Source organism: Ornithorhynchus anatinus, chromosome 1 (genome assembly GCF_004115215.2).
Source record: "Ornithorhynchus anatinus isolate Pmale09 chromosome 1, mOrnAna1.pri.v4, whole genome shotgun sequence".
NCBI classification, from domain to species: Eukaryota; Metazoa; Chordata; class Mammalia; order Monotremata; family Ornithorhynchidae; genus Ornithorhynchus; species Ornithorhynchus anatinus.
Genome location: NC_041728.1, coordinates 65,688,358 through 65,814,870, shown reverse-complemented (window position 1 = coordinate 65,814,870; position 126,513 = coordinate 65,688,358). Strand labels below are relative to the sequence as shown.

Genomic DNA, 126,513 nt, shown 5'->3' with positions numbered 1-126,513 from the left:
AAAGCTGGAGTTGTGGCCGGAAGGTTCTAGGGAAAATACGATTGGGTACCTTCCCCTCTCGTCTCACCCCTCCGGGTCTCCTTCTAAGACAGCCTGGGATACGCCCAGGGTGGCTCCAAGACTCAGCCCACTGCAGAGCTTTCCCAAGACCAGGTGGGTGGGAGACAGAACCTTCCTGCGAGCGTTGATTTACGGGCTCTAGGAAGAAGACGGTCACCACGCTGTCCGGTCAGCGCGGTTGAGATTCCACCATTCCCCAGACCGGGGCCACAGCGCTGTCAACACAGGTTAAGGAGTGGAGGCGCCATCTTGACTCCCCGCTCGGCCCCTTTCCGGCTCAAAGGGGAGGGGTGGGCGAGCTACTCCCTGCGCAGAATGTTGTGAGGGAGGAAGTACTGGCATCACCCTCACAGTGCCCAGTCCACCCAGAGTCGGAGCATTTGCTTGAGAGCCACGTCTGGCTTCATGAACAGTCACGTCGGGCTGGCGAGCCACAGGGAACGCAAGCCAGGAATGGTTGCAGCCAAAGGGAAAGCCCCTCTGGGCACCTGCTGGCGTATCCACGGTCCAACAGCGCGGTGTTCGGATCGCCCGCTTCCATAGGAACCGACCCGCACCTTTCCGCCGGCTCGTCCCACCCTGACCGCGTCTACACACCCAGACGCCGTGTCAGAGATGACACTGCCGCGGGCAGCGGCTATGGTGGCGTGAGGGAGTGGGGGTGCCCAGCCGGCAACCTTGTCCTAATAATGTTGGTATTTGTTAAGCGCTTACTAGGTGCCGAGCACTGTTCTAAGCGCTGGGGTAGACACAGGGGAATCGGGTTGTCCCACGTGGGGCTCACCGTCTTCATCCCCATTTGACAGATGAGGTAACTGAGGCACCGAGAAGTTAAGTGACTCGCCCAAAGTCACACAGCTGGCAAGTGGCAGAGCCGGGGTTCGAACCCATGACCTCTGACTCCAAAGCCCGTGCTCTTTCCAGTGAGCCACGCTGCTTCTCTAAGCTTGTCCAGCTATGGGGCGTTCGCTGTGGACAGGGAATGTTTTGTCTATTGTTCTACTGTACTCTCCCAAGCGCTCAGTACAGTGCTCTGCACACAGTAAGTGCTCAAAAAATATGATTGACTGACTTAACGACCCTGAAGGGAACTGGATCACAGAAAAGCTCCCAGGAGCACCTTGTCCTGCATCTCCAGAAGGACATTATAAAACAGAGGCAGAGACAGAGAACGATGAACAAAGGGATGGACGTGGGGAGAGCCTGAAAAGATGAGACCTTTTTATTTTTCTTAATGCTATTGGTTAAACACTTACTGTGTGCCAGGCACTGTGCTAGGCACTGGGGTAGATGCCAGCTAATCAGGTTGGACGCCGTCCCTGTCCCACATGGGGCTCACACTCTTAATCCCCATTTAACAGATGAGGGAACTGAGGCCTAGAGAAGTGACTTGACCAAGGTCACACAGCAGGCAAGAGACAGAGCCGGTATTAGAACCCAAGTCTCTCTGACTCCCAGGGCCGGGCTCTATCCGCTAGACTACGCTGCTTCTCCAAATCTCTTCCATCTGCCAAAGATCCAAGCTGAAAGGGGACGCGGTTGAAGTTTACAAAATGATTTGGAAGCACCTAGGGGGGCTAGCCGGGGGCAGGTCGAAAATAAAGGCAGGAAACATTTTCCCCAAACAGGGGGTGAAGACATGGAATCCGTTCGCCCGGCAAGCTGTGCAGTTGGAAACACTAGCAGGTCCCAGAGGGGTTCAGGTAGATCTGTGGATGAGCGAGTGGTCCGTGCTGGGACATTGAACGGGGAGGCAGCGATGGGGAGGGGAGAGTTAGGGTGTTGGAGGATCCGTTCTGGGTCGATGAAGGCAGAGTAAGGGATGGAGAGGGGTGAGTTAGGGGTGTTGGAGGGTCCGTTCTGGGTCACTGGAGGGAGAGTAAGGGATGGAGAGGGGTATGTAAGGGTGTTGGACGTTCCATCCCTGACCATGAGGGTGGGTGACTAGGAGAGCAAGAGTACACGGTTCCCCCAGCTTCCTGGAAGCATCCTGGCCTCTCCTGGGCTGAATGGACCGTGGGGCTAACCCAGGGGGCCACTACATATGTAAAGCACTCAGTCACCTTGCCCCCTCCTTGGTCACCTCGCTACTCTCCTACTGCAACCCAGCCCGCGCACTTGGCTCCTCTAATGCCAAACTACTCGCTGTACCTCCGTCTCGTCTATCTCGCCTCCGACCTCTGGCTCGCGTCCTGCCTCTGTTCTGGAATACCCTCCCTCTTCATATCCAACAGACAATTACTCAAAGCCTTACTGAAGACACATCTCCTCCGAGAGGCCTTCCCTGACTAAGCCCTCCTTTCCTCTTCTCCCACTCCCATCTGCGTCATCCTGACTTGCTCCCTTTATTCAACCCCCCCTGCCAGCCCCACAGCACTTGTGGACATATCTTTTTTTATATATATATTAACATCTGCCTCCCCACCCTTGACTGTAAGCTCATTTTGGGCAGAGGACGTGTCTGTTAAGTTATAGTGTACTCTACCAACCGCTTAGTACAGTGCTCCGCACACAGTAAGCACTCGATAAATACAGCTGACGGACAAGAGCAGGCAAGGGAAGAAAGACAAGCCATTTCTGCAAAGCTACACAATGTAGCTGGGAGGCGATGGCAGTGAGAGGATAAATCAGACATTTGGCATTTGGGTGGAGGGGCTGGAGAGAGCGAAAGGGTTGTCGGTAGTCTGGGTGTCCAAGAGACAGTTGCCCAGTTCCAGTTGACAGTTACCAAAAAAGAATCACGGTCCTCCAAACCCAGAGAAGACAGATTCCATAATCATGAACTCTAGACTGTCTGCTAACCTCTAGACTGTAAGCTCACTGAGGGCAAGGAATGTGTCTATCAACTCTGTTGTACTGTGCTCTCCCTACGCGCTTAGTACAGTGCTCTACACACAGTAAGCACCCAATAAATACCGTTGATTAACAAAAGGGCAGCAGCATGGAGTAGTGGATAACGCACGGGCCTGGGAGTCAGACGGTCATGGGTTCTAATCCCGACTCTGTGACCTCGGGCGAGTCGCTTCACTTCTCCGTGCCTCGGTTACCTCATCTGGAAAACGGGGATTTGAGACCCTGAGCCCCACGCGGGACAAGGACTGTGTCCAACTCGATTTGCTCGTAGCCACCCCAGCACTTGGTACAGTGCCTGGTACATAGTAAGTGCTTAACGAATCCCATCATCATCATTAGAAACACCGCCACCCTCGTAATAAGGTAACCTCAATAAATTTATGGGAGAAAATCGCCGCGGAGATCCCCAAACAGCTAGCCATTAAGCGCTGACACTGCAAACACATTTAAGGTTTTCACGTCCACAGTGGATTCATGCGACAACTATTCTTCCAGAACCCCTGGTACGTAATAAATTCCTCAGTCATTATCCCCTCAGGCTAAGGCAAACATGTCACCTGTTACACTGAATATTTCCTCACAAAGCATCTCCCTCCTGACAGGTTGAACGAGATGAACAGAGAGTCGCCTCACTCCGAGAAACTGGTCTGTGGTGGTCTTTTCCGGTCTGCTCTGGGAGATTCAGGTCCAGTTGCTCAGGAGTGGTACGGAGTTGGGCCGGACTTTTTTATGGCATTTTCTTAAATGCTTACTCTGTGCCGGACACTCTGCTAAGCGCTGGGATAGATACGAGCAAATCAGGTCGAACACGGGCCATGTCCGACTCGGGGCTCACAGTCGTAATCTCCGTTTGACAAATGAGGCATGGAGGAAAGGCAGTGACTTGCCCAAGGTCACGCAGCAGGCAAGTGGAGGAACCGGGATGAGAACGTAGGTCCTTCTGACTCTCAGACTCATGCTCTGTCCACTGGACCCTAAGTGCTTGAAGCATGACAGACCACACTTGGACAGCCCCACTTGTCTCTCCCCACTCCAGTCCACGCTTCACTCTGCTGCCGGGATCATTTTTCTACAGAAAGGTTCGGGACATGTCACCCCGCTCCTCAAAAAACTCCACTCCTTGCCCATCCACCTCTGCATCAAACTGAGAAGCAGCGTGGCTCAGTGGAAAGAGCCCGGGCTTGGGAGTCAGAGGTCGTGGGTTCTAAGCCCGGCTCTGCCACTTGTCAGCTGTGTGACTGTGGGCAAGTCACTTCACTTCTCTGGGCCTCAGTTACCTCATCTGTAAAATGGGCATGAAGACTGTGAGCCCCACGTGGGACAACCTGATTCCCCTGTGTCTACCCCAGCGCTTAGGACAGTGCTCTGCACATAGTAAGCGCTTAACAAATACCAACATTATTATTATCAAACAAAAACTCCTCACTATTGGCTGGAAAGCAGTCCATCACCTTGCCCCCTCCTATCTCACCTCACTTCTCTCCTTCCACAACCCGGCCTGCCCGCTTCGCTGCTCTAGTGCTAACCTTCTCCCCGGGCCTCCATCTCACCTGCCTCTCCGCCGACCCCCAGCCCACATCCTGCCTCTGGCCTGGAACGCCCTCTCTCCTCAAATCCACCAGACAATTCCTCTCCCCAACCTTCAAAGCCTTACTGAAGGCCCGCCTCCTCCAAGAGGCCTTCCCTGAGTCCCACTTTTCCTCATCCCCCCTCCCTTCCACGTCACCCTTTGCTCTTCCCCGCTCCCAGCCCCACGGCACTTACGTATAACTGTAATTTTATTTATATTAATGTCTGTCTCCCCCACTCCGGGCTGTAAGCTCGTTGTGGGCAGGGAGTGTGCCTGTTTAGCGTTGTATTGAACTCTCCAGTACAGTAAGCGCTCAATAAATACGACTGAGTGAATGAATGAACTTGGGAACACGGGGGCTTGGTGCTAGTTCAACTATCCCAAAAGCCACTAGGGCATCTGCACATAGTAGGCGCTCAATAAATACTACTGAATCAATGAATGATCCCGCCTGGTGGCCCATAGGAGAGGCCACGGAGGGAAGCGGACAGCGCGGGATGATGGCAGGGAAGCGATCGGCCACCTCTGCCCATCCCTTCATGTAAGTCATCCCTCCCTGGCTTCATGTAGGAGGACACCGACCACCAGGGAAACAGCACCCTCTCCTCACCCTTTGCTCCCACCCATAAAAGCAGGTTTGCTAATCAGCGTGGCTCGGTGGAAAGAGCCTGGGTTTGGGAGCCAGAGGTCATGGGTTCAAAACCCGGCTCTGCCACTTGCCAGCTGTGTGACTGTGGGTAAGTCACTTCACTCGCCTCAGTTACCTCATCTGTAAAATGGGGGTTAAAACTGTGAGCCCCATGTGGGACAACCCGATCACCCTGTATCTACCCCAGCGCTTAGAACAGTGCTCTGCACATAGTAAGCGCTTAACAAATACCAACATTATTATTATTATTAATTCCCAAGTGAAGCCAAAGCATCCTCTTGTGGGCAGTTGGGTTTTTGGGGGGGGGCATGTTTCCTTATCCTACGAGAGAACCAAACCTTAGCTCAGCAAGTCAGTAGCTCTGCTGTAATTTGGCACTTGTCGATAATTTGGCTAATTTGCTCAGAGTAATTGTGTAATTAGTGCTCTCCTCTGCCGGATAGGCTCACTGTCCCCTAGTCCTCTCCTCCCTCTCTGCTTCAGGAAAATCTTTTCCCTGGCACCCTAAGTTTTCTGCCAATATGGATCGGGAAGCAGCGTGGCTCAGTGGAAAGAGCACGGGCTTGGGAGTCAGAGGTCCTGGCTCTGTCACTTGGCAGCTGTGTGACTTTGAGCAAGTCACTTAACTTCTCTGTGCCTCAGTTCCCTCATCTGTAAAATGGGGATTAAGACTGTGAGCCTCACGTGGGACAACCTGATGACCCTGTATCTACCCCAGCCCTTAGAACGGTGCTCGGCACATAGTAAGCACTTAACAAATACCAACATTATTATCATCAATCAATCAGTAGTATTTGTTGAGTGCTTACTATGTTCAGTCAATCCTATTTATTGTGTGCTTACTCTGTGCAGAGCACTACACTAAGCACTTGGGAAAGGACAACATAAAAATAACAGCTACATTCCCTGCCCACAGTGAGCTTACAGTCTAGAGAAGGAGTCGGACGTTAACGTGAATGAATAAAATTAAGGATGTGTACGTAAGTGCTGTTGGGTTGGGAGGGGGAGATGAATAAAGGAAGCAAGTAAGGAGGGAGTGGAAGAGGAGGAAAAGAGGACTTAATCAAGGAAGGCCTCGTGGAGGAGACATGCCTTCGATAAGACTTTGAAGAGGGTGGGGAGAGTAATTGTCGGATATGAGGAGGGAGGGCATTGCAGGCCAAAGGCAGGATGTGCGTGAGAGGTCAGCTTTGAGATAGACAGGACTGAGGTACGGTGAGTAGGTTAGCATTCGAGAAGTGGGCGGGCTGCGTTGGAGTATGAGAGTAGCAAGGTGAGGAAGGAAGGGGCAGTGCACCGTACTGAGCACTTGGGAGAGTACGACAGACCGGCAGCGGTAGACACGTTTCCCTGTGGTGACCTGGCAGACGAGCGCTGGGCTCGGACAGCCGGGCGGGGCCCGGAGCAACCAGGTGACATTCCCGCTCTCCATCGGAGGGGACAGGGACCAAGCCAAGGGACCGCGCGGGGCCCGGAGCAAGCAGGTGACATTCCTGCTCTCCGGCGGAGGGCACGGGGGCTAAGCCAAGGGACCGACTCCTCCCCACCACGCACCCTGCCTAACCGGGCTCCCAAGCCAGGCGGGGCCGGAGGACGGCGGTGTCTCGTACCCCAAGTGGAACTCTTCCCCTTTCCGAGTCCAGGGAGCGGCCCAGCTCCGACCCACCCTCCCGAGGAGGGTTTCGCGTCTTCGGGGACACCCCTGAGTCAGCCACAAAAACAAGAAAACCAGGCTGGTGAGTCTCCCAGCCTGGAGACAGCCTGGCCTCTAGGCGCGGGGAGGGGCCCTTTCTGTGGTCCGGAAAGGCGGCCCTCCTGGCGGACTCGTTCTTCCTGCTGCTGGGGCCTCATTCCCCGCCTGTACCCCGAGTCCGCCCAGCACGGAGGGGCAGGTGCTGTCCTGGAGCCTCTACTAATAACAGTGAGAATGCTATCGTGAACCATTCTGCTGTGGACGGAGCCTTTTCCAGGTCGGTTCTGCACCCTTGGTAATCTTGTGGGAGGTAAATAATAATAATAATAATAATAATTGTGGCATATGTTAAGCGCTTGCTATGTGTCAAGCACCGTTCTAAGCCCTGGGGTAGATACAAGATAATCAGGTTGGACGTTGTCCCAGTCCCGCATAGGGCTCGCAATCTTAAGCGGCATGGCCCAGTGGATAGAGTATGGGCCTGGGAATCAGAAGGTCCTGGGTTCAAATCCCTGCTCCGGCACTTGTCCGCTGTGACCTCGGGCAAGTCGCTTCGTTCACTCAATAGAATTTATTGAGCGCTTACTATGTGCAGAGCACTGTACTAAGCCCTTGGAATGGACAATTCAGCAACGGATAGAGACAATCCCTGCCCGATAACGAGCTCACAGTTTAAATACTCACTTCTCTGAATCTCGGTTACCTCATCGGTTAAATGGGGATTGAGACCGTGAGCCCCGTGAGGGACGGAGACTGGGCCCAACCTGATTTGCTTTTATCCACCCCAGTGCTCAGTACACTGCTTGGTATATAGAAAGCGCTTAATAAATACCACGATTATTAATCCCCATTTTACGGATGAAGGAGCTGAAGCACAGAGAAGTGAAGTGATTTGCCCCAGGTCACACAGCAGACAAGTGGCGCAGCCGGGATTGGAACGCAGCTCCTTCCGCCTCCCAGTTCTGTACTCTATCCACTATGCCATGCTGCTTTCCCTCTAGGACAGGGACCCGCTTTCAGAGATCAGCAGGAACTGCCCGGGGGAGACCAATTAGCCCAAGAAGAGCCATTTTCAGGTTCAGACAGGGTGGAGAGAAGAAAATCATCAGGGGCCAGAACTTAAAGAAATCCTGTCCCAAGGACGTGAAGATAATAATAATAATTGTGTTATCTGTTAAGGGCTCAATATATGCCAGGCACCGTACTAAGCACTGGGGTAAATACAAGCAAATCCGGTTGGACACAGTCCCTGTCCCACATGGGGCTCGCAGTCCTAATTCTCATTGTACAGATGAGGTAACCGATGCCCAGAGAAGTGAATTGACTTGCCCAAGGTCACGTAAGCAGATAAGTGGTGGAAACAGGATGAGAACCCAGGTCCTCTGACTCCCATGGGCCCTTCACTAGGCAATGTTGCTTCTCTAAGACGCAGATAACCAGTTGGGCAAACTGTCCCAAGCTGATAACGTGGAATGTGGACTGATTCATCGATCACTTGGACCCCACTGTGGCTTTGAACCTGTTGAGGAAAAAAAGAAGCAGAACTTTCTAATTTACACTTTGAAGCTATTATTTTTTTCAAGCAGGGGGAAAGTGTACGTTTAAAGTATATAAGGCTTAAGGGCAGGAGTTGTTGTCTACTTTATTGTACTTTCCCAAACTCTTAGCCCAGTGGTGCGCACTCAGGGAGCGCTCACTAACTCAGTGAGCGCTCACTAAATACCACCGATTGACTTCTAAGAAGCGTTTTGGGGTAGGAATCAAGTTAAATCGGAAAAACCCCTACAGATGGCAATCCTTGTGAGAATCCCAAAACGTCCACCGGCTCCACCAGGTCCCGGAGAAGGCAAACTAGAGAAATCCACCAAGAATACCCCAGTTTTCCCAGGCGAATGAAACCGATATAGTTACACCCAGAAACTAACTCATGAACGACACCAGAAACGGAAAGGTTGGTAATCCGCTTCCTGGAGAGAAGGACTGGGCTGCCAGCTCACTTCACTCCTCCAGGCCACTAGAGCTGACAGAAGGAAATGGAGGAAAGACGGCCACTCCCGGAGGGGGGGGGGGGGGTGGGAAGGAAATCTCCACAGACAACGGCTCCTTGACAAAACCCGTCAGATCTGGTCAAACCCGGTTCCCGGGGGGACGGAACACTTGGAGACGAACTTCTCGCCCCCACTGTGCTGCCGCTTCTTCACCTGTGTCCTCGTGGGCCGAAGTCCCTGCTCTACGGCTTCCTCCGCACTGGCCGTCAAAGCCACTCGGGTTGCGTGGGGACGACCAGAGGATGGATGAGGCGCTGGAAGATACAGTGGAAGGAGAAGAGCCCTGGGTGAAGAGATGATGATGATAATTGTGGTATTTCCTAAGCACTTACTATGTGCCAGGCACTGTTCTAAGCACCGGGGAAGATACATTTGTGAAATGGGGATAAAGACCGTGAGCCCCAGGTGGGAGAGGGACTGTGTCCGATCCAATTATCTTGTATCTACTCCAGTGCTTAGAATGGTTCCTGGCACATAGCGCTGAATACTATTATTAGAGAAGTGGCGTGGCTCAGTGGATAGAGCCCGGGCTTGGGAGTCAGAGGTCATGGGTTCTAATCCCAGCTCCACCACTTGTCAGCTGTGTGACTGTGGGCAAGTCACTTATCTTCTCTGAGCCTCAGTTCCCTCATCTGTAAAATGGGGATGAAGCCTGTGAGCCCCACGTGGGACAACCTGATTACCTCGTATCTCCCCTAGCGCTTAGAACAGTGCTCGGCACATAGTAAGTGCTTAACAAATACCGACATTAACCCTATTATTATTATTATTATTATTATTACAAGATCATCAGTTTGGACTTAGTTCCTGTCTCTCAATTAGGGTTCACAGTTTTAGTCCCCATTTTACAGAGGAGGGAATTGAGGCACAGAGAAGTGAAGTGCCTCGCCCAAGGTCACACAGCAGGCAAGCGATGGAGCCGGTATTAGAACCCGGGTCCTTCCGACTCCCGGGCCCGTGCTCTAACCACTAGGCCACGCTGCTTCTCTATCAGCCCCCGGCACCTCCTGTGGGGTGCAAATTCTCTCTCCTCTGGGACCCGGCCAACGTGGAGCAAGAGACGGCCTCTCCGGTTGCCTTTTGGAGAGAGAAACGAGCTGGGAGCAATTAGACACTGTGAACGAGCAATTAGGCGGCCCAGCAGAGACTCTTCCATCCTCCCGGGATCCGAACGACGGCTCAGGGAGATTGCCGGACCTTGGGGGATATCCCTCTTCTTTTCAATCAAGCCACAAAGAGCACGAGGTCCGGGGGACCGAGGGCCAAGCGGGAGGTGGGTAGAGCAGCCGCGGCTTTCATCGGCTCGTTCCGGAATGAGGCTGGAACAGGTCCGAGGAATTGAAACCGGGTGGAGAAAGAAAAACGGGCACTGCCAGAGGTCTCGCCGTCTCACGGGGAACTCGCTCTCTCCGTGGAATCCGTCGGAGGTCCGTCCTCGGAAAGCAGTCTTGCAGATAGATCGGGGCAGGCCGCCAGACCAGAAAACAAGGAAAGGGAGCAGAAACGCCTCGATACCTATCACTTGGTCGGTGGTGATGAAGGACCTTAAAAAGGGATATAATAATAATGATGATGATGGTATTTAAGTGCTTGCTAGGTGCCAGTCACTGTACTAAGCGCTGGGGCGGATACGAGGTGGATGTGAGTTTGTTATTTCATCCTTACGCTCTTCCGTGGGACTTGGCCTCACTCTCTGAGCGCATAAGCTCCTGATAGCATTTGCTGTTTAAGCATAACAGACGACGCCTCACCCTGCTGTGGGATTTTAAATAATTAGCTAAGAAATCCACCAAAAATTCGATGACAGCAGCATGATGATACATCTCTTTACTGTCAAACAGGTGACTAAAAATCATCCCCATGGTATTCAAATATTCACAGAATAGTCCAAATCAAAATAGCGATAATAATAGTGGTATTTATTAAGTACTTTACTATGCTCCTAGCAGTGGGGGAGATTCAAGACATTCAGATTAGAAACAGTCCCTGTCCCACATTCCTCACACTTCAAGTAGGAGAGAGAACAGAATTTTGAACTTTCATCTAATAGGCAATCTCTCCGATAGAATAGATTAATAGAAATTCCTTGGCAAAACAGGGGTTCTCGTGTCTATGGACAGAAGGGGAATTTCTGCTCAGAATTTTGCTTCCAACTTCTGATGCTTCGCTTGGGGAACCTGCCTACCTGTCCACATTTCACCAGTCCCTGAGAGCACATCAGAGCTTTGACACGTGTGTTAACGGTTAGTAAAGCTGAACTCTTCTGGGGTGTGAGTAATAATAAGCAAGAATTGTGGTACGATCACTCACCCTATCGCGACCGGATGACGTTCTGGGCTTGTCACCCCCCTCCTCAAAAATCTCCAGTAGTGGCCTATCAACCTCCGTATCAAGCAAAAACTCCTCACTCTCGGCTTCAGAGCTTTCCATCCCCTTGCCCCCTCCTACCTCACCTCCCTTCTCTCCTCCTCCGGCCCAGCCCGCACACTCCGCTCCTCTGCCGCTGCTCACCTCCTCCCCGGGCCGCATTCTCGCCTGTCCCGCCGTCCACCCCGGCCCACGTCCTGCCTCTGGCCTGGAACGCCCTCTCTCCTCACCTCCTCCAAACTAACCCTCTTCCCCCCTTCACAGCCCTACTGCGAGCTCCCCTCCTCCAGGAGGCCTTCCCAGACTGAGCCCCCCTTTTCCTCTGCCTCCCCTCCCCATCGCCCCGACTCCCTCCCTCTGCTCTCTCCCCTTCCCCGCCCCACAGCACTTGTGTATATTTGTACATATTCATTACTCTATTTTATTAATGATGTGTATATATCTACAATTCTATTTTTCTCTTTTGATGGTATCGATGCCTGTTTTGTTTTGTTGTCTGTCTCCCCCTTCTAGACCGCGAGTCCGTTGTTGGGTGGGAATTGTCTCTATCCGTGGCCGAACTGCACCTTCCGAGCGCTTAGTACCGTGCTCTGCACACAGTAAGCGCTCAATAAATACGACTGAATGAATAAAGCCCGAGATTTCCCACACCATCGGGACTCCTTCATCGTCTTTCTCCCTCCTCCCTCCTCAGCTGGCACCAGGGCAGGAGTGAGGGGGAGGGTGGTGCGGGAGCTGTATAGCAGCAGTGAGGCCAGGGGCCAGGCTGGCGACGTTTCGAAGCAACGTGGCTTCGCGGGAAGAGCCCAGGCTTGGGAGTCGGAGGCCGTGGGTTCTAATCCCAGTTCCGCCACTTCTCCGCTGTGTGACCTTGAGCGAGCCGCTTAACTTCTCTGTGCCTCAGTCACCTCGTCTGTCAAATGGGGATTAAGACTGGGAGCCCCACGTGGGACAATCTGATTACCTCGTATCTATCCAAGTGTTTAGAATAGTGCTTGGCACATAATAAGCACTTAACAAATACCATTATTATTATTATTAGACTGGAAAGGCCCTTTGATACTCACCCCACCCCAGTCCCACAGCACTTACCGGCATCTCCTTTATTACTCCGCTGTTTCCGATCAATCTGTAATTGATTTTAATATCTGCTTCCCTCCCAATATTGGGAGTTCCTTGAGGGTTGGGATTATGTCTACTAACCGTACTCGACCAGACATTTAGGACAGTGCCCTGGCTTACATCGTTTGGCCGCAAACGCAGCATTTTGAGGCCCGTGCTTACTTACTGTGAGGGTCCCACAGGGTGAACTTACGCTGTTGTTGTCTTACGCTGTCGAGTCGCGTCCGACCCATGGCGACGCCATGGACACAGCTCTCCCAGAACGCTCCACTTCCACCCGCAAACACTCTGGGAGCGGATCCACGGAACCTTTCTTCGTCAAAACGTGGAAGCGGTTTACCATCGCCTCCTTCCGCGCGGTAAGCCCGAGTCTCCGCCCTCGACTCTCTCCCCTGCCGCTGCTGCCCGGCATCAGCACGGGTTTTGGAGTCAGGGCTCATGAGTTCGAATCCCAGCTCTGCCACTTGTCAGCTGTGTGACTGTGGGCAAGTCACTTCACTTCTCGGTGCCTCGGTTACCTCATCTGTAAAATGGGGATTAAGACTGTGAGCCCCACGTGGGACAACCCGATTCCCCTGTGTTTACCCCAGCGCTTAGAACAGTGAGTGCTCTGCACATAGTAAGCGCTTAACAAATAGCAACATTATTATCCACACCTTATAGTGCAGAGAAGCAGCGTGGCTCAGTGGAAAGAGCACGGGCTCGGGAGTCAGAGGTCAGGGGTTCGAATCCTGCCTCTGCCACTTGTCAGCTGTGTGACTGTGGGCAAGTCACTCAACTTCTCGGTGCCTCAGTTCCCTCATCTGTAAAATGGGGATTAGCTGTGAGCCTCACGTGGGACAACCTGATGACCCTGTATCTACCCCAGCGCCGAGAGCAGTGCTCTGCACATAGTAAGCGCTTAACAGATCCCAACATTATCATTATTATTACTGGTGTTCTAACACACGAGCAGAGAAGCAGCGTGGCCTAGCGGATAGAGCCCGGGCCTGGAAGTCAGAAGGACCTGGATTCTAATCCCCGCTCCGTCGCTCATCTGCTACGTGACCTTGGGCTAGTCATTTCACTTCTCTGTGCCTCAGTTCCCTCATCTGTAAAAAAGGAGACTGAGACTGAGCCGCACGTGGGACACGGACTGTGTCCAACCTGATTAGCCTGTATCTACCCTAGAGCTTAGAACAGTGCCCGGCACGTAGTAAGCGCTTAACAAATAACAGAAACTCCACATCACTCCAGACAAACGGCAGGAGCTTTGCTGATAGATAGATGGCGTTTCCCGGTCCTCCTCACCCCGTCCTTTATGCTCCTTATGAGGTCCCGCGAGCTCATAGTTTAGAGTTTCCCTCCTCCCGACCAAAGTGCCCATGGGCAGGACGCCTTCTGCCCAAATGTGCAGATGTTTCCCGTAATTTGGGCTCAGAAATAATCCCAGAAATGGCCTGTTAAATGGAGCACTGGGGACATCTAGTGACCACGTAGATCCTGTTCAGAGTTCATTTTCCAAAATCGAGGGGTTTTTTAATAATAATAATAATAATAATGATGATGATGTTGGTATTTGTTAAGCGCTTACTATGTGCCGAACACCGTTCTAAGCGCCGGGGTAGATACAGGGTAATCAGGTTGTCCCAGGTGAGCCTCACAGTCTTAATCCCCATTTTACCGACGCGGCAACCGAGGCACCGAGTTGTGACTTGCCCAAAGTCTGACAGGCGGTGGAGTCGGGATTAGAACCCATGGCCAATGATGATAGTATTTGTTAAGCCCTTACTATGTGCCAAGCACTGTTCTAAGGGCTGGAATAATGACAACCTTTGTTAAGCGCTCACTATGTGCCAGGCACTGTTCTAAACGCTGGGGTTAAAGGTCATCAGGTTGTCCCATGTGGGGCTCACGGTCTTAATTCCCATTTTACAGATGAGGGGTTTGAGGCACTTAAAACAGTGCTCGACACATAGTAAGCGCTTAACAATTACCGGCATCGTTATTATTATTATTAAGACACGGCTGCAGGGCATGGGAAGGGGTGAAGAGGAGGGTGTGGATCCTGGGGGGGGGGGGTGAGGAGGACACTGCCTGTGAGGGGAAGGCTGTGATGGAGGGGGGACAGGGCGGTTGAACCGGAGCGGTGTCTTGGCAGGGGAATGACCAGAAGCTGTGATGGGAAGGGTGTCCTAGGAGGGGGGACAGGAGGAGTGTAACCGCAGCGGTGACTGGAGGGTAGAGGGTCCGTGGTTGGGCCTACAGGTGCCTCGAGACAGTGAGCTTGTTGTGGGCAGGAATGTGTCTGTCTGTTCTTGTAATAATAATAATGTTGGTATTTCTTAAGCGCTTACTATGCGCAGAGCGCTGTTCTAAGCGCTGGGGTAGATACAGGGTCATCGGGTTGTCCCACGTGAGGCTCACAGTTAATCCGCATTTGACAGATGAGGGAACTGAGGCTCAGAGAAGTGACTTGCCCACAGTCACACAGCTTTGGGACATGGACATCACGATCAGTTTGAATCTACTCCAGTAGATACAAGTACAGTGCCTGGCAAATAGACAGTGTTTAACAAATACCATAAGAAAAAGTTAATCCCATTGGACACAGTCCCTAACCCACATGGGGCTCACGGTTTAAGTAAATCAGGCATTGAATCCTCATTTTACAGATGAGCAAACTGAGTTACAGAAAAGTGATTTTCCCCAAGTCACACAGCAGGTAATTGGCAAGGACAGGATTAGAACCCAGATCCTCTGGCTCTCCAGCCCAAACTCTTTCCATGCTGCTTCTCAACCGAATCGTCCATTCCAAGCGCGCTGCACACAGTAAGCGCTCGATAAATACGACTGAACGAACTGAGCAGGTTGACTTCCTCCAGTGAGGGAGGCCTGGAGGCAGCAAGAGGGAGGTGAAAGCAGCACGGCCCAGTGGAGAGAGCACGGGCCTGGAGTCAGAAGGACCTGGGTTCTAATCCCAGTTATGTCAAGCAGCGTGGCTCGGTGGAAAGAGCCCGGGCTTGGGAGGCAGAGGTCATGGGTTCGTATCCCGGCTCTCCCACTTGGCAGCTGCGTGACTTTGGGCAAGTCACTTCACTTCTCCGGGCCTCAGTTCCCTCATCTGTAAAATGGGGATGAAGACTGGGAGCCTCACGTGGGACCACCTCATTCCCCTGTATCTACCCCGGCGCTTAGAACAGTGCTCTGCACGTAGTAAGCGCTTAACAAATACCAACATTATCATTATTTGACTGCTGTGTGACTTGGGCAAGTCACTTCACCTCTCCGAGCCTCAGTTCCCTCATCTGTCAAATGGGGATTGAGACTGTGAACCCCATGTGGGACAGGGACATGCCCAAGGTCACTTGCCCAAGGGACTGTGTCCAACCTCATTTGCTTGTACCTGCCCCAGCCCTTAGAACAGCCATCCCTATGTGGGACAGGGACTGTGTCCGAACCAGATTTCCTTATATCCACCCCAGCGCTCAGTACAGTGTCTGGCACAGTACTTAACAGATACCACAATTATCATCATTTTTATTGGCACTTGAAACATAGCAAGTGCTTAATGAATACCACCATCATCACGGGTGGCATCTCCGTGGCCCACTGACCCCCTTTACATATCTGTCAATCAGTCGTATTTATGGAGCGCTATTCGCTCAGTCGTATTTATTGAGCGCTTACTGTGTGTACTAAGCACTTTGGAGACCACGATATGATAGAATTTTAACAGACATAATAATAATAATGTTGGTATTTGTTAAGCGCTTACTACGTGCAGAGCACCGTTCTAAGCGCTGGGGGAGATACAGGGGAATGAGGTTGTCCCACGTGAGGCTCACAGTCTTAATCCCCATTTTACAGATGAGGGAACTGAGGCACAGAAAGGTTAAGTGACTTGCCCACTGCACATAATGTGCTTAATTATTTATTACACACTATTTATTTATAGTCATGTCTGCAAGGCAAGCACACTGTGAGCGCTGTGTGCAGAGAACTGTACTAAGCGCTTGGAAGAGCAAATACACAGAATTAGCATAGTGACCTTAATTCTATATTACAAACTACTTATTTATAGTAGTTTCTCAGTCAGTTCATCGATGGTATTTATTGAACACTTACCGTGTACAGAGCACTGTACTGAGCGCTTGGGAGAGTACAACAGAATTAGCAGACACCTTCCCTGCCCATAAGGAGCTTAATTAGCTTTACAAATTAATAATAATGATGTTGGTATTTAAGTGCTTACTATGTGCAGAGCACTGTTCTAAGCGCTGGGGGAGATACAGGGTCATCAGGTTGTCCCACGTGGGGCTCGCGGTCTTAATCCCCATTTTACAGATGAGGTAATTGAGGCCCAGAGAAGTGAAGTGACTTGCCCACAGTCACACAGCTGACAGGTGGCAGAGGCGGGATTAGAACCCACGGCCTCTGACTCCCAAACCTGGGCTCTTTCCACCGAGTCACGCTGCTTCAAATTACTTATCATAATGGCTATCGGTCAATTGTATTTGAGCGCTTAGTGTGTGCACAGCACCGTACTAAGCGTTTGGGAGAGCACGATATAACAGTGTAACAGACGCATTCCCTGCCATGACGTGGGCAGGTCACTTAAATCACTTCACTTCTCTGTGCCTCAGTTCCCTCATCTGTAAAATGGGGATTAAGACTGTGAGCCCCACGTGGGACAACCTGATTCCCCTGTGTCTACCCCAACGCTTAGAACAGTGCTCGGCACATAGTAAGCGCCTAACAAATACCAACATTATCAAGAGGACCTGGATTTTAAAACCGGCTCCACCACTTGCCTGCTGTGTGTGACCTTGGCCAAGTCACTTTATTCATTCAAAAGTATTTACTGAGTGCTATGTGCAGAGCACTGTACTAAGCGCTTGGGATGTACAATTTGGCAACAGAGAGAGACCACCCCTGCCCAATGACTTCACTTCTCTGTGCATCAGTTTTCTCAACTTTACCCTCCTACTTAGACCGGAAGCCCCAGGGTGGACTGGGGCTGTGCCCAAACCTGATTACCTTGTGGCCCAGTGGAAAGAGCCCGGGCTTGGGAGTCGGAGGTCATGGGTTCGAATCCCGGCTCTGCCGCTTGTCGGCCGTGCGACTGTGGGCAAGTCACTCCACTTCTCTGGGCCTCAGTTACCTCATCTGTAAAATGGAGATTAACTGGGAGCCTCACGTTGGACAACCTGATGACCCTGTATCTCTCCCCCAGCGCTTAGTACAGTGCTCCGTACATAGTAAGCGCTTAACAAATACCAACACTATTAATATCTACCTCTGCGCTTTGAACAGTACTTGACACAGAATAAGCACTAATTACCATTAAAAGAAAAAGGTTTGCTGCATCTCACACCACCGTTCTACCGCCACAAGGCTGATCCTGTCCCAGGATAAACTGGACTTCCGTACGCTAACTGGGGCTGAACTGGCTACACTGGGCTGACCGTTAGTTGCTCTTACTTCCACGTATTTGAATTTCCAAGTCTGGAATGAAGGAGTGAATGTAGGTCCCAATGCGATCCTGGGATTGCACTGGATTCCCAGAATGCAGACACCATAAAGTCACCTGACTTCTCTGTGCCTCAGTTCCCTCATCTGGAAAATGGGGATGAAGACTGTGAGCCTCGCGTGGGACCACCTCGTTCCCCTCTATCTGCCGCAGCGCTTAGAACGGTGCTCTGCCATGTAGTGAGCGCTTAACAAATACCAACATTATTATTATGACCAGAAAATCCTTCCTTCTCCTCCCATTTTTCCAGATTCTCCCAGCTGCCCCCGGAATCCTGGGATTCAACACAGAATGTAAAGCCGGCCAATCTGAAGGGAAAAATCAGTATGCTTCCGGTGGGGTCGGGGAGAGGGGTTTTTTGGTTCTTTTACGGTACTTCTTAAGCACTTAATATGTGCCAGGCACCGTACTGAGCACTAGGGTAGATACAGCTAATCAGATTGGACCCAATCCCTGTCCCACCTGGGGTTCACAGTCTTATATCCCCATTTTACAAATGAGGTAACTGAGGCAGAGAGAGGCGAAGCGACTTGGAGGCAAGTGGCAGAGTGAGGATTAGAACCCAGGTCCTTCTGACCCACACCTGTGCTCCACCCATTAGGCCACGCAGCTTCTCTGTGGGTTTGTGAAGAGTGGCTATTCGTTCTTCCCATAGTTATCTATTGAGTGCTTAGTATTTATTGAGAAGCAGCGTGGCTCAGTGGAAAGAGCCCGGGCTTGGGAGTCAGAGGTCATGGGTTCGTATCCCGCCTCCGCCACTTTGCCGTGTGACTTTGAGCAAGTCACTTCGCTTCTCTGTGCCTCAGTTCCCTCGTTTGGAAAATGGGAATTGAGACTGTGAGCCCTACATGGGACAACCTGATTTATCTTGTATGTACCCTAGCGCTCAGAACAGTGCTTGGCACGTAGGAAGCGCTTAACAAATACCATCATCATCATTATTATTATTATTACTGTGTGCAGAGCACTGATCTAAGCGCTTTAGATACCAAGAATCAGGATGTGCGCGCGCAGCAAGCCCCCGGCCGCCGGGAGACTCACGGGTCCGCCACTCTATTACGGGGAGCAGCCCCCCTTACCTCTGGGGCACTTTGGAGAAAAGTGAGTCGCAAGGTCGCGCGCCGGGTTCAAGCCGATCTGAGCGCCACCTCCGAGACCCACCTGTGCAGAGACGAGCAGAGCGGTGGTCCCGCACTTTAAGGCTTCCTTAAGGAAATGGAAACGGTGCGTACCTGGATGGAAATTTGGCGAGCCGCATCTCTCTCCGTCCTTTAGCCCCCAACGGAGCCTACTTCTCCATCAAGCCGTGACGTTTCGGTTTCAGCAGCCGGTACTGCGCCTTGATACTAAAGCTCCAGACACGCGGCTTAGCTTTTCACACTCAAACTTCACGCAGCTCGTTCGGAAATATTCAGCAAAGCCCGAGATCCTTTTCTCGGAGGATGAATACCCCTCCCAGCTTTAAAACCTTTAGCTTTCGTTCTGCTTTGAGAGTGGAATATTCCTCTCAAGATGATCAGCGGAATTTATTACCAAGAAACATTACCCTAACTTCTTTTCTAGACTCACCGGTTAGACGCGCTTCAAAATTTCCATAAAACGGCCTGGCCATTTATTTGCACACCACCAGATATCGCCAAGAGCGCCGCCACGTTTGGATTCTTTTTTTAAAAAAAGAGAACATTTCGCGTCCACACACCTTTAAGATCTATAAAGGCAAGAAAATCTTCATCTCAAGGGAGGACACCCATCACCGTAGACTGCCCCCCCGGCCCCCGACAGGGTTTTCGAACGATCCTTTCTGGTTCTTAAAAACACTTAAATCAAACCGTGATACTCCGTCACGAGATCGGTTCAGGTTTCCCTTCGCCTTTCCAGTATCGTAAGCAAAAATACCGTCCCTACTCATTTAGAACATTATCGCTAATAGATCTTCACTGTAGCTTTTTTTTAATTTTGTTAAAAATGTCCAACACGATGGATACATGAACTGCCGATACATCGATACAAAAAAGCAATACAAATTAAGCCGCTGAATACAAAAATACATTGAAATACATGAACACCACAATGAAACTACAGCACTATCCAGAATTGTTTTATGTGGAAAAAAAAAAAAAATTAAATAAAAAGTTTTCGGATTAGAGAACGGAGGGATTATCCACTGGGACAGTTATGTACTTCACAATTTCTATATACAGTAGAGCATAAAATACTTTTAAAAGATATGACATTTCAACTCAGCGATATGTGATATAGGTTTCTTTTACACTAAGGATATGGACAATATGGATAAAAGCGATGGCCTCCCATCGACCGTTTGGAAAACTCGGACCGAGACTTTAGTTCATCGGCGAAAAAATCTCAGTTCAGCGGGTTTGGCGTGGTAAATTCAGGAGATCCCGATCTGAAATACTCTTTCTCCAAGTAATGTACATCGTATTGCTTGAACCTATACAGTCATACAAAAGTGGCAATCGTTTCTCTAAACATTGATTATGAAAGACAGCTTGCACATATACAAGTCTTGAGGGTCTGAACTCTTCATGATGTCTTATTTACAATGAAAGTGCTTCTCATCGGATCGGACATGATTGCGCCGGTTTCTCTCGTCAATTATCACGGTCTCCCTGAAATTGGAAAAATATCGTCTAGAAAATACCACAGCTTTGCAAACACTAGAGCGTAGAACTGCGTGTGGTTCTGAGATTAGCAGCTGAAAAGTTGATAATTATAATTTAAAAATAAATAAAAGCATAGAGGTAAACCGGTTACAAAACGGCAGAGAACTGCAATCGTCACGACGGTAAAAACTTCTGTGTGTGTGTGTGTGTGTGTGTGTGTGTTTTGGTGTGTTTTTTTTTTTTTTTTTTTTTTTTTTTTTTAATAAAGCGACTGCTAACAAAATGGCGAAGCGGTTGGGTCGAAAGTCTTAAAGACGTCTTTCAGGGATTTGTCATCGGATTCTCCGTCCGGATCGGTGTCCGGCACCTGACTCGCTTGTCCAGGCGGCCTGGTCTGCCTCGGATCGCTGTACTGGGGCCTGATCAGGCCGGCGAGGGCTTGGATGGGCAGGTTGTGCACCGCCGGGGCGGGACTGGAGTGGACCGGGCCGGGCTTGGCCGGGGCCTTGGCGGCGCCGCTCTGCCTGTCGGCCGGAGGGCCGTCGGCCGACCCTTCCGCCGTCTTTTCCGGGTTCGGGGCGGCCTTCTGAGGCACCGCGGCTTCGGGCGGAGCGTGCTCGCCTTTGCCGCCGCTCTTCAGGACGCCCGTCTTCTTCGGGTTCTCCCCGTTCTCCCCCGCGGTGGCCGGCGCCGGCTCGGCGGCCGAGGCCGAGCTCTGATCCCTGGGGTCGTACAGGCTGATCCCGCTGAGCAGCGAGCTGGGAGGCCCCGGGCGAACCCCGGCCGCAGCCGACAGCTTGGGCGCGTACGGGGGGAGGGCCTCGGGGTCCGGTCTGCTCGCCGCGGCCCCGGCGGGCTGGGCCGGGCCGGCCCTGGCCAGGCGGGGGTCGAACTTGGAGGGGTGCGCCTCCTTGGCGATCCCGTGGTGGGTCTCGGTACTGGGCGGTCTGTGGAGCCTCGGGTCGACGTTCTTTTGCAACCGGGGATCGCCTAGTTTGCTCCCCGGGCTGTGGCTCTCCGGGCACTGGTCCAAGAATCCGCCCCGGCTCGCGGGGTTTTTGGCTTTGGGGGCCAGTCTCGGATCGGCCGGCATCGCGCCGGGGTGAAGGTCGCCCTTCGGGTTCCGTAGCTTGTTGAGCCGCTGGTCGGCTATGAGGGGAGGGAGGGGTAAATTGATGGAGGAGACCGGGTCGGGCTTGGGCAGCGGCACGGGCAGTAAGTCTTCGGGGGCCCACACCACGTGCTTGGCGAAGTTGGGTTTGGTCAGGGTTATGTCCATTTTGATGTGGCTGAACTGCCTCAGCTGGGACCGCGGGTCCTGGAGCGTCACCCCGGGGGAAGGCTCCAGAGGGATCAGGAAGGCCTTCTCTCGCAGTTCCCGCTCGGCCTCTTCGTCGTCGTCGTCCAGTCCTTTCTGCTTGACCTTGGCGCTGCCGTGGGGCACGTCGAACTTGGCCGCTCCGCCCGAGGACCCGGCGGGGCCGCCCTCGTTGGCTTTGAACTTCCTGGGATCCCGCGGCAGCCGCGGGTCGAAGGGGGCGGACTCGGACGGCTTCCTGCCGCTCTGCCTCGAGCCGGGCCGCAGGCGGGGGTCCGCGGCCTGGCCTCCGGGGCTCTTCTCCTTGGCCAGGCGCGGGTCGGTGGGGGCCCCGAGGTCCGCGGAATGTTTCTGCTGGTTCCTCAAGGACTCCGTTTGCTTCTTTAACGTCTTCAGTATCGACTTGACGCTGCTTCCCTCTTCCTCTTCGCTACTGGAATACCAGTTCACGTTGTCATCTGAAAACAAACAGAGAGCGTTTTTCAGTTTCAGAAAGCGGGACCGCTGGCTTTTCATCCAGATTCGTCACTTACCGTAGGGCGTGATGTCTGCTGAATAAACGCGGTTTCGCCTGAGGCTTATCCAAAGAGGGGAATGCTTTGAGTGCAACTTGGAAAGAGGTACTCCTCGAGAGTCTCTCTCTCTTTTTTTTTAAATGGTATTTCTTAAGCCCTTACTATGTGTTAGGCACTGTACTAAGTGCTGGGGTAGATACAAGATAACCAGGTTGGACACAGTCCCTGTCCCATAGGGGGTTCACAGTCTCAATCCCCATTTTACCGATGAGTTAAGTGAAGTAAAGAGATGTGAAGTGATTTGCCCAAGGTCTCACGGAAGACAACAGGCGGAGTCGGGATTAGAACCCAGGTCCTCTGACTCACAGGCCTGACAGAGGGCCCCAGTCAGTTCTTGGGTCGGTCATTCATTCGGTCGCATTTATTGGGCGCTTACTGTATGCGGAGCACTGTACTAAGCGCTTGGAAAGTACAATTCGGCAACAGATTGTCTCTATCCTTACCCAACAAAGGGCTCACAGTCTAGAAGGGGGAGACAGACGACAGAACAAAACAAGTAGACAGACATCAATAGCATCAGAATAGGTAAACAGAATTATAGATATAAACACATCGTTAATAAAATGAATACAATAATAAATATGTATAAATATACACAAGTGCTGTGGGGCGGGGAAGGGGGGAGAGCAGAGGGAGGGAGTCGAGGCGGTGGGGAGGGGAGTCAGAGGAAAAGGGAGGGGGGGGGGGCTCAGTCTGGGAAGGCCTCCTGGACGAGGTGAGCTCTCCGTAGGGTTTTGAAGGGGGGAAGAGAGTTAGTTTGGCGGACGCGAAGAGGGAGGGCGTTCCAGGACAGCGGTAGAAAATGGGCCAGGGTGGACGACAGAACAGGCGAGAACGAGGCCCAGCGAAGAGGTTAGCGATGGCAGAGGAGCGGAGTGTGCGGGCTGGGCCGGAGGAGGAGAGAAGGGAGGTGAGGTAGGATGAGCAAGGGGATGGACAGCTTTGAAGCCAAGGTCGGAAACCTTTCCCCACAGAGGCACGGCCCCCGCAGCCGTTTCCCTTCTTACACATCCAGGACTAGAACCTTCGAGTCCGTAAGATCCTTGGGGGCTTGGATCATCCCCTCCTGCTCCTTTTTTATTGTACTCTCCCAAGCGCAGGCAAGCAGACGAGTGGCGGAGCCGGGATTAGAACCCAGGTCCTCGGACTCACAGGCCCGTGCTCTTTCATTCATTGATTCAATAGTATTTATTGAGCGCTTACTATGTGCAGAGCGCTGTACTAAGCGCTTGGTGTGTACAAATCGGTAACAGATAGGGACAGTCCCTGCCCTCTGACGGACTTACAGTCTAATCGGGGGAGACGGACAGACGAGAGCAAAAGCAATAAATAGAATCCGTCCCCTTCTGAAAATGACTTAGATGAAATGCACGCTATTATCTGGCCAGATAGCCCTTCTCCGCCCAGGGAAGTTACTACCTTTTGGGGTTTCCGACGGCTGAACGCATCATCCTTTGGAGTCCAGAGGAAGTTTAAAAACCCTGGACTAAGCACTTCGTTTTCTGACGGGTTTTAGGGAGATGATACGGACTGGGATGCATCCGATTCGTGACTGGCCGTTCTCTGCCATTAGAATGCAAACCCCTTGAGAGCCAGGCCTGCCTCTTATCACACTCTCCCAAACACCTGGTGCGGTGCTCTGAGCACAAGTGCTCAATAAATGCTGCTGAGTGAATAAAAGAATGACGGGTCGGCCAGCCCGCTACGGCCAAGTCTTATTATTCACTCCTCACCAAACTTCCCGAGATTTGTACTTGCCTCGTAAGAGAACCCAAAGAGGGACGGGTTTGAACTGTTCCTCCTGTCTCCAGCATCGTGCTTGAGAATTTCCCCATAGGATGGCCATATTCTCTCCAAACAACTTTCGGGTCTGGGCCATTAATTCCGGGGTCTCATGAATGCACTGTAGGCTCTGCTGAGTCACTCTTTCTGGGTGAAAATGCAAAGGCGGACCTACGCCGGCTCTTTTTTAGAACTACGTGCTTGATTTTTTATTTTACGGTATTTGTTAAGCACTTACTTACGTGCCAGGCACTGTACTCGGCCCACGGGTAGATACAAACTAGCCAGATAAGATACAGTCCCTGTCCTACGTGGGGCTCGCAGTCTTAATCCCCATTTTACACACGAGGTAACTGAGGCCCAGAGAGGTGAAGCCACTTGCCCAAGGCCGCGCGGCAGACAAGTTACGTTAGAATCCAGTTTCTCCGACTCTCAGGGCCCGTGCTCTATCCGCTAGGCCGTGGGGCTTCCCTGCTCTCCGGATTTTAACTTTTACCTTCTTCCTTGCTCAGCGTCCTCTGGGGCTGGTTGCTGATGGGTTCCCCGTCCTCTTGGTGTTTCTGGCTGAGTCTTACGAAGAGTGCTTTCTGCATGGCAGGAAGGAAGTCGGGAACATTGAGAGCGGGTGCACGGCCTGCGCTGTTCATACAGTCGGATTCGTTGCCGCTGCCGTGTGGCTCCTGGGCCATGATGTGGGGTTGATGTTCGGCGTAGTCACCGTGCCACATCCCTTCTGCGTGGGCGACGACAACGACAAAATTAAAAGGAGTGGGAAATTTAGTAGGCCGACGTCTCGCTCGACGGTACTACTAGGACCGGCCCCTCACACTCTATTTGGACTCTGAGCCATTTTGCATGTCTTCACTTGATCTTCTTGTATTTACCCACCAAAAAGATTCACTTTAGATTCAGTATGAACTGTTTTTAAGGTTTTTTTTATTTAAAAAAAAAAAAAGAAACCTAAAGGAACTCTTTTGTGAATTGGCTTTGGAAAAAAAAAAAAAAAAACACCCTTGCTTTTAAACATTTTGTGGGAAAGGGTTCTCTAAATATCATTCATATTGTGGACTGGTGAAGCTGAATAGTGCTTAACGCCGTAACACTTGCTGCTTTGGATAAGTACTTTTTTCCTTCTTTTATAATAAATATAATTGTGGTATTTGCAAAGCGCTTACTATGTGCCAGGCACTGTACTAAGCGCCGGGGTAGATACAAGATAGTCGGGTTAGATACAGTCCCTGTCCCACATGGGGCTCACGGTCTTCATCCCCATTTTACAGATGAGGGAACTGAGGCCCAGACAAGTGAAGTGACTCGTCCAAGGTCACAGAGCAGACAAGCGGCAGGGCCGGGATTAGAACCCACGACCTTCTGACTCCCAGGTCCGTGCTCTTATCACTGAGCCTTGCTGCTCCCAAGCACTTAGTATAGTGCCCTGCACCTAATAAGTGCCCATGAGATATGACTGATTGATTCCGTGCTTGAACCAGCTAATACCTGACTTGACCCGAAAAATTATTTTTCCCTTTCAGATGGTTCCCGGGACTTACACCTCTTGTACATGGTTCAGAGAGGGTTGGCCCGGCACCGAGGGAGACGATTTCTCAATTACCCAGTTAATTTCATCAATGCGGACTGGCGATTCTAGGTAGGCTTTGATGCTTCCATCTGTGGCTTTATGACAGACTTTTCTTCCCCTCCCAAGGATTAACTGAACAGAATGAGTTTACCATGCTGACCTGAAAATTCTGAATGATATTTTTCCAACTATCAATCAATGCACCGATTGAGTGTCTACTGCGTGCTGAACCCTGAACTAAGCACTTGGGAGAGCACGACAGAATCAGTCGACCCGATGCCAACCCTCATTTAAAAGGGGCACAAGGGCTTAGTCCTTTTCTCTGTCTCCACAGTAGCCCCCGATACATTACCAAATACCGTAATAATACTAATAACTGTGTACGCTGAGGAGAGAAGGAGCAAGGCCTAGTTGATTAAGCACGGGCCTGGGAGTCAGAAGGACCCGGGTTCTAATCTCAGCTCCATCACTTGTCTTATGTGACCTTGGGGAAGTCACTTCGCTTCTCTGTGCTCAGTCACTTCATCTGTAAAATGGGGATGAAGGCTGTGAGCCCCATGTGGGATAAGGATCACGTCCGACCCGATTAGCTTGTCTCTATCCCAGTGCTCAGTACAGTGCCCGGAACATAGTCTGCTCCTTAACAGATAACTATCAAAAAGCGATTTTTATAAACCACCACACACTGAACGCACTGCATCGAAGAGCTGTAGCATCTGACCCGAGATGGCTTGCCCAGAGAGAGACGTTTTTCACCGTCTAGGATCTGTTCCCCGGCCGCAAACCGGGCACCGACGGGGCATTGCGTCACGAAAACTTACCCCCCGAGTTATTGGCTGGCTGGAAGTTATGGACGGCTTGATGTGAATAGTAGTTGTCGTAAAAATCAGCTGGGTTCTGTAAGGATTCGTAGCTGGTGTTGAGCGGCATTTCCCCGGGGCCCTGCTGATAGGGGGGGCCTGGAGGACCGTGATTCTCTCGGGGCATGTTCATCATGTGGCCTTGCACCCCGGGGGCGTTGTAAGGTGAACCCATCCCGGGCGGGGTCAGAGGCTGACCCGGCTGCATGGGAGCCCCAGGTTGATTATGAGGCCCCAGATAGCCGGAAGGACCGGACTGCAGCGGCGGGCTGTGTGGCATCGGAGGGCCGGGGGGACCCGAACACTGGTGATGTCCCGGGGAACCGGGGTGCATTGTCGGTCCGTTGGGGCCTTGGGACATGTTGGGCCCGGGCCCCGGGCTTGATCCTGCACTGTACATGTGCTGAGGATGGGGGCTGCTTCCCTGAAACTGGGGCCCAGGCGGGGAGGCGCTGTTATAAAAAGCTGGTGGCCTGTGGTTAAGAGAAAAAGGAAAAAAAAAAAAGGAATTAAAATGGGTGATTTTGGGTTTTGAAATTCCAGCCTCAAAATCAGTGCTCAATTTCAAAACACAAAATTCACTATCAGTCGATCAATGGGATTTATGGAGCATTTACTATGCGCTACTACTGCCTTTACCCGGAGAAAGGGATCAAGACCACCTCTCCAACATACAACTGCCATATACCATTTATGTTGCTCTGCCTCATTCCCGTCCCCTCCAGCCTCAGTTTCTCTTGGTCACCTGTTCCTTCCAGCTTCGTCTGCACGATCCTGCCGGTTAGAATACCGTCGCGATCCCGCACACCGGATAGCCATGAACGGAGCGTACAGAGTAGCGGAGAGAGAACTTTCGACTATTTTTAAAAGCAACCTGACTGGGTCGCGATTGAAACTGTGGTTCTTCGTATGTTTGTTTTTTACGTTTTCCACAGTGCCCTTCTTCCACCTCTCTTACCCAAACTGGGTGTCCCATACGGCTCTATTCTGTCCCTTTATGTTTCTTGACTCCCAAGTGACTCCCAAATCTACCTCTCCAGTCCCAAACATCTCCAGTGATAATAACGCTTATTAAGCGCTCGCTACGTGCCATGCACTGTACTGAAGGTGCCGGAGTAGACACGAGGCGATCGGGTCCCTCTCCCACATGGGGCTCATCGGATAAGTAGGATTTAATCATTTTAAAGGTAAGGAAAGCGAGGCCCAGAGAAGCGAAGGTCAGCCGGCAGACGAGTGGAAGTGCTGGGATTAAAAACCCAGGTCCTCTCTCAAGCCCTGCTCTTCACGCTGCCTCCCTCCAACCTCACATCTCCACTTGGAAGTCCTACTGGCACATTGGACTTAACATCTCTGAAACTGGACTCATCGTCTCCCCTCCTAAACTCACTCCTCAAAACTTCCGTTGCCCTCACCACCATCACCCCCCTCCCGCCTCTCCCCAGTCCGGAAGTTCAAAACCTTGGTGTCATTTTTAATTCCTCTTATAGCCCTCGGTCCTTCACTAAATCCTCCTGGTTCTTTCTCCACAATATCTCTTGTATCGGCGGCCCCTTCCTTCCCACGCAAAAGGCTACCTCCCAGTTCAGGCCTTTGTTCTCTCCAAATTAGATTACCGTCTAATTCGCCTATGCTCCTGCGCCATTCTGCCATAACGGGGACTGCTTTGGAAGGTGGTCCCCAAACCGCCGAGGCAGATAAACACTGAACTCCTGGAAAACCAAGCCAACTTCAAAGAGCTCTGTAGTAAGAGTTCTGAGGAGCACTGAGAAGCACCGTGGCCTAATGGAAAGAGCACGGGTCTGGGAGCCAGAGGACCTGGGATCTAATCCTAGCTCCGCTACTTGTGTGCTGCGTAACCTTGGACAAGTCACTTCCCTTCTCTGGGCCTCAGTTTCTTCTTCTGCAAAATGGGGCTCAATCCGTGAGCCCCACGTATCTACCCCAGTGCTCAGTACAGTGCTTGGCACACTGTGAGCGCTTCACAGATACCAGAATTACTAAGAATCTGACAGGAAATCTCCGACTAAACAAAGAAGGGATATTGCTTTAGCGGGCAGCCGGGAAGACAGCAGGCTTCACAGATACCAGAATTATTAAGAATCCGACAGGAAATCTCCGACTAAACAAAGAATGGATATTGCTCTAGCGGGCAGCCGGGAAGACAGCAGGCATGGCCGAGCGGGGTCACCAAGATTGTTCGATGCACAGACCTCAGCGATTGAGTCTCCTGGCAAGAAAACCATTTTGCACAACCTATATACCCAAGGATGCAGACCAAAAAACAAAAAAAAGACTTTGGGGTACCTTCGTCATGACATGCAAATGACACCCACTCTCTGAAGATTACACGACCGATACGTTGCTTTGAAAATCTATACATGAGGAGGGCAGTTGAGATGGAAACTTGGACCGCTCTTCAATCTCCGATGAGCCACAGTCACCGCTACTGGACAAAGAGCAACCTGGTTTTAACAATTCACAGACTTACTTCTTTCCGATCTTGTGTGCTAAATCCACAGTCGGCTTCACCACTATTTCAAAAAGAGATGGGATTTTCTTGAATTCGTCGGAAAGATCGCCTTGAAAATTGTCTTCTGGTTCAGAAAATGAGAAATGCTCCGGTGGGGTCGGCAGAAGGCCAACGCCTGGCGGCGGTTTAGGTAAAGGGGCAATGCCACGTTTCCTCAGTTCCTCCAGCTCACGTTCATCTTCATTTTGGGGCTCCTCTTCGGTATTCAAAACCTAAAATCGGAACCGCTGTTATTTTCTGCACCGCGATCCAAATCCCAACTTTAAAAAATATAAACGTTTCCCGTCCTTGAACCTAGGGATTCCCAGGACTGTGTCATTCCATCAAGGTGATTATCTTTCCCAACCCGTTCAGAGTCACATCTCAAGGGATTAACATCGGGTCGGAAGAAATTTATCGCGTCTGTTTCTTAACGGGGATAATGGAAAACTTGCTTCTGAAGCATTTGCTGCAAAGCACCCTGGTTTACAATTCAGTGAGGTCGACTCTAAGCTCGCTGTGGGCAGGGAACGCGACTGCTAATTCTGGGGTATTGACCTCTCTCAAGTGTTTAGTACTGTGCTCTGCAAGGAGTAAGCGCTCAATAAATGCCATCGACTAAATGAAACAGGAATGAAAAGAGTAGACCGGGGTTGGACAGGGTCAGGCTGGTTTTTCCCTGTAAAAAGCAAGTCCTGGTATGACCTTCCTGCCCGGCTGGGAAAGTACCCAACCGATGAGAGCCGAGTCCCTAGTGGTGCTGGCAGATTCACGCTCTCTCCTCGCTCTGTTGCAGTCTGGACCTGCTAAAATACAGTCAGCAGGTCGGGTTCAAAACCAAACTAAAGGGGAAAAAAAAAAACCCAAAACGCCTCTTGGCTTGCTGAGAGGCCAGTGCAGAATGATTTTGCTTGGAAAACCCTTTTTAGGCTCAGTTGACGTGGTTTTCCCCAATCCACGGTCCAATTTGTTAGACAGCCTCTTCTCCTTAATACGTGCATTCTACTTCTCCCCGTTCAGAAGTGGAGAAACAGAAGGATACCTAAGTCATCAGCTGTGTCCTAAAACTCAGATGAGAAAGTGGGAACTGGAAGTGGCCTTTACTCTTCTCCTTACCAGCGGGTAGCCATTGCTCTGAGAATAGAATGGTTTAGGACTCCCCCAAAAGAACCTGGTGGTTTTCAAAACTAAAAACTTTTTCAAGCAAGTCTTTAATCTCCCTTTTCCCAAAGAGCTTATTATTTAATCAGGCAATCGATAGTATTTCCGGAGCACTTACTGTGTGCAGGTACTAAGCGCTTGGGAGAGTACGATACGAAACAGACACCTGAGCCTCTATACCTTGGCTGTCTCATCACTTCTCGTTTCCCCAAGAAGATTTAAGCAGTTCGATTTCGACACCGGTAAAAAACACTTTAGCATCTGCCAAAATGTTAAGCTGAGACACTCCCTCGCAATCTGCAAGCTATTTTTATGCCATCTAAACGCCGACCTCATAACATTTTTGAGGGGTCAAGAGCAAATGGCTCCCTGCAAGTGGACGCTACTTCTCTCACAAACACTAGACTCACCTTGTCCAAGAGTTCTTTTGTTTCCTTTGTCAGGGGAGCGTGAGAAAACTTGCACTTGTCGCCTTGGTAGCATTTTGCTCCTGTATGATAGAACTTGCAAGGAAATTCATGTAATCACAGCTATTAAGGAAAAAAAAACATTTAATTCACAGATGCCCAACTTCCTCTGATCACAGCCGAACTATTCGGTTACGATTAAAGAGCAACCTAATGGCGATTCTTATTTTCATGTGGACGGTCTTATTTTAATTATGCTCTCCATCAACCGAGAGGAGATCATCCAAGGAACTGCCATATCACCCCTTCCTTCTGCCAGGCTCAGGTACACTGCCCTCAAGGTTGAAGCAGTGCAAGGCTTGAGCCAAAAAGCCACTAATCTTCGCTGCAAAAGGCATTTTCCATGATCCAGGCTTTTTCCCGTTTGCCTGATCTAGAAGTAGGTATAGACAATCGAGAATGTACTGTACTTTTAATTTCCAGAAGATGATCCAGTTCTAAAGTACCCACAGCGTGTCCAGGGAATACGGATCTTGAAGATTTACAAAAAAGTGATCCTTCCCTAGCCAGTTATGCTGCTCGGTCGAATTTAGGGAAAATTCCTCAGGGCCCTGGTACCCTCCCCCAACTCTGCCAAATCAGTCGATAGTAATTACTGAGCACTTACTGTGTGCAGAGCACTGGACTGTTTGGGAGAGTACAAAGCACCCTTCCAGGCCACCGCAGCACCAAGTCCGGCTCCTCTTCTGGAGTCGAGAGTTGGTGTGATATGGGGCAGTTACTAAGAAAATTTAGAGTGTGGTTTCTGGACTGGAAACTAGAAGTTTCAGTGTCTGACAGCGTGATGTGCCGGTTGACTGGTTTCTTGGAGTTGTGGTAGAGGTTCTCCTGGGCTGCCATGAAGAGCCCCTGGAAGAGCCTACAGAAAATCACGATGCCTGAGGAGCGGGTGGGACTGGGTTAAATGCTGGGGTTTTAGGGGCTCCCATGCTAAGGGGAGAAGCCGTCTCCGGGAGCCGCTGGGAGCCACCCGCAAACGTGGCCAGAAGCAGTGTGGCCTTGTGGGAGTCAGAAGGACAGAGTTTAAACCCATATGCTAGAATTTTCAACGACGACTCCTGGGGATGTTTACTGTCTTCTAAAAGCCTATGAAAACTTTTAATCTGACCACGCTGACAGGAAAGATTTCTGTATACGGAGATTAAGCTCTCCAAGCGCTTACTTCCTCCCACAGAATACACTAAGGTCAACTCAATTTGACGTTTCAAGAGGGAAGGTTAGATTTAGGCAACAGAGCAATCCCAAACCTGATATTACAGCCAGACTTTTGGTCCTGTATACAACCTCTTTTTTATATAAAAAAGAAAATAAACCCAAAGACTACCACGAAAGCTCCAAAGTACAATTCTACTCAATGTGCACTTTTCAGGAAAGGATATTGTGCATATAAATGCAATTCTCTCCTTTGGTACAATATCCCTGTATATAAAACTTGCAGATTTCCTTTTTCTTCTCTAACTCTGCATCGTGATCAAATTTACACTGGTCTCCCTGTGTGCAAAAAGAGAGAAATAAAAGTCACTTCTTAAAGTTGTATCACCCCATTTTGCCAACACAGTTAACTTCAAAGAAGTACTGTAATTCATTCTGTCATTCAATATGTCATTCAATATGTAAAGATCTTTTGCCCACAAAATACATCTGGAAAGGATATACCGAAATCCCTAAAATAGTATTTTATGCGATATATGTATATTTTAATTGGATCCGTGTTCTTACAATTGCAAGGTAATGACTACTAAAGCCTTCTTAAAAAACACTCTTAGGACTGAATAGAAAGATTACACGGAGGTACGAAGGAGGAAAAAAACAAAGGTCACCATGTAACTTAGGAATATAAAACTGGAATTTCTTAGAAGGATTCTCCTGTACATGCTTATTTACCTTAATACATCTCCCCTCAAGAAAATATTTACAAATCTGCTTCCCTTTGTGCTCCACTGTATGCTGATTGATGAATTCCTGACTCATATTCACCCATTTCTTCATTGGTTTACTATCCTAAAAGAAAAGAAATTCCATTAAAACTAATATTCATAGCAATCTTTGATTTACAATGAAACCTATCCTCAAAATGCTTAGGAAAACAAAAGGAAAATTCCAACAGTTGGAAGAATCCTTCCTTAGGAATAAACTGCGAACTTTGTGCTTTGAACTTCGCAGTTAAAAACACGCTCTAGGGCAACATTCTTAGACTAAGATTCTTCCAGATTTTACAGGCTCTAGGTAGTCAGATGTCCATGAGGCAGTGAAGGGGTCAGTCACCCTAGAAAGGTGTGATGACTTGAGTTTACTTTACGGCACCTCCACTCTGTGTATTCCCCAGGGCAGACCAGAATTGCCTTTAATTACCCTTCGAGCACGGAGAACTGACCTCCTTTAATGGGCAAAATGGACCAACAGAGACACTTTTCATTCCACTTTGAGCGAAACAGTAATCTAAACAAAGTGTTCCTGGAAGAATAATCGAATGGAATAGGTTTACGGTGAAGGCTCTTTTCAAATTTAGCCAATTCGCCGTGGGCCTTTCTATCCATCCGCACGATGATGGCTGCTCAAGGGGGAGAGGGTATAAAAAACTGATTTCTCAGCAGTAGTGGAAATTTATTCCCATTTGTACAAGGACAAAAGCAAAAGAATCCTCTGATGTAAACGGGGGGGCAAGAAGGTCAGAACGTAAAAAACTCAATCCACAGGTGCAGTAAAATCACAGAACGAATATTTGCAAAAGGAGCGGCAGCTACTGAGAGAAGTAGGATTAGGTCGTTTGGATAAAATAGCTGGGTGAATTCCCGGGCAAAGAGACACCTCAAAGAAACGGGTCCGGATGACACCCTGGTTTGGCCATGGAAATAGGCACCCTCTTAAAAACTGCCTGAAAAACGGACAGGGACGGAGGAAGAAAAGACCTGACAAGACCACGGCGCCCGTGCTCAGAAAGCAAGACCTGGGCTGGTTTCAACTCCTCTTCCTTCTGTACCTCGGGCACACTCGGAGTTATCCCACTTCCGCCGGTTTGTCGGTATCACCACTTAAAATGGGTCAAAATTCGGGTCTGCCCCAGTGGCTGAACCCAACTCGCCTGGCAGCTCGGGACACTAGGGCTGGGCTACTTGAAATTGCAACGCTGGAAAAGAGGTGGTGAACCTCCTAACTTATGGACAGGAAGTGCTGTTTTCTCCGAATTCTTGTGCTGCCGAGGCGGGCCCGGGACCTTCTTAGTGGTCAGCGTTGGTGGCGTCCCGTTTCTACGCCCCAACACGACGGGGACATGTATATTCTCCTTGCCCACGGGGCCTTCAGGCTTCCGGGAAAGAGGGAGAGCGGCTGGCTGAGAAGGTGGAACGAACTTTCGTTCTTATTTTTTTGTACATTAGTACGTTTTAGTACACAAGCAGCAGCGTTGACCAAGTGGAAAGAGCCCGGGCCTGGGAGTCAGAGAACCTGGGTTCTAATCCCAGCTCTGTCACCTGTGTGCTGGGTGACCTCGGGCAGGTCACTTCACTTCTCTGGGCCCCATCTGTATAATGAGGATTACGACTCTAAGCCCGACGTGGGACAGGGACTGCGTCCGGCCCGATTACCTTGAATCTACCCCAGCGCTTAGTACGGTGCCTGGCACCTAGTAAGCGCTTAACCAATACCTCAATCTATTACCATCATTAGTCGTTCCAAACATACATACCTCATCTCTCACTTTTAACGTTAGTCTCTGGACAGGAAAGCACGGCTGACCTTCCTCTGCCCTTAAGAGGGCAAGAGTTCACGGGGCTACAATGAATAGAGAAATCCCACACTGCCTTGCCAGTTATTAATCGTCAGGCTTCCTCCTGCTGACCTGAAAACCCTCTCATCCTTGGGTGTGAAAGACAACACTACCTTTGCAACCAGTTGGCCTAGCAATATGGAACAGGCTCAAACTCCTGCTCTGTTTCTGCACGCAGCTGCTCAGCTCTTGCTCAGCTCCTCCAACGCCCAGGTACCGTACCTCTTGATAGCCATCTGTTCCTGAAAATGCATTAGGCCCTTTATTGCCCCCTCTTCCTCTTCCTCGGTCTTTGCGCTTCATTTTCTTCTGCAAACCACGTCCACGACCAACATTAAAGCCTTTACCCCTCTGTTCAACACCTAAAAAAGGTAAAATCCCCTTCAGACCCGTTACAGGAAAAGAGAGAATGCATTTATTCTTCCACAAGAGAAAGTGCCGTCTAGGGGGTGGAGTTCTTCCTCCAACTTTCTGCCCTGCCCTGAACCCACGAGCCAACCATGGGGAAGAGTGGGTTTGATCTTCATATTTCGCTTCCAGGATGCTAAAAAGTGGAGCCGTGCCAGGACAGACCAAAGAGAGCGGGCTGACATTACAGATGGCAGAGCTGCGGAAGCCCGGTTGTTTCTCGGAACGCTCCGTCATTCCCTTTCAAGGCAAAAAGCAAACTCCCAATTATGGGGAAATGGGAAGGGAGGGCCGCCCCAATCTCTTCTTTGATAGCTGCAAATTAGATGCCTTTTCATCATTTCTAATATCTATTTAGGGGAGCACAGGGCACGTAACTGGTGGGCAAAGAGTTGATGATTTAACACAGAAGGGGGCTCATGATTTAATAAGAGCAGATGACAGAGGGGATTCCTTCTAGAGTACTCTTGTAACAGCTCCTGAACTTTCCCTCCTGCCAAGGACGTGACAGAAAATTATCTTGGGATCGACACGGCACTGCAGCCAAGGAGTGGTACAGAAGTACTGCCTCATTTTCTCTCGCTAAACGTGCCAATGAAAATTATAGGGAATATGAATTCAAAATGCAAACACGAAATGATCACCTCATACTTCCTCAATGGAACTGGCACCCTAACAGGCAGCTGATTGTCCTTACGATCCTCTACCGGCATTCTCGGGATCCTCCGTGCACAGATCTCGGACCACCGGGGCGCCTGCAGGAGGCCTTCGAAGGCTGGTTTCCGATTCTCGCTGCCTCACGCAGCCCACGGGATGTGGTGGGATAATCCTGTTGAGCACATAGCTCTCTTTTTCTGATCCTGTGGCTGCTGGAGGCTGACCCCTTCAAGGCTTCCTAGCCAACTGGATTCTCCCTTTGGAAATGGTTGCCCCCCCCCCCCAGCCCCACCCCCCACTCATCAGGGCTCACATTCACAGTGCAGCAGATGCAGCAGTGTGGCTTAGTGGACAGAGGACAGGCCTGGGAGTCAGAAGGTCATGGGTTCTAATCCCAACTCCGCCACACGTCTGCTGTGTGACCTTGGGCGAGTCACTTCACTTCTCTGGACCTCAGTTACCTCATCTGTAAGATGGGGATTAAGAGGGAGAGCCCTGTGGGGGACAGGGACTGTGTCCACTCTGCTTAACCTCTATCTACCCCAGCACTTAGCAAAGTGCTCGGCACATAGTAAACGCTGAACAAGTACCAAAATTACTATTATTATTATTTTGTGCCCTTTTAAACACCTTTGAAGAGCCACATTAGGAATTTCCACCACAGAAATTCCAAGATCGTACATACAACTGGTGAGGTTTCCATTGGTAATGTGTGGTGTGGCCTGTGATTGACCATAGCACTTCTTAATTTAAAATGTGCAAGCGATGTACAAACTTTTCATCATGGTTTCTGTTAACTTGCCTTTGACAGCTCGGCATGAAGTCAAAAATAAGGGGCGTTACTTTCACACCACCCTGAGGGCTTTAATGAAAGATGCCGGAAGTCTTTGGTTTCAAGGCTCGCCACCAACTCTCGTCATCTTACAGACTGGTTTTCTTTTCTCTCGGTAGCGGTGGTACCAGTATTTATGAAGGGCTTACTCTGCGCGGAACACCGTACTAAGCACTGGGAAAGAATATACAGGTGGGAATCAGATGTCCCTCCACACAGAAGGTACGCTCCTCGAGGGAAAATTAGGTTCTACCGATTCTTCTTAACTCTTCTCGATGCCTAGCGCGGTGTTCGGCTCAAAGAGGATACTCAATGAACACTGCAGAATGAAAAGATGAATCTGGCACTGAGATCGGGGGCATTTATTCAAATATTTATGAATATCAAGAGAAAAATACTTTTAACCACAAATATTTAGGGGCATCTCATAATCGCCTGGGGCTCAAGAGGCAAAAGATGAGGCGAGGACTGTGCTATATCGATATGGTAATAATTACTCTCCCTTCCCATGTGGGATGGGGACTGTAACCGGCCTGATTAACTTGTATCTACCCCTGAACTTAGAACAGTGCTGGACATGTAGAAAGCGCCTCACAGACGCCACACAAAATTAAGAACACTCTGTTACGCTCTGAGCTACATTCAGCATAACTGGATCGGACCCTAGGGAGAGCAGCTGCAATGCCAGCCCTTCAGGGGTGTACTGGCCACCTCCTCAAGTCATCCCCCAGAAAGCCCGGAGGGCAGTCAATTGTCCCGGAGGGCGATCGTTTTCTAGAGCTTTAAGTTGAAGCTGCCACGGGGCACAGAGGGCATTCGTGCTTTCACCTCACTCACGGGACTTTCTCTAGCCAATCCCCCACGAACAGAGAAGCGGAGTGGCCTGGTGGAAAGAGCACGGGCCTGGGGGTCAGAAGGACCTGGGTTCTAATTCTGTCCCCATCGTGTCGGCTGGGTGGCCTTGGGCAAGTCACTTCTCTGTGCCTCGGCCACCTCCTCTGTAAAATGGGGATTAAGACTGTGAGCCCCATGTGGGACACGGATCGCGTCCAACCTGACTAGCTTGTATCTTCCCCAGCACTTAATACAGCGCATTGCACATTGAAAGCGCTTAACGAGTAACATTTTTTTAAAAAAAGTACTTTAAGACTGCCATCACGGGAAACACACAAAGGAGGGGGGGGATAAATTCTTGCTCAAAAGAGGTGCTAACAAATCTGTTCCCAAAATGAAAATCATATGCAGACCTGCAGTACTTATTCTATACTTCAAGTATTGACGGCATTTATAAAATTTCAAGAGTACTTATTGAGCACCTTCTGTGGGCAGAGCACTGAACAAACTACGTGGGAGAGTGCAGTGGAAGTAAAAGGCGTGGATCCTGCCCCCCCCCCCCGGGGAGATGATCATTTAACTGGGAGTGCCAGGAAGATGTACACGGTTCCCGTACAGTGCGGGCAAAGGGGAAAACAGAGACGACTGGTAATACCCAAAATAAGGAACAATGAATGAGTGTGAAAATAAAGTGAGTACACAGATTGAGAACACACATCTAGGTGTATAGACATATAAATGTTAAGGATGTTAACTTGACATGGAGGGATGGTGGAAATTAGTTGGGGAATGCCTCCTGGAAAAAATGGGGGTCCGGGACGGAGAGGATTGTGACTTAGAGGATTTAAAGGGGGAAGGAGTTCCAGGCAGAGGGAAGAGTTAAAGCAGAGGGTCAGAGATGGAGAGTCAAGGGCAAGGTGAAAAAAAATGGTGAACTCGGGAGGAGAGAAGAGCACAGACTGGGAAATAGTGAAGGGAGAGAGCTGGTCGAAAGGTTTGAAGCCAATGATCCAGATTCGGTGGGATGTGGAGGATGGCGGGGGCATCCATCCTTGGCTCTTCCCAAAAGGAAAGGAATGAGATGACGGGAGAGACGAGAACCTCGTACAGCTACGCACTGACTGACATTTCACTCAGTCAGTGATATTCACTGAGCGCTTATTGTGGGCAGAGCACGGGACATGTATTTGAAAGGAGGGGGGTAATCAATCAAGCAGTCAATTACTCAATTGCGTTTGCTGAGCGCTTATTATCTGCAGAGCGCTGTACTGAGCACTTGGGAGAATACAATAAAACGGAATCAGAAGACATATTCCCAGCCCATAATGAGCTTACAGGGGGAGACAGATGTTAATAAGAATAGTGTCATTTATAATACATAACTTAAAGATCTATATGTACATGCTTTGGGGTTGAAGGTGGGGACAATATCAAGTGTCCAAAGGTCGGAGATTGAGATGCACAGGCGACGCATTAGGGAGAAGAGCCGGGGAAAAGAAGGCTTAATCGGGGAAGGCCTCTTGGAGGGCATGTTACCTCAGTAATGATTTGAAAGTGGAGAGAGTGATGGTCTGCCACATACGGAGGGGGAGGGAGTTCCACCCTAGCGGGGAGGACATGGGAACGGGGTTGGAGGTGAGAGACACGAGATCGGGGCAGAGTGAGCAAGCTGGCGCTAGAGGACCGGAGTGTGTGGGTTGGGCTGTGGTGACAGATTAGTGAGGTGAGATACGGTGGGGCGAGGTGACTGAATGCTCTAAAGCTGATGGTAAGGAGTTCCTGCTTGATGTGGAGGTGGGTGGGCAACCGCTGGAGGTTCTTGAGGAGCGGGGAGACACGGACTGAACGTTTTTGTTGATAAATGCAGCACTGTGCAGTACAGATTGGAGTGGAGAGAGGCAGGAGGCCGGGAGGCCAGCGAGGAGGCAGACGCAGTAGGCAAGGTGGGAGAGGATAAGCTCAGCATGGTAGCAGTTCGGATGGAGAGGAACGGGCAGATTTCGGCAATTTTGTGAAGGTAGAACTGACAGAATTTGGTGACAGATCGAATATGTGGGTGGAATGAGAGAGACGAGTCTAGGACAAGGCCAATGTCACGGGATTGTGAGGTAGAAAGGACAGCAGGGTTGTTCACAGTGAAGGGAAAGACAGAGGGAGGACAAGGTTGGGGTGGGAAGATAAGGAGTTGTTCTTGGACACGCCTAACTTGACGTGTTGGCGGGACATCCGAGTAGATATACCTGGAAGAGGTATACCAGAGAAGCAGCGTGGCTCAGTGGAAGGAGCCCGGGCTTGGGAGTCAGAGGTCACGGGTTCGAATCCCGACTCTGCCACTTGTCAGCTGTGTGATTGGGAGTCATCTGCATAGAGGTGGTAATTGCGGCCATTAGCGAATGAGTTCTCCAAGGGAGAATATAAGGGGACCCAGAATTGAGCCTTCAGGGACTCCTACTGTCAGAGGGTGGGAGGCAGAGAAGGACCCCGCGAAAGAGATCGAGAAGGGGCCATCAAAGAGATAGGAGAACCGACAGAGGACAGAGTTAAGGGAATTCATCGTTGGATAAAGTGTCAAGGCCAAAGAGGTGGCCTACGTCGTCAAAGGTGGCCGAGAGGCCTAGGAGGATTAGGACGGAGTAGAGGCCGGGAGTAATTCCCGAACCAAAAAGCTATTTGGCTATCAGATCTCTGGAACCCCTTCATAACTTCCAGGGTAAATCTAAGACAGTCGCAGCCCTCAGGTGTGGAGACTCGGGAATACACTATTTCATTTAAATGCTCTGGAATAAAACAGGCTGTAATGTTCCACGTTAGGAGGTCTCCCTTCCAGAAAACAAAATCAAAGGCAGCCATTCCATTGGGGGGTGGGGAGGGGTCTATGCCCCTCCCCCTCTAGTCTTGGCATCATGGGGGTGATTAGACTGTGAGCCCATCAATGGGCAGGGATTGTCTCTATCTGTTGCCGAACTGTACGTTCCAAGGGCTTAGTACAGTGCTCTGCACATAGTAAGTGCTCAATAAATACTACTGAATGAATGAAGGCTGCCATTTGTTTCGCCCCAGTGGCTTTTTAGGGGAGGCTCTCACCCCCTTTGGGGCCATCGGGGACGGCTCTGCTCCTTGCCCTCTGCTGGGATCACGCAGCCCTGGCCTGGGGAGCTGGGGAGGTAGCCACCAACTGCCACGCCTATGGGGGCAAGCTGCCCTCCGTGAGCCCACTGTCGGTGGCAGGAATGTGTCCGTTATTCTGTCGTGCTCTCCCAAGTGCTCAGTATAGTGCTCTGCAAAAAAATGAGCGCTCAATAAATACCACCGAGTGCCTGACATGCGCTAGCAGCGGCCCAAGCAGGCCAGCCAAGCCGAGGGGGGACGGGGTGGGGAAAAGGGTTCTTTTTTAGCCGGTTGTCCCCCGACCTCCTCCCATAAGTTGCCCTGGCTCAGTCCTGGGCTGGCAAAGACCCAAAAGCAGCAGCTGGGAAAGAGGAGAAACAGCGGCCGGTAATTTTTTCTTCCTCTTCCTCCCCCTTTTTTTCTTGCCCTGCCCCTGCCGGACCCCACCCCCAGTGCCTCACTCCCTCAATGCTCCGCCCCCCACTCTCAAAATGAATAGTGGTCACCCCTGGACGTTAGTTGCATACTAACCTTGCTGGATCCCTTTCATCCCCTGTTTTTTCAACGGGTCTTTAGGAAAGGATGCTCCTAAACCGGTACTTGACGTCTCTTTAGACTGTCTGTATTGTTTAAGCTGGTCGGCAAAGTCCTCCTCTGTTTCCTGACTGTAGCTCCCGAAGTTGTCATCACTGTAGTTACTGTATTCCTCATACTCCTTACTTTTGGATTTTTTATTATGCTGACTCTTCTGGGATGACATGTAGTTCCCCGACAAATGTCCATGCTAAATTAAAAAAAAACACACACGGGCAGGACGGTGATCATTTCCAGTATTAAATCCTAAATTAGAGGCACCTCACGGTAACGCTTCTTGACTTGGTGGGGGAAGATCATTAGTTCGACTGACTAACAGTCTCCAAACACTTAAAAAACACTCCTTTATAGTACTCATTTATTTATTTCCATTCATAACAGATAGTATATTTTGTCTTTTATTATTAGTAGTAATAATGATGATTCATTCAATCGTATTTATTGAGCGTTTACTGCGTGCAGAGCACTGTACTAAGCACTTGGAAAGAACAATTCGGCAACAGATAGAGACAATCCCTACCCAACAACAGGTTCACTGTCTAAGTGCTTACTGTCTGCAAAGCACTGTACTAAGCGCTTGGGAGACTACAATCTAACATCAGACACATTCTCTGCCCACAATGAGCTTTCAGTCCAGAGGGGGAGTCCAGACATTAATATAAATATCTATTTATTTTGTATGTACAAAGAAGCCTTAAATAACTCTAAAACCCATGACACTGCCAAGCCTCAGGTCTATTTTTTTATGGTATCTGTTAAGCACTTACTAAGTGCCGAGCACTGTAGTAGACACAAGCTAGTCAGCTGGGACTCAGTCCATGCCTGACATCCCCATTATATAGATGAGGTAACTGAGGTACAGAGAAGCTAAAAGATTTGCCCAGAGTCCCACGGCAGACAAGTGGCGTAGCCGGGATTAGAACCCAGGTCTTTTGACCCCCAGGCCCATGCTCTGTCCACTAGACCACGCTGCTTCTCGTTTATATATCTGAATATAAAAATCGGCCAGAGGTGATACAAAAGGTGTTAGCAAAATCACAGAATCACACCAAAACAAAGACTGGTAGAATGACTGCTTGCATTGATTTACATAAACCACTATTCTTCCACAGCCCAAACTCAGTCACCATGAAATGTGCTCTCTCTCTAAAAAAAAAAATTTTCTCAAAACAGAAAAAAAATGCCAAGGTTAGGTTGGGTAGAGAAAGTGGGCCGAGTTTACGGAAATGTTCACTTGGAAATCAATGGTATTTATTGAGCGCTTACTGTGTGCAGAGCATGCATTCATTCGATCGTATTTACTGAGCGCAGCGTACTAGGCACTTGGTAGAGTACAACAATATAACAGACACATTCCCTGCCCGCAAGGAGCTTCCAGGAAATGCATGAGCTCTCTTTCCGGCTATTAGGGCCCACGTGAATTGCTCTTCTGCAATAAAGATACCTTTACCGCCTGCCAAAATGAACACGATTTAATCCCAGCAGCCAGTGTATTTACCGCTAAGATCAGCAGCCTGGGCTCACCAGCGGTTTCCTGACAGCCAACCGCCCTGTCGGCTGTGGAGGTGAGATGCTGCCTCCCCTTCCCCGCACTGGGGCTCCCGCGGACCCCCGCTCCAATCGGTCCTATCGATCGATCGATCGGGGGTATGTACCGAGCGCTTACTGTGAGCAGAGTGCTGTACTGAGCCGTTGGGGGAGTACGACGCAACAGAGGCGGTAGATTTGTTCCCTGCTCACTACGAGCTTAGAGGCTACACAGGAGCTGACAGTGTAATCGAGCCCGGGGAGGGACTCGGGTACGAGCGGCAGGAGGCCGTCTCGGTTTCGAGAACACGGGCGAGGCCGTGACCGCGGCTCTGACCGCTGGGGCTGTTGGGATTCGACCGCGAGGGGCCTAAATCCCGTTCCCCTAACCACGACACCCTACGAGACCGTCACCCTTGTCTCTCATATTCTTGCGTTCCATCTTTCTTTACGTGCTTATCACCAAGCCCTCCTACCTCATCTGCCTCTTCGATGGGGAGCCAGGGACCGAGTCTAATTCTCATCGTGTGTGTTTTTTTTTTCTTTTCCCCCGTGCTTTGTTCCCAGCACGCACTTAATACTATTACCATTACTGGGATATTCCCTTGTGTATTTTAATTCCATTTCACCTCCATTTATTTTTGATCGAGTACCCTTATTACATAATTACCATCTGAAGGTGTGTGCGCTCACCTTGACTGTCTCTTTCTGAGAGTTAAGCAGCGTGGTCTAGCTGAAGGAGACCTAGCCAGACGACCTGGGTTCTAACCCCGGCTCGGCCGCTTTTCTGCTGTGTGACCTTGGGCAAGTCACTTCACTTCTCTGTGCCCCGTTTTCCTCATCCGTAAAATGAAGATTCAATACCTGTCCTCCTTTATTCTTAGACTGTGAATGCTGGTTCCGACCCGTGTCTGACCTGAGCGTGTTTTATCTATGCCGGTCCTCAGGTCAGTGCTTGACATATAGGAAGCACAATCATCGCCAACATCATTACTCTTATTTTTAAAAATACAGTTTAGCTGCAGTGTTTGAAAGAAGTGTTTTTGAAGCGGAGGTGTGATCCTACCCGTTCATTATAAAACCCTGAAAATGGATTCTGTGACTGGAACAAATGAGAGAGATGTCTTTGTTGGAGACGCTGATCTAGACTATTCTGTCTACTGTCCAAATACTGGGCTCTAAATCCAGCCTCTACTCCTCGCAGCGGTACCGTACCTCACCCCTAACTTCAAAAGTGCAGCGGAAAACCTGCGATCCTGAAATGGATCATAAGGCTTGTGTCACGTGCCCCCCCGCCATGAAATGGCCAAAACTCAGTTTCTTGCTCTAAAAAAAAAAAAATAGTGATTTGTCACCCCCAAGCTTTCTTTGGAAAAACAATCGCTTAACCCTTGATTTCTCTTTCGGTGCGTTTCGGTGCCTAATAACGAGCTGAAAGATCTACTTACGGAATGGGCAGCTGGGCACCTGGGATAAAAGTGGGTCGCCAATATCTCTGGGCTGCTATAACGTTCTCGCCTCTTTACAGCTCTGACCTTATTTCCTCTCCCCTGCCATCATCTGTACTTTATCCCCAAGCCACCCGACACTTCTTTTTCTTGGACCTCAAATCCTCACGGCCCAGGGGGCCGCTCATTCGGAGATCCCCGGGTTGGTTCTTTGGAGGCTGGCATTTTGACGGCAGGGCAGCCAGCTCCAGGAAGCGGGCAGTGGCCTCTGGGCTCGGGGGAACAGCTCTGAAGGGACGAGCTGGGCACAGGGTTATAATAATAATAATGTTGGTATTTGTTAAGCGCTTACTATGTGCAGAGCACTGTTCTAAGCGCTGGGGTAGACACAGGGGAATCAGGTTGTCCCACGTGGGGCTCACAGTCTTAATCCCCATTTTACAGATGAGGGAACTGAGGCACAGAGAAGTGAAGTGACTCGCCCACAGTCACACAGCCGACAAGTGGCAGAGCTGGGATTCGAACTCATGAGCCCTGACTCCAAAGCCCGTGCTCTTTCCGCTGCGCCACGCTGCTTCCTGAAATCCCTGAGATGGGCCCATTACCAGGCTCCCCCACGGCCATGTCGGAAGGGCAGTTTTTGAAGTGGGCTGAGAGGAAATGAGAGGGATGCTGGTATTTTGCCCTTATGTACATCTGTCTCTCGCTCTAGACTGTCAGCTTGCTGCGGGCAGGGAATGTGTCTGTTATATTGCTATATTTATTCTCTCAGATGCTTAGTAATAATAATAATAATAATGTTGGCATTTGTTAAGCGCTTACTATGTGCAGTACACTGTCCAGCGCTGAGAACAGTACTCGGCACATAGTCATTATTACTATGCATATATATACATATATACATCTTCTGTCAGTCAGCCAATCGTATTTGTTGAGCATTTACTATGTGCAGAACACTGTCCATCGCTTAGACCAGTGCTCGGCACATAGTAAGCACTCAATAAATATGATTATTTATTGATGAAATATATACATCTTCTGTGTATATTTAAATATTCTGTGTATATTTTTATATACACATTTTCGGTGTATATAATATCTTCTGTGTATATTTCTGTGCACATTAACAAAGTGCTTAAATACCACAGTCATTATTATGCATACATATGCATAATATATATTATATATATAATATATGCATAATAATAATGAGTGCGGTATTTAATCACTTTGTTAATCGGTGGTATTTAGTGATTACTCAACTGTGTGCAGAGCACTGTACTAAGCGCTTGGGAGAATACGATACAACACAGTTGGCAGACATTCTCTACACACAACGAAATACATTTGGAACTTGTTTATACAGAGAAGATCAACACATTTATACGTCTATCAAAAGGAGTGATTCAGAAAAGGCTACCTAACTTCAAGAGGAGATAACTGGCCCCAAAACGTGGTCTTCCACAGATCATTCATTTCCTTCCTCCTGAAGGTGTGAAGCTGAATGCAAGTTTCCAAGGGAAGCTTTTCAGCCATTTACTAGCCACTCTTAGCAAGGGACACATCTCCTACCCCAAGCAACTTGGAAAGCACCTTGGGTAGCCGTGAGGCAGGGCGGGACACTTAAAAAGAACACCCTAATTCAAGGTGAAAATGAGAGGAAATCCTAATTCAATAGTATTTATTGAGCGCTCACTATGTGCAGAGCACTGTACTAAGCGCTTGGAATGTACAAATCGGCAACAGATAGAGACAGTCCCTGCCCTTTGACGGGCTTACTAATGTGATGAGAGGTTCTGGGATGGGATGCAGAATAATAATAATAATAATAATACTGATGTCTGTTAAGCGCTTACTTTGTGCCAGGAACTGTACTAAGCGCTGCAGTAGATAGCAAGATAATAGGGTCGGTCCCAACACTGCTCACAGTCTTAATCCCCATTTTGCAGATGAGGAAACTGAGGCACAGAGAAGCGAAGTGACTTGCCTAGGGTCACAAAGCAGACAGGTGGAAGATCTGGGATTAGAACCCAGGTCTTCTGGCTCCCAAACCCGTGCTCTTTCCACTAGGCCATGCTGTTTCTACATAATGATAACAATAACGACAATACTGACGAAGCACTTCTCATGTGCCAAGCAATGTGAGAAGCGCTGGGAGAGACCAGAAAATAATCGGATCAGATTGAGTCCTAGTCCTATATTGGGGTTCAGAATCTAGAGGGAGGGGAAAAAAAGTATTTTACCACCATTTTACAGAAGAGGAAACTGAGGGACAGAGAGTGTATGTGACCTACTCAAGATGACCCACTGGGCAAGTGGCAGAGCCGGGACTAGAACCCGGGTTCTGGTCCCGGGCCTCTTGACTCCCACGCCCGGGCTCTTTCCACTGGCCCCTAACTTTTGGATCTGGCAATGAACTTAACTTACACTTTTCTGACCAGTGGCTTAAGAAGTTATCCCAGATCTGGGAATTACGGAGGCTAAATCCGATCGTTCACAAGGATGCAGCTGTGAAGAAAACGGCGCCAGGCCATCCTAGGGAAAAAGACGAGCTGAAAGCGGGTTGGAAGCCAAAAGGAGATGCAAATAAGAAGGTTTGATGATCAAAGTGACGGGATATGCTTTTGAGAGCGAGCCCAAGGGAGGAGTTATTCTTTGTCATAATGTTATTGTCCCCTCTGAGCTCCAGCAGCTGCACAGCCGCTGGTGGGGGAGGGACGGGCCCAACAGAGCAAGAGACCCAGAGGACTGGCCCCGATTTTCTGAACCCTAAAAATGGCCCCGGCTCAAATTCACTGAGAACTTCCCGGGACGCTGAGGATCTGTTGTTCTGAACCCTTTGATCCTGGGAGTCAGAAGACCCGGGGGTCTAATCCTGGCTCCGCCAGATATCTACTGTGTAGCTTTGGACAAGTCACATCACTTCTCTGGGCTTCAGTTCCCTCATCTGCAATTTGGAAATTCATTACCTGTTCTCCCTCCTACTTAAATTGTGAGCCCCATGCGGGACCTAATTATCTTGTATCTATCCCCGTGATTAGTGGCACAGTGCCTGGCACATAGTAAGCACTTAAATACCACACTCATTCGGTTCCATTCTCTCTCGGGGTCCCGTGTCTTAGTTTTCTCAAGCGCTTAGTACAGTCCTCTGCGCACAGTAAGCGCTCAATAAATACGACTGAATGAATTCAAAGATGCACAAGCGGTTAATGGAGAAAAAGCACATTTGGAACCCCTGTAATGACGACAATACCTAAAACTCCCTCCTGTGAGGAAAGAGGGAGTTCAATGATTGTTGTGGTTTTAGATTTGCTCGTTTCAGCCTGCTCCTTTTCTCAGGGCCTGTCCTCCCCATCTTGGACAGTGAGCCCCTTCTGGGCCAGAGGCCGTGTCTGGATTTATCCATGGATTATCCTGAGCACCCAGTGCGGGGCTTCACCCTTTGTAAGCACTTAAATATCCTTCCTGATCACTGAGGGTTGCCGTATTAACCGATTAGTACATTTAGTTTGTTCGGGATTAGAAATCCACCGCCTTGAGGGTCCAGTTTCCCAAGTCCCTCTGAGAAGTGAATAAGGGGAAATGTTCACTAGTGTTGGGTTTTCGGAAGGATGGCGAAAAGGTCGAGTTTGCTGCCAGTTGGACCTTAATCAAAGTGAACTACACACCTAACTGACGTAGGTGGAGCAGAACGGATATTGCTCTCTTTGCACCGGGTGTTAAAATGTGCAAATGTGCCCACTTTACGGTGTCGGCTTTCCCAGTTGAAAGAATTTTCGATGTGTCACTTGAGCTCCGGAAACATGCCTCCTGAGGAGACAAGAGTGTGCCGGGGCTTGCCCACAATGAGCTTACCGTCTGGTGGAAAAACAACCGGCAACAGCATAAATGGCTACCTAAATGGAATAATACACCGACGTACACATAAGTGCTACAGATGAGATGACCCGTGGAGGCGAATGCCTCCTACAAGAGGTGGGTTTTCTGGAGGGCTTTGAAGATGGGGAGAGAGGGACACGTTCTGGCACATGTGAAGTGGATGGAAGCTCCCTGAGACCTGAGTAGCCTGGTGGAAAGAGCACGGACCTGAGTTCTAATCCCGGCTCCACCATTTGCCTGCTGTGAGACCTTGGGCAAGTCACAACTTCTCTGTGCCTCAATTCCCTCATCTGTAAAATGGGGATTAAGACTGTGAGCCCCATGAGGGTCCACCCCAATTTCCTGGTCTCTATCCCAGTGCTTAGTACAGTGCCTGGCTAATAAATAACTAACAAATACTACAGCTATTATTATTATTGTAAGTAGTAACTAGTAGTAGCATTGGTCAAATGGCGTTTAAGACTGTGAGCCCCACGTGGTAGACAGACTGTGTCAACAGGATTTGCCTGTATCTACCCCCACTGCTTAGTACAGTGCCTGATATGTAGTAAGCACCTAACAAATACCGTAAAAAAAAATCTCACCCTCCAGGGCAGACCATAAAGCATCCAAATTTATGGTCTGATATGGCAACTAGTATTTGAGGAAAGAATTACCTCTAAAGAGGCACTATCCCATCGGAATCAATGACGCAAGAGAACTGTAGAAATTCAGATAACTATGAAAGCTGATAACTATGAAAGCTGATAACTACGAAAGCTGATAACTATGAAAGCTGTGTACTGGGACATGCCGTTTTGAGAAAGCTTCGAACCACTTCGCAAGATTTGTTAAGAGAACTCTTAGAACAGCTGTCTGGAAGAAAATGGTTCCTATATCATGAGTAGGGATGAATTCCAGCTGAAAATGGTCAGCTGCCCCATGAAACTTGGACAGAGAGATGAGTACAGTCATTCAAGTTAATTAAAAAGGAAAACTTCACAGAGTAGTGAAATCCTGTATGTGTCATGGTGAAGAAAGGCTCCACTTTGAAAGAAGAGCAACCTACAGTCAATTTGGGAGGGAAAGAATAAACCACAATTAACTAAGGGCGGGAGCAGAGGAAGCCCAAAAGTAAACAATGTTTTCCTGCAGAAAAGTCCAAAGAGAGACAAAAAGAAAAACAGCTCAACATGTGCAGAGCGATGAGGCTGGGAGATGGACCTGGATGAGAGAAGAAGCTGTGAAGATCTAAAAATAAAAGATGGGAGGCTTGTTCACAGAACACTTAGGAGGAGAAAGTGTTGAACTTGAGTTCGGTGTTAATATATCACCACTTGAATGTGAGTAATAGCGATGAAGATTCTCATTCTGTGAATCATGTAAAGAAACTGCTTTCCCAGATCACCGTCTGAAGATTAACGTGACGGAAAATTTAAGTTCATAAGAAGACGACAGACATGAAGAGCGTGTTAAAAAACAACGGGAAAAACACACACTTTAGACGACAAAAGGCTTGGCATTTGGAATACCCTCTAGACTGTAAGCTTCCTTTAGATGGTAAATTCCTTGAGGGCAGGGAAAGTGTCGACCAACTCTGCTATATTGCACTCTCCAAGCACTTCGAATGGAGCTCTACACACAGTAAGCACTCAATAAAAGCTGTGTAGTGCAAAACACCGCATCTTCTGGTGCTGCAGGTGAGTGAAAACTCTCCCTTCAGCCCCTTCTAATATTCTCCTTCTGAAGAAAGTCTGAAACGGTTTCCCGTGGAGAATTACGGTTTCTAAGCTTGTGGTTTCTAGGGCAGCCGTCTCTCCAGCTTCTTTGCACATTGTGCCGTTATCCAGGCCCCTAAAATGCACGGCACTGCTCCCTGCTGCCATTTCCACACGCTTACGGTTCCTAAACTCGGCGCTGGGGCGGGGGGAGAGAGTGAAAAGAGGGAGCAAATTCTCTGTGGGTTTGCTACAGCCTGTTTCCTTTCTCGTAGCTCAATGTTACAAGTGGCAATACTGATTTCATCCCAATTAATTTGCAGGAAGCATAAGGGAGTCTAGTCGATCCACATATCTTGCGTGGCTGCGTGTGTTTATACGGCATTTTAATCAAAATACTGGGGTAAACAAGTGAGATGAGAAGTTGCTTTTTCATGTATTACCTGCATAAACGAGGAGTCATAATCCCTGTAGGTGCTAGATCCCTTCTTGTGGGACCTCTCTGTGTGTTCGATGTCTGAGTCAATGCTGTAGTCTGAACTGTCATCACTAGATGGGGAATTATGCTGAAAAGGAATAAAAACATTCTATAAAGATCATATCCAAAAAAGAAAGAAAAAGGGAAAAGAAAAACCTATATTCACCAAGTAGATTTACCCTGACTTGGGTACACATAGCCTTAATTCTACCTCGACTTTCCGAGTGGGATTAGTCCAGATTTGGGTTATCTCTAGTGGAATATCTTTAAATAACAACATTAATAATTGTGGTATTTTCAAGTTCTTACTATATGCCAAGTGCTTAGTGCTTGGGGTAGACACATGCTATTCAGGTTGGATACAGTCCCTGTCCTACATGGGGCTCACAATCTTAATCCCCATTTTACAGATGAGGTAACTGAGGTCCAGAGAAGTTGCCCACGGCCACACAGCAGGGAAGTGGTGGAGCCAGGATTAGAACCCAGACCCTTCTGACTCCAGGCCTGTGTTCTTTCCACTAGGCCATGCTGCTTCTCATCAGAAGTTTACAGAATTTACCTGTAAAGTTTTAAACAGATGCAGAAAGCAACCTATATTTGGACATTCAATACATAGTAAGCCCTCAATAAATACCATCGAAGGTGATGATACTGCTAATGAGAACTCAGATTGTACCACCGATACTAATCAACCCACTAAGAGCAATATCGGGCATCGATTTAAGATTAAACAGATGACTGCCTGAAAATTATATATTCATTACTTCTCCCGAATTTATGCCAACATGCGAAATTACGGTCCTACTGATAAGCCCCCAAATCTTTAGGGAAACTCATCCGGATGAGCAGAACCTCATTCTCATTCCTGTAAGATACAGGAAGCAGGAGGAGGGAGGGAATGTTGAAGTCCACCGAAACCTGACTGAATTCAGCTCTGTGCTGGTCTGACTTCACCCTAGAAGCTCAGATCCTGGAGGCTAGTTGGATCCCAGCGTTTAAGAACAGTGCTCTGCACATAGTAAGCGCTTAACCAACACCAACATTATTATTATCCCAGGTGCAACTTTTTAGTTGTGGCCCCAGAGCCACATCCCGACAAACCAAGTCAATAAGTATGAAGATTTCTAGAGGGCCACTGAAGGAATTTTATGAATACTTAATAATAATTACGGTTTTGTTAAGCGCTTACTATGTGCCAAGCACGGTCCTAAGCGCTGGGGCAGATACAAGGTAATCAGGTTTTCCCATGTGGGGTTCACAGTCTGAATCCCCATTTGACAGATGAGGTAACTGAGGCACAGAGAAGCTACGTGACTGGCCCAAAGTCACACAGCTGATAAGTGGCGGAGCCGGGATTAGAACCCTCGACCTCTGACTCCCAAGCCCGGGCTCCTTCCGCTAAGTGACGCTGCTTGGACCAATTTGCACTCAGTTTGGCTTTTGTAGGATATAAATTACTGTACAGAGAAATTGAAAATGAAGTTTTAGAATGGATAGAAGTGCTGCACAATCTCTCAATGGTATTTACTGAGTACCTCCTGTGTTCAGAGCACTGTACTAAGCGCTTGGGAGCTATGTTCCCTGCCTACAAGGAGCTTACTCTACATAGGGCACTCCACAGAAAATGAGTAGCTCAAACTAGCAAAGTAAATACAGGCAACTTTGACAAAAGGACAAAGTGAAAAAGGTTAAGAAAAATGGTAAATACCATTGAGAGATTGTGCAGCCCTTCTATCCATTTTAAAAATTCATTTTCACTTTCTCCCTTTTCACTGGAGGAAGAATTTGGGATTGGAAATACATATTGTGCCCAGTTCTCCTATTCAAGGCTCCAGAGGCCCAGTAATGTATTTTCCAGAGCCAGAAAAGAGAGAGCGGCACAGCCTAGGGGAAAGAACACGGACCTCAGAGTCAGCGGACGCGGGTTCTGATCCTGGCTCTGCACTGGCCTGCTGTGTGACCTTGGACTAGTCACTTCACTTCTTTGGGCCTCAGTTTCCTCATCTGTAAAATGAGGATTTAATGTCTACCCTCTCCTTAGGCTGTGAGCTCCATGAGGGATGGAGACTGCGTTTAATAACCCTGTATCAGCCCCAGTGCTAAGTATGATGCTTGGCACGTAGTAAGCAATTGCCAAATACCATGATCATCATTTCCTCATCTCCTTATTTCAAACCACCTCTGCTCCTGTCCAACATGGCGTTTCAATCCACATGGAGGGGACATTGGAAAAGAGAAGTCATAAACTTCCCCTAGACCCTAAGCTCGTTATGAGCAGGGAACTTGTCCCTGCTCTGTTATTCTGTTATACTGTATTCTTGGAAGTGCTTAGTATAGTGTTCGTACAATTGTTTTTATTGAGTGTTTATGGTGTGCAAAGCACTGTACTAAGTGCTTGGGAGAGTATAATACAACAACAGACACATTCCCTGCCCACAATGAGCTCACAATCTACTACTAGGTGCTGTGTTCTGCACAGAGGACCCGAGAAATTCCTCTGATTGACTGATATGTGTAACAATGGCAAAATTACCAGCAGAGCACTCCCACTCCCCTACCCACCCTATTAAACACTGAGTCCTAATCTTGGAAAGTGGAAAGCACCTTCTCCTTTTCCTACTTAAGTCTCCTATTCCAACCCTATATACAGTGGAATCAGGTTCACTTTTTTTTTTTGAGGCCTTTTTTTCTTCTTCTTGGCTTCAGAAAAATATCTAAGTCCTTTATAAAACAAACTTGATTTTTGTGGACTAGAAGTAAAACAAAGACCATGGCTTATGTGACCGAAGGTACAAAATACAACTTCTAACCTTATGTTTCTCCCGTCTTCTCCGTTTTGATTTTTTCTTTTCTTTTTCTTTCTTGCGTTTCTTCCTGGATTTTCTATGGGCTCTCTCATTTTTTTGTTTATCATCCCCTTTAGTTTCCTGATGTTCTTGCGTCTCTTCAAAACCTGCATCATCTATTTCACCGTCTTCTAACTCTCCATCTTCTCTGTAGAGGAAAAGTTAATTTTGCATGTTAAATCCCAATTTCTAAAAGGAAGCCCACCGTCATTTTTCTATCAGAAAAAAAGGAACTTCATCAAGCGTTTAAAAGGGCTACCTCTTACTCCTTCAGAGTAAAATGTTTTGTTACCTTTCCCCATAAAATTTTAACAAAAAGGCTGTATATTTTTTTTTAATCAAAGGACCTTTTAAACTGAAGCTTATACACGTGAAAACATTTGAGGAAACAAAAATCCAAACACAAAATGGAAATATTAAACCTTTAATCTTAATTTTACCCCAAATAGAATCAAAGGCACAGGTAAAACCATGTACACGGAATGTACAAATTTCACCATCTGTTAATAAATACCCAGGTTAGGGAGATGTGACACGTATATTTTTCTAAATAGAATTTGTAAAGGCTTTCCTAGATTCCTACTGACACTCCATAATGTAGGGAATTTAGTGAGTTTATAAAAAATATCGGTCCCCAAATAGACTTAATGTAGAGATGATGATACAGGCCAAGATTGTCACTAAAAGGCAAAACAAAAAGAACTCATCTTTGAAGAAGAATGCACGGGTCTTTGCAAAACATGCCAATCTCAATAAAAAGGATGCACATTTCTCGACTGGTAACCAGAAATATCATCACGTGCTAAAGGTGGGCACAATGTCCACTACAACAATAATAATATGATGATAATGATGCACACTTTTTGAGAAGCTTAAAATAATGACTACTGTATTGAAGACCAAAGACTGTTTTGTAAAGGATTCCAATACTGGCTCTATTTCCTCCGTTACTCTGCCATTTCAACAGCAATTTCCATGCCATCAGTTTAAATGCGCCCATTTTTTTTTTTAACGGTACCTGTTACGTGCTTCCTACGTGCCAGGCACTGTCCAAAGTTCTGGGGTAGATACAGGCTAATCGAGTTGGACATGGAGCTCACAGTCTTAACCCCCATTTTACAGATGAAGGAACTGAGGCACAGAGAAATACATTAATACCAATATATTAACTTGACTTCTCTAATTGTAAATACTTTTGTTTTATTATTCTGTACTTCCCAAGTACCTAGTGCAGTGAACTCTACCAAGGGCACTGAATAAAAGCTTTCATCAAATAAAGCTTTCAGTCTACAAAAGTTTTTCCAGTACCGCTTCTGATAATAACTACAACCCTGAACTCAGTGTTGGGATGGATGCAGGCAACTCGGGTTGGACACAGTCCCTGTACCACATGGGGCTCACAGTCTTAAGCCTCATTTTACAGATGAGGGAACTGAGGCACAGAGAAGTGAAGTGACTTGCCCGTGGTCCCACAGCAGATAATAGGTGGAGCAGGGATTAGAACCCAGGGCCTTCTGACTCCCAGGCCCATGCACTAACGACAATAATAAAGATAATAATTATGGTATTTGTTAAGCACTCCCTCCGTGCCACTGTACTAAGCACTGGGGTGTACACAAGCAAATTGGGTTGGACACAGTCCCTGTCCCACATGGGGCTCACACCCTCGAACCTCATTTTACAGATGAGGTAACTGAGCCCCAGAGAAGTTGAGTGACCTGCCTAAGGTCACACAGCAGACAAGTGGGGCAGTCGGAATTAGAACCCACGACCTTGACTCCCAGGCCCAGGCTCTATCCATTATGCCACGCTGCTTCTATCTCCACTGGACGATGCTGCTCCTGATGATCTTTGTTGACTTTTCTGTATCAATCAGTGCTATTTAATGAGCACTTACTGTGTGCAGAGCACTGTACTATGCCCTTGGGAGAGTACAATACATCATCATCAGTGGGATTTACTGGGCGCTTTCTGTGTGCACAGCGCTGTCCTGAGCACTTGGGAGAGAACACCACAACGGAGTCGGAAGACACTTTTCCTCGGCATAACAAGCTTACAGTCTAGAGGGCAGAGTTGGTAGACGTGCATTTCCCCACAATTTATTGAACACTTACTGTGTGCAGAGCACTGTACTAAGCACTTGGGAGAGTACAATATGACACGATAACGGACATTCCCCCTGCACAAGGAGTTTACATTCTAGAGGACAGAGGGGGTAGAAACGTTCCCTGCCCACAACGAGCTTACGTTATGTCCTCTAACTCGGTTATGACCTCCCTAAGATTGGGTGACCAAAATCGTACACCGTACTCCGACTGAGGACCGATCTTGATTTTAATGTTGCGGCAAAGTTTTGGTTGTGTTTCCTAACTCCTTCCCCAAGAAGCCTGGTGATTAAAAATACCCCATAATCGTACACCTCCGTAAAAGAACAGATTCTCGTCAGTGAGAAAGTACTTATTATTCTGCCACGAACTCCAGTTACTGGCCAGAGGGAATATACTGTGGCCATCGTATGTCACTGTCAGAAACGAACACTCAGAAACGACTCCACCAGTCGGAAGCAGTGCGCTGTTGCTTTCCGAAGGCACGAGTAATTGCTTGCTGCCTTTTAAAAGTAATATGTCATGAACAGGGATCATCCTTCAAAAACACAAATGATCCTTTCGTAATTTAGAACTTCTGATTAAAAGAACACGACAGTACTCTCTGTCAGAGATCCTGGGACATATTCTCCTAGATGACTCATCTACTTCTAAACACGCATTACCCCATCAGACTGTCACTTATTACGCTAAATAAGTCAATAAACAGTCGCCCACTAACACGAAGGAGCTAATGTACCTCCAAAAATGCCTGACCCGGGATTGGTGTTCATCATGACAGAATGTGACTTGCCCAGATATCTTAATTAAACTGCAGGTAACGTTGAAACTTCGGCCATCCTCGAGGCTAAGTAATACGTGATTGGGCTTTGAAGATTTTCCATCCAGATCGGAGGAGGCAAGTCAGAATTCTCATTGACAGCACAGGTGCCACTTTTCCCCCGATTAATAATAATAATGTTGGTATTTGTTAAGCGCTTACTATGTGCCGAGCACTGTTCTAAGCGCTGGGGTAGACACGGGAATCAGGATGTCCCACGTGGGGTTCACAGTCTTAATCCCAATTTTACAGATGAGGTAACCGAGGCACAGAGAAGTGACTTGCCCACAGTCACACAGCTGACAAGTGGCAGAGCTGGGATTCGAACTCATGACCTCTGACTCCAAAGCCCGTGCTCTTTCCACTGAGCCACGCTGCTGTAAGCCCATCAGTGGGCAGGGAGTGTCTCTATCTGTTGCCAAATTGTACATTCCAAGCACTTAGTACAGTGCTCTGCACATAGTGGCAAGAGCCCGGGCTTGGGAGTCCGAGGTCATGGGTTCGAATGCCGCTTCTGCCACTTAGCTGTGTGACTGTGGGCAAGTCACAACTTCTCTGTGCCTCAGTTGCCTCATCTGTAAAATGGGTATTAACAGTAAGCCTCATGTGGGACAACCTGATGAACCTGTATCTCCCCCAGCGCTTAGAACAGTGCTGTGCACATAGTCAGCGCTTAACAAATACCAACATTATTGTTATTATAGTAAGCGCTCAATAAATACTCTTGTATGAATGAATGAATTTTGAGGGCAGGGAGAAAAGGGTAAAGGGATTTGAGGAGCGGGGGTAAGACAGACAGAGAGGGAACTGGCTTCAAAGGGCCACAGGGTTAGAAATCACTCTCCTGGGTCACTTCTGCTCCGACTGAAAACCCTCAGGCGTTGTCGGAGATCTAAGGTGAGGCACCTTAGATCCAACATCTTTGGGAGTCATTGCCCCGTTCATTCATTCAATCGTATTTTTTGAGTGCTTACCGTGTGCGGAGCACTGTACTAAGCGCTTGGGAGCGTACAATATAACAGTCAACAGACAGGTTCCCTGCCCATAATGAGTTTACGGTCTAGAAGGGCGGGCGGCCCCTTGGGGGTGAGGGGCACTATGCCCAACAGAGTTTTGTTCCGTTTCGTTAGACAGTTCTATCGTGATTTCTTTCTAAAAGACTGCCACTGGACTGAACGTCCCTCGAGATCAAGGACTGTCTCCCCCAATCATATTGTATTCTACCATTCCCTAAGAACAGAGCTCTGCACATATCAAGCGCTCAATAAATACCCCGTCTGACCCACCAGAAGCAAGTATTTTTATTCTATATTAAAACAGGTACCCCAAACAAAAATTAGTGACATTTGATCAAATACAAACGTGTTTGGGTGGGCTCTAAAGTTGTGCTGCCACACTAGAATGGGGGTTTGGGATATGAGGACTTGAGCAGTTTCACTGTTCTACCTCTTTAAAGAGAATAATTTCATATAAACCAGAAAATGCATGCTCTTTCCCTAAAATGCATTTCATTTTTCCTCTAGCATACGCTACGGTCATGGCAACTACACAGAGGAACCGAGTGAGGCAAAGTTTTATTGCTCTTCATTTGCTGATGAGTAAATATAACTACATGGACCTCTGTGGACATATCTGTTTAAAGGAAGAATTAGAAGAAAAATGACTGTTCACATAAGTGCAAAATAACCACGGGGGAAAAAACAAAAGGTAATGAATACATCCCTATCTAGCTACCTGGAAAATCTGGCTGAAAAAATTCCAGTTGTACGAAAACATGCCTAGCTCGAAAAAGTAAGCCCAACAAATTGATAGTCAAAATTCTACCCTCCACTCGACAACCTCTATTACCGAGAAACACACTCCCAACTCGACTATAAATAAGTCAGAAGCCTCAGACGGCGTGGTTCTAGCCAGAAGATAAATGTTTTATAAATGGATTTAAGCCTCCAACTGCATGAGGCCTACTATTTTTACCTCTAATAAAAAGTCTGGATTATAAATCATTAATTTCAAAACAAGGCGGTAAAACCTGGAGCCAGGCAAGTTTTGGTTTTCAAAACGCTGTGCAAAATACGAGTTGGGTTCTACTTCCTGGATCTTGTCCCTTGAACACAAAATTCTCATTCCATAATCAAGCCGTGCTTATTGTACTAAAGCCTTTCCCACATCCTCCCTCTGGCCTGGAACGCCCTCCCTCTCAATAATAATACAGCAGACCACACTCTCTCCTCCTTCAAAGCCTTCACACCTCCTCCAAGAGGCCTTCCCCGATTAAGCCCTCTTTCCCCGGCTCCCTCTCCCTTCTGCTTCGTCTACACATTGTACCCGAACCCTTTGGGCACCTAGTACTCACCCAAAAGAACTTACGTGCGGATCCAAACTGTATTTATTTTTATTGTCTCTTTCCCCTCTGGACCGCAAGCTTGTTTGGGGCAGGGCACGCGTCTACCGTCGCTGTACTGTACTCTCCAAAGCGGTTAGTACAGTGTTCTGCACAAAGGAAGTGCTCAGTAAATGCCACTGATCTATTAAGCACTTGGGAAAGTACAATTCAACAGAGTCGGTCGACCCAATCCTTGCCCACAAGGAAGAGTACAGCGTAGTCTCCCTACTAATGCAGAGCTAAAAGTGAAGATGAGAAAACTGGTTTAAATATATTCTGGAAATCCACTACTTAAAAAAGTCGCCTCAGCACCCAGCGAGGCCTCAAAAACGTTTACAAAGAAAAAGTCGACCCTCATATCCCTAGATCACGAGGTTCACATTGGCCACTGAGAGTAAACAGCAATTATAATAATGATGGTATTTCTTAAGCGCTTACTACGTATCACGGACTGTTTTAAGCGCCGGGGTAGATACAAGGCAATCAGGTTGTCCCGACTGGGGTTCGCAGCGTGGCTCAGTGGAAAGAGCCCGGGCTGGGGAGCCAGAGGTCATAGGTTCGAATCCCGACTCTGCCACTTGTCAGCTGTGTGACTGTGGGCAAGTCACTTCACTTCTCTGTGCCTCAGTTACCCCATCTGTAGAATGGGGATGAAGACTGTGAGCCTCATGTGGGGCAACCTGATTACCCTGTATCTCCCCCAGCACTTACAACAGTGCTCTGCACATAGTAAGCGCTTAACAAATACCAACATTATTATTATGTATTATTATTCATCCCCACTTGACAGATGAGGTAACTGAGGCACAGAGAAGTTTAAGTGACTTGCCCAAAGTCACATTGCTGACAAGTAGTGGTGGAGCAGAAAGAGGATGACCGGATCTGGGAAGGCAGTTCCCTGACGACTCTAAGTTCCCCCTCTAGACTCTCCCAGGAACTTAATATACTGCTCTGCACACAGTAAGCGTTCAATAAATATCACTGACCGGGAAATGCAGGAAAGAGAAAAGCGTTGGACATCTCTACACTCTCTAGTCCTCCCTCTAACATAATAATAATAATGTTAGTATTTGTTAAGTGCTTACAATGTGCAGAGCGCTGTTTTAAGCGCTGGGGTAGATACAAGGTGATCAGGTTGTCCCACGAGGGGCTCACAGTCTTCATCCCCATTTTACAGATGAGGGAACTGAGGCCCAGGGAAGTGAAGTGACTTGCCCACAGTCACACAGCTGCCAAGTGGTGGAGCCGGGCGATTCGAACCCATGACCTCCGACTCCCAAGCCCGGGCTCTTTCCACTGAGCCACGTGGAGAACCTGAGGCTTGTGGCACGGAACCGGAGAGGGGCCCAGAAGTCAAATTTCAAGGCTGGCATGTTTTAGTTTGACAAAACCTGAGCAGCATTCTAAACACAACTGAAAAGAAATCTCTTTGGACCTTCTGCTTTTCTAGAACTCAAAAGCCTCTCTGGACACACAAGGGACAACATAGCCGGAAGTCTAGAGTACAAGATCACTTCATCCTTCTGAAAGCGAAGCTTGGCAGATCCTGCGCTTGTTATTCTACATTAGCCCTCTGGTGCGATGAACGAAATCCCTTTCCTTTTGGAGAAAGACACAGAGACTGACAGTGCAGCGGGTCAGTTCTTATCACCCTGACCACACTGGAAAAATTTCAGACTGGATATTCCTGACTTCCCTGGATACAGTGCAAAAGATGCTGGATTTCAGACTGGCTTTTTTTTTTAATCATTTATGCCACATGCCCTACTCAAAAGCTCAGTTCAACCTTGCCAAATCAATAACCGTTCAAATCCTCCAAGTTCAAATTACCCTAATCCCCGTTACATCTAAACTGTGTTTCTAAAAAAGAAGATCAAAACAGGATGTACAATGCTCCAGTTCATTATTTGGTTCATTTTCACACGTGAGGGCCAATATCTGATATCCTAATACTAAGAGCCCGGAAAAAGTCATGAAATGTGCTGATGTAACCATTTCCACTAAAATATACAATTATCAATTCTTCGGTGTTTCCAGTGACAATGTATGGATCTGAAAGCTGGACGATGCCAAAACAGGATAGAAAGAACAACGGTTCTTTTGAAATGCCAAAACAGGATAGAAAGAACAACGGTTCTTTTGAAATGTGGTGTCGGAGAAGGGTTTGGCGAATGCCTTGGACTGCCCGAAAAATAAACAAATGGATTGTGGAGCAAATTGAGCCAAAGTAGTCTTTGGAAGGCCAAATGACTCGACTTAGATTAGAATGTTTCGGACACATCATCAGGAGGACTAATTCTCTGGAGAAGCCACTAAAGCTAGGTAAAGCAGCTAGATGGATAGAGACCACGATAACGACGATAATGGAAGAACCGTTAGAAAGGTTATGGATCAGGGCAGAAGACAATACACCCATTGAGTCGCTACGAATCGGAAACGACTCGATGGCGCTTGATAATAATAATAATACAACTCTGAAAATCAACGTAGTCACCATACCCCATCGGCTTTAAGGACGCAGGGTGAACGTAACAAGACATTTGTTCGTTCTTTAAACAAATGGGGGATTTGCCCACTGTAGACATTTAATGTTCCAAACTACTAATGCACAGGATGCTTCAAGCCCTAGGAGGGCCAGTTTCTAATTCTCAATTTCTCTAGGCAATAGCTTTTAGTTATCTTCAAGAAGGATGAAAAGTTGAATACCCAAAGGATGTATTCGATATCGTTTTCTTCCCTGAACCGTTTCTTAGTTGAAACCTTGCGTGAGTAGTTGGTTTCCCCACAATCTACAGAACACTCTCTCAACTACATCCGATCTAGAGAGAATCGCACAGCTGGAAGGGGTCTCCAAAAATGATCTGGTCCAAGTCTTGCCACTGAGGAGGAGAATCTGGGATGGATGGATGGATGGATGGATGGATGGATGGATGGATGGATGGATGGATAGATGGATGTTTGCTTATTTTTCCATCTTCAAGAATAGAGTCCACCTCTGCCTTAGGTAAACTATTCCAACATTTTCACCCCAGTATCAAAAAATTATACATTTATTCAAACTCTCTTCTACTGTATTTTAAATCCATTTCCCCTTGCTCTGTTCTATAGGGACAAAGAGATCTGGTCAGTGACCTCCTAGCACCCCAACTTATATTGGAAAAGTTCCCCTGTAATCTAGCCAAAATGTCTCTGGCTGTGCCCATCGCTAGCTCCCCTAGACGGACTGGAACCGCAACTCTCAGAACGCTTCAGGCTCGAGGAAAGGCGGACGGGGTTTAAGATGGACAGATCTGAACTAACCTAACCCCAGGTTTAGACAAGTTCCCCCAACCCGGCCTCACAAGTCGTCTTCTACTGCACTCGATCCCCGGTTGTACCATTCGATTGTCTTTTCTTTTTCTGGATTGCCTGCAATTTGCCTCCTAAGAAATTATCTAGTGCTACCCAATCCCTTTTCTAAACTTATTCAAGTCACTTTGAATTGCATTCCTTACTTTGAAAGAGTTAGCAACTTCTCCCAATTTAATATCATTTGAAAGGAGAATTCCTGGACACACTCTCCGTTCCTTGACACCTTTGACACTTGGAAAACGGGACTGCTCTCCAGCCCTCCGTTCGGAAACAAACTCGGGAAGAAGCAATTTTTGCCCATCTGATGAAGCGACGACGAGGTGGGCGGGAGCACTATGATGCAACAAACGTTTATGATGGAGCTTCAAAAATAATACAGCTATGTACTGTTCCGTATGAAGGTGACGTTGAAATGATGCATTTTAACATTTTTCGGAAAAGCCGCTGGGCCTGAAAGCCTTTAAATCTCTGCAGGCAAAAAATGTGCCGTGCTATTTCCTCTCCTGTATCCATCCACGATCCACTGTGCTAGTCAAACCACATTCTTCCAATTTCCACAACAAATAACCCTCGCAGGGAAATGGGCTTCTGAATGAAGCAATTTGAGACCAATGTTAGCAACAAAGACCTTAGGCCAAAACAAGTCAAAATCGCAAAGCAAAGAGAAAATGATCTTAATTAAATATTGCCTTTAAAATGTCACCATGCCTTTAAATCCCACACTGACCTAGGAAACTTAACCCTTGAAGAAAGTTTAGCGTTCTCCGTTACGGGGTTTTGGGAAAAAAAAAGTGACCCACGGGATAGGCATTTTGAAACCATTTTTTGAGGACCAGCAATTAAGAAAAATGATCCATGGGATATGCATTTTGAAACCATCTTTTGAGGACCAGCAATTATATTTTTAAGTTTATTATAGGGCATAAAGTGTTTCACGATGAGTTTACAACTTGGGAAAGTAATGGTTTCTTTGATTTTAAGAAGAAGTTCCCCAATTCTGCCCTTGAATATGGAGAGATGGGGCTGAGGATGGAAATGAATGCAGACTTAATTGAGGACGAGGGGGAATAAGAGGAGGAAAGAAAGAATCCCACTCTGTGTCCAGTGGTGGGGTTGTTCACTGAACTCTTTTAGGGACATATCAATCATGGTGTCCATCAATCAAACAATCACTAGTATTTACGGCGCACTTCCTGTGGGCAGAGCACCGTACTAAGCGCTTGGGGGAGGATAATACAATAGTTTGCATACACAATTCCTGTCCACAAAGAGTGTACAATCTAGCTCTCCCAAGTGTATTGTTCTACTGTACTCCCCCAAGTGCTTAGTATAGTGCTCTGTACACAGTGAGAGCTCAATAAATACAACCGAATGAATGAATCAAGGGGTGGTCAGATATTAAAGTTACAGATGGGGGTGTCTTCGGGGGCGATTTCAAGGATGGACCTGGGGTGAAGGTTCACATTCTCAGCAACTACTTCTCTGGTACCAATAAAACACGTACCACACATATCAGAAAGATACGTAAATGGCGGGTGGGTTGTGGGGAGCACAACATCTGGCGGTTACCTGGGAAAAGATTATTTGCTCCCCTCGGCATAAGCCCTATAGGACCAGTCAGTCAGTCGATCGTATTTTCCGGGCGCTTACCGTGTGCAGAGTGCTCTACTATGCGCTCGGGAGAGTACGTCCGAACAACAAAGAGACACAATCCCTGCCCACAGACAACAGGAAAAGGGAAGGGAAAGAGGCCCTTCTCCAGTCCTCAGTTCCAACGACAAGGAGTCTGCATGGGGAAAACGGGGAGCGGCATTGGAAAATTCCCAAACGGAAACTTCCCTGCTGCTTGCAATGGTGCTTGGGTTCCCACTTTTCACAGCAAAAAGCAAAATGATGAATGGTACTGAATCTACGATCAAAACAGGCTCCGGCCAACGGCTAGGCCTCCTCGGTGATGCTCGGATCCACATCCAGTCCCGGGTGTCACCAGGTTCCGGCCTCCTGGAGGGGCCCTGGTGGTGGTCCGCAGAGCTGGGTTTCTTTCTTACTACCTCCGGGTTCGATTCCTTGCTAACCGAGGTTCAGTGACGCTTTGAGCCGAACAGACCAGAGATCTCCGCAAACAGACAAAACATACTAGCTGAAAAGCCAGGATGGCAAGGGAAACCCAAAGGACCCCGTAATTGCTAGAAATTCATAAGAAAGGACAGCCCAATACCTAAAATCATAATTTGAATGAACTGATATTAGATGTGAAGCTCAGCGAAAAGGAAACTCTTGAGCACTCTGAAGGTTTTCAGATTGGGAGCCCCCCATGAGGGACAGGGACTGTACCTGATTCCTACCTGTGCGCTCTTTCCCAGTGCTTAGTACAGTGCTCTGTACACAGAAAACGCTAATTAAATACTATTATTTCTACCACTGAGTCTCGATCTGGGACCGGTAACTCTAGCATTTTGGCTGTATTTGCATCAGTAGAAATGACAGTGAAGTGAATCCAAGTCTAGAGGAGTTAAGCCTGCCCTGAACCATCTGAATCGGGCAGGTTCCGAGAGATTTACTTGGGAGGAGTTTTGCGTGCAGGAGTTACGTTCTTGAAGAACTTTGCATTAAGGAGTTCCATCGTAGTACCTGTGCCTTGACATACTATCACACGATTTCATGGACACGGCGCCTCGGTCAGCTCCGAGTTTATGCGCCCAATTGTTTCTTCGTCGTGTTCTATCCAGATGCACGCTGTCGGGAGAACTCCGCCTAATTCCTCCACCAGCGTTCTAGCCAAAACACACAATGACGATATGTGTTACGGCAGAACTGACGGTAAAATTCTCAGTGACACAGAGAAGATCCCGAGACTCGTTTCTGTAGTCAGCGGGGAATGATTGGCTTGGGAAAGGCCCGACTCTTAGTCCACTGAGCACCTAAAATTTGAGTATTATCTTTGGAAACTATAATAAACGGTCAAGTCTTAGAGACAGAGCTGCCAGCTTTTTCTTTTATTTAACAAAGACAGATCGATATCGATGCTGATCAATGCTTTTGAACTTTTACTGTTAAAAAAAAAGTTGTGATAATTAATCTAAAGCCCCAACAGGGCATCTAGAAAGAGTTTGATATTTGTAATGATGAATTCCGTGGACATTCTACTAGGTTCGTATAAATGTGAAATTTATGGAAGATTTTATCGAATAAGAAAATCTCATCACGGGCATCTTTATTCTGCTTTTTCCAAAATACAATCCACGTGATTTAGTATACAATGCACATGATTTAGTATTGTTTTATACCACAATACACTAAAATAAAAAGGATTTAAAACCTAGGCAAATGATTAACTAAAAATCTACAGTTAAATTTGAGAAATTCTACATCTGTAGCAAAAGTATATAACAAAAAATAATAATGAGCCAGCTTCTTCCCATAGGTAAGCTTCTCTCTGATTTTAGGTTAAGCACTTTTGGTGGATGCTCCATGAACTTTTTCAGGTGGCTTAACGCATTATTAGGTCAGTTCATAAAGTGGTGTGAGTCTTGAGAGGGTGGACAGGACCGTCAACAGCACCACATTCCCTTCAAAGAAGAAGCTGATGCGGTAGGTGAAGGGATTTAGGTCACTCAATTAGGTGACAAAACAAACACAAAAATTTTCCGCCTTCTCAGAATTCAATCACGGGTGCATGGAATCTGACTCTTTAAGAGAACGCTACAATTTTATTGAAGAGTCTTGGTTTCCCGAATAGTTTGGGGAAAAGTAAACGATGGCTACTACTTTCCTTATAGTTTTCGCTTCTGAGTCCCTAAGAAAGGAATGGCAGAGAAAATAACTTTGAAATATTTATCCTGCAGACCAATCACCATCATCACCACCAACGGTATTTCTTTATCATCGAGGGTCCTTACTGAGCACCGACTGTGTGCAGAGCACTGTACCAAACACTCGGGAGTGTCTTGTACGCTTATTGAGACCTTTCTGTCTGTATGGCACTGTACTGGCTTGAGGAACACACCATAAAAGCAAAATGGGTACCTCGAGGTGCCTAAAAAATCTACTAAGGAAGACGAATGGATACGATTTGCTACTTACTCTTCAAGTAAGGTTCAGTGAAACATTTAAACAACACTGGCTTTCCCTGGATGTAAATCCGAGACCCCGTCTTCCCTGATTCCCGTTCCTCCTCGATCTCTTCCAGTGTCTACCTGACTGTGAATTCGGTCCTAGGAACAGGGAGACCAAAGCCTAAAGCTGGCGAATGGGTGCGACTCGTCAGGTGTCAGCTTTTCACATCTTCGGCCCGCACTTCGGACCAGTGTTCGGGACGTTTTAGAAGAAGTCGCCTTTCTGGGTGGGGGCAGCTGAAGGAACGGGACCTGCCCCCCTCTCCTTTGCGGAGGGCGGCCTTTCTATATGGATGCATCGTTTGAGGTTATTTCCTTGACAATAAAGACATTCGCTTTTCTTTCTCCGGTTCTCAGTCCATTAACACCTAAGTCATCTGGGGGACAATGTGGGCTTTGTTCCTTCATGCCAGAGTCAGTAATACTGCCCAAAATATATTCATCTATTGGAGTTCCGACAAAAACCAAATCCAAGTGAGAGAACAAAAACACTTACAGCATGATGACAGTTTTTTCCCTATGAGTCTGGCTTCCAAAAAAACCATTCTATCATTATATAGATTATGATGACGCATTATTTTCAGTACACGAAAAGAAAGATACATTTCGCTTATTACTACTATAAATTACTTATTTATTCACATTGTCTGCCTCTCCCCCTCCGGACTTAAAGTTTGGTATGGATAGGGGACGTGCCTGCTAATTCTCTTGCACTGTACTCTCCCAAGCACTTAGTACAGAGCTCTGCACAGAGTATGGACTCCATAAATACCCTCAATTGACCGATTGCTCACGGTGACGATCTGCTGCCGAACGTAGTAAGGAGATGAGGGAATCTCATTCTGCCTTCAGTGAAACCGACTGCCAACTAGTTGCTATCTCCTTATGGGAGAATATCGCTTAGTTCAGTGCTCTGCACACAGTAAGCGCTCCATAAACACGACTGAATGAATCAAACTCACCCAGTAACCGACAGCGATGTTCTTTCTCCGAAACATTTGCACAGATGTACACACATATGATGGTAAAACCTCTCGTCAGGAGCAACCGGTGAGTTTCCATCCTGACTTAGAGTCCCGGAGGAGCAGTGAGGCCTAGCGGAAAGAGCACGGGCCGGGGAATTTGGAGATCGGGGTTCTAGTCCTGGCTTTGCCGCTTGCCTGCCCTTTCACCTTGGTCAAGTCACTTAGCTCCTCGTCACCCCAATTCCCTCGTCTGCTTTCCCACCGCCCCCCACCCTTAAACTCTGACGCACATGGGACAGGGACTGTGTGCAACCTGATTATCTTGTATTTACTCCCCCCGAATTATTATTTATTTATTGTTGTTGCTGTTACTGCTCTTGCACAGTGTCTCTGACATTCTCTGGTCTCTGACAGTCAGGTTCCCGATGGGGCAGAGCACGTAACGGGTGAATAGGCAGGCAGGGGTGCGGCACACTGTGAGATACACGTGCTGTCTTCACCCACGTTAGCGTGTGTAGCTGCCCACACCGAGTGCTTAAGGGTATAAGCAGTGCCTTATCGAGTCGGACCGGTGGTCCACTCAGGCTGGCATTGTTGTTGGCGATGACCACGCGGTACGTGGGTGGAAGAGTGAGTCTGCCTTCCTCGACGACCAATTTTGGGAGAGCAGTTAGCATCCCTAACTTTTCCATCTAACCTCTGCCGTGCCCCCTCTGACATCCAATTTGGGGGAAGCGTTTAACATCCCTACCTTTCCCATCTAAGCTGCGTCACTCTCCTTCCGATAATCCATCGTGGATCCAAACCCTTGAGGAACATGTACGTATTTTCTGCCTACACGACTCCCATAGATACAAATTCTGTGTGTTCCCTACCTGCCAGGGGAATATGATTTGAACCTCTGGTTTTGAACCGAACACCTTCAACTACAAACGGTCAATCAACTATTGTCACTGATTCATTCTACAATATATTAGGCTCTCTGACTCAAAGTTCTACCTCATTAATGAATAGAACTGATGGAGAATCTATGGGGTGCAGAGCAACTGCAGCAGAAAACATTGTGTCTGGATAAAATTGGGGTGCTTACATGCCCACCGTCTAATCAAATCACTTCGAAGTGGGCAACGGCAGGACACATTTTCAAAAGGAAAACACTTCATATTCACAAGTATAGCACATCAGTTGGTTGAGGGACACACCCTTCTTCTAACTGGGGTGATTACGGAGCTTAAAATGTTCCTCATTCACCACTGACGGAATCCGTCTCGGGCACCCAACTGATTTATAAAAAACACTTAATAGAACGGGTACTTATCCAGATTGCTTCTAAAGTACGAAGCCCAATCTTCCCTATACGGCAACTACACAAGTTCTACTGCTATTACAGCAGGGATACTAACTTTAAATATTTCATTTGGTGGGGCTGCTTCTCTTCCCTAAGGAAGAGGAAGCATATAGTTCTTAATTCACAGTCATTTCTTGGTCTTTAGGTTTGCACCGCAATATGTTTTCCAGCAAAATCCCTCGCATAATTCACCCTTCTGACCTTCTGATTTATCCATTTACCAAAAGTTTTCTAACACTACAAATCGTTTTGAAATCAATCCCTTTGCCTCCCTTGAAATAAAGAAAAAAAGATTCCAATGAGAACAAGTGGAACTTCAACCCAAAAGGGTAATTCCTAATGATGCTAATCCTACCATCATAAAAAAAAAAAAAATCTTACGCTGTACTCTATCCAAGTTTTTTTTTTCCTTTAAATAGGAATTGTCAAAAAGAAATGCCATGACTTTGTCTACAGAACTTCAGAACAGGAAATTCCTCATGACAAACTAGTTTTCCACTATTGGCTTTCACTTTAGACCAAAGATCTTCTGTATTCTCAATGGGGAAGACAGAGGTTAATTCAGCAAGCTTCAACACTTTTACTGCAACTCATTTAAGGGAAGGTGGTTCTGCAACCCATATTTCCATATCTGTGGTTAAAACCCATGTTGAAACCACCTGCCCTAACCGCACACTTTTCTTCAAACACAAAACAAAACAAAAAAAAAGTCCAAACACACCTTTTCTTTTGCCACAGTGGGGAAAAGCATATTTAGGTTTTGTTTTTGGTTTTTGTTTTTTTTTTTAACAGAATCCTTAGCTTTACGTCTATTTTAAATATCCTGTTTTACTTGGATTTTTCATCACCTACTCCCAGGGATACAACAAAATCAGAGGCAGCGTGGTCAAGGGGAAAGAGCATGGGCCTGGAAACCAGAGAACCTGGGTTCTAATCCCAGCTCCGTCCTTGCTTGCTGTGTGACCTTAGGCAAGTCAATAATAATAATGCTGGTATTTGTTAAGCGCTTACTATGTGCCGAGCACCGTTCTAAGCGCTGGAGGAGATACAGGTCGTCCCACGTGAGGCTCACAGTCTTCATCCCCATTTTACAGATGAGGGAACTGAGGCACAGAGAAGTGAAGTGACTTGTCCAGGGTCACGCAGCTGACAGGTGGCGGAACTGGGATCAGAACCCATGACCTCTGACTCCTAGACCCGTGATCTTTCCACTGAGCCACGCGGTTTCTCTGTGCTCCAGTTCCCCCCTCTGTAAAATGGAGATTAAGACTGTGAGAACTATGAGGGACAGGGATCGGGGTCCAAATTCATTATCTTGTATCTACCCCAGAGTTTAATACAATGCTTAGCACGCAGTGAGTGCTTAACACCCACCATAAAAAAGCCTATCATTAAAGAGGAAGCTGCTGATAAGGTTAACATTTAGTGTAAGCACAGAGTGACAGGTGAGGTCACGATTTATAATACCGGAGGAAAGACGGGGTTAGAAACTGTATGCTAAGGCATCATAATAGCATTTACTAGCTTGAATAATTATTACACATTGTGTACACTATAGTGACACGGGTACTGAACTAAACTTCTTGAGTTCAAACAATATGTACAAAGGTCACCTGTTTCAGCTATTCCATTCCCTGACCTCTTCTCTGCAAAATTTGGAAATGAGTTCTCTAAATCAATCAGTGTCATTTAATGATGATGGTGGCGTTTGTTAAGCGCTTAACTATGTGCCAGGCACTGTAATAATAATAATGCTGATGATGGTATTTGTTAAGCGCTCACTATGTGCCAAGCACTGTTCTAAGCGCTGGGGCAGTTACGAGATAATCACGTTGCCCCACATGGGGCTCACAGACGTCAGCCCCATTTTACAGATGAGGTAACGGAGGCACGGAGCAGTGAGGTGACTTGCCCCAAGTCACACAGGTGAGAAGCGGCGGAGCCGGGATTAGAACCCACGACCTCTGACTCCCCAGCCCGGGCTCTTTCCACTGAGCCTTAACATTCTCAACCAAGTCTTTTATTCTTATTTAATTCCTGCCCCCAGAGGGTACACACTTCAAAGTCGGCTGGAATCGGAACCGCGAGGTGGGCACTTCACTCATTCAATCGTATTTATTGAGCGCTTACCGTGTGCAGAGCTCTGCGCTGAGCGCTTGGGAGAGGACAACGTAAGCGAAGCAGCGTGGCTCAGTGGAAAGAGCCCGGGCTTGGGAGACAGAGGTCACGGGTTCGAATCCCGGCTCTGCCACTTGTTAGTTGTGTGACTGTGGGCAAGTCACTTCACTTCTCTGGGCCTCAGTTACCTCATCTGTAAAATGGGGGCGAAGACCGTGAGCCTCACGTGGGGCAACCTGCTTACCCTGTATCTACGCCAGTGCTTGCAGCAGTGCTCTGCACAAAGTAAGCGCTTAACAAATACCAACATTATTATTATTATTACACTTGGGAGAGTAGAACGCTCTCCCACTTGCCTGTCGTAACCCTGGGAGAGCCACTGGACCTCTCCGCACCTCAGTTTCCTCCTCAGAAAAATGGGAACACCTGTTCTCCCTTCTGCTAAAACTGGGAGACTGGGACCAGCCCGATCCTCTACAGTGTTGGGCTGGCGGTAAACGCTCGACAAATGCCACGGTGACTATTATCACCAGTAACGTGTGAAGCGGCGTGGCTCAGTGGAAAGAGCCCGGGCTGGGGACTCAGAGGTCATGGGTTCGAATCCCAGCTCCCCCGCTTGTCAGCGGTGTGACTCTGGGCAAGTCACTTCACTTCTCTGGGCCTCAGTTCCCTCGACTGATGGAACTCCCAAATGCAACTGATGGAACTTCATCCTCAAAAACGGGGATGAAGACCGTGAGCCCCACGTGGGACAACCCGATGACCTTGTATCCTCCCCAGCGCTTAGAACAGTGCTTGGCACAGAGTAAGCGCTTAACACATAATAATAATAATAAGGTTGGTATGGGTTAAGCGTTTACTATGTGCAGAGCACTGTTCTAAGCACTATCATGATGATGTTAGCGCTATCGTAGGAAACACATGCCATCATTTATTATTATGATGATTTAAAGTAGATGTGACACCTACTTTACTTGTGCTCTGTCATTTTAATCCAAGGAATGAAAAGCAGTGGGGCCTAGTGGAAAGAGGAGCTGGGTTCTAATCCTGGCTCTGCCAGCTCTGTGACTTTGGACAAGTGACGACTTGGCTGTGCCTTAGTTTCCTCATCTGTACAACGGGGATTCGATAACTGCTCTCCCTCCTGGGTAAACGCCAGAGAGGTCTTTCGGCCTGTTTCGGAGTTAACATATGATAGCCGGCAGACTTTGAACTGAAGCTGGTAACCTCTGGGACAGGAATGAAGTAACAGACTTGGTGGAAAATGTTCAGGGCACAGTTCATTTGCTTAAAAAATAATATATATAAGGAGAGAGAGAGAGACCAGAGGTAAATTTACAATCCACTAAAAATTACTCATTTGAATTATTTGGAAGTAAAGGCCACGGGATTATTTTCAAGCGCTCTTGTTTTTCATTAGCTTTAGACTCTGAGCCCGAGCCTGTGTCTTGCATTATCTGGTATTTACTCTAGGGCTTACAGTAATAATTACAGTCCTCGTTGGGGCGCTTACTACGCGCCAAGCACTGGGGTAGATTGCACTTGTTAATAATGATGGTACTTGATAAACCCTTACTACGTGCTGCATCGGGTAGGGCCACAATCCCTGCCCCGCACGGGGCTCGGGAGGGAGTAGGATTCGATCCCCATTTGACAGATGAGGTTGGGAGAAGCAGCGTGGCTCAGTGGAAGGAACCTGGGCTTGGGAGTCAGAGGTCATGGGTTCGAATCCCGGCTCCGCCACTCGTCAGCTGGGTGACTGTGGGCAAGTCACTTCTCCGTGCCTGAGTTACCTCATCTGTAAAATGGGGATAAAGACTGTGAGCCCCACGGGGGACCATCTGATGACCCTGTATCTCCCCCAGCGCTTAGAACAGCGCTCTGCCACTTGTTAGTTGTGTGACTGTGGGCAAGTCACTTCACGTCTCTGGGGCTCAGTTACCTCATCTGTAAAATGGGGTACATTTGTTAACCATACCAAATACCAAAAAAGGCCAAAAAAATAAGCGAGGCTCGGGGAAGTGCCCAGTGTCCCGCCCGGAGGATCCGAACCCGGGTCCTCCGACTCCTAGGACCGGGGGTCCATTCCACCGGGCCGCACGGCTGCCATCCTCAACTGTGAGCCCGTTGCTGGGCAGGGACTGTCTCTGTGGCCGGATCGTACGATCCAAGCACTTAGTAATAATAATGATGTTGGTATTGGTTAAGCGCTTACTATGTGCAGAGCACTGTTCTAAGCGCTGGGGGAGATAAAGGCTCATCAGGTTGTCCCGCGTGAGGCTCACAGTCTTCATCCCCATCGCGCAGATGAGGTCACTGAGGCCCAGAGAAGTGAAGTGCCCACAGTCACACAGCTGACAAGTGGCAGAGTCAGGATTCGAACCCACGACCTCTGACTCCCAAGCCGGGGCTCTTGCCACTGAGCCTCGCTGCTTGTTAAGCGCTTACTATGTGCCAAGCACCGTTCTAACCACTGGGAGGGATGCAGGGTGATGAGGTCGTCCCACGTGGGGCTCACAGTCTTCATCCCCATTTTACAAATGAGTTGACTGAGGCCCAGAGAAGTGGAGCGCCTTGCCCAAAGTCACCCAGCTGACAAGCGGCAGAGCCGGCATTAGAACCCATGACTTCTGACTCCCAAGCTCGCGCTCTTTCCACTGAGCCACGCTGTTAGTGCTCCGCACACCGTCGGCGCTCAAGAAATACGACTGAATGAATGACTAAACGGAGTGTGACGCCCACACTGCTCCGCATGCACTCGGTGCTCAACAAATACGACTGAATGAATGACTAAACGGAGTGTGACGCCCACAGTGCTCCGCATGCACTCAGTGCTCAAGAAATGACTGAATGACTAAACGGAGTGTCAAGCCCACAGTGCTCCGCACACCGTCGGTGCTCAAGAAATACGACTGAATGAATGACTAAACGGTGTGTCACGCCCACAGTGCTCCGCATGCACTCGGTGCTCAAGAAATACGACTGAATGAATGACTAAATGGAGTGTCAAGCCCACAGTGCTCCGCATGCACTCGGTGCTCAAGAAATACGACTGAATGAATGACCAAACGGAGTGTCAAGCCCACAGTGCTCCGCACACCGTCGGCGCTCAAGAAATACGACTGAATGAATGACCAAACGGAGTGTCAAGCCCACAGTGCTCCGCACACCGTCGGTGCTCAAGAAATACGACTGAATGAATGACTAAACGGAGTGCCACGCCCACAGTGCTCCGCATGCACTCGGTGCTCAAGAAATACGACTGAATGAATGACCAAACGGAGTGTCAAGCCCACAGTGCTCCGCACACCGTCGGCGCTCAAGAAATACGACTGAATGAATGACCAAACGGAGTGTCAAGCCCACAGTGCTCCGCACACCGTCGGTGCTCAAGAAATACGATTGAATGAATGACTAAACAGAGGGTCAAGCCCACAGTGGTCTGCACACCGTCGGCGCTCAATACAATTGAATGACCAAACGGAGTGTCACGCCCACAGTGCTCCGCATGCACTCGGTGCTCAAGAAATACGACTGAATGAATGACCAAACGGAGTGTCAAGCCCACAGTGCTCCGCACACCGTCGGCGCTCAAGAAATACGATTGAATGAATGACTAAACAGAGGGTCAAGCCCACAGTGGTCTGCACACCGTCGGCGCTCAATACAACTGAATGAGCACACGGAGGGTGACGCCCACAGTGCTCCGCGTGCACCCGGCGCTCAATAAATACGACTGAATGAATGACTAAACGGAGTGTCAAGCCCACAGTGCTGTGCTCACCGTTGGCGCTTAATACGACTGAATGAATGACTACATGAAGTGTCAAGCCCACAGTGCTCTGCACAGAGTTGGCGCTTAATAAATACGGCTGAATGAATGACTAACCGGAGTGTCAAGCCCAGTCGCCCACCGCGCCGCCGGGGAAGCGGGCGTTCAACAAGGGGGTATGGCCATCCTGCCTCTCATCCATTCATTCATTCAACCGTATTCATTCATTCAACAGTATTTATTGAGCGCTTATTATGTGCAGAGCACTGTACGAAGCGCTTGGGATGTGCAGTTTGGCCACAGTGAGAGACCATCCCTGCCCGATGACGGGGGTCACACGCTTACTATGTGCAGAGCAGTGCAGAGCACTGTACTAAGCGCTCGGGATGTGCAATTTGGCCACAGTGAGAGACCATCCCCGCCGAATGACGGGCTCGCACGCTTACTATGTGCAGAGCACTGTGCTAAGCGCTTGGGATGTACAATTCGGCCACAGTTGGAGCCCATCCCCGCCAAATGACGGGCTCACACGCTTACTATGTGCAGAGCACTGTGCTAAGCGCTTGGGATGTGCAATTCGGCCACAGTTGGAGCCCATCCCTGCCCAATGGTGAGCTTACTATGTGCGGAGCACTGTGCTAAGCGCTTGGGATGTGCAATTCGGCCACAATTGGAGACCATCCCTGCCCAATGACGGGCTCACAGGCTTACCGTGTGCAGAGCGCTGTGCTAAGCGCTTGGGATGCACAATTCGGCCACAGTTGGAGACCATCCCTGCCCAATGACGGCCTATGTGCAGAGCATTGTGCTAAGCGCTTGGGATGTGCAATTTGGCCACAGTTAGAGACCATCCCTGGCCAATGACGGGCTTACTACGTGCAGAGCACTGTGCTAAGCGCTTGGGATGTGCAATTGAACCACAGTGAGAGACCATCCCTGCCCAGTGACGGGCTCACACGCTTACTGTGTGCAAAGCACTGTACTAAGCGCTTGGGATGTATAATTCGGGCAACAGTTAGAGACCATCCCTGCCCAATGACGGGCTCACCCGCTTATTATGTGCAGAGCACTGAACTAAGCACTTGGGATGTACAATTTGGCAACAGAGAGAAACCATCCCTGCCCAGGGATGGGCTCACACGCTTACTATGTGCAGAGCACTGTACCAAGCGCTTGGGATGTGCAATCGGGCCACGGTTAGAGACCACCCTTGCCCAATGACTGGCTTACTATGTGCAGAGCACTGTGCTAAGCGCTTGGGATGCGCAATCGGGCCACGGTTAGAGATCACCCTTGCCCAATGACGGGCTATGTGCAGAGCACTGTGCTAAGCGCTTGGGATGTGCAATTGGGGCACTGTTAGAGACCATCCCTGGCCAATGACGGGCTCACACGCTTACTGTGTGCAGAGCACTGTACTAAGTGCTTGGGATGTGAGATTCTGCCACCGTTAGAGACCATCCCTGAGCAGGGACGGGGGCTCACTGTCTAAAGCCTCAGTCGCGCCCGTCCCGGGCGTCCAGTCCAGCGCCCCTGCCCCTGCCGGACGCCCCTTGGGCGGGGGATTAGGATGGGGGGGGGGGTCGCCTGGCTTGGCCAAAGTTTTGTGGGCCTTCGACTGGGTCGGGGCTTGCTGGGGGAGGGCGGAGGGTTGCAGTGAGGTGTCTGCAAAAAGGGGGGGAGGGGACACAGACCCACACACACTCACGCACGCACGCACGGGGCTTGTCATCCAACGGGGCTGGGACGACTGGGAGGGACTGGGTGGGCCCTCGCTGGGGTGGGTGGGCGAGACACCACGTCAGTCAGGGCCTTAATCTGCATTCCAAAAAAAAAAAAAAGGGAGGAGGAGGAAGGAGGAGGAGGAAGATCCAGTGAAATCCTGCAGCCTGCAAATCCAGAGGGGGGAGGGAGAGGAAAAAAACCCGACCACCGAGCTAAATCTAGAACACGGAACCTAGTGAGAGGTTGCACGAGAAGGGAGGGGAAAATATATATATATATATATAGAGAGAGAGAGAGAGAGAGCTATTAAGCACCTCCAAGTGAAAGGTTGCACGAAAAGGGAGGAAAATACATATATATATTGAGAGACTCCAAGTGAGAGCGTGCACGATAAGGAAAATATATATATATTGAGAGAGAGAAAGATATTAAGCACCTCCAAGTGAGAGGTTGCACTAAAAGGGAGGAAAATATATATATATTGAGAGACTCCAAGTGAGAGGTTGCACGAAAATATATACATATATATATATATAGAGAGAGAGAGAGAGAGAGAGACTCCAAGTAAGAGGTTGCACGAGAAGGGAGGAAAAAGTACATATATATTGAGAGCTATTAAGCACTTCCAAGTTGCACGGAGGGAAAAATATATATATACTGAGAGATACTAAGCACCTCCAAGTGAGAGGTTGCACGCATAGGATATTGACAGACTCCAAGTGAGAGGTTGCACGAGGAGGAAAATAGAGAGAGAGAGAGAGAGAGAGAGCTATTAAGCACCTCCAAGTTGCACGAAGGAGGGAAAAATATATTGAGAGCTACTAAGCACCTCCAAGTGAGAGGTTGCACGCATAGGATATTGAGAGATTCCAAGTGAGAGGTTGCACGAGAAGGGAGGAATATATATATATATACTGAGAGCTATTAAGCACCTCCAAGTTGCACGAAAAGGGAGGGAAAAATATATATATTGAGAGCTACTAAGCACCTCCAAGTGAGAGGTTGCACGCACAGGATATTGAGAGACTGCAAGCGAGAGGTTGCACGAGAAGGGAGGAAAAAATACATAGAGAGAGAGAGCGCTATTAAGCACCTCCAAGTTGCACGAAGAGGGAGGGAAAGTATATATATATATTGAGAGCTACTAAGCACCTCCAAGTGACAGGTTGCACGCATAGGATATTGGGAGACTCCAAGTGAGAGGTTGCACGAGAAGGGAGGAATATATACATATTGAGAGCTATTAAGCACCTCCAAGTTGCACGAAGGAGGGGAAAATATATATATTGAGAGCTACTAAGCACCTCCAAGTTGCACGAAAACGGAGGGAAAAATATATATATTGAGAGCTATTAAGCACCTCCAAGTTGCACGAAAACGGAGGGAAATATATATATAGAGAGAGAGAGAGAGAGAGCTACTAAGCACCTCCAAGTGAGAGGTTGCACGCACAGGATATTGAGAGGCTCCAAGTGAGAGGTTGCACGAGAAGGGAGGAAAATATATATATATATTGAGAGCTATTAAGCACCTCCAAGTTGCACGAAGAGGGAGGGTAAAATATATATATATTGAGAGCTACTAAGCACCTCCAAGTTGCACGCACAGGATATTGAGAGACTCCAAGTGAGAGGTTGCACGAGAAGGGAGGAATATATATATATATAGTGAGAGCTATTAAGCACCTCCAAGTTGCACGAAGAGGGAGGGAAATATATATATATATTGAGAGCTACTAAGCACCTCCAAGTTGCACGCACAGGATATTGAGAGACTCCAAGTGAGAGGTTGCACGAGAAGGAAGGAATATATATATATATATAGTGAGAGCTATTAAGCACCTCCAAGTTGCACGAAGAGGGAGGGAAAATATATATATATTGAGAGCTACTAAGCACCTCCAAGTTGCACGCACAGGATATTGAGCGACTCCAAGTGAGAGGTTGCACGAGAAGGGAGGAATATATATATATATATAGTGAGAGCTATTAAGCACCTCCAAGTTGCACGAAGAGGGAGGGAAATATATATATATATTGAGAGCTACTAAGCACCTCCAAGTTGCACGCACAGGATATTGAGCGACTCCAAGTGAGAGGTTGCACGAGAAGGGAGGAATATATATATATATATAGTGAGAGCTATTAAGCACCTCCAAGTTGCACGAAGAGGGAGGGAAAATATATATATATATATTGAGAGCTACTAAGCACCTCCAAGTTGCACGCACAGGATATTGAGAGACTCCAAGTGAGAGGTTGCACGAGAAGGGAGGGATATATATATATATAGTGAGAGCTATTAAGCACCTCCAAGTTGCACGAAGAGGGAGGGAAATATATATATATATTGAGAGCTACTAAGCACCTCCAAGTTGCACGCACAGGATATTGAGAGACTCCAAGTGAGAGGTTGCACGAGAAGGGAGGGATATATATATATAGTGAGAGCTATTAAGCACCTCCAAGTTGCACGAAGAGGGAGGGGAAATATATATATATATTGAGAGCTACTAAGCACCTCCAAGTTGCACGCACAGGATATTGAGAGACTCCAAGTGAGAGGTTGCACGAGAAGGGAGGGATATATATATATATATAGTGAGAGCTATTAAGCACCTCCAAGTTGCACGAAGAGGGAGGGAAATATATATATATATTGAGAGCTACTAAGCACCTCCAAGTTGCACGCACAGGATATTGAGAGACTCCAAGTGGGAGGTTGCACGAGAAGGGGGGGGGGCAAAAATATATATATATATTGAGAGATATTAAGCACCTCCAACCCCCCCTCGACCCCCTCCATCGAGCTGCAACGCAAGTGATGTGGCAGACCTCGGCGCATTTCATGGCACAACCGCCGCCCCCCCCCCCCCCGCCCCCAAACCCCCCCGACTGAAATCATGCACACTGCAACTCCGCCACCAGGCCGCCCTCCCGATTTCCCCCCCCCCCCCTCCCATTGGAAAGCCCTCCCGCCCCAGACAGACGAGGATGAGGATGGTTATTGATCACAGACACATCATCATTTAGCATCCGAGAGAGAGAGAGAGAGAAAGAAATAGAGAATTAGGGTTACTCGACCTTTCGTCCCCTGCATGTTCAGAGTCTGTCATGTTTTGGTCAAGGACGGGGTGGGGGGCTTTGGAGAGGAGGCTCTCAAAGGCCATGAGGCGGGGGGGGGGGAGGAGGAGGGTGGGATGAGGGGGGGGGGGGAATAAAAAATAAAAATCAAAAAGCCGCCCCGAGCAGGTCCTTGGCGCCTGCACTGCGGGGGAGGCCGGTGACCCCGCCACCTGGCTCTTCCCCGGGGGGGGAGGGGGGAGAAGGCGATGGATTTGTGGGGAAAAACTCACGGTTACTTAGTGAGCGACACAGAGAGACACAGAGACTTTTCCCAGTCTATTAACAAGGCCGGGCAGAGGGAGGGAGAGAGAGGAAAAAGGGGGTGGGGGGTGGGGAGGGGGAAGCTTTCACTGCACCCCCTGCCCCAGGGCCGCCCCCACCCCCCCCCGGCGCCGCTCGCTAGGCGCTCTCCGCCGCCGCCGGTGGTGGTGGTCGAGCCTCGGGACCGGGCGGGTGTCGGTGAGGAACACGGGGGTGGGGAGAGGGGCCGTGGCGGCGATTGCGGCGCGCCAACATGGCGGCGCCCCCTCAGACGAGGCGACAAAATGGCGGCGGGAGGGGGACGAGGAAGAAGGAGGGAGGGGGGGGAGGGGAGGGGGGATTCCTCGGCGCGCGCCCGAAGGCCCCGGATGAGGGAGGGCGGCGGCCGCCGATTGGACCAGACGCCTGTCCGTCAGGGGGCGGGGCCGACGTCTCGACGCGCCGGGCGGGGCCGCGCCGCCGGAGGGGTCACGTGCTCGCCGCCCGGGAGGGGGAAAGATGGACGACCGTCATGGCGGCCGAGGGGAGGCCGTCGCCTTCGCCTCAGAGACCACTTTCTCTCTTCCCCCTCTCCCCCCCCCCCGCCCCTGGTAGTTTCGGGGCTTTCGTCGGGCCCTTCCCGCCTCTCTTCTGGGGCCCGACAGACGCGTTTTCCCGCCAGGCTGCGTGGGAGGACGCAGGCTTGGCCACGGGGGAAACGCCCCGAGCTCGCCACCTTGGGCCAAACGTTGCGGCCTCGGGTGACGCACCTGCTGAAAATAAAGCGACTGATTCTCATTTCATTCTGGCGTACTCATTAAGCCCTCACTGGCCTGAACTGACCGCTCCTAGCCGAAATGGCTCCTCTGGCCTAGTCGATCCCCAGCGCCCCTACTATTCATTCATTCATTCATTCAATAGTATTTATTGAGCGCTTGCTATGTGCGGAGCACTGTACTAAGCGCTTGGAATGAACAAGTCGGCAACACATACAGTCCCTGCCGTTTGACGGGCTTACAGTCTAATCGTGGCTCAGTGGAAAGAGCCCGGGCTTGGGAGTCAGAGGTCATGGGTTCGAATGCCGGCTCTGCCCCTTGTCAGCTGGGTGACTTTGGGCAAGTCACTTCACTTCTCGGGGCCTCAGTTCCCTCCTCTGTAAAATGGGGATGAAGACTGGGAGCCCCACGTGGGACAACCGGGATTCCCCTGTGTCTACCCCAGCGCTTAGAACAGTGCTCGGCACATAGGAAGCGCTTAACAAATACCAACATTATTATTATTATTATTATTATTATTATTAAATGTGTGCCAGGCACTTCTCTGGGCCTCAGTGACCTCATCTGTAAAATGGGGATTAAGACTGTGGGCCCCACATGGGACAACCTGAGCGCTACCACTAATAATGGTGGTTTTTAGATGCGTGCCAGGCACTGTGCTGAGCGCTGAACTGACCGCTCCTAACCGAAATGGCTCCTTTGGCCTAGTCGATCCACAGCGCTACTACTACTAATGGTAGTTTTTAAATGTGTGCCAGGCACTTCTCTGGGCCTCAGTTCCCTCATCTGTAAAATGGGGATGAAGACTGTGAGCCCCACGTGGGACAACCTGACTCCCCTGTGTCTATCCCGGCGCTTGAAACAGTGCTCTGCACATAGTAAGCGCTTAACAAATACCAACATTATTACTAATAATGGTGGTTTTTAAAAGTGTGCCAGGCACTGTGCTAAGCGCTGAACTGACCGCTCCAAACTGAAATGGCTCTATTGGCCTAATCTATCCACTGTGCTACTACTATTGGTAGTTTTGAAATGTGTGCCAGGCACTGTGCTAAGCGCTGAACTGACCGCTCCTAACCGAAACGGCTCCATTGGCCTAGTCGATCCACAGCGCTACCACTAATAGTTTTTAAATGTGTGCCAGGCACTGTGCTAAGCACTAAACTGACCGCTCCTAACCGAAATGGCTCCTTTGGCCTAGTCGATCCACAGCGCTACTACTACTAATGGTGGTTTTTAAATGTGTGCCAGGCACTGTGCTAAGCGCTGAACTGACCGCTCCTAACCGAAATGGCTCCATTGGCCTAGTCGATCCACAGCGCTACTACTAATGGTAGTTTTTAAATGCGTGCCGGGCACTGTGCTAAGCGCTGAACTGACTGCTCCTAACCGAAATGGCTCCATTGGCCTAATCGATCCATTCATTCAATCAATCGTATTTATTAAGCGCTTACTATGTGCAGCGCACGGTACTAAGCGCTTGGAATGGACAATTCAACCACGTAGAAAAATCGATGAATTTCTCTGTGCCCCAGTTCTGTTAAATGGGGATTGACTGCGAGCCCCACGTGGGATCGGGAGTGGGTCCAACCCGATCTACCTCAGCATTTCGAACAGTGCTTCACATAGTAAGTGCTTAACAAATGCCATTATTATTAGGACCGAAGCGCTTGGGGGGGAAGTACAATAGAACTAAGTAGTTGAGGTGATTCCAGCTCCCAAGGAATTTCCAATCCAGCCTAGTAGGGTGATCATTTGGATGGAGAGTAAAGGTGGGCCCTTTAAATGTAGGAGAAAATAGACGGGATGGGACAACTGATTGAGAAGCAGTAAGGCCTAGTAATAAAAATGGTATTTGTTAAGCGCTTACTATGTGTCAAGCACTGTTCTAACCGCTGGGGGAGATACAAGGTCATCAGGTTGTCCCACGTGGGGCTCACAGACTTAATCCCCATTTTACAGATGTGGGGACTGAGGCACAGTGAAGTGCTTTGCCCAAAGTCACATAGCTGACAAGTGGCGGAGCCCGGATTGGAGCCCACAAACTCTGACTCCCAAACCCGGGCTCTTTCCGCTCGGCCACGCGTGGGCCTGGGAGTCAGAAGAGCTGGGTTCTAATCCTGGCTCTGCCGCTTGTCTGCTTGGGTGACCCTGGGGGAGTCACATAATTTCTCTGTGCCTCAGTTCTCTGTAAAATGGGCATTAAAACTGGAATCCCATGTGGAAAAGGACTGTGGATTAGCTTGTACCTACCCCAACATTTAGTACGGTGCCTGGCACATAGTAAGTGCTTAAGAAAAACCATAAAAATTTATGGAGATTGAAAACCCTAGACTTTGGGAAACAATTTACCTCAAGGAAATGGTGTTCCTATAGGGTGGACTATTCCAAAGCAGAAAACAGAGAGGTTTGGAAGAAACAAACCTCGAGGCTAGGCCAGTTTTTCCCACTGCCAGGCCTCTGAATTGGACTACAATTCTCTATGAAATTTCCTCGAATCCTTAATACTTTCTCTAGCCCCAAAGCTCTGCTCCTTTGGGCTTTCATTGACTGGCAATAATAACTAACTTGTTTCTTTTGTTGATCTTTTTTTTTTTTATGTGCTGTTAAACGCACCCTGAGGCAGTTGAAGTGGACACAGCTCTGAAAAGTGTAGTAAGTAAATAAGAAACATTTCCTATATTCATGTTACTTAGGATCTTTAGGAACTCTAGTGATGGATATGATCCAGGAACCAAAACGTCACCATGGCTAAGGAAGTACGAGCTCCAACCGAGGATTAATGGTGAAACTTAAGCTAAAAGCTTACCCCACCGCATTTATGTACATACCTTTCAATTATACGTTGAAATTATATACTGTAAATTATTTCTTTATATTAATATGCGTCTCCCCCTCTAGACTGTAAACTCACTGTGGCATTGTCAGCCAAACCTGAAATACTGTAGTCTCCCAAGCACTTAGTACTGTGCTCTGCACAGAGCGAGCACTAAGTAAATACCATTGATTGATTAAAGTGGAGAAGAGGCATCAAAAGGAAGCATAAGATGAAAAGGGAAAAATACCTGGTTTTTTTTGGGGGGGGGGGTTGCTTTTTTTAAGTGTTTATTGACAGCACTCACTCTTTACCAGCATTTATACCAATATAAAACAATCTTGAATTCCCTATGGCTTGTTTCGAGCCCACAGACTGACAGAAGGCAGCCTTATTTCCTTAAAATGGAGCCTAACCAATATTTTTCATCTGTAACAACCGTGCATGGCTCAGTGGAAAGAGCCCGGGCTGGGGAATCAGAGGTCATGGGTTCAAATCCCGGCTCCGCCGCTTGTCAGCTGTGTGACTTTGGGCAAGTCACTTCTCTGGGCCTCAGTTGCCTCATCTCTAAAATGGGGATGAAGACTGTGAGCCCCACGTGGGACAACCTGATCCCCTTGTATCTGCCCCAGTGCTTAGAACAGTGCTTGGCACATAGTAAGCGCTTAACAAATGCCATCATCATCAGAGCGCTTTCTCGGAATGTTCTTTCTAAAAGATTTCCTCACACAAGTTCTTTCTTGGGGAGGTTTAACTAAAAGGGAAAAAAAAGCCTTTTTACACATTACTACAATCTAAATCTGTTCACTGGAGTAGCAGTAACCAAAACCAGATCAACACATTTACGTTACAAAGGTTTGCGTCACGGGGCAGATTAACATGGATAGATTTTAGCCTCAAGAGTACCGGTCACCACCTACTGCGATTGGACCGGAGAAAAAGTGACAGATTGTACCAGTGTGGAAACAGACGAGACAAAAGAGATTCTTGGCAGAATCCTGTACATTTACTCATCTGAAGCAGACATTACCTCATGAAGCTTTTTGCTGAATTTTTAACTTTCTGGTTCTATACTACTACTAATAATTATGTTATCTGTAAAGCACTTACTATGTGCCATCTACTGTACTGAGCGCTGGAGGGGAATACAAGCAATCGAGTTGGACACAGTCCCTATCCCGTGTGGGGCTCAGTCCCCATTTTACAGATGAGGTAACTGAGGGCCAGAGAAGTGAAGTGACTTGCTCAACGTCACACAGCAGACAAGACTGTGAGCCCGTTGTTGGGCAGGGATTGTCTCTATCTGTCGCCGAATTGTACATTCCAAGTGCTTAGTACAGTGCTCAGCACACAGTAAGCGCTCAGTAAATACGATTGAATGAATGAAGTGGCAGAACCGGAATTAGAACCCATGACCTTCTGACTCCCAGGCCCGTGCTCTCTCCACTAGGCCATGCTGCTTCCCCTGCCAACCCCTCACTATGGGCCAAGCTCTTTACTAAGCACGGGGTAGATAAAAGATAATCAGTTCCAAGATGGGGTACACAATGTAACACAGGGTTACACGGATATTGAATCCCCATTTTGCAGATGACGGAATTGGAGGCCCAGGGAAGTGAAGTGACTTGCCCAAGGGCACACAGCAGGCACGTGATGGAGGCGGAATTAGAACCCAGGCCCTCTGGCTCCTAGACCCTCCCTCTTTCGGCTGAGTCGTTTCCCACACTGTACTTTAACCTTATTGTTCTGTGGATTACGCAAGGCAGTCTGTGCGATCCCACAGGGCCATTTGTCAGTATTAATCCTTGCCCCAGCTTGGGAGAAAGTAGAAATCTGGGTTTGACCTGCCTGAGGTAGGTCACCCAGCCGGTTTTCCGTTCCCTACTTGGAGCTCCGTTGTTTGAAAGCAATGTGCTCCTTCCAAGTAACCCTCTCTTTAGGGTCGTTCATTGCAGAAGTACGATAAAGGTGCCTTCGCCTAAAGAGCGAAGTGGGAAAATGATGTGCACTGAGAATATAATATTATTATACTGTAAACTAATCACCAGCAGCAGCCTGGTATTTAAGTGCTGATTACGTGTCAGACACTGGGGCGGCGATGAGCAAATCGGATTGGATGCAGTTCCTGTCCCGCGTAGGGCTCACGGTCTCAATCCCCATTCTACAGATGAGGGAACTGAGACCCGGAGAGGTGAAGTGATTTGCCCAGGGTCACCCAGCAGATCCCCTGGTCTCACGTGGCTCAGTGGAAAGAGCCCAGGCTTGGGAGTCAGAGGTCATGGCTTCGAATCCCGGCTCCACTGCTTGTCAGCTGTGTGACTGTGGGCAAGTCACTTCACTTCTCTGTGCCTCAGTTCCCTCGTCTGTAAAATGGGGATGAAGACTGTGAGCCTCACGTGGGACAACCTGATTACCCTGTACTACCCTACCACTTAGAACAGTGCTCTGCACAGAGTAAGCGCTTAACAAATACCAACATGATTATTATTATTATTACTCCCAGGCCCATGCTCTGTCCACTACGCCGTGCTGTTTCCCAACTTACAATATGAAGGTCCGTGTAAATTGCTGAAGATCTGACCCATTTCAAGGTGTCGAGAAGGCAGTCAGACCTCGTTCCTTGGGCTCTGGCTCATGGATCTCAAGGTGCTTCTGAAATAAGAGACGTTCATTCAGCCTCCTGCTGGGGGCCAGTTTATAGGCTTGAGAATAATAATCACATTTGTTAAAAGTGGAATTGTGCCGATCTCTTGTCACCGCTTCTGTCCCTTGGTATCGCTATTTCTTTCTTTCTATCTTCTTCTCAGCCCTCGATGTATTTCTCCATCATAGTTTTTGCCTCTTTTCTGGTTTTATTTCTCTGTTTCTCTGTGTTTAGAGAAGCAGTGTGGTCTAGTGGAAAGAGCTCGGGCCTGGGAGTCAGAGGACCTTGGGTTCTAGCGCTGACTCCTCCACTTACCTGCTGTGTGAACTTGGGTAAGTCACATCGTTTGTCTGCGCCTCAGTTCCCTCATTGGCAGAATGGGGATCCGGTACATGTTCTTCCTCCTACTTAGACTGTGAGTCTTATTATCTTGTATCTACCCCACTGCTTAGTACAGTGTTTGGCACATGGTAAGTGCTTAACCAATACCACCGTGATCTTTGTTGCTTTTGGAGGGGACATCGTTCTCAAACCGTCTGCCATTTTCAACCTTCTCTTTCATTCATTCATTCAATCGTATTTATTGAGCGCTTACTGTGTGCAGAGCACTGTACTAAGCGCTTAGGATGAACAGTTAGGCAACAGATAGAGATAATCCCTGCCCAACAACGGGCTCACAGTCTAAACGGGGGAGACAAACAACAAAACAGAACAAAACAAAACAAGTAGTTAGGCGTCAATACCATCAAGATAAATAGAATCATAGATATATCCATATTAACAAAATAAATAGAGTAATAAATAATATATACAAATAGGCACAAGTGCTATGGGGAGGGGATTATTGCTATTGTTCTTGTCTGTCCGTCTCCCCCCGATTAGACTGTAAGTCCGTCAAAGGGCAGGGACTGTCTCTATCTGTTACCAATTTGTACATTCCAAGCGCTTAGTACAGTGCTCTGCACATAGTAAGTTACTCAATAAATATTATTGAATGAATGAAAGGGGGAAGAGCAGAGGGCGGGAGAAGGGGGAATGGGGAGGGGAGGAGGAGCCGAGGGAAAGGGAGGGCTCATTCTGGGAAGGCCTCTTGGAGGAGGTGAGCTCTCCATAGGGCTTTGAAGAGGGGAAGAGAGTTTCTCTGTCTGTCTCTATATATATCCCTAACCACGTCTGTCTCTTTCCAGCTGTCAACCTCCAACATGGTTTCTACCTCTGGGTTTTATCTCCGTCTCTATCCCTTTCTATATCTCTCCTCGTATCTGTGTCTCATTATCTCTGATTCTCTGTCTTTGCCTCCCTGTGGGAGCTCACCTCCTCCAGGAGGCCTTCCCGGACTAAGCCCCCCTTTTCCTCCGCTCCCCCCCCCCATCACCCCGACTCACTCCCTTTGCTCTTCGCCCCTGCCCCACAGCATTTGTGTATATTTGTACATATTTATAATTCTTTTTATTTTTATTAGAAATAATTCTCTTTATTTATAATGATGCTACTGATCCCTCTTTACCTGTTTTGATGTCTGTCTCCCCCCCTTCTAGACTGTGACCTGGTTGTGGGCAGAGATTTTCTCCATTTGTTGCTGAATTGTACTTTCCAATCACTTATTTCAGTGCTCTGCACACAGTAAGCACTCAGTCAGTACAATTGAATGAGTGACTGAATGTTTCTAAGACCCCCCAACTGCCTCTTTTGCTCTCTTTGTCTGTCTGTTGGTTTTTTCTCCTGCTGTATCTCGGGGTGTATCCTTCTCCCTCACCGTCTTACTGTCCGACTCTTTTCTCGGACATTGTGGTTATCTGGTTGAGGCTCTCTAGTCTCTGAATTTCTGAATTTATAGGTTTATAGAGAGAGCGATATATAACCAGATAAATACTCATATAGATAAAGATATGTCTTTATCTCTACATATATTTCTGTGTTTTCCCCTCATCTTCTCCCGGATTTCTGAACCTCTTTAAAAGGTCGCACTTTTGCCGTGTCTTTGACTTGCTGCACTTCTCTAGTTCCCCACTGTCCTTTAGTTACGGCTCTTTTGCATTAGACTGTTTTTGCTCAAAGACATTTTAGAAGCGTCAGTGAAGGGCTTTTCGGCTCTTTGCTTCCCTTTATGAAAATGGAGCATGATCTATTTAAATTTGTAAATTTTTGGCAGTGATCAGAGGATTAATTAAATATAGCAGCACGTCTTCACAGTGTTATCAAACGGCAAATTTAATTACGAGGTCTTCTTTTTTTATGGTACTTGTTAAGTGCTTACTATATGCCAGGCCCTGAACTAAGCGCTGGGGTAGGTACAAGGTAATGGACATAGTCCCTCTCCCACATAGGGCCCACCGTCTTAATCTCCATTTTATAGATGAGGTAACTGAGGCACAGAGTAAAGTGACTGGCCCAAGGTCACACAACAGGCAAGTGGCGGAGCCGAGATTAGAACCTCGGTCCTCTGACTCCCAGGCCCGCGCTCGTTCCACGAGGCCCACGCTGCTTCTCTGTATGCTACAGCTCCATGACTAATGGAATTAAACATGAGTTCCTCCCTCTTGTTAAATGATTTAAGTATGCCTCGTGAAATCTTTAGTGTAGAGGAAGGCTTTGAGTAGAATCACTTGGTTCAGAGGGGGTCAATTCTTGTTCATCCCCTATTCTGTACCTGAAGAAAAATCTCTCATTGCTGGGTGTTCTTTCCTCCGATAACCATACCATCTTATTGAAAGAAAACCAACACCTTTTCAGATTTGACGATCATCAAATGTTAATATTTTTCGCAATTGCCTCCAGCACTAAATTATCTATCATGCTTCACTGATTCGCCTTGACCAACCTCCTTGCCCCTGCCATATTTTTGGCAAGAGGCTGCTCTCCTTTTTCCACTTATTTTGTTGTCTAAATGTTCCTGCCAATCTTTATAGTTGAAGGCTATTCCCTGAACCTTAGTTATTCTGGTGGTGACAAGACTGGGGCAAGTCTTGTCGGAGAAAGCCAGATCTACTTGCAAGATTAACTTGTATCTGCCCCAGTGCCTAGTACAGTGCCTGGCACATAGAAAGAGAAGCGGTGTGGGCTAGTGGATAGAGCAGGGGCCTGGGAATGAGAAGGTGCATATAGTTAGGGCTCAAAAAAAAAAGTTAATTGGTTGATGGTTAATCCCAAATCTGCCACTTGTGTGACCTTGGGCAAGTCACTTCACTTCTTTGGGCCTCAGTTCCCTCATCTGTAAAATGGGGATGAAGACTGTGTGCACCACATGGAAAAGACGTGGACTATGTCCAACCCAGTTTGCTTGTTTCCACCTTACCGCTTGGTCCAGTGCCTGGCACATAGTAAGCACTTAATAAATACCACCTATCATTATTATTATTATGCACTTAACAGATGTCATAAAAAAGCTAGCTTTGGGCTGCATTCATTCAGATAACCAGCTTTTTCTTCCAATGCTGGAGGGTGGAAAACACATTAGATTCAGGCTTTAATAGTAATAAAGGTGGTATTTGTTAAACGCTATTTGCCGCACACTGTAATAAGCGCTAGGGCGGATACAAGCAAATTGGGTGGGACACAATCCATGTCTCTCCCCTGTGGGGCTCTCAGCCTTAATCCCCATTTTACAAGATTTACAAGATACAAGATAAGCGAGGCAGAAACAGTCCCTGTACCACGTGCGGCTCACAGTCTAAGGGGGAGAACAGACCTTTCATTCCTATTTATGCTGGAGAAACGGAGGCAAAAAAAAAAGTGAAGTAATGTAATGTTGGTATTTGTTAAGCGCTTACTATGTGCCGACCACTGTTCTAAGTGCTGGGGTAGATACAGGGTCATCAGGTTGTCCCACGTGAGGCTCACAGTCTGAATCCCCATTTTACAAATGAGGGAACTGAGGCACCGAGAAGTGAAGTGATTTGCCCACCGTCACACAGCAGGCAAGTGGTGGAGGCAGGATTAGAACCCAGGTCCTTTAGACCCCCAGGTTCATGCTTTCTCTGCTGGGCCACACTTCCGCTTCAAGCCTTATTCATTTTTTTTATGGCATTGTTAAGCGCTTACTCTGTCTCAAACCTGGCTCTAAGTTCTGAGGTAGATACAAGGTTGTAAGATCATTATGGGCAGGGAATGTGTCTGCTAATTCTGTTGTACTCTCCCAAGTGCTTAGTATACAGTAAGTGATCAATAAATACCATTGATTAATTGACACGGTCCCAGACCCACACAGAGCTCAGTCTAAGTAGGAGGGAGAACAGGAGAACTGGGGCATAGAAAAGTTAAATGACTTGCCCAAGGTCACACAGTAAGCAACTGGCAGAGCCGGATAAGAATAATAACGTTGGTATTTGTAAAGCTCTTACTATGTGCCGAGCACTGTTCCAAGCACTGGGGTAGATGCAGGGTCATCAGGTTGTCCCACGTGAGGCTCACAGTCTTAATCTCCATTTTACAGATGAGGGAACTGAGGCACCGAGAAGTTAAGTGACTTGCCCAAAATCACAGAGCTGACAGGTGGCAGAGCGGGATTAGAACCCGGTTCCTCTGACTCCCAGGCCCGTGCTCTTTCCACTAGGCCATGCTGCCTAGTGGAAACCTCCACTATCCAAACCACCTCCTACCTCCTACCCAAACCCTGTCCTCCCTCTGACTTTTCCATCACTGTAGACGGCACCACCGTCCTTCCTGCCTGTAATCTCGGCGTCATCCTTGACTCCTCTCTGTCATCCAACCCACATATTCAATCCGTCACTAAATCCTGTCGGTCCCATCTTCACCGCATCACTCAAATCCACCCTCTCCTCTCCATCCAAACTGCTCCCACGTTGATACGATCACTCGTCCTCTCCCACCCGGATGACTGCTTCAGCCTCCTTGCTGACCTCGCAGCCTCCTGTCTCTCCACGCTCCAGTCCGTACTTCGCTCTGCTGCCCGGATCATTTTTCTCCAGAAATGCTCAGGACACGTCTCCCCCGTCCTCAGGAAGCTCCAGTGGTTGCCCATCCACCTTCGCATCAAACAAAAAACTCCTCACCATTGGCTTTAAAGCAGTCCATCACCTTGTCCCCTCCTACCTCACCTCACTTCTCTCCTACTACAACCCAGCCCGCACTCTTGGCTCCGCCAATGCCGACCTTCTCACTGTGCCTCCATCTCGCCTGTCTCGCCGCCGACCCCTCGCCCACGTCCTGCCTCTGGCCTGAAACGCCCTCCCTCCTCACATCTGACAGACGGTTATTCTCCCCCCGCACCTTCAAAGCCCTATTGAAGTTCCATCTCCTCGTCAAAGAAAGCCAAATTGCAAGATTAACTTGTATCTCCCCCAGGATTGATGTACTGATGTCCGTTCCCTTCTTTCCTCTTAAAGAAGGGTACATAGCCCTTATCCTCCCACTCTCTACGTTAACTGTCTCCCAGCTTCACTGCAATCTACTCAAGGACGGGAAGTAGGTCTTTTGCTTCTTTGGAATGTATCACAACAACCTAGATCAGTACTCTGCACACAGTGTGTTCCCAATAAACACTGGGACCTGCTATTGATGCGAGTGGAAAGCAGGAAGGATATACCATTCCACTTGGACTCCTAGGCCCGTGCCTTATCCATTTGGTTACACTGCAGAAGCAGCGTGGCTTAGTGGAAAGAGCCTGGGCTTGGGAGTCAGAGGTCTTGAGTTCAAATCCCAGATCTGCCACTTGTCAGCTGTGTGACTGTGGGCAAGTCACTTCACTTCTCTGTGCCTCAGTTACCTCATCTGTAAAATGGGGATTAACTGTGAGCCTCATGTGGGACAACTGATTACCCTGAACCTACCCCAGCACTTAGAACAGTGCTGTGCACATAGTAAGCACTTAACAAATACCAACATTATTATTCTGTTACTTTTCCTCAGGGGGAATCCAAGACCATTCACCTTTCTAGTAGTAATAATATTTATTAAGAACTTGTGCAGAGCACTGTACTGAGCATTGGAAGAGAATACAAAGGTGGGCATTTGACACAATCCCTGACCCTCCAGGGGCTCACAATCTAAAAATAATAATAGCAATAATTGTCACCTCATCTGTAAAATGGGGATTGAGACTCTGAGCCCCACATGGGACATGGACTGTGTCCAGCATCATTTGCTTGTATCCACCCTGGCACTTAGTACAGTATCTGGCACATAATAAGCGCTTAAGAAATACTAATATTATTATTACTATAGCAATTTGTATAAAAAATGTCAACGACAGGGATATCTTCTAACCAACTAACCAACTACCTCTTCCGCAGCTAAACCCTCTTCTCCCCCCTTTCCCTCTCCTGTCCCACCCCCTCAGCACTGTACTCGTCCGCTCAACTGTATATATCTTTTTCACCCTATTTATTTTGTTTATTTTGTTTAATGAGATGTACATCACCCTGATTCTATTTAGTTGCCATTGTTTTGATGAGATGTTCTTCCCCTTGACTCTATTTATTGCCATTGTTCTTGTCTGCTCGTCTCCCCCGATTAGACCGTAAGCCTGTCAAAGGGCAGGGACTGTCTCCATCTGTTGCCGACTTGTACATTCCAAGCGCTTAGTACAGTGCTCTGAACATATTAAGCGTTCAATAAATACTATTGAATGAATGAATGAATGAATGAATGAATACCTGGTAACCGTTAATTGCCATTGACTCGGTAGCTACTATAGCACAATTTTCCCATAATATAATGTTCTTATAGGATACCCCCCTCATTACATGAGAAATCACTGTAGGTGTTTACATTTGAATCTGACATTACAGTGATCTAAACCGTAGCTGTTCATTTTGTTTTCAGAGTGAAAAAAACAACACACAAACTAATTATTTCCAGGAAAACCTCAGATGAGTTTTTCATGACTTATGTCCCTCCAGGGAAATGAGCAATAATAATTGAAATAATCCCATTGGGAAGAGAGCGATGGCTTTATTCAGGTTGCTTAATTAGTCATTCCAATTTCAGCTTTTTCCCCGGTGTCCTCAGAATATAGAAAGCACCAGGGTAATCTTAAATACCGTAGGAATGGTTAATAATAATAATGTTGGCATTTGTTAAGCGCTTACTATGTGCAGAGCACTGTTCTAAGCGCTGGGGTAGACACAGGGGAAAGTGAAAATAACAGGGAAGATGAAACAATGCCAACTCCCCAGTTGTCAACATTTCTACGGTTATTACTGGCCGAGCACTGGTCTTCAATTTAATTAATAATAGTGGTATGTGTGAAGCAGCATGGCCTAGTGGCTAGAGCACGGGCCTGGGAGTCAGAAAGACCTGGGTTCTAATCCTGCTCTGCCACTCGTCTGCTGTATGATCTTGGAGGAGTCACTTCACTTCTCTGGGCCTCAGTGACCTCATCTGTAAAATGGAGATTAACACCGTGAGCCCCATGTGGGACAGGAACTGTGTCCAACCTGATTACCTTGTGCCTACTCCAGTGCTTAGAACAGCGCCTGGCACATAGCAAGCACTTAATACCATCATCGTTATTATTATTGTTTAAGTGCTTATAATGTGCTATGAACTCTGCTAAGCACTGGGTAGATACAACCCAGCAGCACAGCGCTTGTGCACATATTCCTCTACTCTGGTCCTTCCCGTATCGGTAATTTATGTTTATGCCTGTTTCCCCCTCTAGACTGAAAGCTGCTTGAGGGAAGGACTCAATACTATTGTACTTTATTCTTCCAAAAGCTTACTAAAGTTCTCTGCACACGGCAGGGGCTCATAAATACTCCTGATCAAGCCTTTCTCACATGGGGCTCTAAGTCTAAGGAGGATAGCAAATCATACCACTGGCTCATCAGATGGGCTAAGGCTCTGGGAAAATGGAGATAATAATAATTACGGCATTTGTCAGGCGCTTACTATGTGCCAGGCACTGTTCTAAGCGCTGGGGTAGATACAAGCAAATCAGGTTGGGCACAGTCCCTGTCCCACATGGGGCTCATAGTCTCAGTCCCCATTTTACAAATGTGGTGACTGAGGCACAGAGAAGTGAAGTGATTTGCCCGAGGTCACACAGCAGACAAGTGGCAGAGTCAACCGCTCCTTCTCCAATGGCTTCTTCCTCATGCCTCCCCCATCCTAAAAAAACCTGTGCTTGACCCCACAGCCCCCTCCCGTTATCGCCCCATCCCCCTCCTTCCTTTCCTTTCCAGTCTCCTTGAGGGATTCATCTACAGTGACCGCCTCAAATTCCTCTCCCTCAGCGCTCCCCTGGACCCCTCAAATCTGGCTTCCGCCCCTTCACTCCACTGAAACCTCCCTTTTAATGATCTCCTCCTTGCCAAATCCAACGGCTCCTACTCCATCCTGATCCTCCTCGACCTCTCGGCTGCCTTTGACTCTGTGGACCATCCCCATCTCCTCGATACGTTATCCAACCTTGGCTTCACTGACTCCGTCCTCTCCTGGTTCTCCTCTTATCTCTCTGGCCGTTCATTCTCAGTCTTTCGCCGGCTCTTCCTCCACCTCCCATCCCCTAACTGTGGGGGTCCCTCAAGGTTCAGTTCTTGGTCTCCTATTCTCCATCTAAAGTCACTCCCTTGGTGAATATATTTGCTCCCACAGCTTCAACTACCACCTCTATGTGGATGACACCCAAATTTACCTCTCCTCCCCTGTTCTGTCTCCCTCCCACCAGGCTCACATCTCCTCCTGCCTTTAGGATGTCTTTACTTGGATATCCTCCCGCCTCCTCAAACTCAACATATCCAAGACTGAGCTCCTCGTCTTCCCTCCCAAACCCTGTCCTCACCCTGACTTTCCCATCACTATTGGCGGCACAACCATCCTTCCCGTCTCACAAGCCCACAACCTTGGCGTTATCCTTGACTCCTTTCTCTCTAATTCATCCCACACATCCAATCCGTCGCCAAATCCTGTTGGTCTCACCTTCACAGCATCGCCACGATCCGCCCTCTCCTCTCCATCCAAATCGCTACCACGTTAGTACAATCGCTCATCCTATCCCGACTGAATTACTGCATCAGCCCCCTTGTTGACCGCCCAACCTCCTGCCTCTCCCCACTTCAGTCCATACTTCACTCCGCTGCCTGGATTATCTTTCTACAGAAATGCTCAGAGTGTGTCACCCCCGCTCCTTAAAAATCTTCACTGGTTGCCTAGCCACTTCGGTATCAAGCAAAAACTCCTCACTCTTGGCTTTAAAGCTCTCCATCCATCACCTTGCCCCTTCTTACCCCGCCTCCCTTCTCTCCTTCTCCCTCCCAGCCCTCTGGTGCCATCAACTCTCTCACTGCGCCTCCATTCTATTTATTGCTATTGTTTTTGTCTGTCCGTCTCCCCCGATTAGACTGTAAGCCCGTCAAAGGGCAGGGACTGTCTCTGTTACCGATTTGTACATTCCAAGCGCTTAGTACAGTGCTCTGCACATAGTAAATGCTCAATAAATACTGTTGAATGAATGAATGAATGAATCTTGCCTCCATCCCCTGGTCCACGTCCTACCTCTGGTCTGGAACCCCCTCCCTCCTCAAATCCTCCAGACAATCGCTCTTCCCCCCTTCAAAGCCCTATTGAAGGCACACCTCCTCCAAGAGGCCTTCCCAGACTAAGTCCCCAGAAGGTTCGGCCAAAAGGCAGAGGATTTCAACTCCCATTCCTTTCCGCATCACTCGCTCCCTTTGGTCTTCCCTCTCTGCCCCACAGCCCTTGTGTATATATGCACATATCTATAATTCTATTTATATTGATGCCTGTTTACTTGTATTGATGTCTGTCTCCCCCCTAGACTGTGAGCCCATTGTGGACAGGGATTGTCACTCTTTATTGCTGAATTGTACTTTCCAAGTGCTTAGTGCCTCAGTTCCCTCATCTGTAAAATGGGGATTAAGACTGTGAGCCCCACGTGGGACAACCTGATTCCCCTATGTCTACCCCAGCGCTTAGAACAGTGCTCGGCACATAGTAAGCGCTTAACAAATACCAACATTATTATTATTCTGCGCACAGTAAGTGCTCAATAAATACGATTGAATGAATGAGGTAACTGAGGCCCAGTGAAGTGACTTGTCCAAGTGGCTGAGTGTGATGATGATGATACCGGTATTTGTTAAGTTGAGAAGCAGCGTGGCTCAGTGGAAAGAGCACGGGCTTTGGAGTCAGGGCTCATGAGTTCGAATCCCAGCTCTGCCACTTGTCGGCTGTGTGACTGTGGGCAAGTCACTTAACTTCTCTGTGCCTCAGTTCCCTCATCTGTAAAATGGGGATTAAGATTGTGAGCCCCACGTGGGACAACCTGATTCCCCTATGTCTACCCCAGCGCTTAGAACAGTGCTCGGCACATAGTAAGCGCTTAACAAATACCAACATTATTATTAAGTGCTTACTATGTGCCAAGCACCGTTCTAAGCATTGAGTAATGACGGCAGTTAAGCGCTTACTGTGTGCCAAGCACCGTTCTAAGCGCTGAACAATGGTGGCATTTAAGCGCTTACTATGTGCCAAGCACCATTCTAAGTGCTGAATAATGATGGCATTTAAGCGCTTACTATGGGCCAAGCACCGCTCTAAGCTCTGAACTATGGTGGCATTTAAGCGCTTACTATGTGCCAAGCACCATTCTAAGCGCTGAATAATGATGGCATGTGTTTAGCGCTTACTATGTGCCAAGCACCGTTCTAAGCACTGAGTAATGATGGCATTTGTTTAGCGCTTACTATGTGCGAAGCACCGTTCTAAGCGCTGAACAATGATGGCATTTAAGCGCTTACTATGTGCCAAGCACCGTTCTAAGCACTGAATAATGATGACATTTAAGCTCTATGTGCCAAGCACCGGTCTAAGCACTGAGTAATGATGGCATTTGTTTAGCGCTTACTATGTGCCAAGCACCCTTCTAAGCGCTGAATAATGATGGCATTTGTTTAGCGCTTACTATGTGCCAAGCACCCTTCTAAGCGCTGAATAATGATGGCATTTGTTTAGCGCTTACTATGTGCCAAGCACCTTTCTAAGCACTGAATAAGCACGAGAAGCAGCGTGGCTCAGTGGAAAGAGCCCGGGCTTGGGAGTCAGAGGTCATGAGTTCTAATCCCGGCCCTGCCACGTGTCAGCTGTGTGACTGTGGGCCAGTCACTTCACTTCTCTGCACCTCAGTTCCCTCATCTGTAAAATGGGGATTCACCGTGAGCCTCACGTGGGACAACCTGATGACCCTGTATCTCCCCCAGCGCTTAGAACGGTGCTCCGCACATAGTAAGCGCTTAACAAATACCAACATTATTAATGACGGCACTTGTTAAGCGCTTACTATGTGCGAAGCACCGTTCTAAGCGCTGAGTAATGAGGTATTTAAGCACTTACTATGTGCCAAGCACCGCTCTAAGCGCTGAATAATGATGGCATTTAAGCGCTTACCATGTGCCAAGCACCGTTCTAAGCGCTGAATAATGATGACATTTGTTTAGCGCTTACTATGTGCCAAGCACTGTTCTAAGCTCTGGAGAGGATCCAAGGTGATCAGATTGTCCCCCGTGGGGCTCCCAGTCTCCAGCCCCATTTTATAGATGAGGTAACTGAGGCCCAGAGAAGTGAAGTGACTTGCCCAAAGCCTCCCAGCTGACAGAGGCCCGGTCAGGACTGTGCACCCATGACCTCCGACTGCCTCGCCCGGGCTCTTTCCCACTGCGCCACGCAGACTGTGGCCAACCCGACCACCTCGTTTCTACCCCAGCGCTTGGCAGAGGGCTTGGCAGACCGAATGCGTGTCAGGTAGGTTGTTTAAAAAGCAAAGAAAGCAAGCAAGGGGCTGCAACCGCCGGTGCCCGAGGCGGGAGGAGGGCCTTCCACAGGCCGCGGCCGTTGGGCGGAGCGCTAAGCGGAAGTGTAGGGGGAAGGGGGCTGAGGGTTGTCTAGACGCCCCCGGCCCTCCTCCCCTGTAGCCGCCTGCTCGGTGCCGAGATGGGCGCCGACCCCGCCAGCCCCTCGACCCTTTCCCCCTTCTACAGCCTCTTCTCCAAACCCCCCAACCCTCCTCTCGGCCCAGCTGCTGCCCGCCCCGGATGCGCCGACCACCAAAGGTTCAGTAGCCTCCATTGCTTCTCTCTCCTTCTGCCCCTTCCCCTCTCGTTTTCTCTCTCCCCCCTTTCCTCCCTCTCTCGTCTCTGTATCCTCTCCCTACCCTCTCCCCTTCTCCCCCTCATTCTTTCCTCTTTTTCTCTCTCCCCCCTTTCTCTACTCTCTCTCCGTCTTCCCTTCTGTCTTCCCCCCATCTCTCCCTCCCTCTCCACCGTTTCTCCTCTTTCTCCCCCTTCTCTCTCTCCCTCTCCACCTTCTCTCCTGTCTTTCTCCCTCCCTTTCTCTTTCTCTCCCCCTTCTCTCTCTTTCTCCTTCCTCTTCTCTCCTATCTCTTTCTCCCTCCCCCTTTTTCTCCCCTTCTCCCCTCCCTCTCCCCCCTTTTCTCCCCTTCTCTCCTCCCTCTCTCCCCCTTTTTCCCCCTTTTCTCCCCTTCTCTCCCATCTTTTCTCCCTCTTCGCTCCTCCCTCTCTCCCCCTTCCCCCCCTTTTTCTCCCCCTTTTCTCCTCCCTCCCCCTTTTCTCTCCCTTTCTCTCTTCTCTCTCCCCTCTCCTCTCTCTCTTTCTCCCCCTTTCCTCTCCCCTCTCCTCTGTCTTTTTCTCTCCCCTTCTCTCCCCTTTCCCCCTTTCTCCTCTTTCTCTCTCCCTCTCTCCTCTCCCCCTTCTCTCCTCCCTCTTTGTCCCCCTTTCCTTTCCTCTCTCCTCTTTCTCCCTCTGCCTTTCTGTCCCCTTCTCTCCTCTCTCCCCCTTTTCTCTCCTCTCTCTTTCCCCCTTTCTCCTCTCTTTCTCTCCCTCTTTCTTTTCTCTTTCCTCTCTTCTTTCTCTCCCCTTCTCCCTCTTTCTCTCCTCTCTATCCTGTCTCTCTCCTCTCTCCACCCTCTTTCTCTCCTCTCTTTTTCTCTCCCCCTCTTCTCTCCCTCTACTCTCTTCTCTCCCCGCTTCTCTCCACTTTTTCTCTCCCCCCCCCCCCCACGTCCTTCTCCCCCACTTCTCTCCTCTTTTTCTCTCTCCCCCGCCCCATCCCTTCTACTCCCCCTCCCCTTCTCTCTCTCTTCCAGCGGAAAGAGCCCGGGCTTGGGAGGTCGTGGGTTCTAATCTCGACTCTGCCACCTGTCAGCCGTGTGACCTTGGGCAAGTCACTTCACTTCTCTGGGCCTCAGTCCCCTCATCTGGAAAATGGGGATGAAGTCTGTGAGTCCTACGTGGGACAACCTGATGACCTTGTAATAATAATAATAATGTTGGTATTTGTAAAGCGCTTACTATGTGCCGAGCACTGTTCTAAGCGCTGGGGTAGATACAGGGTAATCAGGTCGTCCCACGTGAGGCTCACAGGAAATCCCCATTTTACAGATGAGGTAACTGAGGCCCAGAGAAGTGAAGTGACTTGCCCACAGTCACACAGCTGACAGGTGGCAGAGCCGACACTGGAACCCAGGTCCTTCTGACTCTCAAGCCCGTGCTCTTTCCACTGAACCATGCTGACCTTGTATCTACCCCAGCGCTTAGAACAGTGCTTGGCACATAGTAAGCGCTTAACAAATACCATCATTATTATTCCCCTTTCTTCCCCCTTCTCTCCTTTCTCTCTCTTCCTCCATCCTCTCTCCAGTCATTATAATAATCATGATAATTAGGTGAGCAGGCCCGTTGTGGACATAATCATGATAATTAGGTGAGCAGGCCCGTTGTGGGCAGGGTTTGTCTCTTTATTGCTGTATTGTAATGATAATACAGTGCTTTGCACACAGTAAGCGCTCAAAGTGAATGAGCAATACCACTCCTTCTCCCCCATGGTGTATGGGAAGCAGCTTGGCACGATGGAGAGAACATGGGCCTGGAGGTCAGAAGGTCGTGGGTTCTACTCCTGGCTCCGCCACTTGTCTGCTGTGTGACCTTGAGCAAGTCACTTCACTTCTCCGAACCTCAGTTCCCTCGTCTGCAAAATGAGAAATGGAGACTGTGAGCCCCACACAGGACATTGACTGTGTCCACCCAGATTTGCTTGTATCCCCCCCCCCCCCCGGCCTCCAGAGCTTAGAGCAGTGCTTGGCATATAGTAAGCGCTTCACAAATACCTTCATTATTATTATTCTTCTCTTCCCCCTCCTCTTCCTTCTTCCCTCCTCCTCCTTCCCTTCCTTCCCCTTCTCTTCTCCTACCCAAGTGCCAGGGTCGGGAGGGTTTGTGGCATTTGGGAGAACTGGTGGGGGTCTGGCAGGCCATCTCCATCACCCTCTGAGGGCCCTCGCGTGGGACGGGACTTGAGTTCCAATTTGCACACCCTCGTGTGGGACGGGGCTTGAGTTCCAATTTGCACAATGTGGTTTTTGGTTGCTTGACTTCCATTGAATGCAAAGAGCCTAGTGGAAAGTGCCCAGGCCTGGGAAGGCAGAAAGACCTGGGTTCCAGTGTCGCCTCTGCCACTTGTCTGCTGTGTGACCTTGGACAAATCACTTCACTTCTCTGGGCCTCAGTTGCATTTGCCCCTCATTTGCAAAATGGGGATTAAGACTGATACCCAAGCGGGACAGGTCCTGGGTCCAACCTAATAATCTTGTATGTATCCCAGCGCTTAAGATAAGTGACAGGGCCCACAGTAAACACTTAACTACCATTTAAAAAAAAATCATTTCACTGGCATTGCAACTTCTTGATGGAAGTAGGGTAGAGGGACTTTGAGGGTTTTTTTGCTTGTTTTTTTGCCCCTGTCACTACCTGTAACCTGGTGGTTTTCTTATCAGATCTGTAAACTCTTTTAACATTAATTTAGAAGAAGGTCAGACCGAAGCAGCAGCTTAGTTGAAAGAGCACGGTCTTGGGACTTAGAGGATGTGGGTTCTAATCCCAGCTGTGACACTTGTCTGCTGTGTGATTTGTCTGCTGGGAGACCTTGGGCAAGTCACTTCATTTCCCTGTGCCTGTTACCTCTTCTGTAAAATGGGAATTAAGAGGGTGAGCCCCATGTGGGACAGGGACTGTGTACAACCTGATTAACTTGTATCTACCCCAGCGTTTAGAATAGTGCTTGGCACAGAGTACTTAGCAAGTACCATTATTATCATTATTATTATTAATCGGGAAGGACCACCTGGAAGTGGGGGGGGGGGTTACAGGAGGATTTTGAAGACCCGGAGGGCTGTGGTCTGGTGGAATTGAAGAGGAAGAGAGTTTCAGGCTGAAGAGAGGAAGAGTGTAAACAAGAAGTCACAGTGGGAGAGTCAGGAATGAAGGCCAGTGAGCAGATTGGCTTGTGAGGAAGTAAGTATGCTAGCTGGCGTGTAGGTGGAGGAATGGAGTTGAGAAGAGGATGGCGAGAAGCAACGTGATCTAGTGGAAAGAGTACGGACCTAGGAATCGGGATCTGGGTTCTAATCCTGGCTCTATCATTTGCTGTGTGACCTGGGGCAAGTCACCTCACTTCTCTGTAAAATGGGGATTAAAACTGGGACATGGACTGCATCCAACCCAGTTGTCTTGTATAATAATAGTAACTGTGGTATTCGTTAAAGCACTTACTATGTGCCAGGTACTGTATTAGAAGATAGAAGTTTACTTGGGGCTCATAGTCTTAATCCCCATTTTACAGGTGAGGTAACTGAGGCCCGGAGAAGTGAAGTGACTTGCCCAAGGCCACCCAGCAGACAAGTGAAGCCGTGATTAGAACTCATGACCTTCCTGACTCCCAGGCCCATGTTCTATCCATTAGGCCATGCTGCTTCTCTGCTTCCTCAGCCTTAGAACCCTGCCTGGCACATAGTAAGAGTGTAACAAATTCCATAAAAAAAAAGTAAAGGAGGGGCAGAACTGACGGGGTGCCTTAAAGCCAGTTTTCAACAGGTTGAAGCTGAAGGATGAGTAATCTTTTGAGTCTTTTGAGATGAGGTAAAATATGGACTGGAGAATGAGACTGGTGAGAAAGCTGGGACAATAAAAAAAAAAATTTATTAAGCATTTACCATGTGCCAGGCCTTGTACTAAGTGCTGGGGTGGATACAAGCAAATCAGGTTGGACACAGTCCCTTAATCCCCATTTTACAGATGAGGGAACTGAGGCTTAGAGAAGTGAAGTGACTTGTCCAAGGTCACACAGCAGAAAATTGGCAGAGCTGGGATTAGTACCCAGGTCCCAGGCCCGTGCTCTATCCACAAGGCCACGTTGCTTCTAGAGCAGCGGGGCCTGATTATGTTGAGCATCCCAGTTGAAGGTGGTGATGATCCTGGCACTTGAGGACTGAGAACTTGCATGAAGGAGTCGACTAGATGACGGTGATTGTCCCGGTACCACGCGCACGCTCACTCCTCTGCCCGTCTCGCTCTTGCTGGTGCCCGGACTGTCATGAAGCGAGTACGTGGGCAGAGGAGCAGCACACGGCAGCAGGCACACAGTGTTTTTTATTATTAATATTAATAATAATAATGATGGTATTTGTTAAGCTCTTACTATGTGCATAATACTATGTACTTAGAAGAGTGCTTTGCACGTAGTAAGTGCTTAACAAATACCACTATTATTATTATTACACTGTTCTAAGCGCTGGGATAGATACAAGGTTATCAGGTTGTCCCACGTGGGGCTCCCAGTCTTAATCCCCATTTTACAGATGAGGCCACTGAGGCACAGAGAAGTGAAGTGACTTGCCCAAAGTCACACAGCCGACAAGCGGCGGAGCTGGGATTAGAACGCATGACCTCCGACTCTCATGCCCGGGGTCTTTCCACTAAGCCACGCTGCTTCTCTAACACGTTCTTTTAACAGGTTGGGGCCATTTAGAAATTGAAGTAGCCAGAGCAGAGCGTGTGTCCTTGTACCCTAACCGAGCGGAGAAGTTGCCTTGGTAACTGCTGCAGTCTTTGCCACTGTTAGCCAGCTGTTTTTCCGAATTCCCCGACGGGCCCGTGTATGTCTCGAGAAGCAGCATGGCACAGGTTTGGGAGTAAGAAGACCTGGGATTAAAACCCTGTCTGCTGTCTGTCTTGTCCACCTCTGCTCTTGTCTGCTCACTCGCCTTCTCCGGGCCTCGGTTCCCTCATCGCTTACTGTGTGCAGAGCACTCTACTAGGCGCTGGGGAGAATAAAATGTAACAGCTGGAGACACAGTCCCCTCTAGACCGTCAGCCCATTATGGGCAGGGAAAGGATCTGCCAACTCTGTTGTGTTGTACCCTCCCAAGTGTTTAGTGCGGTACTTTGCCCACGGTAAGCGCTCAGTAAGTACCATTGATTGACTGATTCACCTCCCACAAGGAGTCTACTCCCTAGAGGAATGAAATGGGTTTATTTCAAACGTTCTTGGAACAGTACCACAGTTTTCCAGGGGACATCAGCATATTTTTTCATCTACCAACACGGAAAATATGAAACACACTTTTTCCCCTGTAGAAAAGGTGGTGACATAAAGACAGCAACGTTCGAAGAACCCCAAAAACAAGAAGCAAAAGGGAGCAGACAACAGAAAGGAGAGGACACTCAGAGAAAATCAAAAGAGAAATCCACAAAAGCAAAAGAACAAACCCAAAGAAGATGGGAGAAACCCAAGGTTAGAAATCTGTTTTTTGTGGAACTGGCTATATGGAAATGAAATTGCTTGTTCTAAAAGGGTCCCTTGTTACATTCTCAACAATATTAAACATGTTTACTGAAGCCAGACCCTAGTTATTTTACCCCGATGTTTGTAAAACTTCGATTTTTTGTTGCTCTGAACGAGAATCTTATAGAATTTTTATTTTTATCTTTCAGAATAATTCCCCCGGTGATGATAACAGTTCCAACTGCAATCCTGATTTGAGCACTGAAGGCTCATCAGGAGAGCTTCCCAAAAAGAGACTGGTTACCCACTACAGGGATTATGACAAATTATTTCTTCAGGTATTGCTTTAAAAGCACCTTTTCATCTCCTTCTCTGTGCCTCGGTTCCCTTGTCTGTAAAATAGGGATTAAGACTGTGAGCCCCTTGTGGGACAGGGACTGTGCCCAACCTGATTATCTTGCATCTACCCAAGTGCTTAGTACAGTGCCTGGCACGTAGTAAGGGTTAACAAATACCATTAAAAAAAATTAAAAAATCACCTTTTCTGTATGGATAGCACTTAGTTATTATTATTATTATGATGGTATTTGTTAAGCGCCTCTCTGGGATGTTGATATTTTGAGTTGTTAGTAGATGCTTCCGTTGTCTAACAAACACCGGAAATGATCAGTCTTTCATTTTGTTTTATCATTTTTTTTTTTAGCAAGAGTGTCAAGAATCAAAAAATTGGAAGTATGATGAATGTAGCGATCCCTTGGAGAAATTCAGTCACAGCGAGGATGAGGATTTTGCCGATCAGCTGAAGCAGTACATACAAGCAAAAGAAACCTCGAGCACGGCCTTAAGAAGCCCAGTGCCTGATGAAGCCCTGAAAACCCAGGAGATGAAAGGGATCCAACAGAGTAAGTCTAGTCACGTCTCACTATTGGTGGCAAAAGGCCAGTCCTAGGAGGTGTTTCATCCCCATTTCATAGTTGAGGAAACTGAGAAGTTAAGTGAGTTGCCCAGAGTCACACAGCAGTCAAGTGAGGGAACCAGGATTAGAACCCAGGTGCTCTGACCGCCAAGACCGTTCTCTTTCCCTTAGGCCATACTGCTTCCTTCCTTTTAATCGTTTGGTGATTACTACAAAGTCTTTGATCTGCTACCTCATCAAAGGTCTTTTGAAAATCGAATATGCCCTGGCCCACTAGTAATTCTTCTGTCTACATGCTCGTTAGCCCACGATGGGGAAATGTTTAAAAAGTAATATTCAAGATGGCTATATCTGGAAGTTCATGGAGTGATTCTTGCGTCACCAGGCACACATGTGTTCTTGGCGGGGTTCACGGATCAACGAGGTCTGTCTCTGTTTTGAGATGTAGGAAATCAGGCAGGTTTTTCTAAGGTGGCCCCAACTTTGCACTGTAAGCTCTTAGTATAGTCCTCTGCACCCGGGAAGCACTTAATAAATACCTTTGATTGTTGCTTACCTTCAGCCATAGGGGTGCAGCTTCAACTTAAATTTTAATGCAAGACATCTTTTATTTCTAATGCCAAGAAATAGTCTGCCGCGGGAGGAAATTAAAGCAGATCTTTGATTAATGACTTACGTTATCTAATGGCATAATCGTTGCCGACTTCAGGATAAACCGCTTTCAATTGGGAATCATCTTCTCTTGATATATGGGTGTCTCCCCATTATTTGTTGAACACTGATAGTGAAGTTAGTATTGTGTCAATCATAAAAAGAAAGCACTCCAGGCCAAAGGATTTTCAAATTTCAAATTTCAAATCAGGCACGGGCGAGAGGTCGGTGGCGTGATAGATGAGATCGAAGTACATGAGAAGGTGAGCATTAGAGGAGCGAAGCGTGCGGGCTGGGTTGTAGGAGACCAGCGAGGTGAGGTGGGGGCAAGGTGGTTGAGCTCTTTAAAGCCAATGGTGAGGAGTTTCTTTTTGATGTGGAGGTGGATGGGCAACCGCTGGAGGTTCTTGAGGAGGGAGGAAACGTGGCCTCAGTGTATTTGTAGAAAAATGATCTGGACAGCAGAGCGAAGTGTGGACTGGAGTAGAGAGAGAGGCAGGAGGCAGAGAGGTCAGCAAGGAGGCTGATCCAGTAGTTAAGGAGGGATAGGATAAGTGCTTGGATTAATGTAGTAGCTGTTTGGATGGAGAGGAAAGGGTGGATTTTAGCGATGTCGTGAAAGTCGAACCGACAGGATTTAGTAATGGATTGAATATGTAGGTTGAATGAGAGAGTCAAGTTACGTAGTTAAAATAAGAAGAGATGAGAATGAGTCTTTACACAAATAGGTCAGATGGCCTTCTGGAGTGAAACTGCTCAGGTTGAATAGCTTTGTGGTTTCTTTATGCACGGCACTTGTGTTGGGTAGCCACAGCACTGTGGTTTAGTCAGTCAGTCAGTGGTATTTTATTGAGCTCTTTCTGTGTGCAGAGCACTGTACTAAGCGTGGAGCAGAGTATAATACAACAATATAACAGACACATTCTCTTCCATAATAATAATAATGTTGGCATTTGTTAAGCGCTTACTATGTGCAGAGCACTGTTCTAAGCATTGGGATAGATACAGGGTAGTCAGGTTGCCCCACGTGAGGCTCACAGTTAATCCCCATTTTACAGGTGAGGTAACTGAGGCACAGAGAAGTGAAGTGACTTGCCCACAGTCACCCAGCTGACGTGGCAGAGCGGGATTCGAACCCATGACCTCTGACTCCCAAGCCTGAGCTCTTTCCACTGAGCCACGCTGCTTCTGAGTTTAATGATGAGTTTAATAACCATGAGTTTAATAATCTAGAGAACAGAATCTAGTCTACAGCCTAGTGGAGAATAGTCAGTCATATTGAGTGCTTGCAGTGTATGGGAAGCAGCGTGGCTCGATGGAAAAGAGCCTGGGCTTCGGAGTCAGAAGTCATGAGTTCGACTCCTGGCTCTGCCACTTGTCAGCTGTGTGACCGTGGGCAAGTCACTTCACTTGTCTGTGCCTCAGTTCCCTCATCTGTAAAATGGGGATTAACTGTGAGCCTCACGTGGGACAACCTGATTACCCTGTATCTCCCCCAGCACTTAGAACAGTGCTCTGCACATAGTAAGCGCTTAACAAATACCAACATTATTATTACAAAGCACTTGGGAGAGTCCAAAATAACAATATATAGCAATGTAACAGACACATTTCCTACCCACAACAAGCTTATAGGCTAGAGGGAGAGACAGATATTAATATAAATTACGATATGTACATGAGTGCTGTGGAGCTGGGAAGGGGCGGGTGGTTGTAAAAGGAACAAGTCAGGACGACGCAGAAGGAAGAGGGAGAAGAGGAAAGGAAGGCTTAGTCAGGGAAGGCCTCTTGGAGGAGATGTGGCTTTGGTAAGGCTTTGAAGCGGGAGGAGAGTACTTGCCTGTCAGATATGAGGAGGGAAGTTGTTCCAGGCCAGAGGCGGGGCACGGGCGAGAGGTCGGTGGCGAGATAGATGAGATCGAGGTACAGTGAGAAGGTGAGCATTAGAGGAGCGAAGCGTGAGGGCTGGGTTGTAGGAGAACCCAGCGAGGTGAGGTAGGGGGCAAGGTGGTTGAGCTCTTTAAAGCCAATGGTGAGGAGTTTCTGTTTGATGCGGAGGTGAATGGGCAACCGCTGCAGGTTCTTGAGGGAGGAAACGTGGCCTCAGTGTTTTTGTAGAAAAATGATCTGGGCAGCAGAGTGAAGTGTGGACTGGAGTAGAGAGAGAGACAGGAGGCAAAGAGGTCAGCAAAGAGGCTGATCGAGTAATTAAGGAGGGATAAGATAAGTGCTTGGATTAATGTCGTAGCTGTTTGGATGGAGAGGAAAGGGTGGATTTTAGCAATGTTGCGAAAGTCGAACCGACAGGATTTAGTAATGGATTGAATATGTAGGTTGAATGAGAGAGAGAGTCAAGTTACGTAGTTAAAATGAGAAGAGAATAATTGGTATTTAATAAGCTCATTGTTAGCAGGGAACGCGTCTACCAATTGTAACATTGTATACTCCCAAGCATTTCATCCAGTGCTCTTCACATGTAAATGCTCAATAAATATGATGAAGATGATTATTATTAACAATAATAATTGTGGTATTTGTGAAGTGTTTACTATGTGCCAAGCACTATATTAAGCTCAGGGATAGATAGAAGATAATGGGTTCTGACATGGGGTTCACTGTCTAAGTAGGAGAGAGGACAGGTACTGAATCCCCATTTTGCAGATGATGGAACTGAGGCCCAGAGAAGCGAAGTGATTTGTCCAAGGTCACACAGCAGGCAAGTGGCGGAGCTGGGACTAGAACCCAGGTCCTCTAACTCCCAGGCCCGGGCTCTACCCACTGTTTATTTGTTAAGCTCTCACTCTGTGCCCTGTGCGGGATAGATACAGGATAATCAGGTCGGGCATCGCCCACAGTTCAGACACGGGGCTCCCAGTCTACAAGGGAAGGAGAGCAGGTATCGAATCCCCATTTTACAGACGAGAGAACTGAGGTGCAGAGAAGTCAACCGACTTGCCCAAGGTCACCCAGCAGACGAGTGGCGGAGCTGGAAGGAGAACTCAGGCCCTCTTACTCTGAGGCCCTTGGACGCTCTGTCAGTGGTACTTACTGATCGCTTACTACGTGCAGAGATTTGTCCTGAGCACTTGGGAGAGGACAGTATAACAAAATTAGCAAATATATTCCCAGCCCATAGGAAGCTTACAGTCTAGAGGAAGCAGTCGGGGAGAAGGGTAGGAGGGCCAGTCCATCTTGACTAAAGCACAGGCGGGTGGTCGGCCCCTCTCCGGTCTCCTCCGGCACGGCTCCGCGTTCTAGAATCCTGAACGCGAAGCGTGAAGATCAAACCCACTTTTCCCCATGGTTGGCTCGTAGGGCCGGGGCAGGGCCGAAAAGTAAGTTGGAGGAAAAACTCCACACCCCACATCGCACTTTCCCTTGTGGAAGAATAAATGCATTCTCTCTTTTTTCCCGGGATGGGTCTGGCTCAGTGAAAAGAGTGCGGACTTGGGAGTCAGAGGTCATGGGTTTGAATCCCGGCTCTGCCACTTGTCAGCTGTGTGACTGTAGGCAAGTCACTTCACTTCTCTGTGCCTCAGTTCCCTCATCTGTAAAATGGGGATGAAGACTGTGCGCCTCACGTGGGACAACCTGATGACCCTGTATCTCCCCCAGCGCTCTGCACATAGTAAGCGCTTAACAAATATCAACATTGTTATTATTATCTGAAGGGGCTTTTTGCCTTTTTTAGGTGTCGAACAGAAGGGTAAAGACCTCAGCGTCGGTCGTGGACGCGGTTTGCAGAAGAAAACGAAGCGCAAAGACCGAGGAAGAGGAAGAGGAGGTAATAAAGGGCCTAATGCATTTTCAGGAACAGATGGCTTTCAAGAGGTACGGTACCTGGCGTTGGAGGAGATGAGCATCTACATGTATAAGCAGGAAGAGTGTGGGCTCTTTTCAGCTGGTTGCGTAGATAGTGTTAATGTGTTCTATCGAAGAATTGACTGGGGAGGCGGCTTCTCCTCGCAGAAAGAACGTGGAACTGGATGTCAGGAGGCCTGGGTTCTAGGCCGCTTTCCTGCCGAACGACCGTGGGCAAGTCACTTACTTCTCAGGGCCTGAACTCTGTGCCTAAGGATCTCCCTAAGAATAAGTGAAGCTACCGGGGTTGGAAACAAAAATCACATTTCTATTCACCCTTCTGCTAGTTCCATCTTCCTGGCTTCTATAATCCCAGCTCCGTCACTCGCCTGCTGTGTGACCTTGGGCAAGTCACTTCACTTCTCTGGGCCTCAGTAACCTCATCGGTAAAATGGGGATTAAGACTGTGAGCCTCACGTGGGACAACCTGATTACCTTGTATCTACTCCAGCGCTTAGAACAGTGCGTGGCGCGTAGTAAGCGCTTAACAAATAGCATCATCATTATTATATAATAAACACTGAACAAATAACGCAGTTAATGATATTTTTGTGGTGCCCTGATGGTGCTCACGCTAACTGTGTCTGATCTGATTGTTTCAAATCTACCCCAGCGTTTAGTACAGTGCTTGGCATATAAGCCCTCAGTAAATACAACCGTAATTCATAGTTTTTGTGGTGCCCACACTGAGACCGTCTGATCTAGTTGACTTGAATGTATCCCAGTGCTCAGCACAGTCCCCGGACACAGTCCTAGATAGAGCACGGGCCTGGAAGTCAGAAGGACCTTGGTTCTAATCATGGCTCTGCCATGTGTCTGCTGTGTGACCTTGGGCAAGTCACTTCACTTCTCTGGGCCTCAGTCACCTCATCTGGAAGATGGGGGTTAAGAGTTTGAGCCCCAGGTGGGACAAGGGCCAGTGTCCAACCTGATGACCTTGTATCTACCCCAGTGCTCGGCACGTAGCATTTAACAAGTAACATTATTACATGAGGATGGGTTTTATTAAGCGCGTATTGCCTCCCAGAATTCAGGCTGGGTGGAAGAAGTATCACAAGAAATAGTAGTAGGAATAGCGGAATTGACGAAGATGTTACTCTGTGCTGAGCACTGAGAAGCACCAGGATCAATGCATTAGGAGATTATTAAATGAAGCACAGTCCTTTCTCAGTTGGGGAAGACCGATAATGAGAGAAGTTAAGAACCAGCATCGCTTAGTAGAAAGAGCACAGACCTGGGCGTCAGAGGACCTGGGTTCTAATCCCTGCTCTGCCAATTGCTTGCTCTGTGACCTTGGGCAAGTCACTTCACTTCTAGGCCTCAGTTTCCTCCCATGTAAAATGGGGATTCATCACCCGTTCACCTTCCTACTTAGACTGTACTCTCCATGGGGGACAGGGACTGTGTCCAACCTGATTAACCTGTACCTACCCCAGCGCTTAGAACAGTGGTGAACACATAGTAAGTGCTTAATAAATAACGTAAAAGACAGCTAAGTTCCAAATAAAACAGTGGAGAGAAGGTTGTAGTCAATGAATAGCTCTTGAAAGGCAGATCCCCTGACTTGTCACTGCTCCTGTTGTGTGACCTTGGCCAAGTCACTTTACCGCTCAGAGCTTTTAGTTTCAATTGCTGCAGCCCCTCCAACGTTCTGGGAGCTGGAAAGGCTGGGGCCTGGGGTTGATAATAGGGGACTGCCGTTATGGGGCTAAGCGGGGTGAGTTGGTGGGGTACGGGATGGCCCCATTTCCCCAGCCCACAGGGTTTCTCAGAGTTGGGGCGTGGGTCTGGGGAGGACCTACTTTCTGGAAAATCCCAGCTGTTTCTTGTCGTTCTTCAGGAGCGAGAATTAATATTTTTTGAAAGAAAATATAATAATTGTGGTATTTGTTGAGCACCTACTACATGCAAGACCTGTACTAAGCACTGGGGCTCACTTTCTGAGTAGGAAGGAGCCCAGGTATTGAATCCCCAGTCAGTCTCATTAATTGAGCACTAGTTTTTTTGTTTTGTTTTGGGTTTTTTCGGTATTTAAGTGCCTACTTTGTGCCAAGCACTGTTCTAAGCGCTGGGGTGGATAAAAGGTCATCAGGTTGTCCCAAGTGGGGCTCACAATCTCAATCCCCATTTTACAGATGAGGAAACTGACCCAGAGAGGTGAAGTGACTTGCCCAAAGTCACACAGCTGACAAGTGGCAGAGCCAGGATTAGAACCTTTGACTCCCAAGCCCGGGCTCTTTCCACTGAGCCACGCTGCTTCTCTTATTTGCAGTTGCTTCACTAGTTGTATGCAAAGCACTGTACTAAGCGCTTGGGAGAGTACAAGATGACAATAAGCCAGACACATTTCGTGCTCACAACGAGCTTTACAGTCTAGAGGGGGAGGCGGGCATTAGTATAAGTAAATAAAATTTCAGACTTGGACATAAGTGCACCCCAAGCTCCCTCTGACGTTTTAACCTTCCCTACATCCTGCCACTAATTTTCCCACCTGACTTACACCTCTGCGGTGGGAACTTGCAGGCCGGGTTAGGCAAAATATGGGGTGGGTGGCCACTGCGGGCCAAGACTACAAATCAGAAGGCCTGGGCTCGACTCCCAATCCTGCCACTGGCCTGTGTTATCTCAGAGAAGTCACGTGACCTCCCCAGATCTCAGTCTCCTCCTCTGAAAAATGGGGATGATACTCGTTTCTCCACACCTCACGCACCCTTCCCTTTGGACTTAGCAAAGAAGAAGTGAGTCACACATCAAAATTCTTAACGAGCAAACTTCAAGGAAGGGAACCTTAGGGAACATTTTTCTACTAATTCTATTTTTAATGGATTTGAATGAAACAGCAATTTAGCCAGCATGGTGCTAGAAGGAGAGTCATGATGAAGCGTGGCTTCCTTGGATTCTGAAAGAATCTGAACAGCTTTTTATGAAAAGAGCTATGCACCGCCTCTCCATTTAAATGATAAGAAAACTGGTTGGTGACAAGGAGGGTGTATAAGAAGTTAATTCCCAATTGTCTCTCCTTTAGTATAAAGCACCCTAGTTACAGAGACCATAATGAGGAGAACAGAACAGGGGATAGACCGAGTCGCTCCCATGTGGGGCAGGATCTGTGTCCGATCTGATTAGCTTGCATCTAACCCAGCGCTTAGAGCAGTGCTTGATACATAGTAAGTGCTTAACAAGTACCATTAAAAAGAAAAGGTAACAACCTGTAGAATAGAGAGCTTGTGGTATTCCCAGCAGAAACCACCAGAACATCAGCCTGAAGATTCTTCAGAGTCGTAGATCTGGCCACAGGGATCGCCTCTGGATGGTCAGTCCTGTTCTCAGGCTAACTCACAGCAGCGGGGCCTGGTGGGAAGATCACCTGCCTGGGAGTCAGAGGACCTGGGTTCTAATCCTGGCTCTGCCAATTGCTTGCTGTGTGACCTTGGGCAAATCACTCAACTTCTCTGCCCCAGTTCTCCTGTTCAGTCAGTCAGCCATATTTATTGAGCGCTTAACTGTGCAGAGCACTGTACTAAGTGCTTGGGAGTGTGTTCTCCCAGCTACTTAGACGGTGCCGTGTCTAACCTAAATAACTTGTGGCTGCCCCAGTAGAATGTGTAGAACAGTGTTAGACACAAAGGAAGCACTTAGCAAATACCAAAAAAAACCCCAAACCCCCAAAACCAAACAAAAAACCAACGGTTTGGATCTGCTTCAGGGTGGTTTCTATTCATTCATTCATTAAATCAAATTTATTGAGTGCTTACTGTGTGCAGAGCCTTGTACTAAATGCTTGGAAAGTACAATACAGCAATAAAGAGAGACATTCCCTGCCCACAGTGGGCGTACAGCCTGGCGGGAGTGGAGACAGGCATCACAACTAGTAAACAGTCATCAATATAAATAAATAGAATTATAGATATAAACATATAAGTGCTGTGGAGTTTGGAGATGGGGGGGAGAGCAAAGGGAGCGAGTTGAGGTGGCGCGGAAGGGAGGGGGAGCTGAGGAAAAGTGGGCTTAGTCTGGGTTTTGTGGGCTGGGACTTCCTAGACTCCTCTTCTCCGCTCCCTTCCTCAAGGAGATCCAAAAGGAACATGAAGCCCAGTCCTCTGGGGTGCCAATAAGGATGGCTGACGTGGATCGTCAGTCCACAAAACACAGAATAATAATAATATGGGGTATTAGTTAAGCGCTTACTATGTGCCAGGCACTGTATTAAGCCCTGAGATAGATTCAAGCAAATCGGTTGGACACTGTCCCTGTCCCATGTGGGACTCCCAGCCATCATCCCCATTTTACAGATGAGGTAACAAGCACAAAAAGGTGAAGTGACTTTCATTCGATTGTATTTATTGAATGCTTACTGTGTGCAGAACACTGTACTAAGAGCTTGGAAAATACAGTTCGCCAATACAGTTCGCCAACAGACTGGTCCAAGGTCACACAGCAGACAAGTGGTGGAGCCAGGATTAGAACCCATGACCTTGGGACTCCCAGGCCCGTGCTCTGTCGACGACACCATGCAAGGCAAACTTCCATCTGGACCTGCCTGTCTTAGGCCTTCCTGTCCGGGAGGCGGGGAGTAAGACATTCCCCAGCGACAGCCGGGATTATGTCTGTTCTAGTGCTATATTGTATTCTCCCAAGCGCTTAATGCAGTGCTCCGCACCCAGTAATCGTTCAATAAATGATCGATTGATTTTGCCAGGTTTGTGTGCAACGACAAGAAGGGGATTCAGAGGGTAGCCAACAGATGAGGGTACCATCCCCTGGAGAAAAGAGAGCTTTGAAATCTCTCAGAGCAACATCTGGTGGCTTCATCAATCCTCTGAATGGTGAACGGTCAGGTGGCGCAGCAGAGCCCGGGCCTGAACGAATACCGTGTTCCACACTTGTCTCTGGTGGTGTATTTCTCGGGTAAAGAGGAGGGGGAGAAAGAGAGGCGGTACGCTAGAGTGGAGAGACGTGGGAGAAAACAAAACAGGCCACATTCGTAGCCGGGGACTTGAGGGCCAATCTCACCTTTTTCAGATTAATCCAAGGTACGAATTGAGCGTTCATTCAATAGTATTTATTGAGCGCTTACTATGTGCAGAGCAGTTTACTGCACGCAGAACGTGTACTGAGCACGTGGGAGAGTGGAATGTGACAATATAACAGACACATTCCCTGCCCACGGCGATCTTGCAGAAAAGACCTTTGATCTCAGCGGGCTTCGGTTCAGCAAATCTCAGGGTCTCCCCCCCGAAAAACTGAACATCAGCGGCTCGAGCTTTTTGTTAGCTTTCAGTTGTCTTACCGTCTTTCCGCCAGACTACGTCTAACCCTTGGAATTTTCATCTGATTATTAATCTGTTAAATGGACCTCAGCACAGGGGTTGGTTCTCAGAAACTTCTGTGCATGCATGAGGGGTTTCTGGGCAAAAAGGAGGTGTCCTCCCCATCTTCCAAGAAGGGACGGAGAAGCCAGGAAGAGCACTGCATTGGGGAGAGGAAGCAGCAAGTTCTCCACTACAGAGTTTCTCACTAGCCTCTTTCCACAAACTTCCGTGTGTGTGTGTGTGTGTGTATGTGTGTGTCCCCACCTTCCCCCTTTTTTTCTTGCTCTCTTCTCACCTCTCCCTCTCCCCCCACCCCTACCGTACTCCCGTTATAGTTTAATAGCTAACAGGCGACGTATCTTTGTCTCCTTTAGCCTAGTCAACCTGTGAAGAAATGTGTGAAGTTGAGTCAAGAGTTCATAAATCAGCACACCGTGGAGCGCAAAGGAAAGCAGATCTGTAAATATTTTCTGGATGGGAGGTGCATCAAGGTAAATCATTTTCTGGGTCGCGAAACCCCTTCCAAGAAAGGACTTGTTTCATGTCTGTCTGATTTTTAGGTCCGGTCTTTTGAATTTCTCTACTCAAAATCGCTCCCGGTTGGTGAACTTTATAGCCCTTCCTTTGCCGCTGTTAGAAAAGTGCTTAATGTGTGAAAAATCATGGCCTTCAAATCCTCTTTGCGGAGGTAAAACGGGCGATAGGCGCAGGGGAGAGGAAAGGAATGGCTCACGTGGCTCCCTGCCGCCTGAAGCTTCCTCCATTGGGTGGCATTCAGCTGTTTCCAGCGGTCACCAGGTCCCCGAGCAGTCAGCTGTGTGACTGTGGGCTTAACTTCTTAACTTCTCTGTGCCTCAGTTACCTCATCTGTAAAGTGGGGATTAACTGTGAGCCTCACGTGGGACAACCTGATTACCCTGTATCTACTCCAGTGCTTAGAACGGTGTTCTTCACATAGTAAGCGCTTAACAAATACCAACATTATTATCTTAGCTCGGTAAATCCAAACCCATACCCTTGAAAGGCCCCCCGGCCTGGAGAACCTGTTCCACCCCACCTTCCCTAGCTGGCCCCCTCATTGCCCAGGGGAGGGGAAAAGGAACCTGGCCAGGAAGGGGTAGCCTTTTGGGGTACACCAGGGGATTTAGAGCCACAGAAAGATGCCCCAGGGAAGATGAACTGCCAGAAGAGTCGTACGGACTCTCCTCCCTGAGAGTTCCTCCAGGAGGAGCAGGCCCTCCGCTTCCTCTCCCCCTCTGCCATAGTCTGGTTCCCAGGGTTCCGTGGGGATCTTTCGTCCCTCTTCCCGCCTCCCCATCCTGTTGGAATGCCAGTGATCCCCCTCCCCACTCCCTCACAGTCCAGTCCTATGGGATGTTAATTGTGATCTGGTGGAAAGAGCCTCAACCTGGGAGTCAGAAAGACCTGGGTTCTAGTTCCTGCTCTACCACTCGTCTGCTGTGTGACCTTGGACAATTCACGTCGCTTCTCTGGGCCTCAGTTGCCTCACTTTTAGGATGGGGATTAAAACTGGGAGCCCCATGTGGGACAGGGACCGTGTCCAACCCGATTATCTCCTATCTACCCCAGCACTTAGAACAGTGCCTGCACACTGTAAGCGCTTAACAAATGCCACATCATTATTATTATTGTTTAAATGGTATTTTGTTAATTGTCAACTATATACCAGGCACTGTACTAAGTACTGGGGTAGATACAAGATAATCAGGTTGGACAGAGGCCATGTCCCACATGGGGCTCACAGTCTTAATCCTCATCTTCCAGATGAGGGAACTGAGGCACAGAGAAGTGAATGACTTGCCCGGGGTCACCCAGCAGACAAGCGGCAGAGCTGGGATTAGAACCCAGGTCCTTGTGACTCCCAGGCCCATGTTATCCACTAGTGCACGCAGCTGTCAAGCATTTATTATGTAGCAAGCCCTATGCCTATGTCGGCCCCAGGGTTAGGTACAAAATAATTAGATTTTGACCCCATGGCGGTGAGGTGGGAAGTTATGGGGCTGAGGTAAATTAAGTGAGTTGCCCAAGGTCACATAGGCAAGGGTCAGAGCCAAGGTTAAAACTCAGGTTCTCCAATTCCCAGGCCTGTGCTCATTCCACTGGGCCACGCTGCTACAGTGGGTAGGATGGAGGATGGGACCAGAAGATGGGTAGAGGGGTCCAAGACTGGTGTACATAGGGGCAAAACAAGCCTCTAGGAATAGTGGAAGAAAAGAGAGTGTTGTTGGATATGATGTAGAAGGTCATTTTTAACTGCCTGTAAGACTGGATCATGACATCAGGGCTGGTTGTGGGATGGAACCTCCCTCATTAATAATGATGGTATTTCTGAAGTGCTTACTATGGGCCAAGCACTGTTCTAAATTTTGGGATAGATACAAGATTATTAGGTTGTCCCACGTGGGGCTCACAGTCTTAATCCCCATTTTACAGATGAGGTAACTGAGGCGCAGAGAAGTTAAGTGACTTGCCAAAGTCACGCAGCTGACAAATGGCAGAGCAGAGATTAGAACCCACGACCTCTGACTCCCAAGCCCGTGCTCTTTCCACTAAGAAATGAACCCCACAATACGATCGCTCACAACCTACCCACATTTTGGAGGAACATACTATGGACACATCCTGGGGTACACCGGCATCTGTAGGCTTGTGTGGGTTTAGGTACATCTTTTATGGTAAAAAGCCCCCTTTGCGTTCTCTGAGGGTAACAAGTTAGCTCTTCTCCTCGCAAGTACCTTGGACAGGATTGACCTGCCATCTTTTCAGGGAGTGGCAGGTTCCTCTCTTGGGGTTCCCCTCTCAGATTGGAGGAGCCTCATCTGGGGTAGCCAGCACAGCCCCGGAGATTGGAGCGGTTTGGAGATGGTTGGCCCACGTGGGCTTTAGTCCACTGAGAGAATACTGTGGTAACCTGGGGGTGGCCGGGATTACCGTCCTCACTGTCTGAGGTGTGAAGAAAACACTTCAGTCACTGCAGAATATTAGGGTTTTGGTTTTTTTTTTGAATGGCGAGAAGTAAAATCCAATTAATAATTGCTTTAACAAGTACCATAATGATAGTTAAAATGAAATGGTCTACGGTTTGGTGTCTTGCTTATTGTATTTTCCTTTTCTCATCCACAGGGAGAACAGTGTAAATTTGAGCATGAAGGAGAATTGGAGAAGAGAAAGGAAATCTGCAAATTCTACATCCAGGGCTACTGCAATAGAGGGGAGAACTGCCGCTACATGCACAATATCCTGAAATTGAATGGGTTTTTTTGTTGGTTTTTTTTTTGCAAAACAAGGTTTGGGGGTCTTTTTCTGCTACAAAAGGAAAGTGAGACCATCCCAGTAGAATGATCCATGTTCAATTTGGCAGACTCACCCAGAAAACATCCCTCTCTCTAGGCAGCTAGTTGTTGTACCAGTTTTCTCTCTGGCTTTTAAAGAGAACTCTTGCAAGCAAATATCCTTTCCGTCAGCCCGGTCAGGATAAAGTGTCCTTAGGACCTCCAACAAGGTAAGAGGCTCCCCCAAGTCCCGGGTCCCTGGGGCCCAATTCTGAGCTAAGGCATCAAACCATGCTGCCCTGTAGCATAACACAACAACGTCCAGAGAAGCCTAGCTACCTTTCCAATGGAACAGTCAGTCACTGGTATCTATCGAGCACTTACCGTGTGCAGAGCACTGTCCTAGGAGGTTTGGGAAAGTACAGTATAGTACAGTATGTAATATAGTTAGAGAAGCAGCATGGCTCAGTGGAAAGAGCCCGGGCTTGGGAGTCAGAGGTCATGGGTTCGAAGCCCGGCTCTGCCACTTGTCAGCTGTGTGACCATGGGCAAGTCACTTCACTTCTCTGGGCTTCAGTTACCTCATCTGGAAAATGGGGATTAACTGTGAGCCTCACGTGGGACAACCTCATTCCCCTGTATCTCCCCCAGCGCTTAGAACAGTACTCTGCACATAGTAAGCACTTAACAAATACCAACATTATTATTATAATATAGTATATAATATAATAGAGTACAGTGTGCTCCTGCCCACAAGGAGCTTTACAGTCTCCAAATGGCAGCAACTACAGAATTTGGGGGATTTGCAGCTATCCATTAGTGTTGGTGAATGAAGCCTGATCTTGGAGTGTTTTCACTACATTTCAAAAGGCAAAGCTGCTTATTTAGGAATTGGTAACTCCCTTCTCATCCTTGTAATTACCGTGGGGCCCCCAGGGCAACAGGGCCATTTTTTAACCTGGAATCCCACACATCTAATTCAATGGCAGTCCTTCTTTCTTCCTTCAAGGAGTTCTCAGGGGAGCTGAAAAGTCTATCTCTGCCTTGGTCCTAAGGGCAGTTGGTCCATAATATTTCGAGCCCCAGGGTCACTCAGAAGCTGGAGTTGCCTCTTTTTTCCAAATAAGATGGAATATTGAGTCGTCCTCTAGCATCAACTCAGAGCCCAGCCCCGCTAGGGAAGCGAGAGCTGGCCCTTTGCACCATTCACTTTGGAAAAGCAGGTGTTTCTCCCATTCTCCTCCTCCCCAAAACACCTCCAGGCAACCTTCCCCCCTCCAGGCAGGACCCCAGGATCACCTCTTTGAAACTGCCCAGTGAGCCACGGAGGAATAGTGAAGCTCAGAACGATTTACCAAACCTCCCATCACCAGTTTGAACTGGAGTTGTTCCTTAAGAGTTCCAATTACATGAATTTCCATGCAAGTTCTATCACACGCGAACAAAGTGCTACCAAGGTGACAAGTGCAAGTTTTCTCACGCTCCCCTGACCGAGGAAACCGAAGAACTCCTTGACAAGGTGAGTCTAGTCTTTGGGGATCCACACTGATGGCCAGGGTGCTGAACGAGGCCCCTGGGGACATTCAGTAGAAGTAAAAAATACTATCTTGGGGCCCAGCAACCCTCAATAGCAACGGTTTGTTTTGAGCAAAAGAAAGTCTGTGTGGGTCCTTTCTCGGAGAACCAACGAAGCCTAGTGGAAAGAACATGGGCACGTCTGCTGTGGACTTTAGCAAGTCAAGTCACTTCTCTGTGCCTCGGTCACCTCATCGGTAAAATGGGGATTAAGACCGTGAGCCCCATGTGGGGCACGGACCGAGTCCTACCTGATTATCTTGTATCTACCCCAGTGCTTAGTGCAGCGCCTGGCACACAGTAATCGCTTAGCAGATACCCTAAAAAAAGGACTTAGAGTTGATGGAAAGTTGTCCCTTCAGTTCAAAGTTGATGCCGCTCACAAGAGATTATATCCATGCACTTGCACGCTTGGTCCACTTGCATGTGAATGTCTCTGAGGGAGTCTTTGCACACTTAATTGTCTCCAGGAGAGAGTCTTTGCACACTTGCCGCATCATGTCCATGAACATAAAGTAGTGCTCCTTTTCTGGCCTTGTCATTTGGGTAGGGGCCTCTCTGATGCCAATGGGGTTTAGAGGAAGGAGTATATCCTACTGCCGGCGGGATCCGCTTTTGAGTTGTTTTTTGCGGTAGTGGCGATGGCTGTCAGTGAACCATCCCCACTCTCTTCCTGCTCCTCCTGTCTCCAGCAGCCTGTATTGTGAGACAGGTGATGGGGGAGAACTGGGGCAGTCTGTGGTCCCATAACGGATTTCTCAGAGACCCCCAACAGCAGCAGCCGATTCCACTTGGCCCTCACATAAATCATACTTGTCTCTATCAAAAGATACTTGCGATGACTTGAAGGATCAGAGAAATCTTTTTTTCACCCTCTTGGAAAAGTCAAGAGAAAAGCAAACTTCAAGTTAACAAGGGCAGAGTATTTGGTATTAGTAAGATCTTAGCAATTTTTCATGATTGCTGGCTTTCTGTAAAATGAGGAGAACAACCCTTGTCCACATCACCTTTCAGAAAGGTCTGTGAACGCTAAAGGGATGTTGCTGCCTAAAAAGATACTGGAAATAATCATCTGGGGCAAAAATTCCTCTAATCATATGCCAGTGAAGTGAAAGAGGCAGATGCTAGGCAAGAGGAAAGTGCTAGGTAGTGAAGGAAAGACTATTTATTGAGCATTTACTCTGCAGAACACTAAGCACGTGGGAAAGTACAATAGAATTAGTGGACACGATTCCTGCCAGCAAGGAATTTATAACCTAGTTACAATCTAGATTTATTTGCGCTCATTTAGGATCTCTGTTCATTATCCAGAATTTGGGTCATTATGTATTTGATCACAGATGACTTTGAAGTGTCAGTAGAAAGGTAGTGTAATATAAGAAGAAAGCTTGATCAACCCCATTCTGAGTCTGATGTCATTGAAAATGTCACAATGTAGTCAATCAGTGGTATTTGTTGAGTGCTTACTTTGTGCAGAGCACTGTACTAAGCACTTGGGAGAGTACAACAGAATTAGCAGACCTGTGCCCCGCCCATAAGGTGCTTACCGCCTAGAAGGAGCAGTAGACTTTTTCAAGCCTCTTGATTTCTGTTTTGATTTCAGGAAGGTTTTTGTTCAAAACTGACAGTGTGGTTTCCGTTGTAGGTTCTGAATCACGGAGAGAAGCCGCTAAATGAAGTTGAAAGCAGTTCAGAACACCCCGGGATCGAAGGCCTGGTTCCTCCTTCTCCTCCTCCTCCTCCTCCTCCTCCTCCTGTTCCTCCCGCTGTGATACCTCTGCAAGCCAACTGTTTGCCAGCACCCCCAAGGTTGTTTTCTCTTCCCGAATCCAAAGAAACAAACTGATATTTTCGAGGAGTCCAGGAACATCTGGAGGGTCTTTTAAAAATGTGAAAGCCCTGTGTGAATAAAGTCCATAAAATTGCAAAACATTAGATTGAGGTCTGTAATTGGTCCAGTTAAATTTTCAAGCAGACATTTGGTCGCTTGGGAAGCTCGAGATCTGTTCCATGTGGCAAAATATCCCCCCGCTAACTTGTTCTAGATGGCTCAGCCTGAGCCAAGGGAATTCAGCCCTGTTCTCCTACTACTGATGATAGAGCCCATCACAAGAAGAACTCTGCTCTTCTAGCTGCAGTGTCCTACTGCTGTTTTGATTGTATTTTTTAAATTTAATCCCTGTCCTCATTTTTGGTGCCTTTGCGTTCTTATTGTTTTTATCTTTTGGATCTGCCAGTGAGGATCCCCACTTTATACATAGAATGTGTATAATTCTTCCCTGTGTGTTCTTTTCCAACACTTAGTTACCATTATAATAGCCATGATTTATTAATATATATTTCCCTTTCTAGACTGTAAACTCCTTATGGGCAGAGAACATTCCTACCAACTCTGGGATATTATACTCTCTGTTGCCAAATTGTACATTCCAAGCGCTTAGTACAGTGCTCTGCACATAGTGAGCGCTCAATAAATACTATTGATTGAATACTCTCCCAAGCCCTCAGTTTGGGGCTTTGCACACTGTGAGCACTCAATAAATGCAAACGATTGATTGCTTTGTACCTTGGAGATTTGCACTCTGAGTCCCTAGACCTTAGGACCCCAAATGGTGAAACCTGTGGTGGATAAAAAAAAAATCTGGTCCAAGAGTGTCCAGGCCTCGTGGGAAAATTATCAGACCTTTGGAGTACCAAATAAGGCCTTCAGTTCCCCCTCCTGAGAAGCGATTGTTTTCCTCACTCCACTCACTTAGTGGCTCAGTGGAAAGAGCACGGGCTTGGGAGTCAGAAGTCATGGGTTCTAATCCCAGCTCTGCCACTTGTCAGCTGGGTGACTGGGCTTCATTTCTCTGGGTCTCAGTTACCTCATCTGTAAAATGGGGATTAAGACTGAGCCCCACGTGGGACAACCTAATGACCTTGCATCTCCCCCAGCGCTTAGAACAGTTCTTGGCACATAGCGCGTAACAAATACCAACATTATTATTATTACCTGTAATGTCTTTTGTAAGTAGAAAATGCCAGGAAGTGCACATTACCATATAAGAAGGATGATTCTAATAAGCTGATCAGAGTTTACAACAAGCAGGTTGGAGGTTTTACCCTTGCTGTCCTCTCTCACAGCTGTAGTAATAAAGCCTCTGCTCTGACCACCCTCCATCTGAGTCCTTATTCTGCAACTGATTCCACGACAGTTCACGGTAAACACTCAATGCTTTTACTGCTCCTGCAGAGAAGCGGTGCTCTCTGCTCTCAAGACCCTTTCAGCCTGAGAGAGGGTTAAGTCCGCAGAGGCAAACCAGGAGTTAACCTCCAGCTTGTCAGTGAGAAGCAGCGTGGCCAAGTGGAAAGAGCACAGTCGTTGGGGTGAGGGGACCTGGGTTCTAATCCCAGTTCTGCTACTGGTCTGTTGGGTGACCTTGGGTAAGTCATTTCACTTCTCTGAGCCTCAGTTACCTCATCTGGAAAATGAAGGTTAAGAGTGCGAGCCCCATGTGGGATTGAGTCCAACCTGACTGTACAGCACCAACCTAATCGCTGTAACTCGGTCTCATCTGTCCTACCACTGACCCTTGCCCACATCCTCTCTCTGGCCTGAAACTCTCTCCCCCTTTGTATAATAATAAAAACGTATTTGAGAAGTGCTTACTGTGTGCCAGGCACTGTACTAAATGCTGGGGTGGATACAATCAAATCAGGTTGGACACGGTCCCTGTCTCACGTGAAGCTCACATTCTCGATCCCCATTTTGCAGATGAGGTAACTGAGGCACAGAGAAATGACCTGCCTAAGGTCACACAGCAGACACGCAGGCCCATGGTCTATCCACTTCTTCCCCCACCTTCAAAGCATTCCTAAAATCACATCTCCACAAGGTCTTCTTCAGCTAAACCCTTATTTTTCCCTTCAGAGTCACCTACGCACTTAGATATGTATTCTGGAAGCACTCGATGTTCACACCCGCCTCAGCCCCCAGCATTTATGTACAGACCCAGAATTTACTGTAATGTCTGTCTCTCCCTCTGGACCGTTACCTCCTTGTGGGCAGGGAACGTGACTCCATTGTATTGTGCTCTCCCATATGCTTAGTGTAGTGCTCTGCACATTGTTCTTGTCTGTCCATCTCCCCCGATTAGACTGTAAGCCCGTCAAAGGGCAGGGACTGTCTGTCTGTTACCGATTTGTACATTCCAAGCGCTTAGTGCAGTGCTCCGCACATAGTAAGCGCTCAATAAAGTGGTTCAGTGGAAAAGAGCCTGGGCTTCGGAGTCAGAGGTCATGAGTTCTACTCCCGGCTCTGCCACTTGTCAGCTGTGTGACTGGGCAAGTCACTTCACTTCTCTGGGCCTCAGTTCCCTCATCTGTAAAATGGGGATTAACTGTGAGCCCCACGTGGGACGACCTGATTACCCTGTATCTACCCCAGCGCTTAGAACAGTGCTCTGCACATAGTAAGCGCTTAACAAATACCAACATTATTAATAAATACTATTGAATGAATGAATTGGCCTAGGAGTCAGAGAACCTGGATCCTAATCCCAGCCAGTACTTGTCTGCTGTGTGATTATGGGCAAGTCACTTAAATTCTCTGGGCCTCAATTAATGGGAATTAAATCCTCCTCCCTCCAACTTAAACTGAGCCTCATGGGGGATAGGGACTGTTTCCAACTAGCCCCCAGCGCTTAGTACAGGGCTTAGCAGACAGTAAACACTTAACAAGTACCATTTAAAAAGTCAACAAAAGTATTTCAAAGAGAAAAAAAAGGGAAATAAATGGGTCAACCAACTCTATTGTATCGTACTCCCCCAAGCCCTTAGTTCAGCACTCTGAGTAAGTGCTCACAAAATACCATTGATTGATTGACTCTCAAAGTATTTGTTAATGGTAGTATTTAAGCGCTTACTATGTGCAGAGCACTGTTCTAAGCACTGGGGTAGATACAGGGTAATCAGGTTGTCCCATGAGGCTCACAGTTAATCCTCATTTTACAGATGAGGTAACTGAGGCACAGAGAAGTTAAGTGACTTGCCCACAGTCACACAGCTGACAAGTGGCAGATCCGGGATTCGAACCCATAACCTCTGAATCCCAAGCCCGGGCTCTTGCCACTGAGCCACGCTGCTTCTCTAGTGTCACCGAAGAGCGTTATAATAGGGCGTGCCGTAGCGGATAGTTCACGTGACCTCGGATTCCAGCTCCACGGAGAGAGGCTGCTGGCGTCACCTCTGTCCCTTCCCTTGAGCCTGTTCCGTTTTGGTTTGCGTTTCCTCTTTGCCACTTCTCTCTGAATGCTGTATCAGTAAGTTGGGCTACCTCTACGTGTCCCACTGGAGGATTCTATACCGTTTGCCCCCGAACACACTTGCGCGCCAACTTGCATATTTCAGTCCTAGTTCGCAGGGCTGAAATTTCACGAAGAAAGGCCAGCGCATTGAATCCCGAGGAGAAAAAATGTCAGGAATTGGCATCCCCTTCCCAATCAATCAACCGATCGATAAGAGGTTATCTATTGAGCGTTTACTAAGCACTTCCCAATCAACCAATCGAGGTTGTTTATTGAGCGTTTAACTAAGCACATTTTTGGAGCTTCGAAAAGTGTTATAATAATAATTATGGTATTTGTTCAGCGCTTACCATGTGCCAAGCATTGTTCTGTCAGCGGTGAGAAACATTGTGGGCTAGTAGAAAGAGCAGTGGTTTAGGAGTCACCGGACCTGGGTTCTAATCCCAGTTCTGCCACTTGCCTACTGTGGGACCTGGACAAGTCACTTGACTTCTCTGGGCCTCAGTTTCCTCATCTGGAAAAGGGGGTTCGATACCTGTTCTTCCTAACTTAGACTGTGAGCCCTATGTGGGACAGGGTCTGAAGCCGACCTGATGATCTCGCCTCTACCCCAGTGCTTAGTACAGTGCTTAGCTGAGAGTATGTATTTAGCAAATTCCATTATTATTATTATTATTATTATGGCAGAGGTAAATCTTGCCAATCACATCTTCCTGCTCCATCAATTAAGAAATTGCATTTTAGGGAAGCAGCGTGGCTCAGTGGAAAGAGCCTGGGCTTGGGAGTCATAGCTCACAGGTTCGAATCCCGGCTCCGCCGCTTGTCAGCTGTGTGACTTTGGGCAAGTCACTTAACTTCTCGGTGCCTCAGTTACCTCATCTGTAAAATGGGGATTAAGACTGTGAGCCCCACGTGGGACAACCTGATTACCTTGTATCTACCCCAGCGCTTAGAACAGTGCTCTGCACATAGTAAGCGCTTAACAAATACCAACCAATAGCCTGCCATATGACCTGGGGGTAAGGAGTTTAACTTTAGAGAAGCAGCGTGGCTCAGTGGAACGAGCACGGGCTTGGGAGTCAGAGGTCACGGATTTGTATCCCCGCTCGGCCACCTGTCAGCTGTGTGACTGTGGGCAAGCCACCTCACTTCTCTGCGCCTCAGTTCCCTCATCTGTAAAATGGGGTTGAAGACTGTGAGCCTCACCTGGGACAACCTGATGACCCTGTATCTCCCCCAGCGCTTAGAACAGTGCTCTGCACATAGTAAGCGCTTAACAAATACCAACATTATTATTCTCTGGACCTCAGTTTCCTCATCTGTAACCAGTCCTTACTTCACACTGCTGCCCGGATCATTTTTCGAAAAACAATTCAGACCTGTCTCCCCGCTCCTCAAGAACCTCCTGCGGTTACCCATCCATCTCCACATCAAACAGAAACTCCAGCTTTAAAGCATTTTCAGCTCACCCTCTCCTACCTTACCTTGCTGATTTCCTACTACAACCCGGTCTACACACTTTGTTCCTCTAATGCCAACTTACTCACCGTACCATGATCTCGGCTAGCTCTCCGCCCACAGTGTTCTGCACTAGTAAGCGCTCAAAAAATAATCTTTGACTGACGGACCGATTGAGAGGATTTGTGACACGGTTTGAGTGAGCTTGGCATTTAGTTGAATCACCAGATGGCAGCAGTAAACTACAAATAAAGAACTTCTCCACTCACATCGGTCCGTTGAGAAGTGGGTGACAATTGACCAACCCATCACGCCATCACCAGTATTTACTGAGCACTTATTTTGCGCAGAGCACTGTTCTAAGCACTTGGGAGAGTGCGATACAAGAGAGTAGACATGATCTTTGCCCACGAGGAGCTTGCAGTTTAGAAACAGACATTGAAATAAGTACAGACAGGGGAAAAGGCAGGGTATAGGATTTTATATTATAAATTACTTATCTGCATTAAGGTCTGTCTCCCCCTCTAGACTGTAAGCTCATTATGGGTGGAGAAAGCTCTTACCAACCCTGTTGTGTTATACTCTCCAAGTGCTTACTTAGTATAGTGTCTGCACGTGGTTAAAAAAAATAAATGCTATTGATTCCTCTGTACATAAGTGTTGTAGGATTGGGGTGAGGTGAATATCCACCGCTTAAAAGTTCACATAACAGGAAAGAGCTAGGATTAGAACCCAGGTCCTCTGACACCCTATCCCAAGCAGCAGAACACACGGACGCTTCAGGGGAATTTATATTCATTAGCAGCTGGGATCCCGTCCTCCTCTTCCTCCTTTTCTCCTCCTTCTCTTCCTTTCCTTCTTCCCCTTCCTCCTCCACCTCTTCCTTTTCCTCTCCCTTCTCTTTTTCCTCCCCCACCTCCACTTCTCCTCTTCCTTCTTTTCCTTTTACTCTTCCCCCTCTTTTTCCTCCTTTTCTTTTTCCTCCTCCTCTTCTTTATTCCTTTTCCTCTTCCCTTTCCTTCTTTTTCCTCTTCTTTTCTGTCCTGCATTTCTTCTCCTCCTCCTTTCCCTCTTTCTCCTCTCCTCCTCCACTCTTCCTCTCCCTGCTCTCAGGTGCATCAGAACTCTGCCCCATTACCACTGGGAGCATTTGCACGGGGCCGGGACAGAGAGGAGCAAAGACTTGAGAAACAGGCTCCCTTCTTGAGTGGCAAGGACCAGCTATGGGACTTCAAGCCAGCGGGGCCATAGAGACCAGCTATGGGACTTCTAATCAGGAAAGTTGGCTACCCAAACTGAGGGACACAATGAAAAAAACCTCAATAAGCTCCTTGTGGGCAGGGAACGTGTCTAACCTGCCCTATACTGCTTGGCTTATAATAAGCGCTTAACAAATACTTTATTATTACTTTTTTTACTCTCCCAAGTGCTTAGTACAGCGCTCTGCACACAATAAGCCCTCAATAAATAGCATTGATTAT

At 48.1% G+C, this 126,513-nt stretch overlaps 2 protein-coding genes across 7 annotated transcripts; one reads left to right on the top strand and one right to left on the bottom strand.

Annotated features, from left to right (window-relative positions):
- Positions 1–19,801: 19,801 nt before the first annotated feature.
- Positions 19,802–78,712, bottom strand: ZC3H6 (zinc finger CCCH-type containing 6). 4 transcript variants are annotated; one of them, XM_029058944.1, is made up of 12 exons: positions 78,609–78,712; positions 52,788–52,971; positions 49,943–50,065; positions 40,886–41,138; positions 34,738–34,877; positions 32,634–32,750; positions 32,129–32,240; positions 30,693–30,802; positions 29,101–29,354; positions 26,574–27,085; positions 24,670–24,906; positions 19,802–22,274 (listed from the first exon to the last, which is right to left on the bottom strand). In XM_029058944.1, exons 1-12 carry the CDS (start codon positions 78,692–78,694, stop codon positions 20,773–20,775), a joined length of 3,630 nt encoding a protein of 1,209 aa, XP_028914777.1. In that variant the 5' UTR covers positions 78,695–78,712; the 3' UTR covers positions 19,802–20,772. The 4 variants fall into 4 exon arrangements, with proteins under 4 accessions (XP_028914777.1, XP_028914771.1, XP_028914792.1 ...); XM_029058938.1 differs by lacking the exon at positions 78,609–78,712 and adding an exon at positions 61,626–61,798; XM_029058959.1 differs by lacking the exons at positions 40,886–41,138; positions 52,788–52,971; positions 78,609–78,712 and having other exon boundaries at positions 49,943–50,030.
- An 18,084-nt stretch (positions 78,713–96,796) lies between these two features.
- Positions 96,797–120,221, top strand: ZC3H8 (zinc finger CCCH-type containing 8). Of its 3 annotated transcripts, none has more exons than XM_029074062.2 (9): positions 96,797–96,846; positions 102,531–102,687; positions 102,888–103,016; positions 103,382–103,580; positions 107,937–108,076; positions 113,793–113,909; positions 116,563–116,674; positions 118,121–118,230; positions 119,932–120,221. In XM_029074062.2, exons 1-9 carry the CDS (start codon positions 96,836–96,838, stop codon positions 120,130–120,132), a joined length of 1,176 nt encoding a protein of 391 aa, XP_028929895.1. In that variant the 5' UTR covers positions 96,797–96,835; the 3' UTR covers positions 120,133–120,221. The 3 variants fall into 3 exon arrangements, with proteins under 3 accessions (XP_028929895.1, XP_028929870.1, XP_028929893.1); XM_029074037.2 differs by lacking the exon at positions 96,797–96,846 and adding an exon at positions 96,975–97,154; XM_029074060.2 differs by lacking the exon at positions 96,797–96,846 and adding an exon at positions 98,723–98,823.
- Positions 120,222–126,513: the final 6,292 nt, after the last annotated feature.

Coding starts and splice junctions, on each gene's coding strand:
- ZC3H8 (XM_029074037.2), top strand. CDS start 97,036: ATGGGCGCCGACCCCGCCAGCCCCTCGACCCTTTCCCCCTTCTACAGC. Junction 103,581..107,936: donor GATGAAAGGGATCCAACAGA/GTAAGTCTAGTC, acceptor TGCCTTTTTTAG/GTGTCGAACAGAAGGGTAAA. Junction 118,231..119,931: donor CCGAAGAACTCCTTGACAAG/GTGAGTCTAGTC, acceptor TTTCCGTTGTAG/GTTCTGAATCACGGAGAGAA.
- ZC3H6 (XM_029058938.1), bottom strand. CDS start 61,783: ATGGGCAAAAATTGCTTCTTCCCGAGTTTGTTTCCGAACGGAGGGCTG. Junction 29,355..30,692: donor CAAAAGAACTCTTGGACAAG/GTGAGTCTAGTG, acceptor TTCCGATTTTAG/GTTTTGAATACCGAAGAGGA. Junction 22,275..24,669: donor GACGCTGAGCAAGGAAGAAG/GTAAAAGTTAAA, acceptor GTTTGTTTTCAG/ATGACAACGTGAACTGGTAT.